The 112,253-nt window shown below is 40.6% G+C and overlaps 2 protein-coding genes across 8 annotated transcripts; one reads left to right on the plus strand and one right to left on the minus strand.

Annotated features, from left to right (window-relative positions):
* Positions 1–27,280: 27,280 nt before the first annotated feature.
* Positions 27,281–53,060, minus strand: FAS (Fas cell surface death receptor). Its single transcript, XM_065893902.1, has 9 exons — positions 52,901–53,060; positions 52,611–52,858; positions 40,144–40,306; positions 33,863–34,000; positions 32,699–32,807; positions 30,930–30,988; positions 30,699–30,785; positions 29,437–29,498; positions 27,281–27,634 (listed from the first exon to the last, which is right to left on the minus strand). Exons 1-9 carry the CDS (start codon positions 53,058–53,060, stop codon positions 27,281–27,283), a joined length of 1,380 nt encoding a protein of 459 aa, XP_065749974.1.
* ACTA2 (actin alpha 2, smooth muscle) lies at positions 51,980–102,359 on the plus strand. Of its 7 annotated transcripts, none has more exons than XM_065893746.1 (9): positions 51,980–52,706; positions 89,335–89,489; positions 90,866–90,994; positions 93,739–93,849; positions 95,855–95,939; positions 96,312–96,473; positions 98,154–98,345; positions 99,514–99,695; positions 102,071–102,359. In XM_065893746.1, the coding sequence occupies exons 2-9, from the start codon at positions 89,361–89,363 to the stop codon at positions 102,212–102,214; spliced, it is 1,134 nt and encodes a 377-aa protein (XP_065749818.1). In that variant the 5' UTR covers positions 51,980–52,706; positions 89,335–89,360; the 3' UTR covers positions 102,215–102,359. The 7 variants fall into 7 exon arrangements, with proteins under 7 accessions (XP_065749818.1, XP_065749817.1, XP_065749816.1 ...); XM_065893745.1 differs by having other exon boundaries at positions 52,554–52,761; XM_065893744.1 differs by lacking the exon at positions 51,980–52,706 and adding an exon at positions 84,896–85,183.
* The last annotated feature ends 9,894 nt before the right edge of the window (positions 102,360–112,253 follow it).

Consider the following 112,253-nt stretch of genomic DNA (forward strand, 5'->3'; position numbering starts at 1 on the left):
ACGAATATGCAACCAGCTTATAAGAAGGGTAACAAAATAACAATCCACTAGCCAAATCCAGCCCCCAAACACTTTTTATTTGACTTACACAGTCTTTTTTTTTTTAATTAAAATTTAGGAATTGGGAGATTTTACCTAAAAATATAGGTTCTATCTCTTCTTGCAGTATGTCTGTATTTCTTGCAGCGTCACATGGTGTATCAGAATATCACTCACTACCTGTTTTAGACAAGGCATGAGCCCTACACTTTGCTACAGTGCATGTCTGACCTAAGAGGAGTTGCCCTGAATGATTGTATTTGCTCTGTTCATCTTCAAATGTATAGTAAATGCGTATTTCCCCGTACCACAAATTTAGACTGAGAGCCGTATAATTTTAGAAAAATGGAAATGAGCATGTATTTTTCTCTTAATAGGAAAATGAGGTTTTTTTACAGAAATTTAATCATTTTTAATCTGCCTGGCCCCTTTGGGTATTTGATTTTACAACTCTTGCCTTACTGTCTTTTTTCTGTGATGGAGATTCTACGCTTTTCGTTTCTCAGAGCTTTACAAAAGCCAGAAGAGAGAGAGGGAGAACTGTTGTTTTCTGTAAAATAAATATTTAGTATTTTTATTTTTCCTATCAGTGTATATCTGAATAGTGATAAACTCAAGCTGTAAGCTTATCAGAGACTGCTGACGTAGGGGTGAAAATCAAGGAGATGGAGTCATAGACAGGACATGAACGAAGCCAGTCCATGGCGTGAGGACCTGGGCCCACGTGTGGGGCTGAGCCGAGTTGGAGGCTGGCAGGAAGCTGTGAATCAGAGCGCAAAGATCAGAGAGCAGGCAAGAGGGGCCAAGTCCAGACCTTACTGGAAGAGCCAAGTCAGAGCTCAGGAAACTCAAAGAGGAAAACATGTTTGGAACATGTGTCCTGCCTAGATTTCAAGACTTGAGCACACATACAGACTTGAGGCCAGGTTGGGTGGCTTACCTTTAATCTTTAAAAAAAAAAATCATATTCTAAGACCTTTCCACCAAATAACTTAATATGACGTAGGAGTGGTTTCTTCAGCAATTTTTCTTAAAGTATACGTTTATGAAAGCATAACACATACAAGTGTGCAGCTTCAGGACTTCTTTTTATACGTGAACATACCATGTAATCAGCATCCAGATCAAAAATAAAACATCGCCAACACCTTCATGGTCTTCACAGGCATTACCCTTCTAAGGCTAACCGCTCACCTTATATAACACATGGATGACTTTTTCTTGTTTTGTAATTAATATGTAACTGGAATCACGTAGTATATACTGGCTTTTTTTTTTTTTTTTTGGGTACGCAGGCCTCTCACTGCTGTGGCCTCTCCCGTTGCGGAGCACAGGCTCCAGACGCCCAGGCTCAGCGGCCATGGCTCACGGGCCCAGCCGCTCCGCGGCATGTGGGATCCTCCCGGACCGGGGCACGAACCCGTGTCCCCTGCATCGGCAGGCGGACTCTCAACCACTGTGCCACCAGGGAAGCCCTATACTGGCTTTTTTGGTTCAATATTATATTTGTGAAAATCACACATTGTTGCACGTAGCCTTGTTTTACTGCTGTTGTATGAAAACACCATAATTTATATATTCATTCTATTAGATGTGCATTTGAGTTGGTTTCCTTGTCTTTTTCATTTTAGCCATTCATGTAATTGTGAATTGGTACTTAAATTGTTTTTAATTAGCATTTCCCTAATAACCTGTAAAGTTGAGCACCATTTCTTATGTTGATTGGCCATTTGAGTATTCCCTTTTAAAAAGCATTTTTTCATGTCTTTTGTCCACTTTTTCCTATTACATTATTCGCTTTTTTCCCTTTCTATGAGTTTTTAAAATAGATGTATTCTGTATATGAACCCTTTCGTGATACCTGTTTTGCAGGTATCTTCTCCCATTCTGAAGCTCGTCTTTTCACTAGTGATGTCTTTTGATGAACTGATATTTTAAATTATAATGTAGTCCAATGTATCTGTTTTTTTTTTTTTTTATGGTCAGTGCTTTTTAACATATTTTATTTAGGAAATCTTTGCCTACTTCAAAGTCATAAAGACATTCTTTTATACTTTAAGCTTGAAGCTTTAATTATTTTATCTGTCATAACATCTGTCTATCTGGAATTAATTTTGTTTACAGTGAGAAGTAGGGGTGAAATTTTTTGTCGTACGGCTATCCACTTGACACAGCGTCATTTATTAAGACCAGCCTTTCCCCAGTGCACTGCAGTAATCAAGTGACCATATGTGATCTGTTTCTGGACTGTCCTTTCTGTTCCACTGGTCTATTTGTCTGTTCTTGCACCAGTGCCCCGCTGAAACTGATTAACTGCTCTATAACAAGACTTCGTATCTAGTAGTTTAAGACCTTCAGGTTTATGTTTCTTCTGCAATGTTGACTTAGTTATTCTTGGATCTTTTCATTTCTCACATAAATTATACAGACATCTTATTAATTTCTACATGTACACACACCAACTTGCTTGGAATTTGACTGGATTTGCATTAAATTTATAGATCACTTTGGGGAGAAGTGACATTTTTACAGCAGTGAGTCATTTTATCCATTAACATGATTTCAGTACCTGTTTTGTTTTGCTTTCAGCTTTCTCTCAAACTTATTTATATTTCTCAAAAAGACCACACTATCCTTCTCACAAGATTTGATTTTTTATTTATCACTATTTTATTAATATACAGTTTTCTGATTACCTACCTAATAATTATTCAATGTACAAAAAATGTTCAACTACAAAAAAGGGGAGAGAAAATCAATAATTCATTCATGATTTCTACCTTCTGGTAAAATCACCGTGAATATTTTCATGTAAATATCTTCCATATATGCCATAAAATGAGGACCATGCTATATATAATCTTTTCTATCTTCCTTTGTCTCCTAACATATATCAGAGATATTTTCTCACTTGAATAAATTTCTATGTACTATATAATAAATTTATATATAATAAAAAATTTATGACATATGATACATTTCTATAACTTTAAAAATAATTAAATAGTACTCTTCCAACATATTGGCATCAAATAAACAATTTAACAGAACCATTATTATTGGTAATTCAGGTTTCTTTGGATTCTTTCTCTATTCTGAATCATACTGGAGCAAACATTCTTGTAAATAAGTATTTGGTTTTATGCCTGACTCTAGGATTCTATGAAACTGTTGGGGTCCCTCTTGCCAGGTGTCCTCATAAGAATGAAATCATCTTTAAACCCGACATGACAATCTCTGACGCACCACCAGTTTGCCCAGGGAAGACAGCATGACCTGGGAATCCAACTGCTTCCTTAAGATCATCCAAGTATTGGATGATTATCCAAAATGCTTCATTGTGGGAGCAGAAAATGTGGGCTACAAGCAGGCATAGCCAAACCACATGCTTCTGCATGTAAAGACTGTGATGCTGATGGGCAGGACCACATGATGTGGGAGTCCGCCGAGAATATCTGGCAGGCAACCCAGATCCCCCACTTCTCCTGTCTTCACTGACACCAAATGGTATTAAACCACATTTGGTAGTTTCCCACAGGGATATCTGGTGCATTTCCCCAATGCCCTCAGAAGCTCCAGAAGTGGTATGCACAGTGCCCCAGAGGACATTTAGAAGACATTGCTTCACAGCGAGTTTTCCTCTGGTGTGTTTCTTATACCATAGGAACTTCCTCCCCCGCCCTTCCTCTCTTCTTTATGCCTCTCCTCCTTTGAGGAGGAAAAAGCAGTGGAGAGGGCAAAGGAAGTGGGCAACCCAAAGTCCTACAACTGCTGTGGTCAAGTGTGTCTGGTTTTGTATAGAATCTGGTGCTCATCTCTGTGGGAGTTTGATTCTTGATCCTAAAAGTTACTTTTCTGATTGCCCTTCGTCAGGGCTAGGATGACAAGGCTTATCATTTGTTCAGCACTACTCTTCTGGGAGTGATTTACCATTTATTTATATCCCATTGTGAAAAATCATTCCAGAGAGATTTGTCTGTGATGGCATATAGGTTTAATGCCTGTATCAATTCCTCTTGTTTGGTAATGGGTAACTGGAGAACTAGGTGGAGAAACAGATTCCTAGTTTAGAAGAAAAGAATGCTAGAATAGTTTACCAATATTCATTAGGACTGTGTGTGTTGGGGGGAGTATATTTCTGAGTCTATGTTCTCATTGCTTAGGATGTTAAATTAGGGAAAGTATAGGAGGCTGCTGATAATGACCATTAGGAAACAACTAGCGGTAAAAATTAGTTGAAAAGTATTAGCAGAGAGCTCCTGATTGGCACCTTGGCTGATGGGTCTAAATAATGTTTCCCTGAGCCAACCCATTTCTCATCCTGTGAGAGGGCTTTTCTCCCAGCCCTAAATATGTGTCCTTAAATTGCTCCTGATTTTTTCATAACTTCACTCTCACTTTCACCTCTACTCTCCTCTCTTCTAAGAAGTTTTTCTTCCTTCAAAAAGTTCCTTTAGGGCTTCCCTGGTGGCGCAGTGGTTGAGAATCCGCCTGCCGATGCAGGGGACGCGGGTTCGTGCCCCGGTCCGGGAGGATCCCACATGCCGCGGAGCGGCTGGGCCCATGAGCCATGGCCGCTGAGCCTGCGTGTCCGGAGCCTGTGCTCTGCAACGGGAGAGGCCACAACAGTGAGAGGCCCGCGTACCCGCAAAAAAAGTTCCTTTAGCAGGAGGATTTGCAAATAATAGTAATTGAATTCAATTCAGTGCAACATATTAAGTCTTCAGTTGAGTTGAGGGCCACCAAATTCCTCTAATGATAATTGATTGTTTCACTGAATCACATGAGGTACATATACAAGCAAAAACACAAAAACGGTCACTTACTTCCAGTGGGGTTATCACAATATAAACTGAGTATTGGAGATTACTAATACTATGATAAAAAGAGTTAACAGGGAGGCCACTTATCAAGAACTGTGATGGATCAGAGCTTTTACCCTCCTTGCAAGCTAACAAATTAGTCTAACACAGTTTCATGGAAACTGTGAATTTCATGTTTGTGTCACTTCCTCTTGCCCAGCAATTCCCACAGAGGTGACTGGGAGAGACCCATCTGGATGCTTGCTTCATAGCTGAGGTCCCCTTGAGTTTAGGGAACCTGAATCTAGTATGAAAGTACTACTCCCTCCTCCTCAGAGGGAGACATTGTATCCCACCTATTCCTGCCAGTGTGTCTCCAACATCCCTCAGAGGAAAGGATAATTTATTCTCCTAGCTCATTATTAGGGGCGGAGTGGGAGCAGAGATTGTTTCCTTTTGTCCTGAGGGTGACTCACACAAGTGACCCAGGAGTGTACCCTGTGTTATGCAGCTCAGACTTGATAATCCTCAGAAGAAGTTCCAAATGGGTAGTCAGGCTCAGTGTAAGGCACACATAGGTCATAGAGGTGAACAATACATGGTGTGCTTGGATGTCTAGAGAAAGATACTAAAAATAAGGTGGCGGGCACACCAAAAAATATGCATCATAATTAGTACCGTGAATGAAATAAGTGGAGTACAGTGAGAGAAGGAATAAAAGACGAACTGGGTTTGTTTTCCTTCAAAGGCAAAGAAAAAGTGTAAAGAAAACACACTACGTCTATGGGAAACCAAAAGGCAGGCAGATGCCAATGATATGTCTTGAAATATACATTTTCTGTTATATATGGTTACATTTAACACATTATGTGTTTTAGTCCTTACAATAATTCTTCTAGGTTAGATCCAATTACACCTGTTTGATAGATGAAAAAACTGAGAGCAGGAGGGTTATTTAATTTATTCCACAAATGTTTATGGAGCACCCTCCAGGCATGGCATCATATAACCTGTATGATTAGGATCCTATAACCAGTCAGTGTCTGGCCTCTGACTTCAAGATGCAGACTTTCTGTGATCGCTAGTCAAATTGCTCATAGCATGTGCCGCAAGTGTAAACGTGAAAATGTAAGTTACAATATAACTTAAATGTAAGTATAATGTACTATATAAACTAAAATATAAGAGTTATTCCCCTATAATAACTGTAATAAAACATTCATGTACTCGCCACTTTCTATCAAAAGTCAATGACAAAGAAAGAATTTTGAAGGCAGATAGGGAAAAAAGGCAGTAACCTGCAAAGGAAACCCCATTAGGCAATCAGCAGACTTCTCAGCAGAAACTTTACAGGCCAGGAGACAGTGGAATGACATACTTAAAATACTGAAAGAAAGGTAAGAACTGTCTGCCAAGAATACTCTAACCAGCAAAGTTATCATTCGGATATAAAGGAGAAATATTTTTTTGGATCTGTCTCCTCAGGCAAGGGAAACAAAAGCAAAAATAAACAAATGGAACGACATCAAACTAAAAAGCTTCTGCACAGCAAAGGAAACTATCAACAAAATGAAAAGACAACCTACTGAATGGGAGAAGATATTTGCATATCATATATCCAATAAGGGGTTAATATTCAACTATGTAAAGAATTCAAACAACTTAACAACAAAAAACCAAACAATCCAATTAAAAATGGGCAGAAGATTTGAATAGACATTTTTCTAAAGAAGACATACAGATGGCCAACAGGCACATGAAAAGATGTTCAATGTTACTGTATTAGGGAAATGCAAATCAAATCTATAATTAGAATTATAAAGGCTATTGTCAAAAAGAATAGAAATAACAAATGTTGGAGAGAGTGTGGAGAAAAAAGCACACTTACACACTGTTGCTGGGATTGTAAATTGGTACAGCCACTGTGGAAAACAGTATGGAGATTCCTCAAAAAATTAAGAATAGAACTATCATATGATCCAGCCAATTAATATCCACCTCTGGGTATTTATCTGAAGAATACAACAACACTAGTTCAAAACAACATACACACCCCTATGTTCATTGCAGCATTGTTTACAATAGCCAAGAGATGGAAACAACTTAAGTGCCCATGGATAAATGAATACAGAAGATGTAGTTAGTACACACACACACACACACACACACACACACACACAGTAGAATACTACTCAGTGATAAAAAAGATAAAATCTTGCCATTTGCAAAAACGTGGATAGACCCTGAAAATATTATGCAAAGTGAAATAAATCAGATGGAGAAAGACAAATACCATATGATTTCATTCATATGTGAAATATAAAACAAATAAATAAATTAACAAACAAAACCAAACACATAGATACAGAGAAAAGAGTAGTGGTTACCAGGGTGGGCGACGTGGAAGGGGGAAGGCAAAATGGGTAAAGAAAGTCAACTGTTAACATGATGGGTGGAAAATGTATACAGAAATTGAAATATAATGTTGTACACATGAAACATATAATGTTATAAACCAATGTTGCCTCAATAAAAAAATAGGGGAAATGGGGTGCTAGGTATATGGAAATGCCCTGTATCATCATCTCAATTTTTCTGTAAACCTCTAACTCTGTTCTAGAAAACAAAGTCCATTAAAAAAAATTCACTGTCTTCCAAACACAAAACTTTCAAAAATGGAAACACTTCCATCAACTATTCTGCTGGAAGTCCAGGTCCAACTGGAAAACTTATGTGCTATGATTTGAGAGTGACTCCCAGGAAGCCTATGCCCCCAAACTATTATGCAATGAGCCAGTCACTTCATTTCTTGAGTGCCTAAGGCCTTTTCTTAACTTGAGATATAAATACCTTGTGTGTTTGGAAGCCTTAGAGGGAGGTAGAGAAGAGGGAAAGTGAAAAATGTGGAATTATACCATTTCTTTTTTTGTTCTCTGGGTGGTGCGTTTTACCTCTATCACAATTTGATTTCGTAAAACTGAAGTTAGAGCTTTGCCTTCCCCTTTATATTAAAAGAGTTTTGTATCTGTCAGCCCAAGCTAATCTTTTCCACCTTCCTCCTTCTTGCTGTGTTGGACTTAAGTTATGCTGGGGTTTGCCTCATTTGTTGATGCGGGATGTTGGATTGTAGCAGTGAGCTGTATTCCTAGTGCCAAGAATTTGGGAGTACTGTAACTGGGCAAAACATTTGTTTCTAATTTGAAAAATTTAAATATAGTATAATGCAATATATATGGTACAGATAAATATAATACAATATTACACAGTGTGATACAATAATAAAACATTCATGTACTCGCTACCTAAGTGTAACAAATAACAGTTCTTATAAGTGTTTCAAATATTTTAATAAAAGAAAAAAATTAAAAATATATGCCCAGGAAAAAACTATAAAAACTACAAAAATTCCATTCTAAGAATTCTGTATTGTACCTTGAATATAGTAGGAAGTTAAGATGTACAGCCTCAGCAAAAGAAAAATGAAAAGTACAGTACAAAGTTCTGAGAAACAGGAAATTAATAGAAATCTGTACCCTTAAGAGGAGGGGGAAAATATCACAAGTTTCCTCTTATAGTGTCAGGAAGTAACTTACTTCAAAAAGGATACAGAAGGGAAAAAGGAAAAAAAAAAAAAAGATACAGAAAGACTAAAACACAACCTTGAGTTTATCTTTCCTGGAAAAACACAATCATGTACACACACATACACACACACACACTAATTTGTCTCAGGGTTTTTTCTTTCTGGAACTTCCAAAATCACTGAGAGGTCAGATTTACTTTATTTCTAATTTCTTTGCCTCTTACTGTCTAAACAACCATCACCATATCATCTGCTATCATATTCCTTGATTTAGACAGTTGAGTGATCTATTACATAACTCCATAATGCTGTTAGTTCTCATCACTAATCATTTTGTTTATAATTTTATAACTTATCTCCCCAAGTGGATTGTAAATTCTTTTTTTTTTAAATTTATTTATTTTATTTATGTTTGGCTGTGTTGGGTCTTCGTTGCTGTGTGCAGGTTTTACCTAGTTGCAATGAGTGGGGGCTACTCTTCATTGCGGTGAGCGGGCTTCTCATTTCAGTGGCTTCTCTTGTTGCGGAGCACAGGCTCTAGGGGCCTGGGCTTCAGTAGTTGTGGCTCGCGGGCTCAGCAGTTGTGGCTCACAGGCTCTAGAGCACAGGTTTAGTAGTTGTGGCACATGGGCTTAGTTGCTCCAAGGCATGTGGAGCCTCGGATCACGTGGGATCATGTGGGATCTTCCTGGACCAGGGCTCGAACCCATGTCCCCTGCATTGGCAGGCAGATTCTTAACCACTGTGCCACCCGGGAAGTCCTGGACTGTAAATTCTTTAACGAGAGCTTGGTGCTATGATTTTGGAGTCCCCGAGCTCAGTGACTTGAGAAGTGGTGCACCTTGTAAATCTTCAACAAGCACATGCTGCTTGAGTGAACTGGTGTTTTGAATGTGTATAATTAGTGGTTTGTTTGCATTTTTCAACTTCAATGAAAACCTCAATGAAGGTTGCATTGTATAACCTTAGCAAATGCCCTCTATTCCTGAGACCATCACTAAATCCTATTAACATTTTTTTTTTTTTTTTTTTTGCGATACGCGGGCCTCTCACTGTTGTGGCCTCTCCCGCTGTGGAGCACAGGCTCCGGGTGCGCAGGTTCAGCGGCCATGGCTCACGGGCCCAGCCACTCCGCGGCATGCAGGACCTTCCTGGACCGGGGCACGAACCGGTGTCCGCTGCATCGGCAGGCGGACTCTCAACCACTGCGCCACCAGGGAAGCCCCATATCCTACTCTTTGGAAGGAAGTCACCCTAAACAGCTCACACGTAGAGATTAGGGAGTATCTGCATCAATTATTTGGAAGTTTTCTGCATGGGAGACTTGTCTCTTCTCCCTTCTTTGTTAGTTTAATCAATCATTTGTTTATATCAGTATGGACTTGTGGATATTTCTTTTATACTTTGGGTTATAATCCAATGCTATGTTATTTTGTTGCTCAAATTGTTCCAGCTTCGGCCATTGAGAGCTCTTTCTGTTGGTTCCCTGTGGTCATATATTCTTATGTAAGTATGACCATTTTATTTAGAACATTGTATATGTCATTTAAATTTTTAAAAATTTGTTCTAATTAGATATATTTATGAGAGATAATTTTAACAATGCAAAGTGCATAGGAAGCTAATCACACAGAATATAGTACTCAGAGTTAAAAGTTTTAGCATATAAATGTATACGTTTATATGAATATTTAGAGATCTTACTGATAACTTAAGCTTACTTAACACATTCTTTGGCCTTCAGAAGAATACAATATGGAAAACTTCTTGATGAAAGAGAATATTTGTCTCTGAATAGTTTACTAGTTTCTTCCCAATTAAAAAAGGAAATAGAACGATAAAGGACTCAAATCAATGTAACTTTTTTGTCATAAAAATAATTTTGCAAGTTCCTTGGCAATTAAAATTATGAGCTTCTTCTTTGTAATTCATACAGATCAGTACCTGAGGTTATATATAGAACTAAGCCATTGTTGGTATAGAGCTACTTAATAGACTATTACCACTAGGATTATTATGTTATACTCAAAAAATGGTGAGGGATTCAAACTAATTAATGGAATGACGAATGTGGTGCCAGAAACACATTTTCAGTACTGAGAATAAAGTAGAAATAGAAAAGAAACTTCCAAACACTGCTAGTCCTACATTTCAGCTCTTTATCCACTAAATTTTATTAATATGTTTAATTTAGTCATGTGCAATATTACTTTGATTCCAATTGTACTGGTTAACTTATTAAAGTAAAAATTTAGAAACCTAGTTTTCTTTAAGACTTTATACATCTTTTGTCAATCTTGTATATTTACTAATTGAGTACAGGTTATGTAAAACAAGAGCTATTATTTCTGGGAGAGGTTTTGATTAATGTCCGATAACCTCATTTCAAACCTATTAAATTATCTACAAACTTAGTAAATTAAATTATGTAACATTTTAAATGCATTTATAATTTTTATATTCAATTTTCTTGTTAAATACTTCAAAATTTGCAATAGGTTTTGGTTCCTGGGTTGACAATTGATAACTTGAATACAATTATGTATCAGTCAAAAGCTTGGGACCAGTATGAAGAACTGGAGGCTACATAATTCTAAGATGAGTCTTCTTGAGCCACAGACAGAAACACTAACACCCTCCCACTCCACCTGCCTACACACACATTCTTTTTGAGTTTTTATGAAGGCAATGGGAGATTCCAAGTTAATACTCATTTTATGAGATTAATTTTAAAACCCTGACCTCTGGGTTCTTTCAAATTTGTCACATGATATGGTTAGATGATACTCTGTAAACCCTTCCTAGGTTGTTTTATTAATTAATTGGATGAAATAAATCCATAAATCTATTTAATTTGAGTATATTAACCATAACTCTAAAGTCATTTTAATGACAAATATTTGTCATTTTCTCCTTTTTTTCACTCTTTCAAATCATTTTTTTTCACCTCTACATTCAGAATTTTTCTTTTCCCATTAAATTGATTTGATTTTTTTTCATTGTAATTAGAGTATCTTAAATTGAATATGCATTATTAACCTCCTCTGCCCTGTGAAATTTTTTGTAAAATAACTACTTTTCACTAGTGTCCATGAATATATGTTGTTGTCGTTGAATCACAAAAAGAACTGATAATCTCTCTCATGTGGTTAGAGCTGTGTTTCTCCTGGGGAATTTGTAACATCTGATTTAAATCTGACAGAATTCTGCCTCTAGACCACCTTCAGACTCAAAACTGTAATGTAGATTCCTGCCTACCTGCCCTGCAAATTGCAGGCATGTCAGCCCCATGATTGCATGAGCCAATCCCTTAAAACTCTCTCTCTTATTATATATATCTTGTTGGTTCTGTTTCTGTGGAGAACTATGTATGACAGATACAAATTTTTTGTTTTATTTTGTTTCTTGTTTTGTTTAGGATATGAGGTGCGATGTAGAAATGACTCTATATGATTGCTAAGGCTAGGTTATAAAGGCGATGGAACTTCTGCTTGCTTCTTTTGGAGGGCTTGCTGTTGAGAGCCAGTGACCATGCTGTGAGGAAGGTAAATCAAAAAACCGCATGTTGGTGTTCTGACCAGAGTCCAGCTGAGATCCCAGGGGGTAGCCAACCTCAACCACCAGACACAGGAGGGAGAGAGGGAGGGAGCGAGTGAGCCATCTTGTGGTTCCAGCCCTCGGCCACTGAACTGCAGTAGTTTATACTGCAGGGAACAGAAAGACACTACTCAACTCTCCCTAGCCCCAAGCTCCCCCAAAGTTGTAGATCTGTAAGCAAACAAAATGATTTTTGGCTGTTTTAAGCCATTAATTTTAGGGTGAATCGTAAACAACAATTGATAACTGAAACACCTTGTCTGTGAACATGTGGATCAGCTTAGAGTAGGTTTTACTACAGGAACAACTCCCCAAATCCCAGAGACTTAGTAACAGCAAAAGTTTACTTCTCACTCATTTCACTTGTCCATTGTGGGTCAGCTGCAGTTCTACTCCAAATAATCCTTGCTCTGGACCCAGATGAAAAAGCAACCTCAATTTGCAGCATAATGATGTCATAGTAAAGGGCAAAAAGGAAATGAAGGAACCACACGGGCTCTTAAAGCTGCTCCTCAGAAGAGGCACACATTTCCACTCACACGTCATTGGGCAAAGAAATCAAGTGGCCCAGACCGACAACATTTCAAATGGGGCAGGAAAGGATGATCCTCCTGCAAGAAGGAGCAGAAGTTGTATGTCCAGCCACACTGGGGCCTGCATGCATCACCCTTTCACAGGGAGGAGTGGGGAACACTCTGGACAATGATGTGCTCTGCCAGAGTGAACATCCTTGTGTAGGAGAAAGAACAGTAAAGAGTCAATGGTTGGACACTTTTTAAATCTAGTTTCCAAAAAAACATTGCTCAAATATCAACACATTTCTTAAAACGTTGCCCACTATCCCAACCAGCGTGTAAGATTGTTTCCCTGTTCTCATAGCACTTAGTATTTCCCTCCTCAATATTTATAATACTCTTGTAATTACTCCATACTGGTGGGCAGGTGGTCACACAATGAGTTTGACCTGAAGTCTTTCTCTAAAAGGTGGTGAGGAATTATTGAGGATTTGTGAGCAGAAGAGCAAAGCAATCTGCCTTATATTTTAGAAAGACTGATCTGGGGACTTCCCTGGTGGTCCAGTGGTAAAGAATCCGCCTTCCAGTGCAGAGGCATTGGGTTCGATCCCTGGATGGGAAACTAAGATCCCACATGCCATGGGACAACTAAGTCTGCGTGCCACTACTGTTGAGCTCGCGCGCCTCAACGAGAGAGCCTGTGTGCTGCAAACTACAGAGCCCATGCACCCCGGAGCCCTCACACCACAACTAGAGAGAGAAAGCCTCACTCCACAACCAGAGAGAAGCCCGAGCACTGCAACGAAGAGACCACGCACCGTAACAGGAGATCCTGCATGCCTCAACGAAGATCTCGTGTGCCGCAACTAAGACCCGACGCAGCCAAAAAAAAAATAAGGAGAATTTTTAAATGAAATAAATAAAATTTTAAAACACAGTGTTTAAAAGAAAAGAAAGAAAGATGGATCTGGTGGCAATTTGGAAAATGGGTTCAAGTAGGGTGAGACTGGAGGCTGGCTAACCAGCAGCTCTGAGGATTTTGTCTAGAAGTGTGGTGAGTAGAGGCTGAATAAATTGATAATGGGACAAAGACCAAGGACATGGTTAAAAAATTATTAATAAGTTCCATTGACTAGCATGGGAGATAGATAGGCTGTGGGAAGTGAGGGAGAAAAAGAAGATGACGATGCTTGAGTTTTAAAGCTCAAATGATTTCTCCTTAAGACAGAACAGCTGGAATGTTTCCTTTCTAGTGTTATTATTTCCGACTTGTCCAGAGAGCCTGATCTGCAAAAGTCTTCCAGGAACTTATGTTCAGGGCACGAGTTTTCTACTAGTTTATCAATGATTGTGTCATAGCTCTTAGATATTTCTTACTCAAAATCTACATGAAAAAAATTCTTACACCAAAAAAGGAAGTAATGGCAATAAAATTTAGAACTAAACTCTGCTGAAACGTGTATCTGAGAATTCCTGGCAAGGAAGGATGTGAAGCCATCAGAAATGATGCTGTCTACTGCTCCATGACAAGTCATGAAAAGACACAGAGGGTTGCTCAGCAGGCATCTCTGTCTACTTGGATGTTCTCCAATTGAGTGGCAAGGAGAAACTATCCTTTGAGGAAAGAGGAGGGAGAGAGGATTTATCTGCCTAGATTCCTCCCAATGGATGTTTTCCAATGGTCAAAATTTTCCACACAAGGAGAAAATGCCCCTGTACTTCTGGGTTGTGTCGTCTAGTCTTTTCAGTAACCTCTTGGGATGCTAGACTCCAAACCCTGATATGTGGCATACTGTCTAAACCCAGAAATGATGATCAGAACCAGAAATGCCAAGAGCGCGGGTGGTCGGTCAAGGCTGAGTCAACACACTCAGCGCGAGTTACTGGGTGGCCTTAGGTGGCAGATGACAGGGATAAGCAGAGTTTAGGGGACTGTACTTGATAGGTGGAGTAGTAGTTGGGGCCCTGGGAGATAGGCGGAGTTGAAGGAATCTGAAAGGGCTCAGAAGATTTGTGTTCCATACACAACCTATTCTTCTTATCTATGTCATTGCTGCACACTAAGTGCTCTGTTCACATCATCTAATCTTTTTAACCTTATAGACATTTTACAGGTGAGGAAATTAAGATCCAGAGAGGTTACATGTGTTGGCCAAGGCCACACTGCTAGAAATGCAGAACGATTTGGAAGGAATTTACGGGTCACAGTACTAAACCGGCAGGCTTGGAGGAAAGCTTCCTGCACTTGACTGTCAGCATCGTGAAGTTGAGACCTTGTCTGTTCTGTTGCCACAGATGGTACGTGTTCAGTTAGCATTGCTTAAATGAATTTAATAAACAAGACACTCCATTACTAGAAAAAGTATTATATTTGCAATTCTTTCTCCTTAACTTTCCTATTATGTAATTTTTCAAAATCATAGGATTCTGGGCCCCTTTTGAATGCCGAAAAATATAGTTTAGAAGAAAAAAAAAGAGAGTCTTAATTATACAACGTGAATTTTCATTGGTAGGAATACTTCTCTCACCTACAGTATATTATTTATGGAAAAGTGCTCACCTAGAGCAGAATGGAATCCCCATCTCATCATTTAGAAACAAATTGTTAAATTTTAACAATATACCAGCAGATTTTCTTTATCTCAAATGTTATACTTTAAGCATGTAACCTTAACTCCTATATAGTAATCAGTCATCAACAGTATAAAAGCCTTTGAAGCACAACACTTAGTAAGTTATTAAGACCCCATAGTTTTGAAAGCCCATAATATTACAGATATTTTGGGTTTTCCTTCTTTGACAGCTATAATTAAGTTTGTGTTTGATGATAGTTTGGTGAAAATTGAATATGGAAACATTATTTAATAACACAGCATCTTGAATAGTATATATGTCTGCCAATGACATATATATTCTAGGTCTAATACCAAGAAAGAAGAGGGAGGGGCTTCCCTGGTGGCGCAGTGGTTGAGAGTCCGCCTGCCGATGCAGGGGACACAGGTTCGTGCCCCGGTCCGGGAAGATCCCACATGCCGCGGAGCGGCTGGGCCCGTGAGCCATGGCCGCTGAGCCTGCGCGTCTGGAGCCTGTGCTCCACAACGGGAGAGGCCACAACAGTGAGAGGCCCACGTACCATAAAAAAAAAAGAAAGAAGAGGGAGATAATGTATAAAATGTGGTTTGCAGTTACACGGCTTTTTTATTTCTCACAAATGTAAAAACTGATCCTAAAATTTATATGGAAATGCAAGAGACCTCAAATAGCCAAAGCAATCTTGAAAAGAAAGAATAAAGCTAGAACTCATATTTTCTTGTTTCAAAACGTCCTGGCATAAGGATAGATATATGGATTGATGGAGTAGAATTAAGAGTTCATATATAAACGCTTATATTTATCGTCAATTGATTTTTGACAAGGGTGCCAAGGCAGTTCAATGGGGAAAGAATAGTCTCCTCAACAAATGGTTCTGGGACAACTGGGTATCCACATGCCGATAAATCAAGTTGGGCACCTATCTCACACCATGTAACAAAATTATCTTGAAACAGACATAAACCTAAAGGTATAAAACTATGAAACTGTTAGAGGAAAACATAAGTATAAATCTTTGTGATGTTGGGTTAAGCAATGGGTTCATAGATATAATACCAAAAGCACAAGTGACAAGATAAGAAGATAGATAAAGTGGACTGTATTAAAATTAAAAAGTTTTGGACCACAAATGATATCATTAAGAAAGTGAAAAGTCAACCCAAAGAACAGGAGAAATATTGCAAATCGTATATCTGATAAGTGACTTGTATCCAGAATGTATAAACAACACTAGTAATTCAGTAATAAAAAAGACAAATAAGCCAAAAAAAATGGGCAGTGGATATGAATAGGCATATCTCCACAGAAGATGTACAAACGGCCTATAGGCTCATAAATTATAAGTCGACATCATTAGTCATTACTGAGATGCAGATCAAAACCACAGTGCGATATCATTTCACATCCCCGTGGGATGGCTATAATCAACAAGACAGACAGTAACAAGTACTAGGGACAATGTGGAGAAATTGGAGCCCACATTCATTGCAGCTGAAAATGTAAAGTGGCATAGCCACTTTGCAGAAAAGTTTGACAGTTCATCAAAATGTAAACCATAGAGTTATCATATGATCCAGCAATTCTAGGTATATAACCAAGAGAAATAACAACATATGTCCACACAAAAACTAGTACACGAATGTGCATAGCAGCATTATTTATAATAGCCAAGAAGTTTAAGCCACCCAAATATCCATCAACTGATAAATAAATTGTGATACATCTATACAATGTATATTTTATACAGTATTCACCTGTAAAACGGAGTGAAGTACTGGTACATAGTATAACATGGATGAACTTTGAAAATATTGTGCTAAGTGGAAAGAAGCCAGTCGCAAAAGGTAACATATTGCATGATTCCATTGACATCCAAGGTCCAGAATATAGAGACAGAAAGTAGATTAGTGGTTACCTAGGGCTGGAGATGGGGAAATGTTGACTCATTGGTTAATGGGTATGGGTTTTTTTTGGTGAGGTGATGAAAATGTTCTAAATTTAGATTATAGTGATGGCTGCACAATTCCGTGAATATTTTAAAAACTAATGAACTACACACTTTATTTTTTTAAACATCTTTATTGGAGTATAATTGCTTTACAATGGTGTGTTAGTTTCTGCTTTATAACAAAGTGAATCAGTTTTACATATACATATATCCCCATATCCCCTCCCTCTTGTGTCTCCCTCCCACCCTCCCTGAACTATACACTTTAAATGGGTGAATTGTACAGGGGTGTTGAGGAGGTGGAGGGAACAGTTAACTTCTCTGAGCTTCAGTTTCGTCATTTGTAAAATACTTAGTCCATACGTTTTTTTTGTTTTTTTTTTTTTTTGCGGTACGCGGGCCTCTCACTGCCATGGCCTCTCCCGTTGCGGAGCACAGGCTCCGGACGCGCAGGCTCAGCGGCCATGGCTCACGGGCCCAGCCGCTCCGCGGCATGTGGGATCTTCCCCGGACCGGGGCACGAATCCGTGTCCCCTGCATCGGCAGGCGGACTCTCAACCACTGCGCCACAAGGGAAGCCTCCAGTCCATGTGTTTTTGTTAGAGTGAAGTGAAATGCCGGATGAGCATCTGGCCCTTGAGAAGCGCACGGCAATCAATATTCTTCAAGGAGGTGATTTGTAACCCATTTTCAGCGTGGATTTTAGAGAAGATGATGAACAGGATGGGCTGTTTCCTAGACAAATTTACACGCAACCTCAATTTAATACATAATTTTAGAGGATTCAAGGCTCCTTGAAGCCCATCTACAGGTCCTCTAGGTCAGTATTTCTCAGGGGGTCTTCACTGGAATTCACTAACGGGGAACCATGTTAGGAATTCAGATGTCAGCTCTGCTCCTCTGCATTAGAATCTACACATGAGAACAGTCCTCTACGTTTTAAAGTTACCCCACAAGGTGATTCATGTGCCCTCATTACCATACAGATTAAATGACCACAGTCAGTATGTCCTGCCTGACATTTTGGGTTATTTTCAGGAATAAGAGAATGCAGCCCATGTGCACTCAGAATGTGCTTTTATGTGATTGGCTTGTCTTTCCCACAAGACAGCAAGCTCCCGAGTACTGGAAACTCTGCCCAGTAGCCTCCTTCACATACCCACACAGCAAAGGTGCTGTGACCCGAGTGAGTTCATCACAAAGGAGGCTCACTGCCTGGTGTTACAGGAAAATTAGCCCTGTGTGATGGCTTCAATTAGGGCAGCAGACACTGTCATTATTTGAGTTTGTAATACCTATTTTGCAATCCAATTCTCGGAAAAGTAAAACATCTGAGATTTCCTAAGTTTCTCTATGAACATCAAATAGCTCCTTATTTAGTAAAAGTTACAAAGTCAAAGATACAAAATCAGCAGAGATTAAACCAGCTTTTGATTTGATTGTGCTTAAACCTAACTTTCAACAAATGTGTATGTACTTTATCTGCATAGGAAATGCCTTAAAAAATAACTTTTGTTTTATATATGTGTGTGTGTAAAAGAATAATCCCACATAATTCCAATGCTCACTGCCCGGAGATAATTGTGTTTTCATTTTTCATGAATATCTGTTCACATCTATATAGAGATATTTAGATATGGAAGAATACACAGTCTGACATCATTTCCTTGAGAAGCCCTTCCCTAATCTTCTAGCCCCATCCCAGTCTAGATTAGGTTTCCCTGTTACACCAATTCATATCGCCTGTACTTTTTTCTTGATATCCCTCATTAGAGAAGAAATTATTTAGTTAATTAGTATAGATGTTTTCTGCTATATATTTCCACCATGAGATAAACTCAAGAATATATATATATATTCCTGAATATATATATATTTCTTGAGTTAACAAGGGGTAATATTAAAGGTCTGTGTGTATGTGTGTGCTTCTAAAGCCAGTTAGCTGCCATCTCAAACATTCTGTCAAGAGCAATCATGAAAGCATCACGTGGAAACAAAGAATGCTACTGTAGCTCTCATTAGGAACCACTGCCTTTGGTAGACTTGAAACAGAATACGGAATTCACACATACACACACACTCTCACACACACACAGAGAGTTTGTGAAAAGCAGTATAAGGCATAGAGTATAGCTGGCTGAATTGAGCCTGGTCTGGTCATCTTTACTGAGTGTCACTGAGAGCCTTCTCTAGGTGGGGGCAGGCACCCTCTCATCTAACTCTAAATCTTATGTCAGACCCATGCTGGTTTTCAATGAAAGTTCATTAGGCTTCTGGTGAGGGTACTAAGAGTTCCAGGAAATGACACTGCTCATTATTTTTAGAACTTTCTCTAGAGTATAAAAACTCAGTCTCAGTTGTCAGCAGAAAGATGTATAAATCTGTACAAAGCTTTATCTTCTTAAAGCCTCAGTTTCTTCATCCTTAAAATGGGTGTAATAATACCTACCTCAAAGTCTGGGAATAAAATGCATTGATGGAGTTAAAACTGAAAAGGATTCTTGAGAGGCCCATTGATATTTCTCCATAAATAGAAGAGTAAGACTACCTCGAAGCTCTCCACATCTCCATCCTCACTCCCTGCAGGAAAACATCTCACTGAACTTTCCTACTGAAACATTTGCTCTTATTGACAGTAAGGGCAGAAATTGAGGTAAGGCTGTGAAATGATCTATCAAAGCTATTACCATTGTCACCTGTATTCCAGATTTTAAAAAAATTTTTTTACTGGAGTACAGTTGATTTACAATGTTGTGTTCGTTTCAGGTGTTATTCTAGATCTTTATCCAAAGAAAACTCACCCTAGAAAATAGAAGTCTTGACAATCATTGTATATGTCACCTTCTGAAGCTGAAGAAATCAGAAAAGCTTTGATTGTTACTATCAGATAAGAACTAGCTGGCGTTACACTTCCTTTTCTGACTGTGCAGAATTAAAACCTGCAGCTTCACTTGAATGTTTTTGGAAATACTGCTTCATGAAAGAAACTGGACATAAAAGACCACACATTATATGTTTCCATTTATATGAAATGTCCAGAAAAGTTAAATCCTTAGAGACAGATATCAGATTGGTGGTTTCCAGGGGCTGGAGGGAGAAGAGGAGGAGAAGTGACCCCTTAATGGATACAGGGTTTTCTTTGGGAGTGATGAAACTGTTTTGGAACTAGATAGAGGTGGTGCTTGCACAACACCGCAAATATACTAGATGCCATTGAACTGTACACTTTCAAGTGGGTAATCTTATGTGAATTTCATCTCAATTAAAAACAAAAAGGGAGGGGTGAAGAAAGGGACTTTCCAAATGCTGTGTTCTTAAGTCCTGTCTCAGTGAAAAGATGACTAAGGTGTGAGGCATAGGTCAATCCCCAGAAAAGCTGGCAGAGTGAAGAAAAGGCCCAAGGACTTGGGCCTGCACAAGGACTACTCTGCACAAGGACTTGGCAGGATGGGGTGTGGAAAGTGCTGCGTTGAGATCCCCCCTCATTTACTGATTCAGGGTTCCACCAATTCAACAAATGGTCCTTACAAAGACCAAGTGCAATCAAGTCCCCTTATTGTTAATTGTGTGTCTCCTGTTGTTAGAATCTCAGCTCCAGAGTCTTTGGATATTTTATTAACATTTTAGTGAAAGGCTTAAAATGGTGCTGGCTCAAAAACAGTTGCTCAACAAGGATTTTCTAGAGGACTAAAAATTCTGTAGTTCTGTTTATGTACCTTCCTTTCTGTAGCAGTGTGAAGTCTGAACAGGTCCAAATGAAGCAAAATTCTATAGCCCTTTCAGAAAACTTTGCTATCTCCTGTTGCCTAAGATGAAACTAGAAACACCCACGTCCAGGTGCTGGGGTTGTCACGTCTGAGTTATCCCACCCTAGCCCCGCACCCAAGGGGCCAGACTGCATAGCTGTCCTGCTCTGTTCATCCTTTGAGTGGGACCTTCTCTGCTGGGGCAACAGCCCACTGGAGGAGTATCCTTGGAAGAGTAGGGGGGCCGAGGCTTTGCGTAGAAATTGTGAAAATGCTGCCAGTACTGGTCAGAAAATCCTGGTGGTCTGTGATAGTCATAGTGATAGAGCACTCCAGGAGATTCCTGAAACTTCATTGCTAAACTTCCCGCACATCTGCTTCTCTCGGCAGGGTGAAGCCCGTGATCCAGCCATTACCAGAAGGCACTGGGTCAGTTATCTGGAAGCAAAGATAAGCCCATAGGAGTCCAAAAGCAAAGCTAAGACAATTTTGTTGAGTCTGTTACCCAAATATACCCATAAATGGGGTAAAACCTTTAGGGATGCTCTACAGACTGTCCTAGATCTGATTATCACACAATAAATGTTTCCAAATACTTGCTGTGAACATGAAAGGATGAACAAAATGCACATTTCTGCTCTGATTAATCTATGAGGAGAGGGGATTTCATAAAATTTTATTCAAAATAGAAAATAATAAGTGCCATCACAAAGGGAGTTAAGAATAACTTCTGTGCCTTAATCTCTCTCTCTACTGGTATGTATTTGTATAATGCGGTTTCTTAAATTACGGTCCAAGGGCCTTCAGCACGATGATTATCAAGGGTGCTTGGTAATATGCACATTCCCAGGCACGGCCCTGGATCTACGGAACATCTCTGGGAGCAAGACCTGGGAAATACGCAGTTTAAAAATTTCCCCAGGTGATTCTTACGCACATTGATGGTTAACAGCTCGTTCCATAGTACATTATAATTTATTACACTTGCCCGTGTATTTTCTTCTTGTTCCTCTCCAAGTCACAAGAAGGGCAAGCCAGATGTGTCTTTCATCTTCTAGATGAGGAAACAGAAACTTGGAGATGTTCAATTCAAGGTTGTAAGTTAGTTTGTGGCAGAGCCAGAAATTGAACTTGGATTTGCCTGATTCCATACTGAGCCTTGATCTACTACTCCAGGCTGTGCTTGGCCTCTACTAGGAAAAAAAAAAAAAAAAAAAAAAAAAAAAGAATCAAAATATGAGATGACTGGGTAGGGAGAAGTCTTTTATACAAGGAGGGCAGTTAGTACTAGGAGAAACACTGCCATCTTGTGGCCAACTGAGAGCAAAGTGTAGCCTTGTTATTTATTTTATTTTATTTGAATTAATTAATTAATTAATCCTCTATGTAACTGAAAACAACTTGAGTGCTAGTTGTAACTTAAAAATGTAAAACAAAACAAAACATTGTTTCTGATCATCTAATGACAAAATTGGGGCCTTGGGGTTAATATAGAATTGTAAGTGCACTTCTTGAGGGCCACCCCCTCTCAATCTGACCAAACAGCACTGATACACAACACATTTTAAAAGGAAAACTAAAAGGCACAGTCAGGCTAAAGAATAAGAAATCCTTCCTTGCTAGAAGAATGGAAAACAACAGCAAGATAATTAATGACCTGGACAGAAGCCAAAGCCTTGTGAGATCAATGCCTGGTAGGAAAGCAGAGTTTGCTCCTGGGTTTAGCCAAGAATAAATGTGCCCACCTGAGGCAGAGGACAAGAGCCAGCCTCTCTTCTTAAAATCGGAGACTAAGGCAGAGCTTTCTGACTGGTGAAAGACAGCTAAACAGAACTTCTGCCAAACACTGCCTGGGACTATGGCTTATATGATGTTGTGGGGCTTGGGATCCGGGAAGACCTAGGCACAACCTCATGACATGGAACTGAGCCAAGCTGCCCCCAGATACATGACTGAATATGTGACAGCCCCAGTGTCACCAAGGGCTGTGAGTTGCAAAACACATCTATAAATCCAGGCTCAGAACTGAGGACTCTGAAAGCCCTGGTAAAAGAAGCCACAAAACTACTAGACAGAGGTGAGTGAAGAGAAATAAGAAAAAACCCAAATCTGTTATTCAAGATGAACCTACAGAGCTCAAAAATACAAGAAGAAAATCACACCAGAAAAGCCACACTACAAAATCAGCATGAAATCACTGCAGTTAAGGTTAAGATAACAAAGCAATTCTAAAAAAGACTTTAAAATAACTGTAAGTTCCTGCAAGAGATAGATGGTAGAATAAAATCTATTGAACTCTAATAAATTGCCAATGAAAAGCAAGCAGAAATGAAACAGGTACAAGTGAACGTGTGAAAGAAGCCCTTAGAAATGTTAGGAATGAAAAATGTAGACAACAAACTATATACCTCAGTGGATGTAATACTCCAGCCTGATTAGTAAGAAAGAAAAGAGTTAATTTGAAGAGAATGAAGAGGAATTCCCCCAAATGCAATATATAGAGACAATTATACTAAAAAATTAAAAAAGTAAAAGTAAGAGACCTGAAGAATAAGGCAAAAAGCTTCACCAGATAATACTAAGAGTTTCAAAAGAAACTCTTCTGAAAGAGAAAATAGCTGAGAATTTTCCAGACAGAACAGAAGCTACAGCCCTATCTTTCTGATTAAAACTTTACTCTTATTAAATAAGTTAAGTAAAAATAAATCCACATCAAAGCTCGTTGTAGTGAAACAGCAGAACACCAAGGAAAAGGTAGGGGAAACTTTAAAACTTATCAGAATTAAAAAATAAACATTACCTTTGAAGGAATGATATTTAGACCAACAGCAGACATTCCATCAGCAGCGATAAATGTAAGAAGACAGTAGATTAACATTTTCAAAGTGATGAGGGAAAACTGCAAGTATTCTGGCATAAAATTCTATACTCAGATACATTACCTTTCAGGAGCGAGGATGGACAAAATTCTAAGTTGCATTGATTATATACCTTATCCAGACAGCTCTACAGAAACTGATGATTCAATAGCTAAAAAGTTTCTGATCAAATCGATGTTGGGAGAACTCCGTATGCAAACCAATGTGGAAGACCAAGATATCTGAGTAAGCAAGTCTCACCATATGATCTACGACCTCTTTCTACAAATAACCTTTTTTCTACAGCTCATGGGTGACACTCTTACCCAGGATGTCCGCCACAAAGAGGACCAGACCAGGTTCACCACAATAAGGGTGATCTTGAACCAAGGGCCACCTCAAGCTCTGGATCATGGCTGTGATTACTGGGAATGGTCACACTCAAGTGAAACTATGAGGGAAAGAGCCATACCACCAAGTCCCAAGACCTTCTCAACTTCCCTCGTCCTCCCAAAGGAACCTGAAATCCTCGGATTGGAACTTACCAGAGTAGGTACAGGATGTTCTCTAACTCAACTTCTCCTTGCAAAGTACAAGGTGAAGATACTGTGGATTCTGTTCTAACCACCGCAATAAAGCAAATATCGCAATAAAGCGAGTCACACAAATTTTTTTGGTCGCCCACTGCATATAAAAGTTATGTTTATACTATACTGCAGTCTATTTAGTGTGTAGTAGCGTTATGTCAAAAAAAATGTACATACCTTAATTTAAAAATGCTTTACTGCTAAAAAATTCTAACCGTCGTCTGAACCTTCAGCAAGTTGTAATTTTTTTTGCAACAGTAACGTCAAAGATCACTGATCACAGATCACCATAACAAATATAATCATAATGAGGAAGTCTGAAATATTGCAAGAATTACCAAAATGTGCATGAAGTAAGCAGATGGGGAAAAAAATGGCGCTGATAGACTTGCTCGATGCAAGGTTGCCACAAAACCTGTTTGTAAAAAACACAGTATCTGTGAAATGCAATAAAGCGAAGCACAATAAAATGAGGTGTGCCTGTAGGAATTCCGCTTCTGGCCGTGAAGATTAACTAGGATCAGACTTGCCCCCCCTGCTGTCTAGAACCAGAAAACCAGGTAACAGTGCGGACTATCCCTTAGAGAAGAGAAACTAATGAGGTGATCTCTATGACCACTCAGCCTTCCTGCCCACAAGCCCTCTCCCGATCCTAGTACAGGAGGAACTCTAAGCAGAAAACAGTCAACTTGTCAAGTTGAGGGGCAGAAGGTTAAGTTTAGGAGGCGGAGGCTGCCAGGCTTTTCGGAACAGAATACCGAAAAGAGGGAAGCTACACAGAAAAAGAGTTCCAGAAATCGGTACAGAGATTCTCTGGAGTCTTTGGATGATACTATGTGCACATGCAGGGATAAGACTCCAAGAGCCAGCAAAGAACAGCTACGGGTGTTGTAAGCAGAACAATTCCCAAAGCTGACATAGGAGTAGGAGACTGTTGACACTCCAACCAACCAGAGTGAAGAGATCCCATTGAAAAGCCACAGGGAGTACTGGACTTTAGTAGTAGGGCTAAACCAGCCATAGAGTCAAGGTTACCAGATCTGCCCTAACAAAGATATAGTCCTGAACTATCAATGCCGTAACCAGTCCAAACTGAGATGTGCTTGTAAGTATAAATAAAATACAAACCAGAGTTTGTGGGCTTTACTATGAAAAAAAATGTAAATTATATCATTAATAGTTTTTATACTGCTTACATTTGAAATGATAATATTTGGGAAATGATGGGTTAAACAAAATATATTATTAAAATTAAGTTTTAAAAAAGAGAGATAGTCCAGTGGTCACTACGTAGCCAGAAATGGAAAGTATGCAGGAAGGATTATTTCAAAATCCCCATTTAGCTTTCTTACCAGTAAAACCAACCCTTTGAAATATTTACTTTCTTAACCACACGTTCAGTGCCTGATATATAATCCTGTTATAGTAAATCCTCACATAATAACTAACTGTGTTTAGGAGAGGGGTATTTTTGAGAGTAACAGCCTATGGAGGAAATTATTTAACTACTAAAGGGCTTTAAAAAGGAAATACCTCCTCAGAGACCAAAGGAAGGATGAAAGATTTATAAACAGGTTACATTTAGCAATAGATGGAAAAAAGAAAACAAAAAGCAAGGCCCCACCAAAAAAAGAGATAACCAGAGATACCAAAAACATGATTTTAATTAAATAGTTTTACCTATATTTTCTATTTCCAAACATAAGAGGAAAACACCTTCCATCAATGGAAGCTCTTTAGGTAGTTCTGAGTATCTGTTTCAGCTTATAACTGTCTTCAGCTTACAACTATATAAATATTAATAGTATTTATTAACATTCACATTTAGTATAAACTTTCGAAAGTGTTTAAATGTAAAAGTAAGGAAGTGGTAGTGGGGAAAGGGGCTTGTTTGTCTAAGAAGCTACAGGAAATAACAAGAGCAATTCCTGAAACCTGATGTGATTTCACTTTTGCTATGTATAAGCTGCCTTTGCATCAAGAGAGAACACATGGGGAGTTACTGAACATTTTGTGGCGGATGGAGCAAAATAAGAATCTACCTTATCAGCTTTGGTGGTAGACATGGGTTCATGCTATGCCACAAAGCTACCTTCCGTAAGACCAGTTAGTCTCTCCAAACTAAGCTAGGTGTTTCCAAGGGCAGTCCCAGCTTTGCATGAATCAGTTAAGTGTTTCTTAGGCAGTCCTTCCAAGTCTGGGGGTGCACAGGCCACCAAGACGCACATCAAGGAGAAAATGGAGAGGTGCCAATGATCTAGTAATTCTTTCCTGATCAAAATGTTTTGACACCTGAGAAAGAAGTGGATTATTTTGATCCAAAGTGACAAACAAATATAAAATAGCCAAGCATTATAACTGAGTCTGCATTTTCTATATGAATTCAAAATTGAAATATTTCACCATGAAATGTCAATAACCTGTGCAAAGACCTTTGAGGTAGAACTTTATTATATTCTACATTCAGATGTATGTGTAAGCTTTCCCTGAGTATGCTCCTCTCAAAACTGTAAACAAAATTTACAAATATGGGAAAATCTCTAGAATTATCAGTGGAGCTGGGGAGGTAATTTAGAGCCAGTTGATTGTGACATGACAACAAAAGATCACATCTACTGATTTATGGAATGAGGTCAGCCTGTGGATAGGCATTTGTATTTACAGATGTTAATTACATTCATACTTACAGAATCATGTGTTAGATACTTGAACATGATCTGAAATCTTTTGTCCTTTGCATACGTTCTTTTTTGCATACTTAACGTGCCCCTGTATTTACTCTTAACTGTGTCCGTCTTCCCAGCTAGATTTTAAACATCCTTGAAGGCAGAACCATGAGATGCTCAAAGCCTGTAAATATATTAGCTCTACAAATCTAATAAATGAAAAAAGAAAACACACCCAGTAAAAAAAAAAAGCCAAGCAATATTTATAGCTTGCAGCTACCCAGAACTTATTCGAACATTAATCTTTCTTTAGTAGATTCTTAGAACTGAGTTAGTTGTTTTTCACTTTAAGCCAAGCTTTCATTTTCATTTTGCAAGTCTGCATTTTCATGTTCACTAGTAATGTCCTTCTGGACTATATCTTGAATTTTCTCTGCAAGAGCATGAAGTTTGGCTTTTCTGAGACTTTTAATCAAAGTGCAATATGCATCTTTCTTCCCATGACTTTGATACCAATTACGGAGCAGTTGGACTTTCTGTTCAGCTGTATCTTGGGGATTGTCGTGCTTGATCTCATCTATTTTAGTTTCCTCCATACCATTCTTCCGAACAAATTCTTTAACTTCAGTTATTTTCATTTGTTCAGCAATACTAATGATATGTTTTCCCAAGTCAATGTCTGAAAAAATAGAGAATAGTCTCTGAAAATTTGTTTTTCTAAACAAAATTCCCACCTCTGAAAACCATGTTTATTTCTCCTCTTACAGTACTTAAGAATATGGGCAAGTCCTAGAGATCTAAAGAGCCAGTTAGGGAAAATCAAAAACAGAAACAACCTTGGGTTCTAATCCCAACTCCTCCTGTGTCCCCAGTAATTTGCTCTATTACCTGGGCAAGATACATAACATCTCTGTGCCTTCTTTTCTCATCTATAAAGTAAGAGGGCTGGAAAAGATCACCTCTAACGTCCGTATGGATTTGATGATCAATGACCCACACATCTAAAAGGCTGGCCAAGAGTTTATATGACCATCTTATCACTGACTCACAGGTCAAAGAACAGAGCAGAACAGAATCATGAATGTTGTTTCGGAACTAGGATACACCAATAATAACTGAGTCTACAATTCAGATTAGCCTCCGAGTCAACGTAGGCAGGAGTTCTGTACTACACCTAACTGCTTGTGAAGGAAAATTAAGCCTTCAGAATACAGCAACTTATGTTACCTGAGTATTGGTTATACATTTAAACAAACTGCTTAATAAACCCTTTTTGATGAGCAGGAAGAACTGGAACCTCAAGAAACGGCAAGACCCCCACTATATGTTACTGAAATTCACAAAATTATTTAACTCTAAGATTAGCCTGTGACTCCTAAGGAAGCCAACTCGATGAAATAAAAAGATAAAAGTTTTACCTGTGAAATTCACTGGCATCATTTCCTGGGGAGAAAAAAAATGGAGGGAAGGAGAAAGACAAAATATATTTAGAATACTCTAAATGTAATAGAATACTCTAAACGTAATAAAATACTCTAAATGTATAAATTTAGACTAAGTGACTAAGGAGGATTCTTTCACCATTCAAATTTTTATTTTGAAAGTTTCCAGCCTAACCAGAAACTAAGGAATATTGGCTTTTTTTTTTTTTTTTTTTTTTTAACGGAGGCAAGGAACCTAAGTAATTTGTGGAATGTGCTGAGATTATTCTTTATATAGACTCATGAAAATAGACATAATAACCATAATCATTCTAAAATTTTCTTTACTGTAACTATTCTAATTTTTGACACGACAACATAGTTTAAGTTGAAATGATTTTGTACCATATTGATTTAAAGAACCCTAAGCCTCACTGGCCCCAAATGAGAAAATCGTTATTCATCAAGTGAACTGGTTACTCTCCCCAGTGTATCTTTTGCTATATGTGTGTGTGGGTTCTTTTTTTTTGCCGCTCTGTGTGTGGCTTGTGGGATCTCAGTCCCCCAACCAGGGATTGAGTCCTGGCCATGGCAGTGAAAGCCACTAGGCTACCAGGGAACTCCCTCTTTTGCTATTTGAAATGCTTTTTGATTCCATGTTGTAAAAAGATATGGTGACAGATAAGGTAACAAGTGTCTGGAGAGAGCTGAGTTGTACCTTTACAATGGCTTTAAGTGTTATCTCTGTGCCTGGACTTGGATACGGAATCCCTGCTCTGGTAAAGGATGTCTCTCTGCATTTCTCTTCAGGATAATACCAACATGGAACATGGAAGCTTGGCCACATCCTTTTCTCAACTCCCTTTGTGTAAGTGAGAATTTATTACTAAGAATTAATTCTTGTTATTTGTATAGAAGCTTCTTATCAACTGGGAACCATATCTTAATTCATTTTTGATGCCCCTCTAACCCATGCACACACAGGCATCATAAATGTTTGTTTTTAAAAAAGTAAAGGTAAAAAGCTGAAGAACTACCTTCTCTATTTTTTTAAGAAAGCTGATGCATGTTTCAGCACTTACAGTATTTGAGGCTATAGATTTCTGGTGACCATTCTTTCTATTCCTGCGCCGTCTTTTCACCTCTGAAAGATCCAAGAAATTTCTATCAGACTCAGGTCTCAGCCTTGTAGGAAGCATGTGAGAATATACTCTCATACTAAGAGAAGTGTGAGAAGAAAGGAGAAACTCATTCATTGAAATTTAAAGCAACCGAGCACCACAGAGGCAGATTCGTCCTGATTTTGAAAATTCCATCCCACCGAGTCAAGTGGTCTAGAGATATGCCACACCTTAATGGAGCCATCCAGTTACCACACACTGGCCTAGCCTGAAGCTGGCTTTTGACTTATTGTATGGCCATCACCACTCCCTCTCTCTGGCTTGAAGCTGGGCACAGAAGCCATAGGCTATGGAAAGTCGACATCAGTTTGCCATGAAGTGACATTTAATGCCCCAAAACTCAAGTACACACACTCACAAATAATTCAAATATATATACTCAATAAGTGTATGCCTTGAAGTCAGTATGAGGTGGAAGAAAGAAACCTAGAAGTCTCCAAGCACAATTTAAGTGTTTATATTTTTAGTTAAACGATCTCTAATGGCAAGGCAATCTCTTTATCTTCAGCTGACCTGGAGAAACAGTGATTTGTTCCAACAGAAAAAGAAAACTTGGATGTTTCAGAGTTATTGAAAGTTGGCACCACCATGTGTTGTATGAATGATCTAAAGGGATTTTTCTAGAGTAACTATAAGTATAGCCAATTTTGGTTTACGTGCTGACTTTACTAAGTAACCCTCGCATAAAAGGTATTGCCACAGTATTTTAAGTTAAGGTGGAGAAATAATCAAAATGCATGGAGTCTGGACAAGAGAAAGGAGGCACAGACAGGGGTGAATTTATCAAGTATCCCCTGCAATGCCTTCGCTCCTTGAATTCTCTTTGTGTATGGGATGATCTCAATGTAGACTGAACGACCACTTCCGATTCTTGGCCAACTCAGCTACTGCCTAAATACAAATACCCTTGTTCATGGGGAGGGTGGGAACACCCAATCAGTGCCCCAGAATGGTTGCTCAAAAACAGTAGCTGAGAGATAACATCATCTGTTCTTACCAGCTCTCAGGGGTGCATTTAGAAACAGGAATTTAACACCATACCAGAGCTGCCTACCTGGTAGGAGCTTTCTTTCTCCTGGTAGGTAGGAGACAGGAGGGAATTCTTGTGAACAACTACTTCCCAAGTTACTTCAATCTACAGTTTGAACAAAGTAAGAACTTACCCCTGTATATCAGTGCAGATATTGGAATGAGGATCAGGGTGGCCCATAAAATGTGTAAGTTAGATCTGGATCCTGTAGATTGGAACACTGGACATGGTAAATGAAAGTAAGCAATTTTTAAGATTAAAACGAAGTACTCTCAAAGAATCAAAAGTTTTGGATTGGCTTTTCTTCATATTTTACAGTGGGGTTGGAAGAAAGGAGAATATAATCATAAAAAGAAATAATTACCTTCTCTGCATTTGGTGTTGCTGGTTGGTGTGCATTTCTCAATGATTCCATGTTCACACCTAGAAAAAAATACAGAGGGAATTCAGAAAGCCTGGTGGACTGATTCCTTGATCGTTTTCAATGACACACTATAAATCCAGGGCCATTTTATTCATTTTCGCATTTTTGGCAAACATATTCCCTCAAATATTTCTAAATTAGCATCTACACTGGTGCAAATTCATAACATAATTTGGTTGTTTAGATGAAAAATATCCCAAAGAATGACTATGGTTTAAAATGCCTTGAGGTAAAAGAAGGTATTAAAAACATCAACATAGAAGAAAAAGGATGAAATAGACACAAAAATAAAGTTTAATTTGGTCATAAACTGTGCTCTTAAAATCATAAATTTCCAAAAACAATTTCCAAACTGTCCCATAGAACAATAAAATGGCCAGACAATAGCCACTGCCCAGGCTGCTGCTTAGGGAGTCTACCTAGGTGGTCCTTAAAGGTTACCCATTTTAGCATCAAGTCGTGATTACAGCACTCAAGAGGTTCCTGTGGGATTTTCTTCAGACAGCCAAACACTGACCAATTGTCTGAATTATAACCTGGCTCTGCCTATTACTTAACTAGGTGAGCTTAGGCAAGTCACTTAACCACCATGAGCCTGTTTTCTCATCAATAACAAGGAGATAATATTACTTGCCTCAAAGGGTTACTGTGAAAAGAAAATTAAATCAAGATTATGAGGTATTTAGAATTATTATTATCATTATTTTACTACATTAGTTCCCCTCCCGATCCCCACTTACACTGTCACCATGACCGTACTCTCAGACACTTAGGCTAGAAAGGTTAACTGCACATAATTTAACACTTTCTAGTAAATAAGAGACATAAGGCATTGTGTCTCTGCTTTTCAAGTCTACTAAGTGAACTCCTAAAAATTTCCCAAGGTGAATTACAAGTTTAAGGAGAGGCACATGAATATAATCCTAAATATTAATATTTATACAAAACAACATCTTACAAAGCGAAAGCTGTTTTTACAACACATATTACCCAGTCTGATCTTCACAGAAATTAGGTTGATAAGACAAATGAATATTATCTGCATCTATGAATGAGGAAACTGAAGCTCAGAGAGGTTAAGTGATTTGCTCAAAATCACCCAATTAATCAGAAGAAAAGTGAAATCTATAATCAGGTGTTCTATCTTTGGGTCAAAACCAAGCTCTTTTAGCATGAAAGACAGGTCTTTCATGATCTGATCCTGGCTCCTTCTCAGTCTTTCCTACACTCCAGCCAGGTTGTCTGTTCTCCAGAGCTTCCTTTTATCTCTTTGCAGTGGCTGTTCCCCTGCCTGGAATGTCCCTTCCATCCGTGTACACCTGGTAAGGCTCTTTCTTTCCTTCAAGACTCAAGCCATGTGTCATATCTTTACCCATCTCCCCAGGCAGAGTTGAAAGCTTTTCCTATATAATTCAACACTCTGAGTACAAGTCTCTTCTTGCCACGTGGTGTGAACACAATAACCACTGCTTTTCTTGACACTCTCTGCCTCTAGCCTTAGACCTTCAAAGCCTGGCCCGTGTCTGCTCATATCGTTGGCTTGAGCAGCCAGCACAGTATCAAGCACATAGGAGGTGTTCAATAAATGTTTAGATATAGGATGTTTGGGTGAAGAAATGGTTATCTAGTTGCTTGGAGGCTTCCCTTTAGGAAATCATTCTCTCCCAAGATATACCTAGTGTTTTAACCAGAGAAAGACTAAAACTTACGTAGTACAAGGGTTACAGTGTTCGCACAGAGATATGTTACAAAAAAAGTTTGGTTTACATCTGCACTTGGTATTCTGGGTCCGGGTACAGTTTTCTTCCACTTCTAGGCCTAGAAAAACAATTTGCAGACTATTAATTAGAGCAGCTAGTTATAAATGGACAATGAAAAGGATGGGCAGGAGCTGCATGGATTTTTGAGTTCCAGCGCTTGTTAGCAGTCACACCATCACACCTTTAGTAACACAACTAGCATTTAAATGCCAAATACGCAACCCCAGGTTGAAAGAGTTGAAATCATTTAGCAGAGTTTTAAGTAGACAGACAATCCAGCAACCTAGACAACCCCACCTGTACTTAAATGGCTCCCTTTTTCTCATCTAGAGCCTGGCTACTCCAAGTACGGCTTAGAGACCAGCAACATCAGCATCACCTGGGAGCTTGTTAGAAATGCAGAGTGTCAGGCCCTGCCCAGACCTACTCAATCAGACCAATGCCAAAACCCTCACTTAGAGATTCTGATTTTATTGCTCTGAGACGGGAGCTAGGTGTTGGTATTTTTCGGAGCTTCCTGTTTGATTCTAATGTACAGCTAGGGTTGAGAAACACTGCTTTAGAGCCTAAATAGGGAGAAGAAAAGCTTTACATCCAGAGAGTTCTTGATGTCTAACAAAACTGGGAATACTTCCGTTTTATTTTAATCTGAACCCTCAAGATAGATTGGGATATCCATGAAAATTCAGGTCCCCAATTGGAAGTATCAGGACAAACCAGATCCCCAAAGAAGGGGGAGCAAACCACCCACCTCTTGGGTTCCTCTGTCCTTGTATCTGAAGGAGTCTGAGCTCTTTCTGGCTAAGAACAAAAGCCATTATACAAGCATAAATCAAAGCAGGAAAAAAACGTCCCCGCAGTTTTGATTGGAGCTCATGGACCCTGTTCACCATGTTTACGTTTAGTCATTCTCCTACATCTGGGAGAATTGCCTAGACTTGACTCATAAATGTCACTCAGTACCTGGTCCTGCTTCACCCCAGCCAGGCCCATCCTGTCCCTCCTGTATGCTGACATAGTGCCAGAATAGGTCCCAATTTCAGACTGTATTATACATGGTGATACATACAGTACCATGATTGGTCCCTTTCGATTGTTTATTAAGACACTTACCGTGTTCTCCATCACAAACTCTACATCTTCTGCAGTTATAAGAATGATGGTTCTTGTCTGTGTACTCCTCCCCCTCTGCACAGAGTACACATTCTGGTTCACCTCCATCAATTTTGCAATCATCATTTTTCCGTTTGCCTGCCCAAGAAAAAAAACGGAGCAAGTGTTTAAACGCAAGGTAGTCATGCAACAGCAAGGGAAGTCTGAAGGGATGATAATAAAACAGGAGTGGAGGGGCTAAGCTAATGAAATATAAATATAGTAGGGGAGAAAGTTGTTGTAAAAATCGTGGCAAGAGACAGAATTTCTCCCAAGACAAAAGCTAAAAGAGTCACTAAGGAATATGCCTACAGAAATAGGATGATTAAAAACAGGAGCATATAAAACAGAGGTTAGAATGACCAAAAAAGCACTAGAAGAGACGCCTTTACCAACTTTGGGGGGAGGAGAAAAGAAGGTTGCTAGGTATATATTCATGGTAGAGATGACTGCCACTGGCCACTGAGGTTACCTAGTTACTTCTTGTTTCTCTGACTTATTTTACTTTCCAAAGTCCACAAATCCTGACAAGGACAGTATTGTTTAAGGAAGAGAACATTTAAAGTTCTAAAGACTTTGGTCAAATATTTAATAGCAACAATATCTTTAACAAAGTGCTTAACCTGGGACTTCCCTGGTGACCCAGTGGTTGAGAATCCACCTTCCAATGCAGGGGATGCAGGTTCGATCCCTGGTCAGGGAACTAAGATCCCACATGCAGTAAGGCAACTAAGCCTGCATGCCGCAACTACAGAGCCTTTGTGCTGCAACTACTGAGCCCATGTGCCACAACTAGAGAGAAGTCAGTGCACTGCAACAAAAGATCCCATGTGCCTCAACTAAGACCCGACACAGCCAAACAAAAGAAAACAAACAAAAATAAGTGCTTAATCTCTCTAAGCCTAACTTCTTCATGCATATGATGGAGATAATCATACTTCTCTTGCATGGCTAACATTACTGCACAGGACCTGCCTAGTAACTGCTCACAGTTCCCTTTTCACTCCCCTTTCTTTCTATTCCTTTGCCGTTAAGCGACAGAATACATTATGATGTGCAGGCATGAACATATTTACAACAAAATTTATTACCAGGTTTGCTATCTTAATACGCAAAAGTTTAAATCATATTCGCATTTACTTTTATTTACTTTAAAAATAAAATGAGTCATTGGATTTCTATTAGTAAGCATTATACAACAATGCCTTCTGGAAAATTCATTTATTTAAGAAGTGTTTATTAAATACCTGTTGTGTGCCAGGCACTTTCTAGGAGCTGGAGATACTGCAGGAAATAAGACAAAGCCTGGTCACCAAAGGCTTCACATTGTCAAGGTAGAAGCAGGCAATGAACAAATAAATACAAGACGGCAAGTGGTGATAAGTGCTGTGGGGAAAGCTAGTTTAGGGCAAGTGAATAGAGAATGAAAATGAAAGAGACAGAAAATTTAAAGGGAAATCTAAGAGAAAAGCCTGACTAGTGACTGTAATTATTATGTTATAACTAATTTAAAAGAATAGGCAAAATCTAATCTGCCCGCCTCGCATGTACAGCAAAAATAATTTATGCTCTTTCCCCAGGTACATGACTTTCTTAATAACCTCATAGCATTCTTTTTTTTTTTTGCCTTTTAAAAGAAAATTTATTGTAACATTTCAGACAATTACTCTACATGACTGTTCAGAAAATATTCTCATTTTAGATCCCATGACAACAACAACAAAAGATTAGTAGAACAACAACAAGAAAAATTAGTATACAGAGAAGGTGAAAGAAGGAACACTGGAGATCTATATTAAATTTGAAAAGAAAATTCCTCAGTAACAGTAGCTCCTTGCCATTCATGAGCAATATGTTATAAAACCAACACAAATACTCAATTTCACTTTTTCCAGTACAGCATGTAGTTTCCATCCAGAAGAATGCAAGTAAAATGTATGTGCACCCATCAGATCCATAACAATTCTTATAATGGTAATAATAAATGATAATATTAACACTTATTAAGCCAAGGACTCTGCTAAACACTATTAACACATTTCCATTTAATGTTCACAACAATCATAAAAGGTCAGAACTATTATTATGTCCATTTTACAGTTAAAGAGCCAGACTCAAAGAAGTCCAGTGACTTGCCAAAGGACATGAAGCTTGTTAATAGCTAGGAGGACCAACCATCCCTGTTTGCCCAGGATGTGGGACTTTTAGTGCTAAAATTGGGGACGTCTCAGGCAAACCAAAATATGTTGGTCATCCTCTAAGTGTCAGATGGAGGATTTGAAAGCAGGGTTTGATGCCAGAACTTGAGCTATTAAACATTATTCAGTATCTGCTTGGTAAAGATTTCAGCTACCATGTTACAAACAAAGACAAAACTTTTGAAGTGTTACCACAGCTGGTAAAGTGTAGGAGTTTACATTCCAAGACTGGAAGCTCCCTGAGGTCAGGGGCTCTGTCCTGTTTCTCTGCCTTCATCTCACAGTCCCTGTGGCTTATCTGCTGCACTGGAGAATGTGTGCCCTGGGACATGGTTCTTCACTTGCTTTGCCTTTTCCTTTTTAACACTGTCCCATAACTCTCTCTCTGAAGTCAAAGCTTCCCCATTTGCCTTCCTGGGATCACTCTATGGAGGAATTATTTACTTGGTATGCCCACTCTGGATGCCAAAAACCTAACTGCAAATGGTGATTAGTACACAGTTCAACACATTACAATGTCTTTACGTTCTCCCTAATTTAGGACTTTGTAAAGGATTAGTCAATGTGGCAGAGATCCCTGATTGTCACCCAATATCCATTTTCCCTTCTCCCATAGGAACAGGATATTTACCAGGGGACATGGCTGCCCTGAGTCAAGACTACATCTCCCAGCCTCCTTTGCATGGCCATGTGACTAAGTCCCAGCCAATGGGATGTTAGCAGAAGTGTCCAGCAATACCTTCCAGGATGTTTCCCAGAGTTGGTGGGCAGTTTAAGTCTAAAGTTTCATCTGCTGTATGTGCATGAACAGCAAAAATAATGTAAGCTGCCTCTCCTGGGAACATGACTTTCTTAATGATTTCATAGCATTCTTTTTGATAAAACAAAATACTACATAAACAAATTATGAAATTTAAACATATACAATATTTTAGTAAACAAAGGCAATGATAGGTCAATAGAAAAAAAAATACATTGTGGAAACTCAGAACCAAATTTAAATACAGTGCATAAGGGTTCTATACCATTGCAGCAGTATGTTTAAGAAAACCAAGCCAAAGTACAACTTTAATTGCTTGTCAGTGGAATTATACTGCTTTCTAAATGAATTGGCCTCTTTAATGAATTACCTTGCAGAAGGTGCCTGGCACAATGCCTACAGCATGACAGGGATACAATATCACAAGTTCTTTCTTTTCTCCAATGTATACAACCTAAATTTATCAAAATATTTAAAAAGTAGTTGTTTTCTTGAAAATAATATTTTAAAATATATTTGTTTCTGAGTATAATAGTACATATGCTCATAGTAGGAAATTTGGAAAATTTAGGAAAGTGTAAAAAACACCTATATGTCAACTGCTCTGAGATACTGTTTTCATTTTGGTGCATTCCTATGCATATAAAGACACACATATATACATGTGAGTATATGTGTGTGTGTGCACATATCTGTGTGTGTGTGTGTCTGTGTATATATATATATATATATATATATATACATATATATATAATGTTATATATATATACATAATGTTATATATATATACATATATATATAATGTAGGCAGTGTACCATAGAATCCTTCTTATTGGATATGGTGATGTGATGAGGACTTTTTTGATTAAAAATGTCAGTTCACGTAAGGGATCATTGAAAAAAATACTGTCAATATTTCAATTTATAAAATATAACTATATAATGATTTGCCACTCTTGTGATGTAGAAACAAGTTATTAGAATTCTACAGTCTTTCTCACTTAAGTCACATCCAAAATGCATCACCTATGATTTCCTTTTTTCTTTTTTGGGGGCAAAATCTGACTTCATCTTTATTTTATTTATCTATTTATCTTTGGCTGCGTTGGGTCTCAGTTGCAGCACATGGGATCTTCGTTGTAGTGCACAGGCTCTGTAGTTTGCAGCACACGGACTCTCTAGTTGAGGTGCGTGGGCTCAGTAGTTGCGGCATGCGGGCTTAGTTGCCCCGTGGCATGTGGGATCTTAATTCCCCAACCAGGGATCGAACCCAAGTCCTCTGCATTGGAAGGCGGATTCTTAACCAGTCGACTACCAGGGAAGTCCCTGATTTCCTTTCTCCCTTTCTTTCTTTCTTTTCTCCTCCTTCTTTCTTTTCTTTCTTCCTTTCTCTTTGATGGAAAGAAAACTTAAAGACACCAATAATCTGTATGAAAGGCTTTAACATTTTTGTGATTTTTCCATGTATTTTGCCTCCACCTAATACATTAACATTTGTTTTAGTAACCCAACTTTACTGAAATTCTCCAAAGCATTCAAAATAATTTTCATAGAAATAAAATCTGTTTTTTCTGTGTATTCTTATATTGGTTTATATAATATTTAATTAAATTACATATTAATATCACAACACCAATGAGCATAAACAAATTTGGAAGCAATCTGAATACTGATAAGCTTAAAATTAAAAAAAAAAAGGAATAGAAGTGGAAAGAGTGTTTAGTATATATTGGACACCATCCAGGATCTTTTAGAGATGGAGCAGAGAGAATTAGTTAATCCAGCCAGCAGATCAGTTAGAAATCTCTTAAGGGAATTTATATACATTGAGGCTTATATCAGAAATATATCAGAAAACATGACTTTGATTGATACATAATATTCCAGTCTTTGAATACTCCAAAATTTACTTAATCTTACATCATTGGGTATCATAGTGAAATGTCATGCATACAATATTTTCTTTTATTTTTGACTATTTTCTTAAGACATTTTTCTCTAAACCTGTTACTGTGTCAGTGTATTTTCAAAGTTTTGATCCACATATCCAAATTTCCTTCTTAAAAGGTTTTTTAACAGTTTACATTCCAAGAATGACATATGAGAGTTATCTCACAAGCAAACTCACCAGGACTGAGATCACTTCTAAAACGAAAATAAAACAAAGCAAAACAAACAAACAAAAAGCAAACAAAGTCCTTAACAGTTTGATATTCAAAGCTTATTAGCTTCATTTTAATTTGCATTTTAGGTTTTAAAAATAGGAGTAAAGGTCTCAATTCACAGGAAAAATGATGGTGTTTAGCAAGTTACAAAAAAGCCAGAAAGCCATTCTTCATTCTCATTTGGAGAAGAGAAAATGTGAATACGCTTAAATGTAAATGGGTTAGATTATGAGAGATTTTCCATAAGGGTTATTAAAACCTGGAGAGAAGGCCAAGATGGACTGTTAGAATCTTTTTATAAACAGGGCCCGTGCCTGTTTAGCAGCTAGAGTGCTGGAGGCCTGGAAAGCCAAACATGAAACTTACCACCGTCCTTTATGGTTCTATTAATCTATCGCATATGCCCGTGTGTTGTTTTCCTTTATCTTCCTGTTTTCCTTCACAATGCAACTGGGAGATCCATATCTGTATAAAATAGTAGTCAACTCTACTCCATGTTGAAAAAAAAGTCTGCCCAATTGCTTTTTGCTTAGCTTCCAATTTGCTAGTTTGAAGGATTTCCAATCTGAAATTGGTTTTCATTTCAAAAATGCTGATTTTAAAAAATGGTTGGTTTTTCTCCGTTGCTTTCCTAGCTTACCTAGTTATTTGGCTGTAAAATGCAAATGTATTTTGCAGGCTTCAGTGCTAGGACAAACAGCTTTCTCAGAGACTTTCTGATCAAAGGGAAGTGTTAAGACATCTCTTAAGGATAGAAGTCCCTTGTTTTCAGAGCTCCACAATTATTATGATATATTCTCACCAGTCTGACGTGCTAAGTTTTAATATCCACAAATTATTCTGCTTTTGCTATTGAAAAATGGAGCTAAATAAATAAATCCTCTCATTTCTGAGGTACATGTCATTTATAAATTATATTTACTTATTCTCACATCAAACCAGTGTGATAAAGATGACATAAGCTGGTCTTTGGAAAATAATGCCATATTTTTTTCCTTCCCAGTCAGGCCATAATGCAGGAGAACTAAACGCTACAAAAACACTCTCTTCATTATTCTTATACGCTACTCCTCACCCTGATTTTCATTCTGATCGCTAGATTTTTTTTGTATAACATACCAGGAGGACACGGCTGACAACAAAATTCGTGCTCACGATACAGGCCTTCATTGCAGCTCTCCCTTTTAGTAATATTCTTACTCAATTTCAGCATCTCAGAGTTGCTGTCAGCCACATGGGCATTATCACCTTTAGACAATGGTCCAGCAATGGAGGTAAATATCTGTAAATGAAAAACATGAAGAGACTTTTACTGATTTCTGAACTAAGCAACTTGGTAAACAGGTGTAAGCCGCCCCAAATGGCTGTATTTTATTTGCCGTGCACAGGCAAAATCAACGTGGGCTCCATCCTTCCACTGACTCATCTCCAAAAAAAGGAGCAGATCAATTGCATGACAGTCCAGACCTCGGGTTCTCCAAACTACCCGAGAAACAGCATCACGGATGGTAGGAGCCACAGCTCTGGGCTCAAAAGTCACGGCTCCCACTTATCAGCCCTATGATTGAGGGGAAAGTCACTTAAATTCTCCACGTCTCTGTTTTGTTATCTATAAGGCGGAAATAATCTCTTCTTCATAGGTTTGCTGTGATGATTAAATAAAATAATGCACTTCAAGTTCTTAGCACAATTCCTCACACATAATAAATAGGTGGCTGGTAAGCAGTATTATTATTATTATTATTATTATTATTATTATTATTAAGTTCCAGTGAGGGACAACATAGCAGAGTAGGAAAAAACATGAAATTTCAAAACGACTGTGGTTTGAATCCCAGCTCTGCTGCCAACACTGACTTTGGGCAAGTTAAAGGGCCTCACTGATACTCAGTTTCCTGATCTGTAAGTGACAACAGTACTTTCTGTCTTGAAAGGTTATTGTGAGGATAAATAGTGATAATTTCTCCCAAACCTGGTACTTAGCTTACAGCATGTTCTGTTTCTTCCTTTTTTATATATAGCAATAGAATCTACAGTTTTGATGAACTCCTTCCTGGTTATCTAACCATACAATAAATCCTTCCAACAGGATTTTCTTCACTTTTATTCAGGAAAAATGAACTTCTCTTAATAGAGAACCAATCTTTAATTTATTATTTGTTCCTTTTTTCTGGAGACAAAACCCATAGGTCCAAGTGACACTGTGTCAAATTCATCTTAGTTGGCTTGAGTTCCTTAGAAAAATGAGCCCCTAAAATGTATGGAAACGTTTGGAGGTAATGTCTGTTTGATTCCTTTCTCAGGTTTTCTAAACATTTATTGTTTGTCCCTCTAAACACAAATACAAATAATTTCTCATCTTGTGTGGAATATGTAAATTCATTTCTAAGCATCAAAAAATTTTAAACTACCGGTTCTGAGGAGTTTTCCCTCAAGGTCATTTTTCATAGTTTTTATGGTATACTTTTTTTCTTCTTACTTTATGGCATCTTCTGGGTCAAGGGAACTAAATATTCTTCACGTATAAATCACTGCCACAGGAGTCCCCACATCTTCCCTTTTAGCCCTTCCCCCTTTGTCACCAAAGCCTGCCTCCCTTCTAAGTCACAAGATACCGCGGGACCTCCAAGGAAGGAGGGACGAAGGAGATGCGGTTGCCATCTTTTCCTCCTGCGATGGATGTATTGATGTATTGAAAAATACATTTCTAACATCCAGACTCCAGGAGGGTATATCACACCAAAATATCAAGAAAATACCTGACTTATCCAGGGTCACTCATGAGCAAAAGGTAGAGAGCTAGGACTTGTCTGAGTCTCCTCACTCTTATTATAGTGTTTTTTCCCCTACACCCAACTCACGATAAAATACAGCTTACTTTCTCTATATGAACAATTCTATGTAAAGAATAATTGGGAATGGTAAACAGATCAGAGGAATTATGCCTAAATGTACTGGCTTCACTATCAAACCACTACCTTTTCAACCCAACAGACATTTCACTAGCACCTTCTATGTGCCAGGTCCTGTGAACACAGAGACAAGTAACATTGATTATAATCGAAAATGAATGTTAAGTTTCCAAAAGCAGATTTGCACATGGGCATATTATTTGTAATGTATTAATCATTGGGGGATTTTTTAACGTTATATTTGCATGACTCTTACTTTTTAAAACACATTTGAATCTATGATCTGCTTCTAAAGCAGCTTTGAACAAAAAGTATTTATTAGTATCAATTTCTCTTTTCAAGATGACAGTTCCCCACTTCTTACCTTTTCTACAGAAGGTCATCCTGTCATCCTGTTAATATCAGTCCCTCTTCTAGATCAGAGCATTGATAGCTAATGAACAGTAACTGAATTGGGCACTTTAGGAAATAATAATGTGATTGAAATCACACCAAAGGGTTAACTGCTAAGATGGGAAGGGCTTTCAAATGAAAGTCATTCACCTTTTAGGATCCTTATTCTATAACAAACTTTGTTCTATTTGACAGTCAGAAATTAAATATACTAACCATGTAACATTCCAGACATTGCCAGCACATGAAAATTCTCAAACAAATGTAAAGATCTCTGTAGCTAGAAGAAATCAGTAAGTCCTTTTTGCAAGAGATAATGGAAAACAGAATCTAAACAACCAAACTGAGTAGAAGCAACTCCTTTCTGTTATCAGCCACCCCTGTGGCTGGGAAGAGGGAGTTAACAGTGAGATGTTACTTGCTCTCCTTCTCTTTCAATTCTGGTTTCTCACCAGAAACTGAAGAAAATGACACAGATTTAAACTCAAAGAGATCTGAGTCAAAATTGGGTAGCCAAAATTGACAAGTCAAAGGTGCTCAAAGTTGATACCCAATAGTGTGTGTGTGTGTGTGTGTGTGTCCCCCACAGCTATAGGTCCCATCTTTTCCTTGGTAAGCTAATTTCATCCAGCAGCCATGTGACAATATTACAAGCAGGTCCACAATTCCTGGTTTAAATGATCAAGCACTCAGAGAGTGCTTAACATTTATGTAATGTAACATTTATGAATTGTTACCTTAGTGTTATTTCTAAAAAAAACTGGGCGTATACTAAACGTTCTGGAGATGTCTAAAAGAAATGTACTTTCTAAGTTTGCTTTAGTTTTGAAGTTTTTGACTGGAAATCAAAACCCACTGTCCAAAAATACATTCAGAATTTGAGAAATGTGAATCTTGGAGTAGAACAGTGAAAGACATAAACATCACTGGCCATGGAGCAGATACCAGCGCCAAACTCATCTCATATTTGATCACACCTGCTTCACAGAGCTGAATTTCTGGAAACATTTCCTACTTAGTTCAGCATCAAAGAATTATGTCAAGGATAAAAAAAGAAAGATGGGTCTAAAGAGCATGTTCTAACTCTTACAAGATATTATGTAAGCAGTGTTCCACACAGCTTGTGTTTTTTTACGTTTTTGCATTAGCTCAAGTTGGTAGTATGCAAAGATTTAACCCAAACTTTCCAGGCAGAAACTGGGGTGTTTTTAACTGTGACAAGGCAGGAAACCCACAAAGAACTAAGTGATCAGAATGCTCAAAAAAATTTTTTTTCAAAAAAGCTGAAAAGGCCAGAAAATCAGTTAAATCAAAGATGTGAAAAGTGGATAAACTAAGGCAAATGATAACCAAATGGGAAAAAAAGGAATAAAATTAATTTAAAATTTCCATCATGACAAAGACTAAAAAGTCAGAGAGACCTCAATTTTATATTCCGCTGGGAATAATATTAGCTAACACATTAATCAATTATTTAAATGAGTAAATACTTTGTTGAGTACCTACTATGTGCCAGACAGACATCCAAGAACAGAGCAGTAAACAGATAAAGACTTAGCTCTCAGAGTTTATATGTAAATGAAGTGTACTGTATTAGTCAGGGTTCTTGAGAGAAACAGGACCAATAGTGCTTGTGTGTGTGCGCACACACGTGTGTGTGTGTGTGTGTGTGTGTGTGTGAAGAGAGAGAGATTGATTTATTTTAAGGAATTGGCTCACACAACTGTAAAGGCTTGGCAAGTCCAAATTCTGCTGATGGGGTAGGCCAGTATGCTGAGGAGTCAGGGAAGAGCTGCAGCTCAAGTCCAAAGGCAGTCTGGCAGAACTCCTTCTTCCTTAGGGAATCTCAGTCTTCATTCTATTAAGGCATTCAACTGACTGAATGAGGCCCACTCACTTACAGAGGGTATCTAACTTACTCAAAGTTTACCAATTTAAACGTACGAATCAACCAAAACAAACAAACAAGCAAAACTGTCGCAGAAACATCCAGAATAATGTTTGAGCAAATATCTGGGTGCCATGGTCCAGTCATGTCGACACATAATGTTAAGTATCACATGGAGGGAAATGATAAAGAAACAAAGAAATAAGCAATACGTCAAGGAGGAATGAGTGCTGTTTAAAGGAATAAAGCAAGCTTGGGGGCATGGAGAGTTTGAAGGGTGAGGTAGTGATGTTTTAGGAAGAGTGGTCTGGGAAGGCCATGGAATAAGAAGATATTTGGGCAGTGACTTGTTGCAAGTGGATGACTAGCTGGGAAGGGCTTTCCAGGCAGGTCACACCCAGAGGAACTTGGCTTAGCCCAAATGGGGACATACCTGAGGACATCAGCAAAAGCATTATTAGCAGCTAGCTATTAAGAGAGTTAAAGGTAAATGTCTCCTGAATCACACTGGTAATTAACATGTTGACCACTGAAGCCACAGTGGGATCACACAGCCAATCATAACCATAGACGCTGCAATCTCATAGAATCCTGGAACGTCAAAGCAGAAAGGGACCATATGAGCATCTGCTCAGCTTCAATACAGATTTTAAAAATGGATCTCCTTGCATCTTTCATTATCTACAGGATTTTAATATTTTCTGCAAATCAGAAAATGTGCTCCTCTCTCTCCTTCTGAATTGTTTGTGAAAATGTTAAGTCAGGAAACCAAACCCTAGACATTTGCCTAGCTTTTTACAAAGTTTATTCACATACATCACCTCGTGGTCATCGCAATAAATCTACACATGAGGAATTATTACGGCCTTATTTTATAGCCGAGGAAGCTGAGCACAGAGTATATGAAATGATTCGTCCAATAACCCACAGTTAGGACTGGCCAAGGGAGGACTCGACAACTCTGGCCCAAACGCCTCTGGGCTGTTTCAGGTTTACAAATTACTTTCCTAGTTGCTTTCTCCACGTAGGCACACAAACAACTCAATTTGTTTTCAGACAATTGTTCGCAACACGCCTATGTGTTAATTATACAATGAACCTTCAAAGCAAATGCATGTTGAAGGTGGAGGCAGTCTGGCAGGAACTTCCTGGAACCCAGAAGTCAGTCCCCTGCCCTCTAGTCTGGGAAAACTGTAGCAGGACTGTCCAGGTTGGGGTTCTGGCTGGCAGGGAAGGTGAAACTTCCCAGCCCTGGTCTGCAGCTTGAAAGGAAGGGGAGTTTAGGTTTCCCTTCCTCCAGCCTGGGTGCCATCGTACCCACTGTGAGTCCCTTGCAGGGGGGGGATGTGCAATGCACAAATAGGAATCAGAAGTCTTCCTAGCCTCCAATCTTTGCATTTGCTCCATTTGAAACTCTCAGAAACAGGGTGACGTGAGACTTTGTCCCTTGTATCAGATGATGAGAAACTGAGAGAACAGCTGGATTTTTATTAATTATCTGCATCAGTGATGAATCACTTTTCATAGCCAACCTGGTTACTACATAGAAGAAACAAAGCAGGAATGGAGCAGGAATGGCCAGACCCAGAAACTGATGACCACCCTTGAGGTATACCACTTCACTTTGACAAGCTCTCCACACTTTCCCAGGAATCATAAACACCCAAGATTTAATATGGCAATTACAAATAGAGTAACATTGCAGTGACTGAATTAAACAAACTACTGGAAGAAACTGAGAATCCCATTAGCATTACTTCAAAGAAGCAGTGCGGCAATTGGCCCTAAGAGATGAGCTAGGGTTTGAAAAGGAAGTTTAAAAAATCACTTTTTTTTTTCTGTTCTTAGTGAAGTTCAAAGCAAACAGGAAAAGAATTTTAAAAAGCAGAGGAAAAAAAAAAAAGGTGTCTGGTGGTGAAAAATGGCAGCAAGAATAAGTAGACATCTCTGGAACAGTCAGCGAGATTTTTCAGTACTGAGCACACACTTCAGGCTGATTATAAATATTCAAGCTGACTACAAGCTCTCCAGTAATCATGGTGAAGAGTTTGAGAGATGACCCAACCCAAGCCCTTCATCTTATAGGAGAAGCTATGCCTCAAACTGGTGGTGGGGTGACTGGTCCATGTCACACAGCTAGCTCGAGAGATTCAGACTCCTATGGGCTGAATTGTATCTCCCTCACATCCATATTCCTATGGTGAAGTCCTAACCCCAAGTAGCCCAGAATGTCACCATGTTTGGAGATAGGGTCTTTAAAGAGGAAATTAGTTAAAATGAGGTCCTTGGGTGCACCTTAATCCGATATGACTGGGGTCCTTTGTAAGAAGAAACTTGGACACAGGCACAGACAAGGGGAAGATGACGTGAAGACACAGGGAGAAGGCCATTGACAAGCCAAGGAGAGAGGCAAGGAAGAGATCATTACCTCAGGGTCTAGGCTCCTTCTATCCTCCAGAACTGAGAGAAAATAAATTTCTGTTGTTTAAGCCACCCAGTCTGTGGTGCTGTGTTATGGCAGCCATGGGAAATGAATACAGGCCCAAACCACCATCTCTTAATTCCCTCAGATTCTGGATTTGAGGGAGGTCAGTGGTGCATACACACTTGGGAATTCCTCATAGCTGAGCACTAGGATTTCCCATCTTGAACTATCACTGAACTAAATAGACAAGAGATTGCAAACAGTCTTCAGAACCGGAATCATCAGGGGCCCCTAGGAACCTGAACTTCTTCCCAGTCTTACAGGCCCCACTAGGGGGTTGAAATCTCACTGTCCCCTACTGTCCAGGACACAACTGGAACAACAGGCTAGTTCTGGTCATTCGCTCTTTAGACTTTTAATTACTTATCAATACTTTAGGAAAAAGGAATTCTAAAAAGACCATTAATAGTTCACCATTTCCAACTGTATAATGCATCTCGAATATATTTGTGTAAAGGGTAAGGAAATAGTAATGACATTTTGTAGTAGGTGCATTATTGAAAAACTGAAATAAAAACAAATAAAAGAAAATTTTCTATATTAAAGAGATAAGTGAAGATTCCATTCATTCTTACTTTTTTCAAAATGAGTAAATAAAATTACACAAGGTAATCTTATTCCAGTAATGTTTTCATTCTTTCTTAAGGTTAGTTTCTTGGGAAGACCGGGACAGAGATAGTTGAGGCAGTGGGAGTACGTGACTGGTTAGACCCCTGACTGAATCAAGCCATAAATAAAACAAAATGAGGAAACCCAGAGAATTTCGTCTGGGATTAGATTTTGAGTTTAGTGCTAGAGTTAGAAAAATCATTTTCAAAACCCTGAAAGACATTAGAATCATGTAGTGATGGATTAAAAATTTTAAAAATGCTTAGGTCCCAACACAGACCTAAAGAATCTGGATCTCTGAGAATGGGGTCTCCTTATGATTATGTTCAACCCTGTTACTTAATATTTAATAACCCTGGTGGTTATTTTGATGCTCCTCCCAGCTGAAGACCAACTGGAGGAAGCACAATTTGAGGTTAGCAGGCAACTACATTTACATGTGAGAAGATAAGAGTGTTACAGAGTAACAGCATCTGTGCTCTGCACTTGCAAATCAGAATTTGACTTTTCATGGAGAAATAATGACCCTTCTAAAAATAAGCCCGAAAAGAAAAGAAGTCATCTTTGGTGGAGGAAATGGGTGATGGGAGGGCTACCAAGTCCTAAACTAGAACCCTAGAGTGCTTAAATGCCCAGAGGGGTCCCAGGGCTATCACAGGAGTAAAGCATCCAGGTGGAACAGACAACAAAGTGTAGGAGGGGCTGGTCAAATGGAGAGGTGCACGTGGACCAAAGGGGCAGCCATTTGACCCAGGGGAGTGGGGGTCAGGTGGCATGTGGGTCCAGATCTTCCATTTTTCAAGAGAAACCAAAATCTTCCAACATTTAAGTGGTGGCAGCTAATACTAAAAACATATACCTGCATACATACATACTGTATGTGTCAATAATGTGAAGGGTAGACAAAACATTGGGCATTGTAAGCCCAATTTTTGAAATCAGGCCTAAATCCATACAGACATCCATGTGAAAAAACAGTCCATTAGGAACAAGGATCCTTTTGTGAGGATGGCTAAAAACCATAGCTCAATCCTCAGCAAGGGGCAAGAGCCTTACACCACATGTTCTGAGTTCATTTTCTCTCTCTGTCTCCCCTCTCTTTTTTCTAAGATCTCTGACCTCAGAAATCAAAAGTGTTGATGTTTCTCACATCTTATATTTTTATGGCCTCCCAGAACACAGAGGTGACTAAATCCAGAATGCTGCATCACTTGACTGTAGGACAGACTGACGTTAATGACTCCGAAGCAAAGCTTATTCTAATTTTCCAAGTTTATCCCAGTTCACAGCTTAACAAAACCTACCTACGGTAGGCTTGCTTGCCTTGCTGGGCTGAGTACATCTGACGATTGAATTTGTAGTCAGATTTGCTAACTTACAAGATTGGCCTTACTCAAAATGTACAATTTCATACGAAAGTCACTATCATCCCGCACTTAGTGGATCTTGGGCCAGGTGTCCAAGAGAGCAATGGCTGCTGTTTCTAACTGCCCAAAGATGGGGATGGCTTGGTTGCACAAAAGCTCATTCCAAATCAGAAAGGGAGCTGTGATCAAAGAGGAGAACTAGCCCATTTCCTTCTGAGGAAGGTGAAGTTAACAATCTTACAATGATCAACTTTCTAATTTGGGCCTTACAACTCATAGTCTCACTTCAAAGAAAATATTATGAAAGTAGGCAAGTACTTTTGAATTATTTGTTCCTGTTTAAGACTGAATGGAAGATAGTTAATTGGTGTTAGGAGTCCAACTACATAAAAAGCTAAAGATACATTATTTTATTTCATTTTGTTTATTTATTTATTTATTTTATTTCTTTCATTTGAAAGCAAGGGTCTTCCAGAAAATGAAAGGACTTATTAGGTAGTTAAATGCTGCTTTCCCACTATTGTGAATAGATACACACACATAGCAAAAAGAATACAATACTATCCATTAAGGGACTTACAATGGTCCTACAAATATTTTTTTGGTAATAAGCTATATATGTTATTATCTTTACATTATTACTTATTATTTTTCATCATAAGTCAATAAGTCTTTAGTACCTATTACAAAACATGTGCTCATTTAAGGGACTTTTGGAACCTAAGATAATTCACCAAAAGGCACTTAACTCACTAGGGGTTTTCAAGTGGGGGATTTCCTTATTCAGGTTTTTGACCATCTCTTAGAAAATGATTACTCTGTCCTTGGCAGTTGTGGTAGCCTTCAGAGAGATTCCTTTGAACTACTGACATTTCCACCATTAAGAACTATTTAGAAGTAAATTACTTGTTTAGTGTCCCAAAGAAACTTACTTAGAGACAACATCCAAATCCTGAGTCCTCTTTGTCTTTCACCTTTTGCCTTCTCTAAACTCAATGCAAGAATAAAAATTGCTTTTTCTAAATTAAACTCTAATTTTGCCACCAAGGGTGGTAACTGTATTATGGAGACAGACAATAGAAGATTTTTCATTCACCCAATTGTAGCTAGTCATGAAGGACCCAAAGATTTCCATATATCAATTTCATTTTTCCTTTCCAATCTTGCCATCTTTTATAAATTTCTGTTTTTCCATCCTGGTTGTTAATGTTTTAAATTACATTTCATAATTTATTTTATTGGTAAGAATTTTCAAGTTTTTTATGATTTAAAGAAAACCTGTTAAAAACAACAATAAACAGAAACACATTGCAACCTATTTCATGTCTCTTAGGCTGGTTTAAGAAAAATTATTAAATTATAAACTAAACAACTGTCCTTTATTTTGTCCCTGAAACTCTTCTGTATGATTACTTATAAATATACCGACTTCTTTTTCAGCGGCCCTCTCCTCGTCCTCGACCATAATTTTGAGAAGTGTTCTAAGAAATAAAGGAGAGGAAAATGGCTAATCTAGTAATGCCTAACCATAGACCTAAACAGTACAAGACAAAACCTATCAGGACTATGTGCTATTAAAAGAAGCAGTAGCAGTCCTCACAGCTATTTCTCACACAAATTCCTAAAGTAAGTTTGCCCCTTTTTCTGTATCCTTTAGACACTTGTGAATTGTTTGGGGCTTTCAAACTTACTTATCATAGGTCCCATGGAAATGACACCCAGAAACTAGGGGAGAGAAAACTAACTCCAAGAGGGAAGAAGGAAGGGAAGAGAAGCAAAGAGGTAAAGGATGGGATATTTGCTGACCATAGGTTGCGCTAGAGACAAGAGGACTAGAGGAAGAAAGAGGAAAAGAGAAAATATGGCCGCTCCCTCCCATCCACTCCCAGCCCACTGACATGATTAAACCAAATTTGCTTCTGCGTTCCATGTAATTAGCACTCGCGCCCCCATTTAATTTATTTGCACACTAGTAAATAAAGCCCTACTAAGTGCGAAGTCATAAAAGCAAGCATTTTCTGGAGACACACAAGGTGACATAATGGTGTGGAAACTTCTTTACGAATGGAGGCGTGATATTGTGCCAGTGATGGGGACAGGGCAGCATTCTGTGTAACTAAATTTAAGAGTCATATTAGAAAAGAGAAATAGAGGATATACTACCAAATGCAAACAATGATTATGGCCTAATTTTTTAGGCCATATATCATATATAACAGTAATAAGAAAATTATGTTTAATATATATTATAGATATTATAACATGTACATATAAATAAATGTGTGTATATATATATGCACATATGTGTGTGTATGAATGTGTGTGCATTCTTTCAGAAAAGCAGTTTCCTTGGTGCTTTAAACATGCACCTCTGGTAAAGATGCTATAGTATAAAAGTTAAGCATAGCTCTGGGCCTTGATAATTTTGCTACACTTATTAGTATCGTTATTCCAAGAGCTAAGAGATTGTCAAAGCAACTAACACTGCAATAAGGCAGTGGTTAATGATAAGGAAGAGAAGAGTGTGATCTGAGGTTGTATAAATGGTTTCTCAATTTTGAATCCTAAATTTTCTCGAAGAAAATTTCTAAAGGAGCCCAAATATTGTACATTATTTCTGAAAGGATCAGGGAAATTTTTTTTTTTCCAATCATAAGATTGTTCCAGACATCAATGCTTTTTTCCTTTCAACTCTTGGTGTCATCTGGACATCAGGTGCAATCAACGAACCGCCCGGGCTTTGGAACTGGATCTAAATTAAATCCCAGCCCTGCCGCTTACTGTTTGGACTCGGTCTAATTACTTCAGCTTTCTGAACCCCATTTCGCCATCTGTAAAATGGAGATGAGGACATCTTCCTTACTGCGCAGCTGCGAATGAACTGAGATCACATTCGTAGACATTCTGATCACTGTGCCTGGCACTTTGATGGGGACCAACAAAGTAAGAATCCGTTGGCTTTCAGAGAATTCGGAACTCACATGAACCTCTGGAGGCCAAGTGTCTTCGATCAGCCATCACCAAGCTGGCATTGCTGAGGTAGGGACTCTCCAAAAGAGGTGGCCGCTGCTTAGGCTTTTAGGCCAAGTACAGGCTCCCCAGCGCGTGCGCGGTGGCAGCAGGTACCACCGCCTGAGCAGTGAGGCCCAGGTTCCCTACCGCCCCGGAGTTCAGCGAGCAATGAAAGATAAAAGAAAGAAAATGGAGAGAAGAAAATTAAAAAAAAAAAAAGACCAAACCTGAGATAGTGACTCACGGTCTTAAGGAGAGGGATTACCGGAAGGGAAACAAAACAGTTTCTTTTTCTGTGTAGCGATAAGAAGGTAAACAAGTCTCTTAAGGCGCATTCAGCCCCAAGATAACTTTTTCAAGAAAGAAACGGTGCAGTCCAAAGCCTCAGGTTTAACCACCGCCTCGGGGCTGATTTATTCCCTAAAGTTGGGAACTGCCGGAAAACCTGTATTACCAGTGCAGGGAGTGCAGGTTCTCACCGCCCCGCGGCGCGCACATCCACCAGCACAGCAGCGGTGCTTCGGCGTGACTTGTAAGGACTTGTCCAGAAGATCCCCTCCAGTCTCCGGTCCCTCCAGCGACCCTCAAATCTCGCACGCCCCGGCCCGCCCCTCGCGCCCACCCCTCTCTGGGCCGCGGACAGCGTCCCCGGGGAGCACCCGGAGCTGTTCCGCCTGCCCCGCGGGCTTACCGCTCTATATCCAGCCCCAAGAAAAAACGAGTTCCCCGGTTTCCTGAGATCCCGCCCTCAGGGAAAGTCCTGGCAGCCCTGGTGAGCCAGCCTGTCAGAGGCCGGACAAGCCCGCCGCCCACGCGCGCATCCCCCTGCCGCCCCCGGAGCTAGTCCAGCGCCCGCCCGCACCGCGCCCGCCCAGTGGCCGAGCTGGGAGAGGCTCCCGCCCGGACAGGAGAAGACTCACCAGTGGCCAGAGAACCCAGATCTCGGACATGGCTGTGGAGCAATCGCCAAAGTGAAGGAGCCTCTCCAACTGGCACCCGAGCGGGTCACACACCCCGTGAGAAGTGACAGCCCCGCCGGGCTCCTCCCCGCGCTCCAGCCAGCCTGAGAGAGTGTTCCCGCCGGGACCCGCCCCGGGGCGCTCACGCACAGTTACTCCGGTAGCGCTTTTCTCTTTCTCCAGCAGCGTCTCCGAGCACCCGCGTGTCTCTTCTGAGAGACCCGAAAAGACTTAAAGAAAGGTCCCCGGGCCCGGGGGCGGGGGGGAGCCGGGGTTGGAGGAGGAAGCTTTGCTGCGGAACGCCTGGGTGGGGGAGGGCGCCGTCGATTCAGCCTGCGCGCGCATGGGGCGGGGTGGGGGGGTGACGGGGTTGTAGAGCCGGGAGTGGGGATTTGTTACACAAACGGGCATTCCCCGTTGCGGGCGTTTCCGCAGTCGGCTGGCATGCCTAGCTCAGGTGAGGATCTTGAGAGCGGGCTTGATGTCCTTTCTAAACTCTTCCGCAGTTTAAACTGGGAAGGCTGGGGAGGACTGGGGTGCAGAGCGCAGACATTCTGCCTCCGTGCAGAAGCCTCGGCTAACGGCTGGGATTCTCAGAAAAGACCCAGTCTTCCCTCAGCTCCACGTGTTGTGGTGGTGACCTGAGAGGCTCACAGGAGTCCCCGGACTAGTGTATGTAGTGAGAGTTACCGAACGAAAAGTTTCAGATATTGTGCTATGGGGATTCCGAAGAGGACGGACCCCTTACCTTTTATTTCTCAAGAGGAGTACAAAGCTAACTCCCAAGACAAATCACACAGCTCCAGCTGTGTTAGAAGTTCACAATTACTTCCCCTCTTTTGTTACTCATTATTTCCTGGCGAATTTTCTTAAAAAAAAAAAAAAAAAGTAGTACTTTAGTGCTTTGGTTAACAGCTCGAAGTCACTATTGTTTTGGAAAAGTTGATCTGTTTAGCCAGTTCTGCAAGAATTTTACAGAAGGAAGTTTGTATAATGACATCATCAAGGAGCATGACTCTGAAAGTAGTTCCTAGGCTGGGCACCAGTGAAGCGGTATTTCCTCGGCATCCTTCACTAAGCTTTACACCCTCACTCAGGTACTCTTCTTCCTTCCCAGATGGCTGTATCCCATTAGGAACACTCTCCTTTCCCTCCCTTTGCCTGGCTCATTCCTCATCCATCAGACTCCCTCTCTGTGGACATTTTCTTCTGGTAGCCTCTCCAGGCTCCCAAGTCTGGGTGAGGTCACCCTCCTAAATGCTTTCACTCACCTGGTGTTTTGCACTGCCCTCATGGCCCAGTCTTGTAGATATGGATTTACCTGTCTCTGCTCATCTCCCTGCAGATTGATAGTGCTGTGAAGAAGACCCTGGCTGGCCAGTCCGGTTCCTACAGTTCCCAGCCCAAAACAGACACAAAAAGAAGTGAATGGTGGGGGGCTGGAGCCAGGAAGTTGGGGGTGTGTGTGGGATGTGGAGAGACTGTGTATTATCTTTGCAACTTTTCTGTAAACCTAAAACTGTTCTGAAATTTAAAAGTTTATTGAAATTTAAAAAGAATCATAAAAGGAAGGAAGGGAAGAAAGGAGGGAGGAAGGGAGGGAGGATAGAGAGAAAGAGAGAGAGAGACAGAGAGAACAGTTGACAAAATCAGCATCTCATGAGTGAATGAGCCAGCAACTTTTACAAATGGTTCTTCCTTACTTACTATTTACCATTTTAACCCAGTGAGGTAGGTGATTATTAAACTTACTTTATAAATAAGGAATTGTAGCCAAAAAAGTTTAAGCAACATTGGCCATTTGGTTAGTTAATAAATAGCAGATCCAGGAATTAAACTTCGATATTCTTGTTCCTGAGGCCCTGCTCTTTCTAACCCGCTCTGCCCCCCTCCACCCAATTACCCTCAAGTGCAATGAAATAATTATAGATGCTTTGTGGGGAGGAATGTGTTTCATGATCAAATGATTTTAGAAAATTCTGGGTTAATTTAAACAGGTCTCTTAATGCAAGACTTCTCAGAGCCTTCAATATGCTAATATGCACTGTGACTGTCTAAGAGGGGGCTATGATATATACTGTTCCCCAGCCTCTGTGTTCTTTATAGAGTCCTTTGAAGAACACCTTCTGAATGACCACCTTAGGAACGCTGGTGTTCTGCGAGAAACAGTTCAGACATCTCTAATGGTTATTTTTATTTAACAATGCATTCCTACGGGCCTCCAAGCCTTCAAGGGCAAAGAAATACAATTTTAATAACAGAATTTCTGGCACTCTACCAGATGTAGGAGATACTCTGGACAACCGTTCTGATTTTACTGAAACCACACCATATGAGTTAAAGCCTGTTCTACTCTAAAGATATCCTTGCCATTGAACATTTCCTTCTGAATAACATTGAAACACACATCTGCCTATTTTAAAAAGCTGGGAGGAAGAAAACCCCCAATACCTTTTTACCATCAAGACTACTTTTATTTCTTCTCCACGAATGTTTTAAGAATGGTTATCAAAAAAACTGCTCTCACTAAATGGCAACAAATTGATTTTAATAATCCCCACCTGCAGTGCACATTCATGATTGTTTATCCTACATCTTTTCCCCTTCTTCCTGGTAATAGCATCTCTAAGTTGCCTTTGTTCCTCTTCCCTCTTCTTAGCTATTTGATGTGGGTGGTTGTACTTGTCAGGATTCTCTAGAAAAACAAACACAATAGGATATATATAGACAGATATCAAGATCTATATAGCTAGATCTATCTATTTATCTGTCTATCTACCTATAGACAGATAGATAGATAGACCTATGTATATATAGAGAGAGAAAGATGTAAGGCATTGTTTTATTTGATTATGTAGGCTGGCAAGTCCAAAATGTGCAGGGCAGGTTAAGTAGGCTGGAAACCCAGGGAAGAATTGCAGTTCTCATCCAAAGACCATCTGCTGGCAGAATTCCCTTTCTCTCAAGAGAGGTCACTCCTTTTCTTAAGGCCTTCCATTGACTGGATGAGGCCTACCCACACTATGGAGGGCAACTGCTTTACTCAAAGTCTATTGATTGAAATATTAATCCCATTCAAGAAATACACCTAGAAACACCTCAGATAGTACCAGCTGTTTGGGTACTGTGGCCTAGTCAGAGTGACACATCATCCTATGTGTCAACATAGGATTAACCATCACAGTGGCATTGACACCAATCCCAGGGCCTGTGTGTGTATGTAGTGAGGGGAGAGGAAGACAGGGAATCCCAGTTGGTTAAGGCAACCAGCATATCACATTCTGTCATGAGCTTTCCTGGAAACAGTGGAACACAAACTCTTTTTTTTTTTGTCTCCACTGCATTTGAAGTGGGAATATTTGAAGTGTGGAACTGGTGAGGTGGTTCCTGCCAGAGCTGGAGACAGAGTCAACCCATGCTGAGAGAAAACCACACTGAGAGGCTGAGAGGTAGTGTCGCCTGAGTCCTGGATTGATTTAGTCCTGAAATTGAAACCTAGACTACCCACAGTTACCTGGCTCAGTACATTCTCAGTGTTTGCTTCTTACAGCTAAAAGAATCTTAACTACTATGTCATCAGAGCTTATAATCAGTGTAAGAAACTCTCTGTTATCAAAATCAGTTGTTACAAATGGACTGTTGCAGTTTCAGGCTCAAGTAAGGATAAAGGCCTAAACAAGCCTGTAGAGATGGCCGAAGATCTAGCGCATCACTTCTACCAAAGAATTTTTCTATAGCTAGAGGGCACCAGATACCACATCAGCCAAGTGATGAAGAAAATTGAATACTGTTTCCATCCATGAATAGAAATATATTTGAGTTCTTGGGAAATGGAAGAAAGAAGAGGGAATGTTTTGATTTGGGTATGTAATCTGTGAACCTGATCACTGAGACATTTTCATCTCCCAAAGAAGATCTTATTTCTCTCAGGGTTAAAGAAATGACGTATACAAAGCACCTAGCACACTCAATAAATGCTACTTACTACTTTGGCACTGCTCTTCCTAAATGAGGTGCCATCACAGGACAGGTTGCTAACTGGGGTCACAGTTCAGGTAGAAAGAAAGACAAGTTTAGTAGCTTACAACCACTTTCCTATATTATTTCCTATATGACTGTGTTCATGGGCCCAAAGGTACAGGAAGGTACTTTTCCTTTTTCTCCAAGGAAAAGTGCTTGGAGCCTGGCTGACAGAAGCTGGAAAGCTTGGCCCTGGGATGTGGAGCAAGTTACTCAATCTCCCAATGTCTTCCACCGTGAAAACTGGTATATTAACCTACCTCTTTAGCAAGAACTTGAAAAAGACAATGGATTAGAGAGCATTTAGACTGCAGTGGCTAGGACGCAGCGAGCACCCTGAGAAGCAAGTAGTTGGAGAAAACAGCTCTTCTGTAGGGCCTGATTTTGTAATCCAGTTGGGCACTCCTCCCCTGAGTGCCCTGAAAGCACAGATTTTCTATGAATCCACACGCGAAAAGTGGGCCCGGGCCCACCCAAGGTGTTCAGAACCAACACACGAAAAGGGACCATTTTTCAAGAAGTGCTAATCTGGGACAGATGAGATTTAAGGCTTATTTTAAGGCTATGTTTCTTAAGCCTCTGTCTACATTTCGCCATATCTGTGGTCCACTTGTACTTTCATTTAACTAATATATATTTTTAAGTCAACTTGCTTTGTTTCTTAAGTAATTTATTTTTAAAAGCAAAGCATTACTTTGTAACTATAAATGGAAAATCAGCATTCCTTACCAAAGATAGAAGGTATCCATAAAAATAAATACACAACCATTGAAACAAAATATTTGCCTGCGTACCACTAAAAATGTTTCCCAAACCACCTGTGGTAAGGGTACCACTACACTTCTGGAAAGGTTGGCCTAAGACATGAAAGTCTCTGCTTTAGCCTTCCTCTCTGCCTCCAGAATGACAGCCAGAGAAAAGACCAGCAAACCTGGACCTCAGGCCCATCTCTAGGTAATGTCAACAGCAAGAGATGTCAGAGCAGCATGGGGTTAGGGACAGTCATTGCCTGTTAAGCCCCATCTAGTGCTGGAGGAGTGTGATTGGGGGCAACCCTCCACCAGGACACAAACCTTTCCCTATTAGAACAGGCTGAGTGACAGATCAAGGGAGATGATAGATGCGGAAGAGGGGAGGGTTACAGCAAGTCCTGTAAAGCTAGAGAGAAAATGCAGAGTGAGGTATTAGAGGAGAGATGATAGGGGAACAGGAGGCTAATTTAGAGCACAGAGCACTTGGAGAGAAGGAAGAAGTAGATGGTTTTCTGCAGAGGATGGCAGAAGAGTCAGGAGGATAGACCCGTGGATTTAAATCCTAGTTCAGTTACTTCACTAGCTGTGAGAAGCTTTGCATAATATTTAACCTCGTGCAGCCTCAATTTTCTCACCAGGCAAACCTAAGTGCTTGCAGTGATAATGATTTGTCTGGGAGTTGGTCTTGTATTTTGTAATATTATTTTAATTTTTGCAATGTGCAAATGTCCTCTCAAGACTACGTGATCACCGACACCTTTCGTAGGTAACAACCTATGTGGCCTTGGCCCAAAGTTACCAACATTGGTGCCCTTTTATTTATCTGTACTGCTTTTCCTTCTTCACCAGGTCAGAGAGCATAAACATTGCCTGCAGCCCCTCATCTTGGCTTCTCCACAAAGGAAACAGTATATTTTAAACTTTTTGGAAAAGAAATAAAAAGAAATCATTGGCTCAGGCTCCTCGTTCTCATGATCATCTATTGTTGGCTCTGATCAGGTCTCTCTCTTCATATGTGACTTGACCATTTAGGCAGGCCCAAAGGTTTCATGAAGAACTAAATGCAAATTGCATGCCCAGTTTGTGCTATGTCTGTGGTTCATTTGCTGGTTCAAGTCCACCAAATGGGTATTGACAAAGAACAAAGATCTTAATAACTTGCTTTGTGATGTGCCTCAGTGATTATTACAAAGTTGTTCAAACCCATAATGAGAAATGCCCAAAAAGGGAGGGTGTCATGGATATATGATATAAAATTGTTTTAAGTTTCTAAGCATCCTCTCCTCCCATATACACACCACCTTCTAGGAAGGATGGTTCTCTAGAAGACTCTCCCAAGTGTTGTAGTGGGTATGAGTCTGCTGGGTTTGGAGAGGCTGAGACTGAGCAAAGATACAAAGCAGGCATCGCCCACTCACCTGGCTTTGAAATCTTGGAATTTCCAAGTCATCCAAGGGGCTTTAAAATTTTTCTTCAAACTTATTTTTATTTAAACCATGAAAATATGTTGGGGAGAATTGTTTAAGGAGAAAGGAATGTGAAATCCAACAAAACTAAGGTATTATTCATGATAATAGCCAATAATATTAATTAGATTTTTTAACATCTTTATTGGAGTATAATTGCTTTACAATGGTGTGTTAGTTTCTGCTGTATAACACAGTGAATCAGCTATACGTAAACAGATGTTAATAGTAATGTCTAACGCTTAAAATAACTAATCTTAACACAGACATTTGTGCGTTCTTCGCCTTCCTATTAACTCATCTAAGCCTCATAACTACCCCATGAAGTAGGTCCTGTTACCATCCCATTTCATAGACAAGAAACTTGTTATAGCAACTTACCCAAAGTCACACGGTTATGTGGTAGCCGAGGTGAAGTTCTGAAGTCCATGTTGAATCTACTTCCTCTTCAAACAAGTTACATCATTGGCCTTATGATCAAGACATGAACTCTCTAAGCAAGTACAGAACCTGATTGTTTTGTGGTTCTGTTGAACACATGGTTTCCCATTGATTAATGTCATACTTTTATCATTTTATTTTCTTCAATTTCAGGCTTTATTTCCTAAGACTTCATGAGTTAAGGGTACTTTATTGTACTGAGCGATTCTATCAAGTAAGAAATTTTGCTGTCTTTATATCCATTCGCCCCTTCTAAGAATCATAGCTCTTGTCCATGTCAATTGGATTGAAATGAAGACTGTAATGATTAAGATTGTGTGGCCGTAACTCCACACTCTAACTCAATGCTTTCCAAACCTTCACCAATCTCCTGGTGATTTTATTAAAATTCAGATTCTGATGCAGTAGATCTGAAGAGAAGCATGAGATTCTGCATTTCTCACAAGCTCCCACAAGATGTAGATGGCACAGCTGGAGAGGACCCTTGCGTTGGCAAGGTAATCAGCTCAGGGAAACCAGCCATCAGTCCAGTTGTCTGATCTCATACAGATACAAACAAGCTGACTCCACTTTTAACATTTTGACCAGCTGTATTATTATTTGAGGATTTCTTTTATGGTTATTAGGTAGGGAATGTAGGGAAGTCAACAAACCAAATAATGTCATAATAAACATATTTTTATCCGGTTTCCATTTAGCTTATTCTTATACCCCCTAGGCCAAATTTTCACTTAGCAGAAACAAGTCTGCCCTGACTACATAAATAAATCCTTTCTATCAAGAGAAAGAAGGGGGAAAAAAAACTTAGTTCATTTTCAAACACACTGAGCTTTTATTTCCGTGAACAGAAAGAAAACTGGCAAGAAGCCTGCTGATCCCCTCAGCCAATCAGAATAATATGACCATAAATGTCCATAAATTCCCCCCTCAGGGAATCTCCGCCTCCTTTATTTCTGTCATGGGGACATGTAGCTCACAGTTCGGTGCCACATACTCTGCCTTTTATGTCTTACTTTCCCCTTCTCAAAAAACAAAAAACCCACATTGGATCTCCCATGTAAAAATTTTTTTATGTTAAACTTAGTACACGTGCAGCTTTTGATTACCTTTTAATGATAATATCTAACACATTTAGAGCATTTAATACGAGCCAGGTACTATTCTAAGGGTTTTATAAATATCATGTCATTTAACGCTAAAAAATATCCCGAGAGATAGGTCTTTCTTATACCCATCATATAGGTGCAATAAAGTGAGGCCCCAAGTGGTTAAGGATCTTGCACTTGTCACATAGTGAGTAAATTGTGGAGCTGGAATATGAACCAAACAATTGCTTCTTACATTTAACAGTGTGCTTCCCTCTTCCTGAGCCAGCACATACTAGCTAACTGAGCATTTGCTATGCATCAGACCCTTTTCCATATATTATCTCATTTAATTCTACCCGCATCTACAAGGAAAGACTAACTTTTAAAAAAGTTTTGATTTATTTACTTTTATTGTATTGGAGTATAGTTGATTTACAATGTTGTGTTAGTTTCAGGTGTACAGCAAAGTGATTCAGTTATACATATACATGTATTCATTCTTTTCTTATTCACATAAGCAGGTACCTTGATCAAATTCTCAAGGCAAGTAAGGGACCCAGGTCTGTCTGACTCTAAAGCCTGTGCTCTTTGCACAATATCTTAATATCTACCACCTTTTTAGTGAATGAGAGTTTGCCTCTTGCTTTTTTTTTTTTTTTTTTTTAAATATAGGGCCAATCGGAAACCTTTGCATACACCAGAGCACAGACTAGAACATATATTATCTGGTTCTGGGACTCTTTCTGAAAGGGTCTAAAATACCTTGCCTAAGTTTTTCCTACCCTTTTCCCCACCTCACCTTTCCTACCTCTCTCACAGTTCCCTCTTCCTATGACCTCATGTCTCCCATCTCTGCCCATCTACCTCTTTGTGGCCTTATTAACAAAGTAGACATTGGATGGAATTGGAAAATATCCCTCCCTTGCTTTCGCTTGGGGCTTCCCCACACTGTGGGATTGCATCTCTTCATTTTGCTTTCTTTTCCTTAGATACTAGTCTAGCCCTCATGCAAAATAGAATTTCCTATCTTCTTTTCATGTTTGTCAGTAGAGCAAAAGTTCATAAACCACAATGATGAAGGATAAAGCATTGGCCAATTTCTTCAAAAGAAACATTTCCTCTCTCAGCCCAATGATTGACACATTACTAACATTTATGAAGAGTTTAACTGCACTAGAAAGCGCTTTATGCACAATCTTATTTGATCCTAATATCTTACTATTTAAGATTATCCTCATTTTACAGGTTAAGAACCTTAGGCGTGGTGAATTTAAGTAACTTGCCTGAGTATCGCACGCCAGTGTATGTTAGAGCTGGGTTGGACTACCTGTCTTACCCCTCTGTCAACTGACCCCACTCCCTCTTTGATGGTGTACTGGTTTTTGCCCTTTGCTTTTGCTGACTTCCTGGCAGTTGGCCTCCCCACACCCTCTCCCCACCCTGTCATCAAACTGCCCCTCTGGAAGGACCCTCTTCCTCCACTTTGACAATCCAAATCCCACTTATCACATAAGACAAAATTGAAAACTCGTAGCCTTCCCTGACTTGCTTCACCCCATTGCGACCTTTCCAAATGTAGAACTTTCTCAGCACTTTCTTTTCTTTTTCATCGTTTTATTTATTTATTTTTAACATCTTTATTGGAGTATAATTGCTTTACAGTGTTGTGTTAGTTTCTGCCGTATAACAAAATGAATCAGCTATATGCATATGTATAGCCCCATATCCCCTCCCTCTTGCATCTCCCTCCATCCAACCCTCCTTATCCCACCCCTCCAGGTGGTCGCAAAGCACCGAGCTGAACTCCCTGTGCCATGCAGCTGCTTCCCACTAGCTATCTATTTTACGTTTGGTAGTGTATATATGTCCATGCCACTCTCTCACTGCGTCCCAGCTTGTCTTTCCTCCTCCCCGTGTCCTCAAGTCCATTCTCTATGTCTGCGTCTTTATTCCTGTCCTGCCCCTAGGTCCTTCAGAACCATTTTTTTTCTTTTTTTTTTAGATACCATATATATGTGTTAGCATGGTATTTGTTTTTCTCTTTCTGACTTACTTCACTCTGTATGACAGACTCCAGGTCCATCCACCTCACTACAAATAACTCAATTTCATTTCTTTTTAAGGCTGAGTAATATTCCATTGTGTATATGTGCCACATCTTCTTTATCCATTCATCTGTCGATGGACACTTGGGTTGCTTCCATGTCCTGGCTATTGTAAATAGTGCTGCAATGAACATTGTGGTAAATGACTCTTTTTGAATTATGGTTTTCTCAGGGTATATGCCCAGTAGTGGGATTGCTGGGTCATATGGTAGTTCTATTTTTAGTTTTTTAAGGAACCTCCATACTGTTCTCCATAGTGGCTGTATCAATTTACATTCCCACCAACAGTGCAAGAGGGTTCCTCTCAGCACTTTTGAAGACTGAGTGAGACTGAGTTTCATATTTGGAGTCTGTGAAAATTATCTCTTTTTAAAACTTTACACTTCAGATAAATCCATATCAACTTGAAACTGAACTACCCCACTCTTACTTATCTTTGCCTTATAAATGGACTTGACTTTATTTGGCACCAGATACATTGCTAATCACAAAACAAGTTGCTTGAGAGAAGGGCATCCTTTTCTACTGTCTTGGAACAGAGACTTTGAGCTGAAGTCTGGATCCCAACAATCTTCTTCATTAAGTGACTATCAATGAGTATCTAGTTTGTGGCATGGGCTGTACTAGGCCCTGGGAATAGCAATGAGCCAGACAAGTGTGGTCCCTGCCTTCATGGATTTTACAGAGTGATTATAATAGTCAGCCCTGGCCTCCCATGGCCTGAGAAACACTTATCTCCTTTGGTTCACCAGACACCACTGTTCTGGTCCTCCCCCTACTCTGCCATCTTCACACCGGTTATGCTTGACCTCCTGTTGCTTATATGAATGCTCTCCTCAGCCCTCTGTTCCCCTCACTTTCTCAAAGATGCCCTAAAGCTTTGACCATCACCTCTTTCCAGACGACTTTCAAATCTCTACCTCATGCTCTGACTTAGGTTACGTTCCTTCTCATTTTCCAGTCGTCACCTCAAACTCGTCATGTGCCTAAAACTGAGCCCTTCAATTTTCATCTAAACCATAAAGGTGAGGAAATTGGAGGCAGTGAACAAAATGAAACATAAAATAAAATTTCAAGTGGCAATAAGCCCTCTTTAGTCTGTGGGCCCATCTGGATGTCTTCAGAACCCACAGACTTTGCAACTCTGCTTTGCTGTTTCTGTCTGTCAATCTCCATAATTAGATTCGAAGCTCCTTACAAGTAGGAAGTGTAACTTTTACTATTCTGTATTGCCAGGGTCTACCCCCAAAGTCTCCCAAGCACTCTCTACTGTACAAGGAGGTGTGTGATGAGGACACAGATACTGGAAATGGCTTTTGCTGTTTCTGCATGGCCTCACCTGGCATTTGATTGTAGACGCACTACCAGATGGCTAGCAAATTATAAGGTCAAGCCCCTTTAACCTTTTCTGATTGAATGAGGTTTTAATTTTGTCCTGATTTTTGACAGAAAGATCAAAATAATTACATCCATGCTGTCTTTTCCCAAAACTCAGGGTTTGCAGACATGTTAAGATAAACAACAATGTCATCATCAACAATAGAAAAGCAGAGAGACAGAGAGGGAAAGAGAGAGAGGCCTCAGCCTGAGACCATTATGTTCTCTTTCCCATTCTTTGCTAGGCTTATGACTACTACACTAACCAGAGTGTAATGTCATCTCAAGATGAGGAGCCTACATTGTAAGGATTCATGACAATTACTTGAGCAGGCTTTCCTCCGTCCTGAAAGCTGGCATCTTCTCGTGAACATCTCTCTTTGAAGTCCGCAGGAATCTGGTCTGTGATGAATCACAAGGCCTGGCTTCCTTAGGAGCCAAGGCTGCCAAACCTCTCTGCTGCAGAGCCTGGAAACTCACTGACCCCATTTTTTTCTTCCCTTTATCTCAGCTTTCACCTCCCCCCTCTCTGTCACCCACCCCAACGCACACACACCCGCGCAGCCCATTAGAACTGGCTGAATAGCAGCTAAAGAATCTATAATTTGAATTGTGCTCATTTTTCTCTGTTTTCCAGTGTTTCAGACATTGGACCGTCTTCTTAAACATAAAATAGCATGTTTTTTTTTCTCACCAGTTACCTTTTTTTTTTTTTTTTTTTGCGGCACGCGGGCCTCTCACTGCTGTGGCCTCTCCCGTTGCGGAGCACAGGCTCCGGACGCGCAGGCTCAGCGGCCATGGCTCACGGGCCCAGCCGCTCTGCAGCGTGTGGGATCCTCCCGGACCGGGGCACGAATCCGTGTCCCCTGTATCGGCAGGCGAACTCTCAACCACTGCGCCACCAGGGAAGCCCAATGCCCATTTTTTTGACGCACATTTTGTTCTTCTCTTTTCTCTGCTTCTGGTCATCCTACTTTTTCCTGCAATGCACAGAAGAGGCAGAAGGACGATCGGCTTCGTGTGGACGAACATCAGGACAAGGAAAGTGCTGTGTCCTCAGGTCTGCTCTGGGAGTGTGTCGGGTGCCGGCATCCTCTTAGGACTGAAACTTTTGTCTGTACAAACCACATTTTCCCGTACTGACCGCTTTCAAAGGCTCACTTGTATCAAAGGGCCTTTCTCTACTGTTGTCTTATGGAAGATGGTAGAATTCTGGGTGTATACAGTGGGTGGCCAAGTGAAAACAGATTTGCTTTATTAAACAGGATGAGGGAGAAGGGGAACTTTCTAGGTTACCCTGACTATCAACCACGGTTTGGTTTTCACTTGGTTTATAATTCTGAAGGTACATGGAGAACATTTTTTTTCTTTCAATTCTGTACCCAAATACTTCACATTGCTACATGACCCTTTCATGTCCCTCAATGAGGAAGTAATAACAAGCCAGCCTGTCCCCACCCAGAAGTGAAACTGAAGACCAATTCACTTCTGGGCTTTAATTCTAAAACTATGTATTGCATTTTGGGCAAGTCTCTACCTTTGCAGCGGCAGGAGAAAGGGAAGACTTAGGATGTAGAGATGGACAGGACATGGGTCCTGTCTCCTAGAAGAACAGAGGCAGCCAGTATAATCTATGGGCTCATAACATGGATTCTGGAAGTCAAATTCTGACTCCACAAACATTAAGTAGGTGGTTATGGAACAGTTACTTAGTTTTTCTGAGCTTTTAGTTTGGTGAAAAGAAGATGTTAACAACAGAAAGCACTTTATATGCTTGTTATGAAGGTAGAGGTAATTCATGGAAAGGATGTTGCACAGAATCTGACACATAGTCATTTCTTGATGAATATGAGTTCCTATTCGTGTTATTATTAGTATAAGAAAGGCAAAATTGCTAAGAGATTCAAGAAGACAAAGGGTTGCTTCTATAATAGCTTCAGGTACCATAGAAGGATTTATGGAGAAGCTGCTGCCAGGAGTGGCACAATTTACTGTGTGTTCATGGGAGAGAAGGCCTACTTTAATAAAATCCCCTTCCCAGGGTGGTCCCCAGATACCCTGGGACTTCTAGGTTCCCTGGCAGTAGGGTGAGCTGGAGCTTTAGTGCAAATGGACCGGGCCTGACTGGTGACTAGCTCTCAGCAGAAGCCTGACAGCTTTCATTTCTTCCTTCCTCTGTGGTTGGTACCAATAGAACAGAGTCTTTTCTCTCTCCTTCCACCAGCTGACAGGTTGGATGAGGTGTGCACAAGCTCTCCCAGTGTCCACAGAAAACAGGCTCGTGCAGATGTGTACAGTTTCAACAAGTGTATTGACAGTTGTTTTCTCAGCTTCATCTATTTATGTGAAAGTGTGAGTCAAGATTCCTTTTAGTTTTTTAATAATTCAGTCCACAAAAGTGTTAATTCATTCAATGCCGAAGATGTCTGGAATAAGTTTTTCCTTTGGGATCAGGAGAACATTTTCCTGCTTATTCAAAGGAATCTAGGGGACATAGGCAAAACTCCCTAAACCAGAGTCAAGCGTCTCAATGTAAACCTCTTCTACAAACATAGTATTGATTTAAGCCTCTAAGAGGGTCTAATAATGTTTGACAAAAGAAATAATTATTTAATTTTCAAACCTCAATTCTACCCAAGTGCCTGGACATTTACATTTTGCTTTATTTAATGAAACATTTTCAAGGAATTCTGTTCAACATTTTCTTTCTATCATAATTTCTTAATTATGGATATACATTTTAAAATGCCAAGAGAACACAACTGTATTCAATTAAAATTACAATCAGTCTCAATACTTACCATACATTTAAAAATAATGCATTTTAACATAATGTCACTGAATCATAATGACTTCAGCATTCATTACAGATAATGTTAGTCATTTTCAAATCACTGAAGAGGAAGTGTATTTTAACTATAGAGTTTCAGAACTTGAGAACCAAAATCTTGAATTAGATCACTACAATGGAAGGGTTATTATCTTTTTTTCTTAACATCTTTATTGGAGCATAATTGCTTTACAATGCTGTGTTAGTTTCTTCTGTATAACAATCAGTTATATGTATACATGTATCCCCATATCCCCTCCCTCTGGCATCTCCCTCCCACCCTCCCTATCCCACCCCACTAGGTGGTCACAAAACACCGAGCTGATCTCCCTGTGTGAAGCAGCTGCTTCCCACTAGCTATCTCTTTTACATTTGGTAGTGTATATATGTCAATGCTACTCTCTCACTTCATCCGAGCTTACTCTTCCCCCTCCCTGTGTCCTCAAGCCCATTCTCTACACCTGTGTCTATATTCCTGTCCTGCCCCTAGGTAGATTTATTTAGATTCCATATTTAAGTGTTAGCACACGGTGTTTGTTTTTATCTTTCTGACTTCAAAGCTGTTTGTACTTCACTCTGTACAACAGACTCTAGGTCCACCCACTTCACCACAAATAACTCAGTTTCGTTTCTTTTTATGGCTGAGTAGTATTCCATTGTATATATGTGCCACATCTTCTTTATCCATTCCTCTGTCGATGGGCTTAGGTTGCTTCCATGTCCTGGGTATTGTAAATAGAGCTGCAGTGAACATTGTGGTACATGACTCTTTTTGAATTATGGTATTCTCAGGGTATATGCCCAGTAGTGGGATTGCTGGGTCATATGGTAGTTCTATTTTTAGTTTTTTAAGGAACCTCCATACTGTTCTCCATAGTGGCTGTAGCAATTTACATTCCCACCAACAATGCAAGAGGGTTCCCTTTTCTCCACACCCTCTCCTGCATTTGTTGTTTGTAGATTTTTTGATGATGGTCATTCTGACTGGTGTGAGGTGATACCTCATTCTAATTTTGATTTGCATTTCTCTAATGATTAGTGATGATGAGCATCCGTTCATGTGTTTGTTGGCAGTTTGTGTATCTTCTTTGGAGAAATGTCTACTTAGGTCTTCTGCGCATTTTTGGATTGGGTTGTTTTTTTGATATTGAGCTGCATGAGCTGTTTGTATATTTTGGAGATTAATCCTTTGTCAATTGCTTCGTTTGCAAATATTTTCTCCCATTCTGATGCTTGTCTTTTTGTCTTCTTTATGGTTTCCTTTGCTGTGCAAAAGTTTTTAAGATTCATTAGGTCCCATTTGTTTATTTTTGTTTTTATTTCCATTTTTCAAGGAGGTGGGTCAAAAGGATCGTGCTGTGATTTATGTCATAGAGTATTCTGCCTATGTTTTCTTCTAAGAGTTTTATAGTGTCTGGCCTTACATTTAGGTCTTTAATCCATTTTGAGTTTATTTTTGTATACGGTGTTACGGAGTTTTCTCATTTCATTCTTTTACATGTAGCTTTCCCAGCACTAATTATTGAAGAGGCTTTCTTTTCTCCGTGGTATATTTTTGCCTCCTTTATCAAAGATAAAGTGACCATATGTGCATGGGTTTATCTCTGGGCTTTCTATCCTGTTCCATTGATCTATATTTCTGTTTTTGTGCCAGTACCATACTGTCTTGATTACTGTAGCTCTGTAGTATAGTCTGAAGTCAGGGAGCCTGATTCCTTCAGCTCCGTTTTTCTTTCTCAAGATTGCTTTGGCTATTCGGGGTCTTTTGTGTTTCCATACAAATTGTGAAATTTTTTGTTCTATTTTTGTGAAAAATGCCATTGGTAGTTTGATAGGGATTGCACTGAATCTGTAGATAGCTTTGGGTAGTATAGTCATTTTCACAATGTTGATTCTTCCAATCCAAGAACATGGTATATCACTCCATCTGTTTGTATCTTCTTTAATTTCCTTCATCAGTGTCATAGTTTTCTGCATACAGGTCTTTTGTCTCCTTAGGTAGGCTTATTCCTAGGTATTTTATTCTTTTTGTTGCAATGGTAAGGGAGAGTGTTTCTTTAATTTCTCTTTCAGATTTTTCATCATTAGTGTAAAGGAATGCAAGAGATTTCTGTGCATTAATTATGTATCCTGCTACTTTACCAAATTCATTGATTAGCTATTTTAGTTTTCTGGTAGTGTCTTTAGGATTCTCTGTGTATAATATCATGTCATCTGCAAACAGTGACAGCCTTACTGTCTTCTTTTCCAATTTCAATTCCTTTTATTTCTTTTTCTTCTCTGATTGCTGTGGCTAAAACTTCCAAAACTATGTTGAATAGTAGTGGTGAGAGCGGGCAACCTTCTCTTGTTCCTGATCTTAGTGGAAATGGTTTCAGTTTTTCACCATTGAGAACAATGTTGGCTGTGGGTTTGTCATATATGGCCTTTAGTATGTTGAGGTAGGTTCCCTCTATGCCCACCTTCTGCAGAGTTTTTATCACAAATGGGTGTTGAATTTTGTCAAAAGCTTTTTCTGCATCTATTGAGATTATAATATGGTTTTTATCCTTCAATTTGTTAATATGGTGTATCACATTGATTGATTTGCGTGTATTGAAGAATCCTTGCATTCCTGGGATAGACTCCACTTGATCATGGTGTATGATCCTTTTAATGTGCTGTTGGATTCTGTTTGCTAGTATTTTGTTGAGGATTTTTGCATCTATGTTCATCAGTGATATTGGCCTGTAGTTTTCTTTCTTTGTGACATCTTTGTTTGGTTTTGGTATCAGGGTGATGGGGGCCTTGTAGAATGAGTTTGGGAGTGTTCCTCCCTCTGCTACATTTTGGAAGAGTTAGAGAAGGATAGGTGTTAGCTCTCCTCTAAATGTTTGATAGAATTTGCCTGTGAAGCCATCTGGTCCTGGGCTTTTGTTTGTTGGAAGATTTTTAGTCACAGTTTCAATTTCAGTGCTTGTGATTGGTCTGTTCATATTTTCTATTTCTTCCTGGTTCAGTCTTGGAAGGTTGTGCTTTTCTAAGAATTTGTCCATTTCTTCCAGGTTGTTCATTTTAGTGGCATATAGTTGTTTGTAGAAATCTCTCATGATCCTTTGTATTTCTGCAATATCAGTTGTTACTTCTCCTTTTTCATTTCTAATTCTGTTGATTTGAGTCTTCTCCCTTTTTTTCTTGATGAGTCTGGCTATTGGTTTATCAATTTTGTTTATCTTCTCAAAGAACCAGCTTTTAGTTTTTTTGATCTTTGCTATTGTTTCCTTCATTTCTTTTTCACTTATTTCTGATCTGATCTTTATGATTTCTTTCCTTCTGCTAACTTTGGGGTTTTTTTTGTTGTTGTTCTTCTTCTTTCTCTATTTGCTTTAGGTGTAAGGTTAGATTGTTTATTTGAGATTTTTCTTGTTTCTTGAGGTAGAATTGTATTGCTATAAACTTCCTTCTTAGAACTACTTTTGCTGCATCCCATAGGTTTTGGGTCATCGTGTTTTCATTGTCATTTATTTCTAGGTATTTTTTTGATTTCCTTTTTTATTTCTTCAGTGATCTCTTGGTTATTTAGTAGTGTATTGTTTAGCCTCCATGTGTTTATATTTTTTATAGATTTTTCCCTGTAATTGATATGTAGTCTCATAGTGTTGTGGTCAGAAAAGATACTTGATACAATTTCAATTTTCTTAAATTTACCAAGGCTTGATTTGTGACCCAAGATATGATCTATCCTGGAGAATGTTCCATGAGCACTTGAGAAGAAAGTGTATTCTGTTGTTTTTGATAGAATGTCCTATAAATATCAATTAAGTCTATCTTTTCTAATGTGTCACTTAAAGCTTGTGTTTCCTTATTTGTTTTCATTTTGGGTGATCTATCCATTCGTGAAAGTGGGGTGTTAAAGTCCCCTACTATTATTGTGTTACTGTCGATTTCCCCTTTTATGGCTGTTAGCGTTTGCCTTATGTATTGAGGTGCTCCTATACTGGGTGCATAAATATTTACAATTGTTATATCTTCTTCTTGGATTGATCCCTTGATCATTGTGTAGTGTCCTCTTTGTTTCTTGTAATAGTCTTTATGTTAAAGTCTATTTTGTCTGATATGAGAATTGCTACTCCAGCTTTCTTTTGATTTCCATTTGCATGGAATATCTTTTTCCATCCCCTCACTTTCAGTCTGTATGTGTCCCTAGATCTGAAGTGGGAGTCTCATAGACAGCATATATATGGGTCTTGTTTCTGTATCCATTCAGCAAGTCTATGTCTTTTGGTTGGAACCTGCCTTCTCCAGCTTAGGGGCTCTGGAAAACCCTTTCCTGCCCCAATCCACAGTTGTCTGAGAAGAGCTTAAAAATCAGACTCCATCACTCTGGAATATGTCTACTATTTGTCCCTTTTATGGATAAGAGTAAGCAAAGACAAAGTTTATCATTACATTTTGCTGTGTTTTGGTGGTAAAATCCCAGTGTCAGACACAAATTCAGACATATCTCTTTGTCAGATTTTTGGATTCATAAATACCAAATGGAAAATTCTAAAGCTGTGCAAAGTGTCTAATTTCAGGACTATCTAAATGTAATATTAATATCCTGGTATGATGTCCTTCTTCCCACCCCCTAGTACTCACTGCTAGGGCTGAGTTGTTTTTAGCTAGAACTAGCTCTATTCAGATGGTCCCCGCATTCCTAACTGAATGCCCTCTCTTAGGAGCAGAGGCCTGAGCTCCAAGGAAACCTTGGGATAAAAGTGGGGATGGAAGTCAGAGAACACTCAGCAATTTGCTGCATTCAAAAGTGAACTCAGAGGAGAGGACAGTCAGGTCAGCAAGACTCTTCTGGGATTTCAGAGTGTTTCTGGAGAGTGGAATAGGATGTGGAGATTGGAGTGATGCTTCTTGGAGAAATGGATCTACTTGAATGGAGTGGTGACTTTGCCTGTGAGTGGAGAAAGAGCTGGTAAGCTGCAAGCTTTACTTTTTTACATAAAAGTAAAAATTTTTCTTAAGCATCATATCCTGCATTTTAACATTAAATGTAAGGAATTTATGGATTCCCTGAATATTGAAAACACTGTTCTATCACTAGAAATTCATCTTTCTTTAGTTATTAGTGTGGTCTGCTAGCAGCATATTTTGCAAAAAGTGCCTATTTCCTGAAGGATTAGAGGCATTCATTCATCATCAAAGTCCAGGCAGAGTTGATCATTTACCAACATTCACGTGATAGACGTTTACTGAGCACCTGCTATGCCCTTGGCACTTAATAGACACTGGAGATACCGTGGTGAACAGTCAGGGTCCCTGCCCTAGCCTAGTGAGAAAGGTGGGTATAATGAAAGAATCATACACTATCACAAATACTGATAAGTACTACGAGGTGAAGTTTGAGTGCTCTTAAAGTACATACTGAGATCTAGTTGGGAGGGAGTATGGTGTTCAGGAAAGGCTTCCAAGAAGTTGATCATCTCAGAGATCTGAAAAATCTGAGTGGGAGTAAACCAGCCAGAAAAGGATGATGAGAGATGAAACCAAAAGATCTGAAAGTTTCCTTTGCACAATAAGACAATACGCCATTCTGGGCGGGTTGTTTCCCTTCAAATAGAGACATCAAAGTCATATCAAGGCAGAGTGACGCTCAGGTTACAACGTGTTTAGGCACAGTTGATGCCCCAAACATACCAGCATGTGGAAATATTTGTTTCTTACAAAGCAGTTTGTTGGGTTTTTTTTAAAAAAAAGATTGAATTTTGACACTAAAGTCAAGAAAGTTTTTCGGGAGATGAGAGAAGTGGCAGGGCAAACAAAGCATTGGAAAAAGCTTTTTTAATTTTATGGAAATAATATGTCCCAATTTCCCCCACTCCCATCACTTAGGATTACACTTGTTGGTTCAGCCATCAAGATCCTACTTTTAAATTGTCTTGAGTACCATTCAATGTGAGGGAAAAGATCTTAATGCAACGTAGATAGTAATTTTCCAAACCCCTAAACCTTTATGTTTTCTGGGATGTTTCTTTTTATTCAGAAAGATCTTCTACCCAGACACATTTTCCATCTGTATGTAGTCTGGGAAAAAAATAAAATAATGTAGTGTTTTACCACCAAATGCCAAACCCATATAAAGTTCTGATGGACAGAAACTTTTCCTTCTGTATGTCTGGGAAATCTTCCATCCACATCCACTTTCCAAGAAAAAGACTTTAAAAGGGGTGAATGAGATATAGGGATCTGTAGAATTTCCACAACACATACACATTTCGTTACTAGAAAAGAGGACAGAAATTCCTAAATCACAGTTGCCTGAAACATTTTTAGCAGAGCCTCATTCCAGGCCAGCCAGTGAGAATTAAGCAGGAAAAGACTTTGTGACTCAGAAGCTGCCTTCCCTTATAAAGTCAAGGTTCTCCCGAGTGGTATTTTGACTGCTTTTGGAGGAGGGGTTGCCTGCATCCAGTTCTCTGAAGAAGCCAGAATTTTCTGTTCCTCTCTACCAAAAAAGTACTCCATCAACAAATATGTGCGCAAGATACAGACCCTGCCTGCATTCTTTCAGGTCAATGGAGTGCCGCAGCTGGTTTTTGGGTAAAGTCTTCGTTGTCATGGGTTCAGGAAAACAAACATGTTTTATTGCGCTATTATGAATTTTAAACCCAAGGTGACCAAAGACCCTGCCTGAAGTCTTCCTGGGTTCCTGTGCCTGTGAGGAATCACCTATATTACATATAAGAAAGTTACTGCAAAATAAAGAATTTCATTAATGCATAGATGGGACCATTATGGAAACATAATTAAATACTGTGATTAGTCAGATAGTCTGGATAAATGAGAGTTGCTAAATCTAACATATCTGAGTTAGAAGTTTTCAAAGACTTACATAGAGATTTACTCTACAACATGCAAGCTGTCCACAAATAATTATATATACAATCCTACTGAATTGAATACTTTATTTCTGAAGAACTGTCAGGACCATGCCACACCTTCAGGTCACAACTGAAAAATCTCAATTATTGTTATATGTTACACCAAAATAATAAAAAACAATTGTTATTTGGACACTATAGTTTGAATTCTGGATAAAATATAAGATTGTAGTATGATGATAATACCAACAAAATCTTGAGATTCATTTAGAAACCTCAAATTTATATTTATTTCTAGTAAGGTCCCAAGTTAGGGGATGGGGGAAGACTTGTCAACCATCTTCCTATTTTTTATTTCAGTGATGATTAAAATGGGTTCAGAGTATAACCTTTAAAAATTGTGAATCACTATGTTGCATACCTGTAACTTACAAAACATTGTACATCAACTATACGTCAATAAAAGAATAAATGCATAAGGTAATCAGATATATCACCAGAAAAATAAAATAAACTGGATTCAGGGATGTGAAGCTTCATGGCTTCTGGACTGGCTGAAGTATTCACAGAGATTCAGCCGGGTTTTTTTTTTTTATTGGCCTTTACAAGACATGGCCTATGATAAGGAAATTATGAAACGATCTGTTCTACTTTATACATTTATCTTTAATCTTTGAAAGCTTAAGATACAAGGGTTCTTAGGCTTATTTTTGTTTGTGTTTGAAGGTTGCCAAGATGTGCTGCATTTGCAGTTTGGGTTCAGGTAATGTGGATTGTGATCAAATGCATGTAAGAATGGAGCAGCGCTGAGGAACATTCTATTGAAAGTCACCAGGATTCAGTATTCCACTGCGTTCTCCTGTCAGTACTCACAACAGTTTGATGGAGTAGATGTTATAATATTACTGTTTTACAGATGAGGAAACTGAGGAGCTGAGATGCTGGATAATTTGCCCAATGACTCAAATTAGGTTGAGTTTGAGTCACAACTGACTGGTGTTTGAATCCAACTTAATTCCGAAGCCCATATGCTTTCTCCTACTTTATGAAGCTTTTCATCACATACAGTGAGAGTTTTGGCCTGTTCCAACTATCTCAAATTCCAATCAGGTTTTAAAGAATTGGGAGTTCCTCAGCCTGAAATTACCCTATAGGGTCTCAATTTTGTTGGAAGAGGAAGTGAATGCCTTGAATTCCAAATTGTAGCATTTAGACTTCTTGAAGCATCCAAAGATATCTCATGGGACCCTTCCTGTTCACTTTCTTTTCTAGGGACTAAAAGTGTGTCTGATGCTAGAGAGAGAGTGTTGTGTAAGCTCCCGGCCGATCTCGGCACACAGCCTGCCCTCCCTCAGCGCCAATCAGGCCACATTTGCTCTCTATGGAATCATCTCACTCAAACCTTAGGATCATCTAACAGAACCCTAAGTTTCCAAAGCTTCCCATGGCACTCTGGACAACAAACATTTAAGCATCTCCCGACACCTGATATTCAGCTGAATTAATCCTCCTTTAGGTGACAGCTTATAATATGCCCCCTGGATTGGCATTTTATAGTTTTCAAGACACTCGAGTAGTTTATGTCTTTCTGTAAATTCTACCAGCTCAGGAACCCGGTGCAGTGGTTGAGCCAGTATCGTTGTCATTTTGCAAATGAGGAGACTGGGGTACAAGTCATACACAGCCAGTGGATAATAAGGTACCAGGTCTTGGGGCAGAATTTCAGCCACTGTATCTGGGTCACACTTTCCTTCTGTGAAAACTGTCAACCTTTTTAGCCTATTACCTCATAGATGCCATCAGGCCAGTTTATACTGTATATTTTCAGATTTAATATTTCAATCAGAGATAAGTGGAAGTAAAAAGAACATTAAAATATATAGGCCCACACACTTATAGTTATGGATGCAAAAACCAAGGCCACAGGGGTTAGTGAACTGTTCAAAGCCACACAGACACTTAGTGACAGAGCCTAAAATAGAGCAAAGCCTTCGGGTCTTGCCTAGTTGCCTTCCCCTGTCCCTGTGTCTGCTCTCTGGAGACATGTGCCTGGAACCTGTAATCTAACTAGAGATGATAATGATAATAATGAACCGACCTACACAATTTTCCTATGCTTTTGATAGTTCTATGTCACATTATCTCCCTACACTCTGCTCCAGTGCTTCTGGGTTGCTCTTGTTTAAATGGACATCTTCAAGCCCCACCCCGAAGAATCTGTTTCAGGTGAACCCCAGGAATGTTCATTTTGAGAAACTAATGAGTAATTCCAATGGCTAAGGTTTTATAAACTTAGGCCACGCTTTAAGAAACTCTGCTCTAACTCACTATTCTCAAGGACTGGGTTGGGAAATGCATTGGTTAACTACATTTAAGCCTTACTTTTTGTAAGGCTGTCCCAGAGACCAGTTATAATGGTGATCAGTAATCGGTTAGCAGAAAGTCAACCCAAACCAGTGGTGTATCATAAAATAGAGACTCCTCCAATGAGTCTGTTGTTCCTTTAGTAAAAAGTTCCTCTGCTTAGAAATCCTGGGAAAATCCGCCCCTTGCAGCAGAAGTGCAAAGAGAAGCCTAATGGCCACCCTTGGCTGGTTTGCTGAGCAACCTGACCTCCCAAACTGTGTGGTCCAGCCTGCTTGGCCGAGGGCTCTGTTCTGGGCATTGGTTTTCAGCAGCGGGTGTATACTGATACAGCTAGTGTGCCTGACCTCCTAAGGCTTCGATACTAGACAGCCACACTGTTTAAGAGAAGGGCAATGCTAGAATGTTGTAATAACCCTGAAATGTGCTAAAGAAAGCCTAGAGCCAGAGCACTTCCTTATCGTATGCATCTTATCTGTTCTTTTCTTAAAATACATTAGGAAAACTTTCTGAAAATAACAATGTTATTTTCAATGTCTGAGATGGTCGTTGCAGCTCTTTTAAGGTTTGGGAGAAATAGGAAACTGCATTCCTGAGTTCCCACTATGCATTCCTGAGTTCCCACTCTGTGTGGAAGGGCTCTGTGCCCTCAGGGAATAACGAACACACAGGCTGCCTGTAAAAGTTGGCAACCTAATGGTGGGCGCAGGGCACACATGAGAAAATGTAGAGGCTTATAACAAGGAAATGTAATGAGGAAATCACTGGAGTGATAGAACATTCTCCAAGTGGCAAAATTAATCTAAGAAGATTTATTTGAGCAGGTTTTTGAAATAAGGCAGGAACCTGATTTAGCAGAATAAGAAGTAGGAAGGTATCTCAGGCTCTGGAAATTGTATGCATGAGGGCTCTGAGGCAGAACGGTCTAAATTTGAAGGAAAGGGGAAACGCAGGACATTAAAAATGTTTGTAAAGCTTGAAGTGGAAATTGCAAGGGGGCAGCAAATGGGAGGCGTGGAAGGAAGCCTCCTTTGAATGTTCTCGCTCTCCTGATAGTAGAATTCTTACAGCAACATAGAAGGAAAGAGGCCTATTGGTACAAGATATATAGATACTATACGCATATATGAAATATTCCTAATTGAGACCACCTCCTTCACTGGATTTGTTGCCCTTTTGCCTGCTCTTCTGTGTATCATGTAAAGTATTGTTTTAAACAAACCCTTGATAGCAATCCACACTTCTGCTCCTCCCCTTTTAAAATTAATAATCTATTGAAATACTGTAGGATGGAGTCCCAGGGAGCACTGGAATTGTGATTGGACTGGTTGTTATTATTTTGTACCTCAGTTTACAAACTGAAGTCCCCCAGAAAGGACTTAGCCTCCTTAAATTTTTTCTTAATGTGAATTAATTGCCATCATTTAAAAATCAGGGGATTGTCCATAAAAATTGCAATTTGCCTTCTCTTAAAAAGTGGAAAACCAAGCAACTCTGAACTAGCATATCAACAACAGATGAGAGTTGAACGGGGGAGGACCCCTTTACAGGATACCTGGGTTCCCTGTTCATCAAAGTTATCACTTGACTTTTTCAGTCATTTTTGCCTCTCTAGGCATTTAGATTTGCAAAACTTGCTGTAGATTTTGGGACATAGATGACCGACACATGGCAAAAATGTCATATATAAGATTGTGCACACCTAAAAAAATGAGGAAGTAGAGAGGTCAATCAATGCAGAAGTTGTTCTGTTGTTAATTCTGTTGTTCATACCTTCTGGAGCATCACCAGCAAAGCCTAGTCTCAAAGCTTGTGATTTTTAGGGACTGGTAATGCCTAGTACTTTCTCACTGAGATTTAGCAAACACTGTCTAAAGATAAAGGCAAAGAGGATATGGAAGAGAATGTCAGAACTAGAAGAAAACGGAGAGGCAAAAGAGCTCAAACTTTCATTTCAGAAATAAGTTCTTGAGATTTGGCGATGCAGAGACCTTGTCCCCAGTCACAGTAGCTTCTTGGTGGCAGATTCAGAACTGTGGAATTCCCATATCAGAGGTCTTTCTTTTGCACGGTGGCTACTCCCGGCTTGCCTGCACTAAGTTTTCTTCTGAAGTGTGTAAATCAGCCACTATAAGAGCTGCATGTTGCATATTTGTAACAGGAGATATTATTATTGATCTTTCTCATTTTTTAAGGAACTGAGGTGGGCAGTATCGTTCATCCAAGAAACTTAGTATGGTGTCACTCATACTGCAGCGAAAGACTGGAGAGCCAAACAGTAAATGGGTACTTAAAAATCTCTTCAAATTTCCCAGATAGTACAGGAATCCATTCTACAATAGCCCTGAAACCATCTGGCTTCCAATTAATTAATTCAATGGACAGGGTGTTCTCTACCCCATAAGGCAATTTGTCCTCCGTGTTATTGGGTTGTTAGAAATTTCAACCTAAGTTTCTAGGTAAGGGGGAATGAAATCTGTTTTCTCGTAGATGTGACCCATAGTTGCTAGTTATATTTTCTCAAGAAACATGTAGACACCCACTCTCCTCCCTGATATCACTTCAGGCCGTTAGGCAAACCTCACGTCTCCCCAGGATCCCTTCTTTTGACTAAGCCTTCTTGGGTACTCAGAGCCATTCCTGTCTGTGGCCAGGCTTCTGGGTCACTCACAGTCCTCACCATCACGAGGATTCTCACCGGCCATTTCCTTGATAATTAACATGTAACGCTTTGCCGATCAATGCCTTGAGAAACCAACAGGTTGAGTCTCTAACTGCAGTTTGCTAAAGCCAAACTGGGATCCAGGTTGCAGACTTTCTCTGGTTTATAAACAGCAATAATAAAAGACTTTCCCCTTGGTGTAGCAGTTTGTTACTAGTTCAAGGCTTCTGTTAAGGACAAATGAGTCTCTGAATTACCTTTCACACCATAAACTCTCTCAACAGTTCGTGTGCCCAAACTCTTGCTATCGGTTTCATCTTCAGCTTGCCTTCCCTGTATAGTTTTTCTGAAGTCAGCAACTTTCATAGAGGTACTTCCCAAGTAGGAGCATGGCTGCTTCTCACCTGTTGTGTGTGTACTACGTCCTTCAGATAACTTTGGGAATGACTCCTTCCTCTAAGAATACAGCTTACCTAATCCTTTGCTTTAACCTCAGGTCTAAAGTCATACACACTTGTATTTGAATCCTAAATCCATCACTCAGTAATGGTGTGACCTTGGGTTAAACTCAGCTGCAGTTTCCTAATTTAAAGAATGGATATATTAGTAGTACAACTGAAGCCTGATACATGCCAGTAGCTTAATAAATGTTCGTCGTTGTTGTTGTTAATGCTGTTGTAGCTCTGAGGTGCCCTGTATTGCTCGTGTGCCATGTGACCCTCTTCCCACAGCCTTATATATCCCAGGATCCTGGGCCCCCATGACACCATTCCTCTGGTTGACGTAGCTGATACTTTCTCTTCTTTAGCTGACTCCTCAGCAGTGTCTAGCACTCCCGTCCAAAGCGCTGTATATATTCTCCCTGGTATGGCTCTTTTCTCCTGCAGCACGCTGGGTTCCAATTCCAAAACACTCCATGCTGGTAATATCAACAATTCTATGTTTATCCACTGTTTTGTGTCTAGAGGATCCAAGACTCGGTTTCTAGACTAAATAAGTGACTATCAGTCAGTCTCCACAGAAGTCCAGCAAATCCAACCGTCCACCATGTCATCCACGCTCAGACAATCAGAGAGTCATCAAGTTGGAAGGAACACCAGGACATCAGGTGATTCTGCCCTTCGGCCCAGTGATTCCCAAATTTCGGTTTGGATAAGCATCATTGGAGGTCCTATCAAAAATAGATTTCATGGGCTTCCCTGGTGGCACAGTGGTTGAGAGTCCGCCTGCCGATGCAGGGAACATGGGTTCGTGCCCCGGTCCGGGAAGATCCCACATGCCGCAGAGCGGCTGGGCCTGTGAGTCATGGCCGCTGAGCCTGCGCGTCCGGAGCCTGTGCTCCGCAACGGGAGAGGCCACAACAGTGAGAGGCCTGCGTACCGCAAAACAAAACAGAAAAACAAAAACAAGAAACATTTACTGCATGTTTTAGACTCTAGGAATACAAAGATGAAATCAATTCAGTCTTTGCCCTCAAATGCATTTAGTCTTTGCCCTCTAGCCTGGAATTTAGGTGCACTATAGAAGAGCAATGCTGTGGGTCCCAGAGGAAAGGTGAACATGGTATGGTATGGGCAAACAGAGGAGGGGCACTTAAACAAAATGGAAGATGGAGGGGGTAGGGAAGGCTTACTGGGGCTTAGTGACACCTAGCTGAGTTGAGGAGGTCGTGTAGAAGAAGAACTGGATGTGTGGGAGGAGTTAGAGTGGTAAATGGGGAAAAACTGTTCCAGGCAGAGGAACAGCAAGAGCAGAGATCCTAAGCTGTGAGCTAGTCTGATTTGTTAGTGGAAAAGTCCATTGTTCAGGATTATTGGGGCAATGTTGGAGCATACTACTTCTGAGTGGGGGTAGATTAGGTGGAAGGTACAGGCAAAACATAAGTGCTTTTAACAGAGGGATATTAGTGTCCTTCTGCTCCAGGAATTCAACTCAGCTTGTGGAGCTCTCGATCCTTCATGATTAACCCTAATTTCCCAAGTTATCTTTTGGTGACACCGAGAATATTAAAAGCTGTTCTGCCTCCAAAATCTAACAGGGTGTTATTCTGCAAGCCAGAATGCATTTTCTTCTTTTACAAATAAAATAAAATATAGTAAAGCACTGGAATACATCTTGAAATACATTACATAGTCTAGACACTCTGAAAAGCTTTAAGGAGTGCACAAGTTTATTCCACTTTCCTAGTTGGCCTTTATGGCATTGTGGACAGACAGCTTTAGGGTTTTCTGATCCCTTTCCTAACACAGGACTTGTGCATTATCTCTAAACGTCTATTCGATGTTAGTCAGTATATCTAATGTCAACGCCATTGGTGGAAATTTTCTTTTTATCTGAGAAACTGTTACAAATGTATTGATGTGCAACAGGAAATATATTTGTGTGTGACTGAATAGACAGATATGATATGCAGAATAATGGCCTCCCCAACACGTCCATATCCTAATCCCCCAAACCTGTGAATTTGCAGATGTGATTAAGTTAATCATCTTAAAATATGAAGATTACCCTGGATTATCCAGCAGGGCCCAATGTAATCACAAAGGTCCTTCTAAGAGGGAGGCAGGATGGTCAGAGTCAGAAAGAGAGATTTGAAGATGCTACAAAGCTGGCTTTGAAGATAGGGGAAGGGGCCATGAGCCAAGAAATGCAGCGGCCCCTAGAATAGAAACGACAAGAAAACACATTCTCCCCCAGAGCTTCCAGAAGAAAGATAACTATCTTGATTTTAAACCAGTGAAACCTATTTTAGACTTCTGACCTCAAGAACTGTAATATAATAAATTTTGCTGTTTGTAGCAGGTTTGTTGTAATTTGGTAAAGCAGCAAAAGGAAACTAACACAGAGTGTCACATTCTTTTGGTTAAAAGTTTAAGTCTGTGCTCTTTTTTTGTCTGAGAAACTGTCTCACCTCTAGATCTAACTTTCGCTCATAGAACACTGGATGATAATAATAGCTAATAATTCCATAGTGTTCTCCACGGGCGAGGCAGTATTCCAGGCACTTCTCATTTATTAACTCTTCACATCCCACTACCACCTTGTGATAAGATATGATTATTAACCCTATTTTCATATAAGAAATCTAAGAGTCAGAGCGAGGACACATTATGGTTACCAGGGGGGAAAGCTGGTGGCGGGGGAGGGATAGTTAGGGAGTTTGAGATTGACATGTACACACTGCTGTATTTAAAATGGATAGCCAACAAGGATCTACTGTATAGCACAGGGAACTCTGCCTAGTATTCTGTAACAACCTAACTAGGAAAAGAATTTGAAAAAGAATAGATACATGTATATGTATAACTGAATCACTTTGCTGTACACCTGAAACTGACACAACATTGTAAATCAACTATACTCCAATATATAATAAAAAGATTTTTAAAAAGGGAGAGAGAGAGAGACAGGACACAGAGCTAGTGGTAGCTCTAGAACTTGAACTCTGAATCAGAATCCCTTGTGTATTGCTCTAAAATTTTTTGCCTTTGTACAAAGACAAGGACCGAAGGCTGATTTTCACTGCATTTCCTCCTTATGCTGCAGGTTGTTTCTCTCACATTTAGTGTGCCAAGTGTCTTCTCTTATGGCACATTCCTTCAAACTTCTCAGATTTTGAAATAAATAAGAGCACTGCGAAAATAAACACCATCTACTGAGTATTAGCATATCCCCCAAATACCTGCATTTACCTTCCCATAGGAGGCGTCAAATCAAATTTGCAGTAAAAAAACTTCTGATTTGCTCAAGCAAATAACAGAACGGAGTTCAGCAAATCCCTGCAGATGCGGCTGGAATGGCCATTGTGCCAGCATGGGCTGGGTGAGTTTGTCTGCTGAGGCTGTCTTAGGAGAACTCAGCCTTTGATTCTGACAATTCCAGAACCTGGAGAATTCTGAGAATTAGAAACAGAAAGGATGCCTTGCTCTCACTGAGTCTCCTCAGGCAAAATGAATTCTATGAGCTGAACAAAATAGTTAATGAGTGTGATCAGTCTAGAGAAAACAATTTCTACAGCCCAAATTTTCAACTGCAGCAGAAAATTTGCAGAAAATCATATTCCTTGCCAGACATCCATATTATGCGGCTGTTTGCCAATACTGACACGGCCAAGTGAAATCCACATGGTACTGGGGGTGAAGATTAATCAAGAAATCATTAGGCAATTAGTGAGCACTCACTGCTTACTCAGCTCTGGACTGAGGATTAAAATTGTCCCAGATCTCTAGGAATTTACAATAAATCATCATTGGATAATGCTACCAAGATGGTGGGTGCTGTTTGTAGAACCACACGTCTGGGCATGATTCTTGAATGTGCTTATAGCCTGGAATTTATTTTATAGTTTTCCTGAATGGCAACCAAGTCATCAGACACTACTGTTTTTCTAATTGCTCCATAACTTCTTGGATACGTGGCTGAGAGCTCCAGAAGATATCTGGCCACTTGACTGGAGATGTCTCTGTACACACACACATACTCATCCAGCACTGCTTTCTTTCACTGAGGAGACTTGAATGGGGTATGAAAGTATAAATCTCAAACCCAGACAATGAGACCATTTAATCACTGGTTCAGAAATTTATTTTCAGTTAGAGGTCCTCCATGGTTAGTGTCATAAATTTTAAAAAAGAAGGAAAGGGGCTTCCTTGGTGGCGCAGTGGTTGAGAGTCCGCCTGCCGATGCAGGGGACACGGGTTCGTGCCCTGGTCCGGGAAGATCCCACATGCCGCAGAGCGGCTGGGCCCGTGAGCCATGGCCGCTGAGCCTGCGCATCTGGAGCCTGTGCTCCGCAACGGGAGAGGCCACAACACTGAGAGGCCCGCATACCGGAAAAAATAATAATAATAATAAGGAAGGAAGGAAGGAAGGAAAAAGGAAAAAAAACTTGTGAGAAAAACAACCTGAATCGTCATCTTGTATGTCTGTTCGTGTCATCACAGTCTGATTGCTGTCAGGGCTGTGAATGCACACTGGTGGAATCAAGGGAGAAAATGACATAAGAATCAGGAAGGTGAACATCAAAACTCTTATTTTCGGTATTTAAAGAAGCATTCACTACATAAACTGTCAGGGACTACACAGACACTGCTTGAGACAGAAGTGGGAGGAGGCAGGATCCTACCTCTGCTCAAATTGCCCTCCCAATGAAGAAAATATGGAATTTTTGCTTCACGTGTTCCCTGTGATAAAAACCACTAGATTAATTCCAAATGCCCGACTTTATGTTATATTGCCTAGTTTTCAAGTTTGAACATTCACACAATTGTGTTTTCTGGTTGACAAAAACTAGAAACAGTTGACAAATCCTTGAAAAATACAGAGCAATCTGTTATCATTTAGTCTTAAGCCATATAAAATTACATAATCATCAATGGTGCAATTTCCCAAAGTGTGTGTGTGTGTGCGTGTGTGTGTGTGCCATAAATCAAATGGGTCAGACACAGTAACGAGTGAAGGGCTGGCCACAGCTGTAAAACAGAGACATTCATCCTGGGATTTTTCTCATATGTCAGCAGAAATGCTCATGGTAACTGTCAAAAATATTTCTACCATGAATTTAGTTAGAACCTTGGCTTGGCAAAGAGGAACAGGCAAATGTAAAACCATTAAAGTCATTTGTTGTCACCTGGGAATGAGAGCTTAAGGTCAGACTGGTGTTTACTCACTACCTTCCTCTGAGGAATGCCTGGGTCACCTGTTATCTGTCACCTGTCAGGTGCATCAGCGGGGCAAGAGGAGGCTCAGAGAGGCTTCCCTTAAACACACCCTTTGCTCTCAGACTGCTTCTGTGACAGGTGCCTGCACGGACTCTGCTCGAAGGACAGCCCCTATCATGCTGCTACATCGCTCAGGACAAATTAGCAGACACAGCTAATGAACCGGGGCACCGAAATGGTCAAGGTCGTGCTGACTTCCAAGCGCCTCTGTGAAAACACGGGCCTTCAAACCTGTCTCCACTTCAATTCCTACTTCCATCACCCCCGACCCCGCCCCAGACTTGATTCATAAACCCAGCACTGACGACCACAAAGTTCTCACTCCCTCTTTAAACTTATGGACCATTGCAGCATCTCTTTCTTCATTGCAGACCCCGTTTTTAGGGGAATTTTTAAAAATCCCTGCTCCTCAGAGGCAGCTTCTTTCTGTGCTCGGTTCATGAGGAAATGACCCTTAATGCTAGCAAGACGGCCGGCTGGCATCTCCTGAGGAATGTGCGAACCGTGCCTGCATCTGCCCCATGAGGCTCACTCAGTATCTCTGGGCATTTCAGCAATTGTTCTGAAGGCTTGGGGTGTTTATCTCCCACAGGCAGCTGAGCTGCCTGCCTTTTCATGAGCAGAGCAGTGGAATGCAGTGGAAGAGACCCAGACCTCCGGCCACCCAGATTAGAGAGTTTTGTGCTGAGGTCCCTATATGGTTGTGTTAGACTGAACGGAGGGCTGAAGTCTGTCTTTGTTCCTTGTTTGGGAAGCAAGTGGGAGGGGAGCAGACCAAGGAGCTATATAACCCTTCGGCGTTCAGCTTCCCCGAACACCAGCCAGAGGAGAGAAGCCCAGCCGAGCACTTTCAGGGTAAGTGGCACCGGCCCAGGGATGTGACTTAGATTCCAGCGGCTCTGACATTCCCCAGCATAATCAGATGTCATCTCTGGGGATTTTGGCCAGGCTCACACACTCTGAAAGTTTTGAATGAAGATTGTACTACTAACACGATTGTAGCTTTTAGCTCTAATTATCTAACCTTAAAATCCAAGCTAAGACGCAGCCTGGTGTGGGAAAGGGTAGGGAGAGCAAGATGGAATGAAATCTATGTGTGTCACCTGCAACATCTGTTTATACTAAACCAGCTGCCCGGGTCTTGCAGTGCATTTCAGAGACGCAGTCAAGCCGTCTGCAGTAAGTTACATGATGATTTATATTTAGGCACTGGAAACTCCAGTATCTGCTTGTGGTTCAGATTTGGTGTGGGGATTTTTCACTGGACTGTACTTTTGGTGCAGCTACGGTGTCTGGAAGTGGATTTTAGAATTGAACCAAGGTTGCCTAGCCTTTGATATTGGCACTTTGTGTATTTGCATCTGGGCTCCTCTGGCTCTCATTGGTAGTGTCTTCTGTGGGAAAGTCTCTTGAGTGTAACTGGGAGCTTACACTTCAAGATATACGCGTCTCAGTGAAGTAAGTCAGAAAGAGAAAAACAAATACCGTATGCTAACACATATATATATGGAATCTAAGAAAAAAAAAGGTCATGAAGAACCTAGGGGTAAGACGGGAATAAAGACACAGACCTACTAGAGAATGGACTTGAGGACACGGGGAGTGGGAAGGGGAAGCTGGGACAAAGTGAGAGAGTGGCACGGACATATATACACTACCAAACGTAAAATAGATAGCTAGTGGGAAGCAGCCGCATAGCACAGGGAGATCAGCTCGGTGCTTTGTGACCACCTAGAGGAGTGGGATAGGGAGGGTGGGAGGGAGGGAGACGCAGGAGGGAAGAGATATGGGAACATATGTAGATGTATAACTGCTTCACTTTGTATAAAGCAGAAACTAACACACCATTGTAAAGCAATTATACTCCAATAAAGATGTTAAAAAAAAAAGATATATGCGTCTCGGTTCGTTGGTCATCTGCAGCAGAGCGCAGCAGGCGCCCCGCTGAATCTTTGTGAATAAAGAGAGAGGGAGCCGGGTGTGCGTCTGACAGCTGTTTGCATCTCAGCCTGTGCGATGTCTGGTTTGCATTTCTCAGCCGGGCGGGACCTGGGAGCCAGCCCTGCCACCGCAGGCTGCTCTTTGCTGTAAATCACCAGTTGGCAGCTTCAGCCCGGACTGGAGTTTTCACACTGAGATTTTCCTTCCATTTTGTGATTCATGACTAAATATGGTTTGTGTTTCAAGACTGTCGAGCTGGGACCTGGAGCGTTCCCCTCCCACTAACTCCTCATTTTTGGCACAAGATGCACTCGAGTCGGTTAGAGCAAACCCCCTGACCCGGGTGCTGTTCCAAAAGCAGACATTCGAGTGTGTTTTACCTAATTAGGAAATGCTTTGCTCCAAACCCAGCTGCTCATCAGGTTAGGTAAGAGTTGCAAACCACTGAGCTGGGTCCTTTCTGGGGACACAGATTTCTCTAACGACAGTGTTCCTTTTAGAGATTTAAAACTTCTTCCTGGACATTTTCTTTCTTTCTTTTTTTGCCAAATAAAAACACATTTACCAAATTTTGAGATCTTTTTATTTTCTGCATGCTTGCTGATCTGAGCGTTAAGTCTACTTTTTCTGCAGTGCATTCTAACACTCCCCCAAACCCTTCCTGCGCCAGGAAAGGGTTACTAAGGACATGTGTATTCATAGTGACCACACCATCACATTTTTAGAGCCTCCTAATTCCAAATATTTTATCCTGTTTCCAGCCCTTACTTTTGTTTTGGCAAGTCTGCTTAGTACATCCAGAGAGGCTGCTGATCCAGTGCTGACAGCCTCTGACACATGCCTCCGACTCCGACTGCTTTTCTGCCTTCTCTCTCTTACATTTCTCATCTCTCTTTTTGCTTCTTAATCTGCTAGGAAGGAAGCCAAATCACATGACTGCCAAACATAATTCAGTGTCTGGAAAGGGAAGGGAAGGGTGGGAAAAGAAAGAGTAGGCCATTGATAAACCTCATTTTCCATTCTTACAAGTAGAAGCCACAAGTTGAAGGTTTCTCTGGTAGGCCTAGAGGGAGTTGTGGAGAGGAAGCAAAGACTGGAAGTAAAAAGATCTGGATAATGACAATCATCACATAATGATGCTAATAATTTTAAAATAATATTTATTGAGAATTCATAATGTGTATGCCACCATAAATTATTTTTAATGCCTTTTAGAAAATCTAATCCCCATAAGAACTCTATGTGCTACATACAGATTTTACTGTCGTTTCATAGATAAAGAACCTGATTTAGAGATGTTACATAACTTACTAAGTCACATAGCTTCTAAGCGGTGAAGGCCACACTCAAATCCAGAGTGAGACCCCGGAATCCAAGCCCATAACCATCACGTGCTGTAATTTTTAGTGTCCTAACTCTACCAGTTTTGGGATCTTGGACAAATCATTCCAACTTGAGTCTTGATTCCCTGGTTTGTCAGTTGGCGATAACAGTACATGTCCTGGATTTTAAGATATGTTCTTTCAGTTGAGGTTCATGCTCTTTGCAAAAGGTTATGTTGCATGAGACACTGCCATGGGAGTTCTAGGCATTTGGAAAGACGGAGCATTGGTTTCATGGGAATGGTCTGGCACAACTCAAACTGCAATAGCTTTTTTTTCTTTTCTTAGGTCCCAGAAATTTCCTTAAAAGAGTTGCCTTTTATATCTAGGCCTGGGGATGCAATGAGTTCACCAACTTAGAAGACTCTTCCTGAACCTGAAATCCTATCATCTCAAAGTCAGGCAGAGAACTCTGGGTGTCCTTCTCTTTAAAAACTATTTTTCACCTAATTCTGCTTAGAAAATGGAAGGGGTCTAGATTGAAAGCTGAAGGGTAGCCAAGGGGACCTGATCTCTGGTTCAACTTTGCCTGTAAGGCCCTGTGTGCCCTTGAGCAAATCACTTCCCCTGAGTTTTCTCATTTGAGAAACGAGGGCATTAAATGAAAACATTCTCTAATAAGCCTTCAGTTTCCCAGATCTCTAAGTTGTTACTTGTGCTCCAGTCTTCCAAATTTTGCCGTAGGATCCAAGCTTAACAATGGGATATTTGAAATATTGCTTTCTTACTAAAAGAATACATGCTCAATTTATTTAGAAAATATTACAGAACCATGGGATGATCATTTAAAACACCTAGAAAACCCACCACTTCAAAAATAACCCCCATCAACATCATGGTAAATATGATTAATCTTTTTCTAGTGCATAAAAATACATTTTTAATGGGATCGTACAATGTTAATTTCTCTAACCTAGTATCACATAAGAATATACCTGTAACTTATCCTTTTATTTACCTTTTTTAATGGCAACAAAGCATTCTACTGCACGATGTGTAAAGTTTTGGATTCACCCTGGCTTGTTGGACTTACAGGGTAGCAGTGGTTTTTATTAATGGAATAACTGTGGTCCCTAAAATTTAAAGCACCTTCTTAGAAAGTTTTGATTGGTTCTAATGTTTTTCCAAGGGTAAAATTTAAAGTCCTCAGGATCCAAAAGAGAATTTTCTTTTAAACATTTTACATTAAATGTCTCAATATTTCCAATTTTTCACATGCTGCCCATTCCTCAAAATCTACGTTTTTGAAAAAAATTAGAAGTTATAACATACCTAGAAAAATGTGAAGATGGTTGGATACAGACAGCAAATTCCAGATACTTCTTTAACAAATGACTTGTCCCTGTGAATATCTGATCTCATGGTCTGATATTCCATATGTGCTCTGCAGTAGTTCATTCATTCACTTACTTAGTCTTTAAAGTGCTTGTGAGCACATGTGACGTGCCAGCCACGGTGCTAGAGACCTGTTGTATGAATGTGGAAATCAGAGTTTTAGTTACAAAAAGTTTTCAGTCTAATGAAAGTACTTTGAGATAAATGCTGTGTTAGATAAGAATCAGCAGAAGGCGCTCTAGGAGTGCACGGGAGGGGTCTCAACCCAGCCTGGAAGGTGGGAGTGGTCAGGTTAAGTGCCATGACTGTTGGATAACAGCGGGGTGGCTTCCTCCCTGTTCCCTGCAGGACCCTGTGTCGTAGCTCCAGCCAAGATGTGTGAAGAAGAGGACAGCACCGCCCTGGTGTGTGACAATGGCTCTGGGCTCTGTAAAGCTGGCTTTGCTGGGGACGATGCTCCCAGGGCTGTTTTCCCGTCCATTGTGGGACGTCCCAGACATCAGGTGAGGAAAATTTTCTCTGGAACAGAGAAAAACAAGGCTATAAATTTTGTCCCTCTGTGTCTCTGGTACTCGCTATGGGTATTCATAGATTGTCTGTTGCTCTCTGCCCGGGAATTATGTAACCATGTTAAAAATGTACCTCTGATGATTGACGTCTAGAAATAAGTACCAATTTAATACACAATGTTGATAGATTATCTATTGGGTGTCTATCAGATACAAAGACTGGCTCTTTTTCATAAATCCTTTTTGTCTAAATGTAATCATTGTCATCAGCATCAGAAATATTTATGAGCTTATGAGTTATCTGATGTATTCCATAGCTACCCTTTGGAAAGAAACTAAAATAAAAGCCCAGGTCACTCACTCTCACAGAACCTAATGTTAGGTGAAAATCAGCACTGTTACCAAATGTAATTTTCCATCTGTTAGTTGTCAACAAAATACATGTGGACAGCCACATGGTAATTTTACATAGCATTATGTAGAAACAAAATGTTGATGGCAGCCACAGGGTAAAAATCTCAGAAATTCTCCTTCACAGCAGAAATGTATTTTGCACATTGAGCCTATCTGACTGATATTTAAGCTTTCAATTTGGCACAGATTCACAAGAGCAAATAATAGAAGCCCCTCCCCATGAATGAACTCTGTCCCTTTGTTGAACTTCTGGGATGGAGATATTTTGCATAAATCACTACTTATGGAACTATAGTAGCCACGACTGTTTTGCAATTTTAAGTCACTCCAGTGCAATTTTAAATTTTAGTAATGAGAATTCTCTCTTTTGTAAAGCTTCACCTTAATGATTAAAAAATACATCCCACTACTTTAGGCAGATGTCAGTGTTGATTGGTATGAATTTATCTATGAGAAGTCAAGCACGGAGTGATCATTTGTAGAAATAATGTTTTTGCTTAGAACGGTTAGATATACTCTTGGGTAGGTGACAACTTCAAAAGCACAGTTTAAAGGATTTATAAGGGGCAAAATGCCATTTAACTAATATGTAAAATTTTACATATCCATTCAACAAATAATGATTGAGTGCCGAATATGTGCCAGGCAATTTGTCATAGTGGAGAACAAGACAGATACAATCTTTGCCCTAAGAGAGCTCATCAAGGGATGTAGAAGATAAATAACACAAAGTTGCCTTACCCCCAGGGTTCTCTGCTATTTGAGAGAACTAGTCAGACCTGTTTCCAATCAACTAAGGCTGTTTCTTAAGAACTTAGTGACAGTAGGATTCAGCATATCATTGTTGGTACCCGAAGGAACTTTCTATCGAAATGATTTAACCCTTTGTGTTTGGACTGTAATCGGTTCACAAGTTCTGAGAGAGGCTGGCTCGTGATGTGTTGAACCTTTTTTAGGGGGTGATGGTGGGAATGGGACAAAAAGACAGCTACGTGGGTGATGAAGCACAAAGCAAAAGAGGAATCCTGACCCTGAAGTACCCGATAGAACACGGCATCATCACCAACTGGGACGACATGGAAAAGGTACCGGGAGATTCATGCATAATTCCTGGGGCTCCTGTTTCCAAACATCTTGCCACTGCTGGGGAAAAGAACTGGCTCACTTTGCCCAATTGTACTTTTACTTGTTGATGTTCCTTCTAGATTATTACTAACTGGAAAAAAAAAATCCTGAACTGTTTCTTTAAATAAAAAAAAAAAAGCAAATCCTTTGCCTAACAGGGTTTATAAACCAATTAGAGTGAGCTAGCTCTGCAGACGAGAACAGTAGCCCTTAGACAATGGTGGGTATTAATAGACTTGCTCAGTCCACTGGCTTGCCCTCCGAGGACAAGCATTACATGAGTAGCAGCCAGGAGAACAAAGGGTTGCCTTCACGCACCCATTCTTGAAAGGTTTTCATTAACTCACCCTGAACATTTAAAATATATATATATATTTTTTAGTTTTCACTATAGAAAGCTATACATTCATACATTCCCGAATGTTCCTCAACGTATTGAAGCCCAAGCACATGACAAAAATTTTTAAATAAATATTTTTAAAAGTATCTCCCTGTGTTGCCTTAAATGAAGTCTTTATCTCCCAGACCCATATAGAAGAGCTAATGAGGAGAAGAGTTAAATCCTAGGATTTTGATGTTTGTTATTAGACATTATGGAAACACAAGTGATCAGAGAAAAAGCAGAAGAAATAATGAGAAAGTGACTTAAATTTTTAAAATGCAGCAAATATATTAGAACCAGAACATCTGGACTTTTATATATCTGTCAGCTCCATACACACACTCTCTCTCTCTCTCTCTCTCTCTCTCTCTCTCTCCCACTAGTGTAAAAGAAAATAATGTTGCTAGGATTTATCAGTAATAATGCTGAAACTTCTGCTTCTCTACAAAAATTGTGTTTCATTAGGTTTACTGAGTCTAAGATTCTGGATTTGGTTAAGACTGCAGTTTTCACTGTGAGGAAGATATTAATAGTAGGAAAATACTCTTAAGAGATTCTCCATGGAGCCGGCAGCGTCTCAGAGGGATGCACCTGGAGAAAGATCCTTGGAACAAATAAAGCATTCCATAATTTTTAAAATTTAAATTCAAAGGGTCTGAGAGAGAGAGAGAGAGAGAGAGAGAGAGAAAGAGAGAGGGATTGGTTGGTTTTTAAATGACGCTTCAGAGTATCCATAGTATATAATACGATAGGTAGAATTTCTTTTCTTCACTTTTTTTTTTTTTTGATTTCTTGAACACTGTGCGGCTTTTACTCCATCAAAGGGATAGAACTTTCAGGAGTCTCATTTCCTTTCTAGAGACAACAAATTCAAAACCAAAGTAACTGCAATAAGATAAAGACTCTTTAAAGTCGATCTAGCTTTTATTAATGTATGAGCTTTCACTAGCAGTTCTTGTTTTATTTTGTTTTAATTCTGAATGAATTTAATATTTCTGGTGCTAGTGGAGAATTTTCAGGCTTTTAAAAATAACTAGTTAACTGAAACTTTTTCACAATGGTTTGTTCTTTATGGCATCCAGGGATTAAAGAGGATGCTCACAGGGAACTCTACTTAATATTCTGTAATAACCTATATGGGAAAAGAATCTGAAAAAGTATGGATATACGTATATGTATAACTGAATCACTCTGCTGTACACCTGAAACTAACACAACATTGTGAATCAACTATACTCCAATATAAAATTAAAATTAAATTAAAAAAAGAAACAGCTCAAAAATAAAAATAAACAAAAATAAGGAGGATGCTCAACCATGAAGCAAACACAAGTATGTCCAAAGTACATCGCACGGACATGCTAGAAATAGACACTGGCTTTTTTTGGAAACACTTGAAGGCCAAATGTCTGCTCATGAACGAAAAGTCCAGAGTGTGCTGACCAAGGCAGGCTTCTCTCAGCCCTGGGGAACAAAGAGGGGAATGGAGGGGAGGAAATTTTCCCTCAAATATTAAAAGTGGCAATTAGGCAGTTAGGTCAGCTTCATTCATCCTTTCATATATTCATTCATTTGTCCTTTTACTTGCTACTCTAACTCATTTGCCCATGAATATTAACTAAAGTGGAAATAGGGGGTAAAGAAGATATAGTTGAATAATAGTAACATTTACTCTGGGCTAAATAGCAACTCTAGGGTTCCCTGACTTAAGTCTCACAAAGACATACAAATTTTTTTTTTTTTTTTTTGCGGTATGCGGGCCTCTCACTGTTGTGGCCTCTCCCGTTGCGGAGCACAGGCTCCGGATGCGCAGGCTCAGCGGCCATGGCTCACGGGCCCAGCCGCTCCGCGGCATGTGGGATCTTCTTGGACCGGGGCACGACCCGTGTCCCCTGCATCGGCAGGCGGACTCTCAACCACTGCGCCACCAGGGAAGCCCACAAATTATTTTTATATTACCCATGGAGAGATTGTGGCTGAGAAGGGTTAAAATTTGCCTAAGCTCACATAACCAAGAAGTGGTTAAGCCAGGATTTGAACCCAGGTTTGATGCCAGAGCCTGTACCCTTAACCACTACTCCATCCTGCCTCATAGTCCTGGGTTTGCGTTTTTGTTCATTCACCTACTAGCTGTGCATCCTCAGTAAGTTATTTACAGTCCTTGAGTTTCAGTCTCTGCATCTGTAAAACTGTGGACGCATAATGAGTACTTCTAGCATTTTATTTGAACCTGGTTTCATTAGCCCATTCTGATCGCTTTTTGAGGACTGCAGTGCCCCTACTGCGTCACATCATTGTGCTTTTCCTCGGTCCCCCTGCTAGATCTGGCACCACTCTTTCTACAATGAGCTTCGTGTTGCCCCTGAAGAGCATCCAACCCTGCTCACCGAGGCACCCCTGAACCCCAAAGCCAACCGGGAGAAAATGACCCAGGTAAATATGCACTCCAGGGCCCAGCACTTTGGTGTCTGGGGAAAGTCCTGTGTTAAAGGGGTTGTGCAGGACAGCAGCGAGAAGGCCCACCAAACAGTCCACTCACAGGCTGATAACTTTCCAGAATTCCAAAGGCCAGGAGCATCCTGGTGGCACTGACATCCTTACTGCAGGAACAGCCCCTTGGTTCCAAGAGCAACAGGAAATTTCCAAGATTTAACTGAAAAGGTGACATGTTTAGGTTAAAACCTTCTAAGGACAAGTCATTTCAAAGTGCAGGATAACATAAAATGGGGAATTTTGGTTCTGGAGTCCAACAGATCCCGGTTTGAAAACTCGATCTGTCACTTAATCAGTTATGTGACTTTAAAGAATCCACTTAATTTCTCAGAGCCTCAGTTTCCTTGTCCATATGTTGGGAATAATATTAGTACTATTATTTTTCAAAGGATTGGTGTGAAGATGAATGAGGTAAATGCTAAATGTGTTTCATGGTACCTGGTATGATAACCTTCAACAAATAGTTGTCATTATTGTCACTTGTCTGAAGCTCAAAAGTTTTGGATCAGGAGACCATCCATTCCACCAGCCAGACAAGATTTCCAGGTTGGATGAGCTGCTAAATAAATACACCTCGTGTCAATTTCATGCTTGCTATGGTCAGGCACTGGACTAAGCATTTTATATGCATTGTCTCTTTAAATCTTAACAACGTAAAGCAGGAGCTATTCGTATGCTGATCATATAAATGAAGAAATCGAGGCTCAAGTACATTAGGTGATTGTCCCAAGGTCACACAGCTAGAAGTGGCAGAGCTTGGATTTGGTCCGTGATCTTTTGACCTCGGAGAATAATAAATGTAAATACTGCAGGGTCTTTCTCTCGGAAGAGTTCTAGGCGCTACACCAACACACTAGCAGCTGTTCTCTACAGGGGAACGTCTGTGTGCCTGGGAAGTGCTCATGTAGCAAGAGATGTTGTTTCTTATGGGGGCCATTTTTCCTGTGAATGGTGAAAAATATAGTTGGGAATTATGGCCATCTAGCAAATGATGCTAGATATTCACTCTGGTGAATAGACCAGGGAGGGTTTTGCAGATGGAGAAATGGTGGTCTGTGGGCATCTCCGTGGGCACAGATTTCTAATGCTTGACCCGGAGGGACTCTGGTTCTAATCGTGTCCCTAGACTGCATGAGCTGCCACATTGACTTTCATACTTGGTTCTCTGTTACCAGCAGGCGGTTCTTTTCTTCCAGGAATCAGGGCTCCTTCACTGCAGCCAGAGTGGCCTCAGATTCTAGGGCTGCAACTACATAAAAAAGTGGAACAGATTAAACGAACCTCAGACCACAGAACAGGGCTCATTCAACCAGTCTGAGCTTCAGGTTTAAAAGGCCTTTTTCGGGAATTCCCTGGCGGTCCAGTGGTTAGGACTCTTGAGTTTTCACTGCAGAGGGCCTGGGTTCAATCCCTGGTCAGGGAACTAAGATCTGCAAGCCGCGCGGCCAGAAAAAAAAAGGGGGGGGGGGCTCTTTCATACACCAGAGAAGTATAGATGCTGTCTTTTGTTTCTTTTGGCTTTGATAACTGTATTAAGTCCTGGGCTGTTCACACTGGAGGACCCTTAGAACCCTTCTCATCCAAACTCCTCCTCCATTTGTAATCAAGAGACCTGGAATGAAGCCCATGTTATTCAGCTGTTAGTTTGGTGAATTCTCCCAGGTCATGTTCAACTCAGGGCCAGGGCCAGAAGCTAGACCCTCCTTATACCTGACTGGTCATGTATCCCCCTCTCCATGCCATCAGGCCTCTGGTATAATGGTTTCTTCATTTACACCTTCATTTCTCCTTGACTAGTAACCAAGGCTGCCCTGGCCCTCCTTTACCTTAGTTTCCTCTACCCAGAACCACGTGGGCCCTCTGCATTCCTCAACAAGATGCTGTCTTGTGCATTCTTGGTAAGACTGGCAGCATCACTAACTCAGCTCTTTGAATTGCTTTGCAGATCATGTTTGAGACCTTCAATGTCCCAGCCATGTATGTGGCTATTCAGGCGGTGCTGTCCCTCTACGCCTCTGGACGTACAACTGGTAAGTGGTTGGGAGGGGTGAGAGCCTCAGTTGAATACACCATCAGTTACAGGATTTAATGGTTCATAAACATGCGGGTTGTGATGGATTGGGGTTTAGTTCAAATTGACAGGGTTAATTCCAGCCCTCAGAGGTCTTCTTCTCACCTTTAAAATTAAGCCCTTTAACTTGTATTTCCCGGAGGACTTCTCCTATTGTTTCCCTCTTCCTGTTCTTTCTTTTTTTTTCTTTATCCAGCCTTGCCCCACTTCTTCTATCAAATGCCTTCCTTCCTTTCAAATAAGAGGCTTAGAAATTCCCCTTCTACTAGACCAGTAAGTGATCACATACCAGCTGCCCTGGTGACTTTTATTGTGTACAACTGTCCCCCAGGCATTGTGCTGGACTCTGGAGATGGTGTTACCCACAATGTGCCCATCTATGAGGGCTATGCCCTGCCCCACGCCATCATGCGTCTGGACCTGGCTGGCCGAGATCTCACCGACTACCTCATGAAGATCCTGACCGAGCGAGGCTATTCCTTCGTGACCACAGGTGAGGCTTGCGGGAGATAAAGGGAAGGGGTGTAAGGGCGGGGTGTTCTTCCCGGACTTGGTGATTATCCAAGGAAACAATGGGAGGCAGCCTTGCAGGTATCAAGGCCTGATTCTAATGCCCAGGGCAAAGCAGTGCATATTTTGATAAGTGAAATCGCTGAATGATTACACTATTTCTTCAAGAAGAACAGTTATAACCATCTGGTATTATGAGCTAGTCAGAGTTGCGCTATTTGAACATTTTTTAGTCCCTTCCATTCACACATAGAGACTGAAGTTGGTATGGCGTGGTGATGGGCAATCTTTGGAGACTTCTCAGTAGGACTTGGGTCCCAATTCTGCCACTCACTAGCTGTGTGACCTTGGACTAGATGTCCAAGTTCACTAAGCCATAGCCTCTTCATCTGTAAAATGGGAATAATCATAGACCCTTTCTCACAAGGATGTTGTGAGTAGTAAATGAGACCATGCACATCGAATTCCTGGCCCTGAGGCAGCATGCAGCATTTGTTAGTGACTATTAATATCAACCCGCAGGCAGCGACACATTTGTCTTCAGGCTATAATCTGGTGTTCCGCTGCCCAGAGGCAGACTGTACTAGAGATGTCAGGACGTCCTCAGTGCCCTTGACCCTGGCCGCCCGCCCTCCCTTGGCCAGTTTGGTCTTGTCCAAACGTTTAGGTTTCTGGACATCCCTGAGGCTTATTCTAGACTCCAAGTTTGAGACCTGAAGATGTTAAAATCTCCTTTTGCAGTAGGCAGTTGAGTGAATTCTGTTCCTCCTCTACTCCCTATGAAGAATTCCAAGATGCTTCCAAAAGGTTCCCAGGGACCCAGATGGAACCAATAGCTTAGAAATTCAGAGGACAGGAGTCTGAAAGCGGTCTGCCTGCCCACTTCTTCCATGCACCACTGGGGCCTTCTCAATTGGGACTTGTCCTGAGCCAGGGCCTGCCTCTTTCTGGAAGGTGATGAATTTTCCAAGGGTTTGAGCTAGAATCTACCTGGCCCAGACGACACGGGTCTCTGGAGCTTTTTGAAACTGTAGGGGCCTCTAAGGGGGGGCTTCGGCACGCGTCCTCCTGGTCAACTGAAAATCCAATATAACAAACTGTTATAAAGCATTATAATGGAGATTCATTAGTTAATCGTGCAAAAAAGTTAACGTATTAAGGATTTCCTGCTCTTTGCCTGTTTCTAGCCAGCTCATTTTCATCCTGTCCTGAACTTTCCAGACAATATTCACTAAGAACCTTTTGTGTGAGGCACTCCGCTGGGAACAGAAGCGGTTCCGTAGTGGACTTATAATTTAATTGCCCTGATGGATTTGGGGGTGCAGAATGTAATATCGAACTTATCACTGTGGATGGAGCCTGTATTGTAGGAGAGCCTGCAGCAGGGCAGGTGGATTTTTTTTTTTCTTTCTTTTTTTGCGGTACGCGGGCCTCTCACTATTGTGGCCTCTCCCGTTGCGGAGCACAGGCTCCGGACGCGCAGGCTCAGCGGCCATGGCTCACGGGCCCAGCCGCTCCGCGGCATGTGGGATCTTCCCAGACCGGGGCATGAACCCTCGTCCCCTGCATCGGCCGGCGGACTCTCAACCACTGCGCCACCGGGGAAGCCCGGGCAGGTGGATTTTTACCGCCTGTGCAAACCATGTTTGTATCTCGCTGACAGCTGAGCGTGAGATTGTCCGGGACATCAAGGAGAAACTGTGCTATGTAGCCCTGGACTTTGAAAACGAGATGGCCACTGCTGCGTCCTCCTCTTCCCTCGAGAAGAGCTACGAGCTGCCTGACGGGCAGGTGATCACCATCGGTAACGAGCGGTTCCGCTGCCCAGAGACCCTGTTCCAGCCCTCGTTCATCGGTAGGCAGCACACCCTGCCCCTGCTTCTGGGGAGACCACCCTCTCCTTCTGCACCCAGCCGACCCTCAGCCCCCAGCACCCTTCTGCGTGTAGGGACATGTGACAGGGGCCACAAAACCAAGTGCATTTCTAAACCAGGGCAAAGGAAAGAATGTCACATTTTTAAGAGTTAAGGAGACCAGAAAAGGAGTTTTCTTTTTAAGAAAACATAGTCTATGTTGTAGCCGAGCCCAAAGCATTCTTGGTGTGTGGTTTACAGTGAAAGAATCAGATACTTTCTGTGCTTAGGACACAGTGGAGCCGCCGGATGGATGGATGGGAAGGATAGGTTGAATGCTGAGTTTGGGAATAATAGGGGGAGAGAAAAATGGAAATGCCCAATCCTACGTTAGCCCTGACCTTGGGAGACGGGTTAGCATAGTTGTTTACAGAGGGCAGGCTCTGGGAGGGGTGAGCCTGGGTTTGAGTCTTAATTCTGTGTTCATGACCTTGGGCCCTGAAATCTCAGGGTCCTCCTCTGTAAAATGAGGATTGTCATAGTACCTATTTCATAGGGTGGCTGTGAGGATTACACGAGCTGTGGGGGGGGGGGCACCTAGCCCAGGACTTGGCCGAAATGAGCATTCAATGCTTATTAGATATTGGCTGTCATTAATCACTAAGCATTATTAGTATTACATCACGAAACTGCAAAGATTGAAGAAAAGCGAGTCTTTGTCCGAATAAAATGAAACTTTTTTTCTTTTTGGATGATTCAGCATCATAAAGCTTTGAGGAGTAAAAACAAGGCAGCAGCCAAAGAGAGACTTGGGGAAAGTTCTGAGCAACGGCTGCAACATTGGCTCAGCATGGAAGCTTCTGCTGGCAATCTGAAGACTTTGATTGTTATTTGAATCATTCATAGTAATGAGTCTATTAAAAATTAGGGATATGATGTTGTAGCCCCCCACCCTCCCAGAGATGCTGAGGCAGGGCTTCCTCCCTAGACAAGAGGTAGGAGGACATGGGGCATTCGAGGACCTTTTGGTCCTGAGATGGCTGGTTCCCAGAGCATCATGCCTGCCTAGCTTCGGTCCAGTGTAAGATCATCCAGTTGATTGCATCGTCTTCCACGTCAACCTGGGCTTTATTCACCACCCAAGGACCATGGCCTGTGTCTCTTTTCCAGGGATGGAGTCTGCTGGCATCCATGAAACCACCTACAACAGCATCATGAAATGCGATATCGACATCAGGAAGGACCTCTATGCTAACAACGTCCTGTCCGGGGGCACCACCATGTACCCCGGCATTGCCGACCGCATGCAGAAGGAGATCACGGCCCTGGCGCCCAGCACCATGAAGATCAAGGTACAGTTCAGTGACGGACCCATGTATGCTGCTGGCAATGCCAGCCCTACAGCCAAGAGGTGAAGGACTCTTCAGAGGCTACATCTTGGTCACATGCACTCACGGGTTTTAGAGCCGTAAAAGTCCACAAGTCCCATACTTTAAACGATATAGGTCAGTTCAGTTCATAAAGAAGTTGAATGATCTTGTACAAAATTTAATCTGTACTTATCCTTGTCAATCAGCTACTTTCAACAGCTGCAGTGAAGGTCAGTAGAGCCCCCCATGTGTCCATATCTCACTAAAATACACATTTTGTTGTTTTTCCTCATCACAAAACTAGTGCATGTCATGTATAGAGCATTACAAATATTACAGATGAGCCAGACTTATTTCTGAAGGGGTGTAAACCCTGTAGATTCAATAGTGTATACTCTTCCTCCAGTACTAAATGTGACTCCATCTCAGTGGCCAGGAATTAGAATTTTATCTTCATCTCTCTGTGTGACATACCCTTTGATACAAGTGCTCAAAAGTGCAGCATGACCCCAGGATGACCAAGCTCAGTCCTTGAGCCATCAGAACCCCTACACTGTGTGAGTTTTGAGTCACAGTCAAAGAAACTCAGATTAAAAGGCCCTCATTCTTTGGAGGCAAACTTACACGTGGCTGGTGACTTCTCAAAGGCTGTTATCACTCTGAAATCAGGAGGCCAGGCTGGGGCCTTCTGATCCACGTCCCAGGGAGCAGGAGAAGGGGCCCCCTGGGGGCAGTTCACACACACGAGAGGTGTTCAGACAAGTTCTCTGTGATTTGCACTCCTTTTTTGAAAGGGTCTGCAGCTGACATAACAGGGAGGGCTAGACGGAAGCATGCTCTCACTCCACCTTAGAGGCTCGGAATTCTGCGGGTGAAGAGGAGAGAGACTGTTTTCTGAGGATTTGTGATTCTCGGATGCCCCTCCGATTGGCACTTACCACCTCATCTTCCCACCCCGGAGGGAGGGACATGAAACCAGCTGCTAGGGTTGCTGACAAAGACAACCTAGGTTGGGGGTATATGACGGACACCCAGCTAGAGATGGGTGGTTTCTAGTTCTTCAAACTTGGAGTGTTGAATAGAAATGAATGTAGAACTGTGAGCTCCAGTGTGATGAGAGCAAACCATTAAAAACCTGGTACAGTAAGATGGTGACATTAGGGGAAACTGACACTGCATGGGGGTGGGGGGTGGTCTATAGGAACTCTCTGTACTGTCTTTCCCACTTTTCTGTAAGACCAAAATTATACGAAAATGAAAAGTTATTTCTAAAACAAAACAAAAACATACCTGGGAGAGGTCCGGGTTTGCATACTGGGTCTGATATGTACCAACCGGTGTGATCAAGGTCAATTACTTAAACCTCTCTCAGCCTCTGTGTCCTCATTTGGAATATGGGAGTAATTCAGTACTTACTCTTCAAAGTGGTTATGAGGATTAAATGAGATAGTACATGTGCTCGGCACATGGTAAGTGCTCGGTAAATATCACGTACTTGTATTAAAAATAAATGTTCAACCAGAGCTCAAGGGATAAATGGAAATTAAACCCTTTCACCACCGTTTCAGAAATACCTTATCTGTTGGCCCAAGTGTCCATATTCATTTCTACCCAAGTATCCAAGTCTGATGTGGAACTTGGAATTACTCAACTATAGCTATTTTTAGAGTTGCTGTAGGGAGACATACCCTCGGCCTGATTCACTGCTCTCTGAGCCTAAATCATTCATTGATTTAAGAAACGTCAACATGTTCTTACATGTCAGGCCTATGCAGTGGGTAGGGCCAGTCAATGCAGCCTAACCCAGACCTATCCCAGGGGAATGTTCATCCCAGTGGGGGACGCTTGGGTCCCTCTGTGTTAAACAGTGCATCTCAGTGTACTTAATCAGGTCTATAGTAAGTTCCTGTGTGGTAAGTTCTGGCACAATCAAAACTTCTCCTCGAAGTTGCTGGTGTTTGTGTCCACAGAGCATATGTGTCGTGCTGACTGCTGAAGAACAGCTTATGAAAGTCGGGGACATTGTCAGGGCTTAAGTGGAGGCCGTGCAGGATTTGGGGCCAACTTTCAGTTTGCCCAATAGTAGACTGAATGCAGCAGGGGTGTCATAGATGCTTTGGAATAGATCGTGTAAAAGGAAGCTGGGAAACCAAATGTGCTCATTGAAGAATATTTAAATCCACAACTTATTCACACCCCATGGGTTAGGGTTCAGGTTCGGGTTCAGCATCTAACAGCCAAGACTGTCCCTGTTGCCCATGAAGCTTCAGCAGGGGTCACCAAATTCGGACCATGCTGGAACGCCCAGGCCCCGTTCTAGTGCATTAATGGCCCTTCTTCCTCATCCTGACCAACAGATCATTGCCCCTCCCGAGCGCAAATACTCTGTCTGGATTGGCGGCTCCATCCTGGCCTCTCTGTCCACCTTCCAGCAGATGTGGATCAGCAAACAGGAGTACGACGAGGCCGGGCCCTCCATCGTCCACCGCAAATGCTTCTAGAACACTTCCCTGCTCTCTGTCTGTAGCACACACTGTGAATGTTTTGTGGAATAATGCCTTCAATTCTTTTCCAAATCATTCCTAGCCAAAGCTCTGACTTGTTACCTATGTGTTTTTTAATAAATCTGAAATATGTTACCTGTAACCTTTCGCCTTGGCCTCTTGATCACGTTATTTCTCTTAGGCTGACCTCACCCATTACAGAGTGGCTCCCTCTAGTGGTATGGCCGAGGACCTGACAACCAGGATGTGTAAGTTTCCCAGGAAAGGGTAGAACCACATTAACACGGGAAGTGCCAACCAATGCCGTAAGTGGGAAGAATTTGAAAACACACAGGAGATAAACACAAACATGGGTTAAAATGTATCAACAAGATAATCCACACTGACTCACAACTTGCTGAGTCATTATATAACTTTGCTCTCTATAACTTCCTGACTGGTAGCCTGATGGGTGAAAATAAAACAACAACTCTGCGTGTGTATGTGTGTGCTTGTACACACACATACATACATATATTATACATGCACATATATATGACTTTTTATATATAACATATTAAACTTAAATGTATATTAAAAGAAAGTATGACTTAAGTTTATCAGGGGAAACATAGATTTTTAAAAAACAGAAACAGTGCTCTAAAATCTCACTACACACCTAAATCATCTGTTTCCCTTCTCCTAATCAATATCTGTCTCTGAAAATGATACTACAGTTACTTTCACACCAGAAGGGATGGGAAAAATAACAATACTTTCCAAGGACCACTGGTGTCAATCATCACCACTAAGGGATTCACACATATCTTCACTCATTTGTTCTCCAGAACTCTTTGGGGAAAATATTATAATCATGTCCATTTTATTTTACTTTATTTTGACAATTTTTTATTGAAGTATAGATTTACAATGCTGTGTTAGTTTCATGTGTACAGAAAAGTAATTCAGTTATACACACATACATATTTATTTTTTCAGATTCTTTTCCCTTATAGGTTATTACAAAATACTGAGTAGAGATCCCTGTGCTATACAGTAGGTCCTTGTGGGTTATCTTTTTTTTTTTTTTTTTCCCGGCCGCACCACGTGGCATGCAGTATCTAGGTTCCCCGACCAGGGATGGAACCTGTGGCCCCTGCAGTGGAAGTGTGGAGTGTTAACCACTGGACCACCAGGGAAGTCCCGGTTATCTATTTTTTATATAAGAGTGTGTATATGTTAATCCCAAACATTTTATAGAGGAAGAAATAGAAGTTTTCCCTTAATATCATTATATAGGAGAGCTGCCAAGTTCTCTTTTACCCAACTGGCCCAGGAGGTACAAAGATGTATAAAAATACTTTCCCTGCCCTAAAGCGTCTTTGTCTCAAAGCACTTTTCTGCCCAGGCTGTTTAACAGCCTTGCAGCTCCCTGGCTGGGTGCCACTTGTCCTCCTGGGTATAAATATCTGAGTGCGGTCAGCAGCCACTGGCTGTCCTTGGGAGTTAGGAGGTGGATCTCCATCCATGGAAGCATCTCACTGCAGAGACCTCAGAGTCAAAGATTTAATGCCTGTTTGGTCCAGAAGATCCAAGCTTCCCCTGGTCTCCTCTGCCCTGTAGCTTCAGCCAATTAAGATTAATACTACAAATAATAAGAGCTGGCATGTGCTGAGTAACTGTCATGACCAGATCCTGCCAAGCCTTTTATATTAGGATCCCATTTTATCCTACAACAGCCCTATGGATTGGATATTCTCACGGCCTTTTTACGGACGGAGCAACCGAGGCTACGAGTGGTTAAGGAACATACCCAGTCTTATACTACTGGCAGAGATGGGACTTGGGCTTGGTTCCAAATCCATACTCTTAGCCTTTAAGCCAGCGTTTCTCAGAGCAGGTCACAGAGGTCAACCTCATCGGGACCTCATTTTAAATGGACAGATTTCTGGGAAACCCAAAGCCTGCCAAACTAGGAGGTCTGAAGCTGTGTCTGGGAACTTGAGCTTTAATCAGATTTCTCTGGGGATTCTTCTGCACATCAAAATTTGAGAACCACCGTTAACGTGCTATGATTGAAATTTTCCAGTTGCAAATTTATGCTTACCAGGCAAGGCACTCCATGCCCACTAAATTGAAACTTAAGGATTAGTGTACAAATACTTGGAAACAGATTACTTTCAAAATTGAGGCAAAGATCACCAAGCATTCCCGTTGTAGTCACTGCAGGGTTTAGGTAAGGCGAACCAAGTGGACTGTAGTGTTGTACTTCACATTCACCACCAGAGGGCGCGAGCTCTCCGGTAAAGAAAAGGACGTTTGGAACACTCTCATCTGGAAACTGGCGTGGCCCGAGGCAAAAATCAGGAAAACCTGAACCACCCACCGAATGTGCATCAGTGAAATGTTCTTTCCTTGTGAGCACCCAGCCGCAGTGCCTAAGCACCTTCTTCCAGTCATAGATCAGTGACTCCTCCCCTTCATGCCACAGATGCCCATGACTTGGAGGACTGGACAGGTGGCAGCATCTCTCGATGAGCCTCACATGAATCTCCAGAGGAGGTAAACCCAGCAACAGACAGGTTTGGCTGCTTCATGAATCCTCTTCTCTCCCCTAACAATAGCAAACCAAACTCTATCTAACACTTCTCCTATGACCACCAATTTTCCCAGAACGGGCCCATAGAGCCCCTAAAGATGACATGAGTTTTTAATAACATTGATCCACATCAGGCAAACTTTGCTGCGAGCATATGAGCAAAAGGAAGCACTATTTTTAAAAAACGAATAATTCTCCGTTGTCTGTGCGGCATCATTTGTGTAGTCAGGCCGAGCTTGAGTGCTTTTAGCAGGATTTCAAACAAAGAACAGCCTGGAAAAGAATTTGCAGTTCCCACAAGGGAGGGGGCTGTCTGGGCCAACACAGTCACTGACTGCAACTAAGCTTATTCAAAAAGATCGGACAAAAAAAGAGAGAAGGAGATGGGACAGCTGGGGACGTGGTTCTTCTGCATCAGAGTAGGGAAACCAGATGTTTAAGTAATGTTTATTCCTGGGACAACCAAGTCAATTCAGGTAACGTTTGAAGGGCACATACTAGAGATACAAAGAACAAGGTTCTGTCTGTATGAGACTTACAATCTGTGGGGAAAATGGACATTAAACAAGTAGCTAGGGTGCATCGTGGGGATTACAAAAGTGGAAATATACAGGATAGGAGCTCTTACGACCTCAGGGGAGGCCTCCCTGAAGAAGTAATGCTTAAGCAGAGGTTTACAGAGTAAGAGATAACTAGGAAAAAAAGCCGGGGGGAGTGAGAGGGTTGAGGCTGGACAAGAGGAAGTAGGGCATATAGGGAATGTGTTCCAGGCAGAGGCCCAGAGATGGGACAGGGTGCTGCAGAAAAGAGAACACAAAGAATTGAACCCACACATAGACTTTAGAAGTACGACTATACTTGACTATAATTTTCCAAAGTAGAGTTCATAACATTTCCTCTGTGAAATGTCTGTCTTGAAATCAGACACCGATTACAAGCTATTAAGGCAACGCTGAGTGAGAACTTTGTTATCTCTGATTCACTTGCCATTCCCGAGCATTTTCTTACAGGTTAAATCAATTCCTCATCTCAATTTCAGAAATGTATCTGGGAAACGAACACCCTAAAACCACCATCTCTCACTCTAATTTGTTCCTGATGGCTCCAGCTATTCCAGACTGTTCTTTACGTGGCAACTTCATGCCCCTTAAAGATGGAAGGGAATATAAATGATTACCATTTGCCTGATTGGTTTTGTAACAGGTTATCTTCAAGGAAAACAGATGATGACACAGGTTCCTCTGTAGCATAGTTCATGACAGTTTTCAGTGGCCTAAAGCTCAGGGGTCCTTAAGCAGGTTTCCTCTTGTTGGAGAAAAAGTACTGTAGTCACATCAAATCAAAAGACTTCCTTTTCACATTCTCATATTCCTCTTAGATCCTGGCTTTTATTTCTATCCCTCTGTTAGACCCAAACGGTCTACGAGGGATTCCAACTCGCCCAAGAACCGCCAAGAGTCGAGAGCCGCTGCAAGACGCAAGAGGTTTATTAGGAGCCGATACACCGGGGTTCCCTGAACCTCACGCAGGAGGCCGATGGGGAACCCCTAAAAGCGGAATCACATACTTTTTATAGGTTTATTTACTCATAGGGCGGGTATATTCTCACAATGATTGGGTAAATGTGGTGACTTTTGAATTCATTGGCTTAGGAACTTTTGTCCCACCTTCTGGCCGTTACAGTTGTTCGTTCATTGTGGCGGTTAGGGCGTATACCTGTTACGGGCAACTGGAAAATTACCTGCTGGCTGGAAAGTCCCCGTCAACTGAAAAACTCCAAGAATTGGTTTCGATAGGGAGAAGGAGTGGCGCACGATAGGGAGAAGAATTGGTTTCGATAGGGAGAAGGAGTGGCGCAAGAGGTTGGTTTACGGGAACAAGTGAGGGGGTTGAAAGTCCCTAAAGGCCCCACACCTCCTCATTCAGTTTTTGAACCTTATTCCTCAGTCCTCTCCTTGGATCACTTCTTTCCTCCCCCGCTTTAGATCTCTCTGCATCTGCTACAGTCTAAAACTCCTTAAGAAATGGCCTAAAATCATTTAACTTCAACCTTCCTTTACGAAATGGCATCACCTACTCAGACAAAAGTATATTAAGCAGGTGAATTGTATCCTCCAAATTGAGAGCTAGCCCTGATTCTTAAAAAACAGAAAACGTTGTGATTTCAGATGGATGTTCTGATGTAATATTCTTGTGAATTCATACATCACTGCATTTAATGAAAAGCAAAAGTAGTATTTTAGAGCGCTATTGCTGTGGCTCTAGTTGGTTGCAGCCCAAATAGTTGACCATCCTTGATAAAATAAAACTCTGCTTCTGAATTTGGTTCTAGTGAACTTGATAAAGGCCTGGGACTGGTCACCCACAACAATAAGACTGTGATGAGAGTGTGTTCTAGAAACCTCAGGTGCCTTCATCATCACCTCTGATTTTATTATTAAAAGCTGGCTTTAAAAGAATTAACTTAATAATGTATTGCTCTGTCAAAACTACAATGAGATATCACATCACACCTACTAGGATGGCTATAATAATAAAAAAATAAGTGTTGGCAAGGATGTGAAGAAATTGGAACTTTGTACATTGTTGGTGGGAATATAAAATGGTTTAGCTGTTGTGGAAAAGGTAAGCGTAGAACTACCATGTGACCCTGCAATTCTACCGCTAAATATATACCCAGCAGAACTGAACACATACACTGAAACAAGTACACGTTTGCACTTGTACAAACTTGTACAAACAAATAAGTACATCCATGCTTATAGCAGTGCTATTCACAATAGCCAAAAGGTGGAAACAACCCAAATGCCCATTGATGGATGAATGGATAAGCAAATTGTGGTATACACATACAATGGATGAAAAGGAATGCACTGATATATATGTAAAAATGTGGATAGACCTGTAAAAGGTTACGTTAAGTGAAAGAAGCCAGACTCAAAAGTTCACATATTTTATGATTTCAATTATATGAAATCTCTAGATAGAAAAACCCATAGAAACAGAATGCAGATTGATGATTGCCAGGGGGTGGGGGAGGGGAATGGGGATAAATGGCTTAATGGGTAAGAGGTTTCACTTTGGAGAGATGGAAATGCTTTGGAACAAGAAAGAGGTGATGGGGCTTCCCTGGTGGCGCAGTTGTTAAGCCGATGAAGGGGAGACGGGTTTGTGACCCGGTCTGGGAAGATCCCACATGCCGCGGAGCGGCTGGGCCCGTGAGCCATGGCCGCTGAGCCTGCGCATCCGGAGCCTGTGCTCCGCAACGGAAAAGGCCACAACAGTGAGAGGTCCGCGTACCGCAAAAAAAAAAAAAAAGATAGAGGTGATGGTTGTACAACACTGTGAATGTACTAAATGTCACTGAATTGTTCACTTTAAAATGGTTAATTTTATGTTATGTGAATTTCACCCCAATAAATTACTTTTTAATAAAAAAATAAAATTATGTATTGCCCTGGAAAAAATGTAAGTACAAAGCTTTATTGCTGAAAAAAACCTGCTACATCAGTTAATTCACACACCTCATTTCTGTAGGTAATGAACCCTTGCCCGAAATCAAGAATAGAGTAAATTTCTTCTGGTTGTTTGTTTTTCTTGTTCATCAGCCTTTATATTAGGAGGACACAAAATGGAGCTTATTTTTTGAACAACCTATAAATGCTTTTTCTTGAAAAATTGAAGAGAGGAATTTTAAACATCCTCTTGCGACTCAAGAATAGAGATTCACCACTCATTACATTGATACAGCTGGGACGCACCCAGACAGTGACTAATTTGAGTACACAATTTTAGTTTTTCACAGTCAATGCTGGTTAACTCGATGCAGATAAATAGTTAATCCTCCTTGACAGAGGTAAAACAAGACAAAACTAAACTAAACTATTTGTCTCCATTTGGTTTTAGAATGTCTTTTGGTCTAGATAATGCCCAAGACATTGAGTTCAAACAAATTAAGTAAAGCCGGTCTGTGGTCTACAGTATTCTAATTCTACCCTCTCTCCCCCAGGGTCCTTCTCCATTTTCCTGTTTTCTCTCCCTCATCCTCTGCATCTCCCCAGACTAACTAAACTAATATTTTTGTCAGCTGTCCCCAAGAAAAATATATTCTTGCCTCGTGAAAAGCCAAGATGCTAGAAAAGGAAACAAGTCTCTTAAAAAAACAGAAGAGTTCTTTGCATATTGGTGTCTTCACAATAAATAACAAGCTAACGTCTTCTAAGAATAAGGAGCTGAAAGTTTACCTTTCTTCCTTTATCTCTGCCAAATACATGACATTTCTCAAGCATCCTTTTCACAGAAGACATTCGCCTGCTAGAAAATTCTGCAAGACATGCTGGAAGAGAAACATCTGCTTTCCACATTTGGGACAACTGTAGCTGGTTTTGCAACAGAAATTTCGATATAAGTCCAAACCATTATAATAAGGCAGTTTCCAGCATGACCGAAGTGGGTGCAGCAGGGGATGAAACGGGGGGGGGAAAATACTGAACCAGTTCTAGGATGTGGCCTTAACTGATACTGTATCTCAAATATAATGCCACTTTTTCCACAAGTAAAATTCTACTACAAAGAAACCAAGAATAACTTCAGTAGCTGAGAATAATCCACAGACATCCTGCTTTGCTCCAAGGTCTATGGAGAAGAGAATGATTTCTGCATGACAACAAAGAAAGTCATTTCCATTCCATCTCTGAGAAAAAAAGAAAACAAATTCAGTAAATATTTTTTGAGTATTATATTAGTTTGCTAGGGTGGCCATAACAAAATACCACAGACTGGTTGGCTTAAACAACAGAAATTTATTTTCTCACAGTTCTGGAGGCTGGAAGTAAGAGATCAAGGTGTTGGCAGATTTGGTTTCCTCTAAGGCCTCTCTCCCCGTAGACGGCCATCTTCTCCCTGTGTCATCACAGGGTCTTCCCTCTGTGTCTGTGTCCTGATCTCTTCTTGTAAGGACACCAATCACATTGGATTAGGGCCCCCTCTAGTGGCCAAATTTTAACTCAATTACTTCTCCAAAGGTTCTTTCTCCAAATACATTCACATTCTGAGGTGCTGGGGGTTGGGACTTCAACACGTGAATTCTGCTGGGGGACACAACTCAGCCCATAACAAGTGCATACCAGGTGTCAGGCACTGAGAACAGACCAGCATTCAAAACCAAAGGAAATTCTCAATACTCTGTAATGACCTATATGGGAAAAGAATCTAAAAAAGAGTGGAGCCATATATATATATATATATATACACACACACATATGTATAACTGATACACTTTGCTGTACAGCAGAAACTAACACAACATCGTAATCAGCTATAGTCCAATAAAAATTTAAAAAAAAAATACAAAGGAAGCTCAGGCGTAATTAGTTCATTTTCTACAGAAGCACAAATCTGAAAAGAAATGAACTAGCTTTGCCTTTGCAGGTAAGGAAGTGGCAAATGGGGCTCTGGAATGGATTCATATTCAAAAGAGGGAGCTGCTCTGCCTGCTGGGAATGAGATCTTCCAGAGGAAGCTCTTCCGGGGAACGTCTATGGTCACACACCCACCCACTCACGCACACACACACACTCACACGCATACGGGCCTCCACGGTGACTCACGTGGGCTCTGCTCCCGGCCACCCCAGCCCTCCGCGGCGTGGCCACATCTCTGATGGTTCCTCTTTCAGACACAGAACATCAGGAACTCATTCTTCCACGCAGGGCGAGTCATAGGTTTGCAGCCTCCAGGAGTCCTTCAGCTCTGTGACAAGGTCCTCCTGGGAAGTCTGGTTAGTTGGGTGTGCACCTGGCTATAAGAAAACCATACGCCCTTCAAGAGCAGCTTTTCAAACTTCGTCTCAGGCCTGAGATTCTGCGTCCCCTTGCAAGGGAATAAAAATGCCAAGAATGCCCCACTCCCTTAGGGAATATGATGTATCTTTTTAATGAAAAATGAGTTCCCTTCTAATTCGCTGTTCAGAAGCGATATAATTGGCTCTGAATGCTCAGAGTAGCTCTTTCTATTCTCTCCAGAAATCTAAGAAGCCAAATGTTCTTGGCTTTCAATTGAGTCCTTTCTATCTCTAGGTACCATTCAACGGCCATCGTTTTTTCATCAGATACCTCTCATTGGACACCCTGTCGGTCTACTACTGTATCTTTGGTTTCCACCCTGAGGATTATCATTCATTTCTCAACTCTCCCTAGTCCCAACAGTCATTGTTACTTGAATAAATTACATAATCTTTTCCTGTGATCACGTATGTCAGAATATCATGCTGTCCTTAAGTGCTAAGACATCGAGGACAGCATCACTCGGGGGAAAGTGGGCTGTCCGTGGAGCCAGGCTCGCAGAGTTAATATGCCCTTAGCTGTGGGAGACTATAGACTCAAGTCCCCGTGCATTGGGCAAGCAAAGCTCTTGCTTCTGGAGTCTGGGACCTGAACTCTCCAAGCCTACAAGTTGTCATAGGCAGAAACAAGTCACTGAGCTGCCCACAGTAGGCTCTTTATGAATGAGACCTGGAGTAGAAGCTAGGTGACATGATACCTGTATTAGGGAAGAGACAAGTGGGGGCGGAATGTTATCTCGTCCAAGCACAGAGTGCAGGGACTATTCCTCCTAGGAATACAGAAATCCTTGAACTAAAAAGTGGATGCTAGTACATGCAAACAAGACCATTTAGGCAACTCAGATATAATGCCAGGAGGACAGCAAAGTCTGGGAAAGCTGAGGTTGGCACAAAAAACATTGGGAAGAGAGAAGGTTAGATCGGATTAGATTGACTTCCATTCTTCTCTCCTTTTATTTGGGCTACATTTTCTTCATAATGTTTTCCTACCAATTCAACTTGCCAACATACTCCGTCAGTCCCCCATTCCTTCTATTAATCTATTATCTTTTGATCCAGGTAAATGACTTTATTATCTGGGTACCAGTCACAAATTCCATTCCAAGCCTTGCTCATATTATAACTCTGTATTCATGACACCCTATTCAGTTTAAACATATTTTTCTTCCTATTCCCTGTACCTTGGTTTATGTAGATACTTTTAATTATGAATGTTCTTTCCAAATGATTTTATTTATTCTTTTTGGTTGAGAATTATCAGTATTTCCTATACCTCATGTTTTCTCCCTGTCATCCCTATTGACTTTCACAGAAATAGGCTTTACATTTCCATCTGAGCCTTTTTTTATTCCTCTCTCAAGTGTCTCTGCTTTTAGTCCTCTAAATCAAGTTAATGCATCATCGGCTATCTCAGGTCCTCTGACACCTGATCCCTGAGTAGAAGCTCAGGGCTCTGGTCTCCTACACTAAGATTGACTACAGACTCTGAGCCAGGATTCGCTGACACTGAAAACACACGATGGGCTCAGCTGTCTGCAGCCGTGTTTCTTCTCACATCCTTCTTTGACCACCGCACGGAAAAGTCTCAGAAACATATGGCCTGTCTTGGAAACCCC

The sequence above is a fragment of the Phocoena phocoena genome, chromosome 16 (genome assembly GCF_963924675.1).
Source record: "Phocoena phocoena chromosome 16, mPhoPho1.1, whole genome shotgun sequence".
NCBI lineage: Eukaryota > Metazoa > Chordata > Mammalia > Artiodactyla > Phocoenidae > Phocoena > Phocoena phocoena.

Coding starts and splice junctions, on each gene's coding strand:
- ACTA2 (XM_065893746.1), top strand. CDS start 89,361: ATGTGTGAAGAAGAGGACAGCACCGCCCTGGTGTGTGACAATGGCTCT. Junction 95,940..96,311: donor CGCCTCTGGACGTACAACTG/GTAAGTGGTTGG, acceptor ACTGTCCCCCAG/GCATTGTGCTGGACTCTGGA. Junction 96,474..98,153: donor CTATTCCTTCGTGACCACAG/GTGAGGCTTGCG, acceptor TCTCGCTGACAG/CTGAGCGTGAGATTGTCCGG.
- FAS (XM_065893902.1), bottom strand. CDS start 53,060: ATGCCCGTTTGTGTAACAAATCCCCACTCCCGGCTCTACAACCCCGTC. Junction 52,859..52,900: donor CGGCTCCCCCCCGCCCCCGG/GCCCGGGGACCT, acceptor GTCTCTCAGAAG/AGACACGCGGGTGCTCGGAG. Junction 29,499..30,698: donor ATCTGCACTGATATACAGGG/GTAAGTTCTTAC, acceptor TGGATCTTTCAG/AGGTGAAAAGACGGCGCAGG.